At 39.9% G+C, this 126,316-nt stretch overlaps 1 protein-coding gene and 1 pseudogene across 1 annotated transcript; one reads left to right on the top strand and one right to left on the bottom strand.

Annotated features, from left to right (window-relative positions):
• Window positions 1-3,353: 3,353 nt before the first annotated feature.
• On the bottom strand, window positions 3,354-3,658 carry LOC136142792 (protein kish-A pseudogene; annotated as a pseudogene).
• A 10,416-nt stretch (window positions 3,659-14,074) lies between these two features.
• On the top strand, window positions 14,075-119,439 carry BEND2 (BEN domain containing 2). The gene is made up of 17 exons (XM_065901064.1): window positions 14,075-14,138; window positions 21,557-21,739; window positions 28,319-28,479; window positions 44,036-44,450; window positions 45,871-45,996; window positions 51,197-51,346; window positions 54,765-54,842; window positions 56,249-56,356; window positions 60,970-61,077; window positions 66,795-66,910; window positions 68,270-68,393; window positions 78,350-78,460; window positions 106,559-106,759; window positions 108,250-108,365; window positions 110,091-110,307; window positions 114,002-114,205; window positions 119,243-119,439. The coding sequence occupies exons 1-17, from the start codon at window positions 14,075-14,077 to the stop codon at window positions 119,437-119,439; spliced, it is 2,679 nt and encodes an 892-aa protein (XP_065757136.1).
• The last annotated feature ends 6,877 nt before the right edge of the window (window positions 119,440-126,316 follow it).

The following is a 126,316-nucleotide window of genomic DNA, read 5'->3' as shown; positions in this document are numbered from 1 at the left end:
CCTGACTCAATGAGCAAATATTAGCTCTATCAGCTACTTTTAAAAAAAGCTTCATTGTAGTACATTTCAAGTACATGTGAAAATAAGGATAGTGAAGGGACACCACCCAGCTCCAATAATTATCAGCTCATAACCCATCTTGTTTCATCCACACTCTCACTCACATCTCCCATTTCCACGTTGTTTCGAAGCAAATCTGATCATTTAATGTATAAATAGGTCAGTATGTATATCTAAAAGATAAACTTTTTAAAAAGTGACCATACCATTATCATACTTTAAAAATTAATAATTCATTTCTAACACCATGCTGTAATGAGAGGAACCAGGGCTCCTTGGAGAAATGACCGATTCCAGGACTGGGGCGGGGAATGTACAAGTTGAGCCTGGAGCATCTTGTAAGTGTCGAAGGGTGTGCTCCAAGAAAGCACAACAATGAGGAATGTCAAAGGGACACAGGAGCGAACTGAAAGAGCTTCCAGTGGCCAGGCAGTCTGGAAATGGTTTGAGCAACAAAATAAAGCAGTATTGGATTATAATCCAAAGTATAACAAATCCAAAGTATAACAAAACCCTGAGTCCATACTGCTGTAAATCAACGATTGAATCAGTAAATAGGGGAGAAGAGAGAAATCTGTGCAGAAGAATCCCAAATTATGTAGACACTCACCCTCAAGGAGGTGGAGCGTTACTCCCCACTCCTTAAGTGTGTGCTGTGCAGAGAAGTATGTGCTTCCTTCCAAAGAGGGCAGTATGGAAAGGGGGGGAAAGAGGAACTCTCCAGGGGAGAGACCTGACAAACACCCTCAGCCAGGTGGTCAAGGTCAACATCAACAGCGAGAAGTCCTGTTAATAGCATGTACCCTTGATATGATAGCATGAGAATGGCCCCTTATCGCTGAGGTTTTCCTCCCCAAAACCCATGACACCAGTTTCATCACGAAGAAAATCATCAGACAAATCCCAATTGGGGAACATTCTGCAACATACCTAACCAGTCCTCCTCCAAACTGTCTAGGTCATCAAAAACAAGGAAAGTCTGAGAATCTGTCACAGTCTAGAGGAGCCCAAGGAGACATGATGAGTAAACATAATATGGGATCCTGGAACAGAGAAAGTGAAAGGGAAATGTGAATACGGTGTAGGCTTTAGTTAATAATAATGTACAAATATTGATTCATTAGTTGTGGTAAATGTACCACAATATAAAATAGTAGTAATGTATGAAAATGGGTGTGGGTACTGTCTCCACTATCTTAATAACTTTTCTGTAAGTTAAAACTGTTCTAAAATTAAAAGTTTATTAAAAAAATTAGCAATTCCCTTCTATCATCCTACATTCATACAGTATTCAAATTCCTAATCATCCCCAATATTTCTTTTTTACCATCTGATATCTCCCTGTAATTGTCTGTTAGAACGCTGTCGAATAGAAATGTAATGCCAGAAGATGGTTGTTGGAGACATTAGTCTGCCATCTTCTCAGTCTGCTGGCTTTCCAAATAAAGTTGTATTCCTTGCCTCAAAAAAAAAGAAAAAAGAAATGGTAATGCCAGCAGCATATGTAATTTTAAATTTCCCAATACCCACATAAAATGTAGGAATAATCAGGTAAAATCAATTTAATAGTTTATTTAATCTATGCAAACTATGATCATTTCAACAAGTAATTAACATGAAATTATTAAAGAGATAGTTTACATTCTTTTTGTTTGTGTGCCATCTTTAAAGCCGGATTTGTATTTTGCACTCAGAGCACATCTCATTTCACCCTGGCCCCATTCACGTGCTCAATAGCCAAGTGTGGCCACAGTATTGAAAGATCAAATGTGGGTCTCTAAGTGCCGTCCTGGACCAGTAGCATCAGCTCCACCTGGGAACTTGTTAGAAAGAAGCATCAGACATGCTGAATCAGAAACTAGGCGCGGAACCCTGCAATCTGTGTTTTAACAAGCCCTCCAGGTAGTTCTGGTACATTCAAGTTTGAGAAGCGTTGCTGGGTATTAGAAGACAATTTAAATGCTGGTCTGACGCAACCAATGAGTTACTAGAAATAAAAGGATATGTTTCTGTCTTCTAGGACAAGAGCCACATGGAATTTAGAGACAGGATGTTTGTTTGTTTGCTTTTCTTAAAAAAGGTTTATTCTTTTTATGGGGAATTAATAGCTGCCAACAATATCTAATACTATTTATAATGGCAATTTTTAGCTAAGAAGTTCTCCTTCGCTTTGAAATTTTAACTGAATTTTGGTTGAACCTTAAGAAATGTTAACCATAAATGTGTAATAACTGCCCTACTACAAAATTTACAAGTCACATTTCCAGTGTTCCTCTTGCCTTGATGAAAATTACTGAAGGTCTTCCTTTATCATCAAAGCTCAAAGACATTTATGCCATGGCATATGGTAAGTAGATTTGAAAACTTTGTCATCACTTACTAAGTTACACAAGATTCCTGTTCAAGCTGATAGACGAAACATAAACTAGATTTAAAGTACTGTATTAAAAACAAAAACAGAGTTTGCATTTTGGAGTAACTAAAATGTAGAGATCTAACACAAAAAAAGTGAAAAACACATATAAGATTACCATTATGTAATTGTTCTGTTTAGCTCTTTTTACTCTAAGCATATAGTCTTATTTAGAGAATGACTGTTAGCTGGTCAAATTTATGCTTAAGACATCCATACTTAATCAGAGGTTTCAGAGACGATAACACCAATCAAGTATTCTGAATTCTTTTATGTTAAATAGGAACATCTTCTCAATCGTACTCTTAAGTCACATCTCATTTATCTTCCTCCTTAAGAACTGCATAGGCTTGTTTTAAATAGTTTAAACACCTGTAATAAACTACAGTTTGCTAAGAATAGAGGTACTCTGGTTAATGCTCAAAATAGTGTGACCAGAGGAAAAGCAGGCATTATTAAATATGAATGCAGTCCTTACCAACACAAATTGGACCTTTTTTTTTAAATAAAAAAGCTAGTCCAAAAAGAAGTCTTATTCTGTAAAGGTTTATCGTTTCCAAATCACAGTGAAAGGAACTTGAGTAATTTACCAATTTTGTTTTCTACTATGTGCCTTAAAGATACCTCACTAAAAACTGGTATCTGACACAACAGAATGACATATGCAGAATGTAATATTGTAGTGACAGTACTGAGGTTGACTGTTACAGACATATTGAAAGTCTGAGTATTAAATGGTTACATCCTAATTATATAGAACATTGGTCCAATAACAAAAATAGAGAACAGCCGCTGGAACTTTATCTCATTCAATGTTCAGAGACAACAGGGTTAACCATTCTTTCCATTATCTTCAGCAGATAAGTCCTTTTTTAAATATTTAAATCTGATGGTAACTGAATTCTGGCATTTTTCCAAGCTCCTTTACGAAGAGGATGCTGAAGGCCATCATAGTACAGCATGCTGCCAATTCTTCCGTTCACCAATTCTAGCACACTTCCAAAATATACCCAAGAATCCAGCTTTATTTCTGTCCAGGAGGCTGGGTGCCAAGGATCGGATATAAGCACAGGTACATAGAAGCAGCAAGATTACAGTCAACAGACTCTGAAAAATTGAAAATGGCAAACATAGGCCGGCGAAGCCCCAGCCACATCCAGAGAGGATTTTTTTTTTTTTAAACATCTTTATTGGGGTATAATTGCTTTACAATGGTGTGTTAGTTTCTGCTTTATAACAAAGTGAATCAGTTATACATATACATATGTTCCCATATGTCTTCCCTCTTGCGTCTCCCTCCCTCCCACTCTCCCTATCCCACCCCTCCAGGCTGTCCCAAAGCCCCGAGCTAATATCCCTGTGCCTTGCGGCTGCTTCCCCCTAGCTATCTACCTTACTACGTTTGTTAGTGTGTATATGTCCATGACTCTCTCTTGCCCTGTCAAAGCTCACCCTTCCCCCTCCCCATATCCTCAAGTCTGTTCTCCAGTAGGTCTGCGTCTTTATTCCTGTCTTACCCCCAGGTTCTTCATGACATTTTTTTTCCCTTAAATTCCATATATATGTGTTAGCATACGGTATTTGTCTTTTTCTTTCTGACTTACTTCACTCTGTGAGAGGATGTTTTTTAATGGAGGAAGTAGGGTTTGGTGGGGATGGGAGAGGGCTTTGTAATCATGAAGAGAAAGAACGTGAAAGAGAAAGGAAGAGGGAGCTACACGGGGAGTGGCATAGTTGGAGGAAGATCCATTCGCCCCTGGCCTTTTGCCTGTAGGAGCATGAGGAAAAGCTGGTTAGCCCAGAGCTGCGGAGCAGCTTGCACGGCCCTTTGGGGAGCTGCATGGAAGCCAGGTCCTTCTGTGGGAGAAGTCTTCTCAGGATGTGGATTTTCCATCCTCTGCTGCCCCTGTTCCAAGAATGATAAAAAAAAAAAATCCCTGGAGGGATGGGCGTTGCAAGGAAAGGAAAGCACAGAGGAGTAAAAATGCCTCCTCCTCTCTCCTTCAGTTATTGCATTAGTTAGGATATCGGTTTGGGTACTTTAACAGAGAGACCCCAAATCTCAGGACTTCCAAAAAGATACAAACGTACTCCTGTCTTGTTTCATGTTGGTAGTAGGAGGTGTTCCACATATTATCAGGGATCCACACTCCTCTCATCTTGTTCTGCTTTCCTCAGCATGTGGCTTCCATCTCCTGGCCCAGTATGGTGGTTCTAACTCTTGCCATCACATCCATGTTCACATTCAGCCAATCCTAGGCTCTGGGGAGTCTTTTAACTAGGCGGCTGCATGCCCAGTCAAAAGGCTCTTAATCTAAGAAAAGGAGAACTGATTTTGTAGACAACCAGCATTCTTGGTCTCACATATTTGATCATCATGCATGTAAAGATGATAGTTGAAGCTTAAGGCATGGGATGAAAAGTATAAGGTAGAGAACGTGACAAGGACACGTTATATCAGTGGCTTCATAGCATGAGAGGCTGGGAGTGGGCAGACGTGAGGGCTGAGAGCTGTGAAGGACAGGGGAATTTTAGAGGAGTTAGGAGCAGTTTATGATTTGTGGCCCCTTCAATGAATATGTAAAAACAAGTAAATATTAGAATTTGTTTTCAATTATCTTTGGTTACTGACCTGTTTCTTTGAAAGCCTCCCCAGGTTAGACTGGACATAATTTGTCATTTCAAAGTTAGAATGGGAACTGTAGAGTAACAGCAAGCGAATCTCAGGGGCATTCTGATATTTCAGGAGTGACTCTAGCAGAAGTGTGAGTGGGGTACAGAAGGGATGAGAAATGCCTCAGAATCACACTGTCACATCTTTCCTCCAGCAACTGGAGTAATTGGGTAGCCAAAGACGATCAAAGGTACCTAAAGCGGTGAAGTAAGCCTTTGGCCAGGGGTGGTTGTTTTCCTTTGGGGTAGGTTGGCTGTGCTCTGGCATTCCAGACAGGGAAAAGGGCCTGGGGTTTCTGGTGTGTAGACAGAGGGCTTGCCCTCAGACACAAGGAGCCCTTCTCTTGATACAGACACGAAGGAAGGGGAGGGGTGGTGTCTGGAGGAGAACTGGCCCAGAGGGAGAGCTAGGGGCGGGAGGACTGGCTGGGGTGGAATGTACGTGTGAGGACCTCAGGCTCAGAAAAAGGAGGAGGGCTTGAGCTGCTCCCGGTGGGATTCTAGAGATCAGTAAAAATGGAGACTATTAGAAATTGCCATTGGGCCGGCTAGGGGTAGGGTCCAGTTGTCGTCAGCCTCTCTTTGCTGTGGTGTGGGATAGTTCATGGAGCTTGAAGAGATGGTTCAGAGGCTTATGAAGCAATCCTCACAGCCTGCAGTGTAATGGGGCAGCAGCCAGTGAGGGCTCAGCCCTGGGAAGCCACGAGAGTCCAGGATGGGGCTGCCCCTCAGGGAAAGGTCAATACACGTGCTCCTGTGCACGTTATAAAATAGTACAAGATCTGAAACTTAACAGAAGAGGATTACATTAAATAGCAGATAGTCTTCTGTAGTGTTCCCCTGAGCCCCAGTGGAGAATCTCCAGTGCTCCATTGTGGGGAGCCCTGATGCGGGGGTCTCTGCAGGCCGCTGGGTGTGCTGGGGCCTAACATCCTCAGGGCAGGCTCCTCCTGGCTTTACCCTGTCCACAAAGGACCCCTTGGTGTTTTCCTGGTCTCTGCTTTTGAAGCACTATCTTGGTCCCAAAGCATCAGTTTCTTTCCAGATATGTTACAGAGAGGTCAGAGAGAGAAAGATGTACCCAAGGGACTCAGGGTTAGATTCCCCTCCTCTACTGATTTCTGTCTGTGGGACTTTGCTAAACTCTCAGAGGCGAGGATCACTACTTCCTTCCAGGGGTGTGAGAAGTCAGGGAGTTGGAGGATGGGAAGCAGCTTGACACAATGGGTGCAGGAACTGTCCCTTTATTCCAGCATCGCCTCTCCCTCCACTGCTGCTCCCTCTTCCATATCCTGTTCACAGCTCACTCCTGATATACTGGAGCCCCAGGAAAGCAGCCATGTGGCCTTGATATTAAAGAAGATTTTAATTCATTCTTAAAATGAATTTCAACATGGGTTCTGGAGAGCTGAGCGAGCCTTGGAACAGGAAGGCCCTTGGGTCAGCTTTGGATGGCTCTCAAGGGCTGTGCTTTGGAAGTTATACATTATAAACTGGGGGGTGGCGTGGGGTCACACAAGCAGACCTGGATTCTGGATGGATCATTCTGGCAGCTATCGGGGGCAGGGAGGAGAGCTCTCAGCAAAGGGAACTGATCGTCCACGGTGCGCCTTGTCATCCCATCCACGTATTGTCCTTGGGGGCGACTCCAGCGATTTCATTCCACCTTTTCTGAGCTCTTCTCAGAGGCGTAGGCGTCCCTCTGAGGGCGGCCCAAGTGGTTTGTTGGGTTCAGCACGGCCCGCAGACGGTCCAGCACAACCACCTTTTCCTTTCAAATGATACTAGCGGTTACTTTCCAGATCGCCCGAGGTCTGGGAAGGCCAGCTTGTAGCAGGGGTCTTAGGTGAGCTTTTGGGCCGGGGAAGAACCCAGGAAGGCAACCAGAAGCCTCGACCGCCGGCCAGCTGGGTTCCACGCTGCCGACCCGGACGCACCGCCCTCAGGAGCAGAAAGTTCCGGGCCCGACGGGGAGGGCGGCGGGCGCTGCGGCCGTTTCTTGGCACGAAAGTGTGATGGGGTGTGGACGGGCCTCCCCACCCCACCCAGGCGCCCAGGAGCCACGCACTGCGGCCAGGAAGCCACGTGGGGCTCGAGTCGCCACCAGAAAGAAGGCAAGTGAGGAGAGGTCCCGAGTCCTGTGCCACCACCTGGGGCGGGGGGGGGGGGGTCGCCGCACTGCTGCCCGGAGCCGGGGTCCCAGACCCAGGCTCAGCCTGGGAGGCACACAAGCTGTTGTCACACTTTCCTCGCCCGACGCCACCACCTCTTTGTAGGTCACACAGCAGTGGAGAGGCGTTGGCTCTTATTTACCCCTGTGTCCTCCCTCGAGAGTCTTTCCTATTCTCAGCCCCCATCGTAGCCCCATCTTCCCCGCAATCTCTCTCACGCACATTCCCCCCGACGTGCACGTATACGCATGCGCACACACACACATCTCGGCGTTAATGACCCAATGGGATGCAGTTTCACAACCGCTGGGATGCAGGCTGTGCTCTGTGCCTCTCCTGGGCCTTTCCCTGTCTCTACAAAGAGAATGTAAGTTGGTCAAACTTGTTCCTGTGTTGTTGCCACCCCTCCCCCACCCCCCACACTGGGAAGTGTTCTTAAGGCCTTGGATCCAACAGCCCCGTCGTGGCCCCGTGGGGTGGGAGTTGGGAGGGGGCAGCAAGGGCGCAGGGACAGAGGTCTTGGTCAAGTGTGAGGTTCCACACCTGGGCTCTGCAGCCCCCAGCGTTTCAGGTTGACAGGCAGCCTTCAGTACTGCCTTGTGAAATCCGTCCCCGGGTTGCGTTGGTTTTTGTTGTTGTTGTTTTTTGCTGGATCAATAATTTTAAAATTTATTTATTTAAAATTGAATAATTTGAATTGAATATAATCAATTATTTCATTTTGGGTGTTTGGGTTTTTAATTTTAATTTTTTATTGAGGTATAGTTGATGTACATTATGTAAGTTACAGGTGTACAATATAGTGATGCCCAATTTTTAAAGGTTACCTTCCATGTATAGTTATTGTAAAATATTGGTTATATTCCTTGTGTTGTACAACATATCCTTGTAGCTTATTTTATACATAATAGTTTGTACCCATTAATTCCCTGCTCCTCTATTGCCCCTCCATCCTTCCCTCTCTCCACTGGTAACCACTAGTTTGTTCTCTATTTCTGTGAGTCTGCTTCTTTTTTGTTATATTCACTAGTTTGTTGTATATTTAGATTCCACATATAAGTGACATCGTACAGTATTTGTCTTTCTCTGTCTGACTTATTTCACTTAGCATAATACCCTCCAAGTCCATCTATATTGTTCCAAATGGCAAAATTTCATTCTTTCTTATGGCTGAAGAGTATTCATCTATATCTGTCTATCTATCTATCTCTCTATCTATCTATATCCCACATCTTCTTTATCCATTCATGCATCGATGGACACTTAGGTTGCTTCCATATCTTGGCAATTGTAAATAATGCTGCTATGAACATTGGGGTGCATGTATCTTTTCGAATTAGTGTTTTTGTTTCTTTCGGGTATATACCCAGGAGTGGAATTGCTGGGTCATATGGTGGTTCTATTTCTAGTTTTTTAAGAAACCTCCATACTGTTTTCCACAGTGGCTGCACCAATTTTCATTCCCACCAACAGTGTTCGAGGGTTCTCTTTTCTCCACATTCTTGCCAACATTTGTTATTTGTGTTCTTTTTGATGATAGCTGTTCTGACAGGTGTGAGGTGATATCTCATTGTGGTTTTGATTTGCATTTCCCTGATGCTTAGTCATGTTGAGCATCTTTTCATGTGCCTGGTTGGTCATCAGGGTTGCAGTAGTTTATTTATTTATTTAGGCTGCACTGAGTCTTAGTTGCAGAACGTGGGATCTTCGTTGTGGCAAGTTTAGTAGCGGCATTGGAACTCTTAGTTGCGGCATGCACGTGGAATCTAGTTCCCAGACCAGGTATCGAACCATCCATCAAAACTCCATCCAGCCAACTCCATCAAAACTACTGCAACCTGGTGACTTCACTGGTGGTCCAGTGGGTATGACTCCACACTCCCAATGCAGGGGGCCCAGGTTCAATCCCTGGTCTGGGAATTAGATCCCACATGCATGCTGCAGCTAAGAGTTTGCATGCTGCAACTAAGAAATCTGCATGCCGCAACTAAAGATCCCACATGCCGCAATGAAGATGCTGTGTGCCGCAACTAAGGCCTGGCACAGCCAAAATAAAAGAAAGAAAGAGAAAGAAAGAAAGAAAGAAAGAAAGAAAGAAAGAAAGAAAGAAAGAAAGAAAGACATCCTCTTCTGTAGGGACGGTGGCTCAGCTCATACCTAAGCCTAGGTTGATGGCACTACCAGCGTCTCCTCCCACTTCTCCCATATCTGCAAGGTCTCCTGGGCACTATGTTCCACCCTACTCATTCAGGCTGATGCAGCTTAGGTAGACTAGGAGAAGAAAGCTGGCCTTAGGAGAGAACCACAGTTAAGAAAGCGTTTCCACCTTCCATTCTGTGCCCCTTCATGGAGAAGAGGGGTCAAGTGAAAGAAGGGAGAGGTCTAGAAATGAAAGTGAAGGGGTTGTCGAGCATCTGCTGGATGTTCAGTTACATTCCAGGAACAGACATTGGGTACACTGGGTGAGTGGATCAGTCTGTGTGTACGATGAAGAGAAAAAAGTCACACAATAATTGGAACAGAGAAAGTTTAACACAAAGACGTATTAAGTATAACAGCGGATTGGAGTAATGAGGGATTGGCTAGTAAGAAAAAAAGAAAACTCTAAAGAATATGGGAGTAACAGCTGTGAGGAACAGTTACTACCTCTAGGGCTGATAGAGGGCACAACTATGACTGAATGATACAAAGAGGGCACAACTATGACTGAATGATACAAATCACTGTGCTGCTGTACTGGTGGAACTTGCTGTAAATCGACCCTCTGGAACTTGCCGGCAATATGCCCCGTAGGATAAAACTTGTTCCCTCTACAATCTTTCTCCAGCACCTCACCTCCTACTGAAAGAAGCTTAAACTGTGCTACTGGCAAAGGGAAAAATTAAGGGTCCATATCCATTTCCACAGAGCAGGCTAAAGGGTGAATGTGAAGTTGAAAGGGAGTACCAGTGTCAAAAGTTCAGAAAAAAAAAAAAGTGAAACCGATGAATCAGTGAAGCAGTAATTAGTAGAAAATTTATTTTGCACACACCAAAAGAACAGTTTGCAAACCAGGCGCACTGAAACTAAAACATGGAATGAGACTCAGAAGTATATTGTTATAAAGCAGCTTATATAGTGTGGACGCAGTGATTTTCTTCACAGTGATTGGTTATAATATTAGAATTTTCTTAAATGAAAGGGAATTGGTTGGTGGTCACCTCATCAGTTTTGGGGAATAACTTAAGTTTCACCTGTGATTTTCAGAGGCATAAGCAAGAAGTGACCCAGGTTAAGTTAGCCTCACTTGCTTTGCAAAATAAACCAAATTAAACTTTGCTTGTGTGACTAAACTGGTTTTGTATGCTCAGGGAATTTTCAAGACTGGTTTCTGTTTGTGTTTGATTTTAACACCAGCATAGTGCATCCTTTCTATTACTTAGCTTCCCTGTGCACCCTCTTACACATATTTACACTCCCATACCCCAGTGAAGCAACTCTACATTTCTACCCAAGGAGTGGGTAGAAACTTACGAGGGAAGAAACTCTCTCTCACTTTTCCTCCCAAATGAGGAGATGCACAGTGCCAAGAGTCACTGTATAACTGCCACAGTGAAACGGAACCAAAATTCCAGGCACTGTGGTGGGTGCTCTATATTTTATAATATTTAATTCTTAGAACCTTGTGAAGAAAGTGCCATTTAAATATAAATAAGATGTGGTGCTTCTCTCCAGGAACTTAGGCGAGAAGACTGTCTACAAAGATTTCTAATAACAGGCAAAGTGACTTAAGTGCTAAGAGGAGGCGACGGGAACCCACTGTGGAATCCTAGAGAAGGAGCTACTCATTCCTTACCAGGGGGCTGTAGGAAAGTGTCTTGGTGTAGGTTTTATTAGAACAGATGTCCTACTGGAACAGGCTTCAAGGGATGTGAGAAAGTTCCGGAAGCAATTGAGCAGGAGGTAGAATAACAGGGGATGTGAGCATGTGCTATGGGGTGGGGGTAATACGTGTGTTCAAATGATAACTCTGCCACTAGTCTTGTGGCTTTGAGCAAGTTAATGAAACTCTCTAAGCCTCAGTTTTCTCATCTTTAATATGGGACAGTAATACTGACTTCTTACAGTGGAGAGTGGCAAATACAGAGTGGTGCAGCTGAAGGGCAGGGTGGCACAGATTTAGTGGGCCTTATTAAGGGCACATTTCGAAAGTTGGATTATTCCGGATTTGTTCCCAAAGCTGGTGTTGGATATGAGCACAAACCCTGGAAAACCTTAGACAAAGTCTGAACTCAAATCTCTTACATTCTACACTTTTTCTATGATGTGTTGTATGTGAAGAACATTTTGTAAGGGGTGGGATTACCCTGGTGGCTACCAGTTCATATTGCTTTTTGTATGTGTGGAAAAAAGTACAGTTAAAAACATCTGCATATAGGTATAAAGTGAAGGAGGCAAGGCGCCACACTTCCCGTCGCGCATTCGGCCTCCCCTCCCTTGCAGGCAACTGCCCACGCCCCGCGCTACTGCGCAGCCGCAGAAACCTGGGAGGGTTTTGCGCCTTCTGTTAGCGCCTCAGTCCGTTAACAGTCTGTCTTCCGGTGTGCACAGTCGTGACCCGGATGCAGTGCCGACGCCGAGCCTGAGGCAGTCAGAGCTTGGCTCCCTGCCTCACGATGTCTGAGGAAAAGGGTAAGGGGCCCTCCCCGAAGCTTTCCCAGTAGTTTCTGCCTCTCTTCACCCCGCCTGGGGAAAGGCTCTAACAGGTTTTGACCCCAGCCCACCTAGAGGGCTGCACTGGTGACCGTGGGACTGGCTGTTAATTGGCCACAGCGTGTCAGGTGGTGGCCTCTCGGCTGCGGTCCCAGCTTGGTCAGGGCGCGCGTGGGAACCCGGGTATTGCGGGCAGAGTCTGGCCCTGGGTCCAGGGCGTCCCTGAGGCTCAAGGCATCCCAGGAACTCAGGGTGTACCCGAGGTTCATGGCGTTCCAGAGGCTGAAGCTAGTCCTGGGGCTTTTGGGGTCAAGGGTTCATGGTGTCCCAGGGACTGAAAGCTCTGGGACTTTCGAGGTCCCAGGGTTCATAGCTTCCAGGGGCTGGTGGCGATTTGGGGCTTGGGTGGTCCCAGGGTTCATGGCATCCCCGAGGCTTGAGGTAATCTGGGGCTTCTGGGGTCCCCGGGGTTCGTGGCGTCCCTGAGACCTGAGGTGATTTGGGGCTTCAGGGGTCCTGGGATTCATGGTCTCCAGGGGCTGAGGTAATCTGGGGCTTCTGGGGTCCCCAGGGTTCCTGGTGTCCCTGAGGCTTGAGGCGATCTGGAGCTTCCGGGTCCCAGGGTTCGTGGCATCCCAGGCGCACGAGGGGCTCTGGGACTTCCGGGATCCCACGGTTCATGGCGTCCCAGGGGCTTGAGAGGATCTTGGGGCTCGAGGTGTCTGCAGAGTTCATGGTGTCCTGAGGGAGGGATCCTGGGGCTTTCAGGTCTCCAGGGTTCATGGCGTCCCTGGGACTTGAGGTGACCCATAGCTGTTTCCGCCCCCGGGGTTCTCGTGGTGCCAGCATGTGGTGAGGCCCGGCCTCGTTTCCTGCATGAGGGCGGTGTTTCCTTACAGGACCTCTAGCGGCCGTAGAACAGCCGTCCTCACGCGAGAGGGCGGGCCACCGCGGTTGTTTCCTGCGCCCTCCAGAGGGCAGCGTGCCACGCTTTAGCTGCAGAACAGTTCTGCGCAGCAGCGGTTTTTCCTTTGAACTTTTTTTCAAGGCTTCATGCGCATGCACCGCAAGCAGCTGCTGAGCACTGCTTGTTGCTCCAGGAAAGCGATTTGGCTTAGCGGCTGGGACACTCTTTGGAGGAGAGGATTTGCTTTGCTGAAAGAGCGAGTCTGCCTTTGGCAACCTCAAATTGCAGCAGCGCTGCGGGGGGTGGGGTGTGTTTCCCACCGTCTCTCCCAGGATGCCAGAACGTGTGAGCTTTTGAGATTTGGCTACTTACTTTTTAAGTACTTGTTGCTGACTTGCTGGGACAAGTTGATCCATTATCCTTTCTCTTTCCCTGTCGGAGGAGGTAGGGGTCCAGGAAGGACCAAGACTCTCCGACGTTATATAGAATTTTTTTTTAATGTTAACAACTTTATTTTTATTTCTTTTTGGGTTTGCTTTTCATTGAGATAACATTGGTTTATAAGATTATACGTTTCATGTGTACAACATTATATTTCTACTTCTGTATACCCTACAGCATACTCACCACCAAAATTTTATATAGAATTTTGAGTTTAAAGAATTGATAAACTAGCAAGTTGATTCATTATAACATCTTTTGAGATTGAGACGTTGATTTTGAGGCTTAGATCGTAACTGCATTTGACCAAAGACAGATTGGGCAGCCTCGTTGTTTTATAGTAAATATGCAAATGAGGAGAAAGAAAATAAAGATGTGTGTGTGGAGAAATTCCCGCGCATAGAGCCTGTTCTTTGCTTCAAGAGGGCAGATGCGGGAGTCAGAACGCTGCAAAATGTGAGGACCGCGGTAAAGCAGGGGAGTGCTTCGGTGCAAGCTCCAGGACCCATCCGCCGGCAGTATGGTTGAGCATGGTAGTTCGGTAGAAAAGATCCTAATTTAGTCTGCTGGGGATCGCTTCCCTCCCTCTTCTACCCGGTTCTCCCCGAATTAGGACTGCTCTGGGGTTTTATGACACGAAGTGGTCAACTGGTTCAATGTTTACAAGTAGAGATTTTACAAGCAACTTTTCTACGCACTGTTTTTATAAAGCAGGGCATGGGCTCGATTCAGTTTCAAGCCTGCCTGCAGCAAGTGCTGGGCGATGGGACACATTTTGGTGGTATTATCCCCCAACGGGCCGACTTTGTAGTCTCTAAAGTTTGACTAGGAGAGTAGAAGGGCTGGTTTTTAGAGTCCTGGGCAGAAGATTTAGAAAGTGATTGTTCAGTGTACTGACGCACAGTTTTGCTAAAAACATCGGAATGATCTGGCCATTGTAATCTGCCCTGTTTTGCTGTGTATATTCTTTGCACTAGTTGTCATGTGAAACGCAGGTTTCAGCCCTCACCATTGTGAACTAATGCCTTATCTGGTAAGTTCATGGCAACTTAGTTCCTGGCACCTTGGGACCATAATCTTCAAAAAACTTCTAAATATTATAATGTCTTAAAAACTGCCTCTGAAGGCTATGCATATACCTAAAGGAATTAATTAGAATTTTGCCAATTAACTGAGAAATCTTAGTGGAGTTGTCAGTAGCTTTACTCATACTAGTTTGAAAGATCAGTTGATATACAAAAACTTGTCTTAAAAATAAAATTTCAGTTGCCTTTGTTATTTTCTTTTGATTATAAAGTCTAAGCTTTATTGTAGAGAATCTTAACAAATACAGGGAAGTCTAATGAAGATAATTTTGCCACCCAGAGATAGTGACACAGAGATAACCATTGGTATGTTTCCTTCTGCTCTCAAAGTTAAGATTATGCTGTATTTTTCTGCTTTGAATCTTACCCCCGTTTAAGAAGCAAGCATTTCACAAGCATTTCTAATATTAATAAATGTTCTTTGAGAATGTGCTTCTCATTGGCAATATACCATTCCATCATATGAAAATACCATAATTTATTTAACCAGTTTCCTTTTGTTTGGATAACTAGGTAGTTTCTAATGTTCTATTTTTTTTCCATGAAGACTATTAAGTCTTGGTACTTAATAGTTGGGACTCTCCAAACTCAACCCCAAAGTTTTATGGATGAGAAAACAGAGGCAAAAGAGTAGATGTATCTGGCCCAAAGTTAATACCCCTGGATAGCTAGAGAGCCTGAATTGGAGCCTACACCATGTGATTCCTAATTTAGTACCATTTTCACACCACCTTATACTAGCTAGTTACTTTATTCTGATACTTTGGTCTATTGCAAATAAATGTACTGAATCCAAGATATGCAATGTAAATGTGATCTACGAGTTAATACTTCAAGCTTAAACATGTTCTTTTTCAGATCAACTTTAAGAAATAAAAAAACCCATTTAGGGACCATACATTTGGCATATTGTGCTATTTTTCATATTCATTAAAATGGTTTACCAAGTTGATATTTCACATCTAGTTTACCTGTAGTCATCTGTTTCACATTTTGTGAGATTCAATTTGAATTTAATTTGTTTGATAACAACATTTACTTTTGTACATTATTTCTGCATTATTTATTATCATAAGGATTGATAATTGATTTTTATTTTTTTATTTTTAAATGTCACCTTTTAAAAAATTTATTTATTTATTTATTTTTGGCTACATTGGGTCTTCGTTGCTGCGCGAGGGCTTTCTCTAGTTGCAGCGAGCGGGGGCTACTCTTCCTTGTGGTGTGCAGTCTTCTCATTGCGGTGGCTTCTCTTGTTGTGGAGCATGGATTCTAGGTGTGTGGGCTCCAGTAGTTGTAGCACGCGGGCTCAGCAGTTGTGGCTCTTGGGCTCTAGAGCGCAGGCTCAGTAGTTGTGGCACATGGGCTTAGTTGCTCCGCGGCATGTGGGATATTCCCGGACCAGGGCTGGAACCCGTGGCCCCTTCATTGGCAGGCGGATTCTTAACCACTACACCACCAGGGAAGCGCGATATTGATTTTTAAAGAACAAGTTTGGGAATTCATGGTCACCACAAAGTGTGGTTGTGTAATACCAGTTGTATCCTTTAAAAGTTAAAAGCGTATCATTGAACACATAGTACATGGGCCAGGTGGTCCAGTTTCTTTTATTTTTTTTGAATTTTATTTTATTTTTTTTAAACAGCAGGTTCTTATTAGTTATCCATTTTATACATATTAGTGGCTATATATGACAATCCCAATCTCCCAATTCATCACACCACCACCACCCCCGTCCCTGGCCACTTTCCCCCCTTGGTGTCCATATGTTTGTTCTGTACATCTGTGTCCCAATTTCTGCCCTGCAAACCGGTTCATCTGTAGGTTCCACATATATGCATTAATATACGTTATTTGTTTTTCTCTTTCTGACTTACTTCACTCTGTATGACAGTCTCTAGATCCATCCACGCCTCTACAAATGACCCAATTTCGTTCCTTTTTAAGGCTGAGTAATATTCCATTGTATATATGTACCACAATTTCTTTATCCATTCATCTGTCGATGGGCATTTAGGTTGCTTCCATGTCCTGGCTATTGTAAATAGTGCTGCAATGAACATTGTGGTGCATGTGTCTTTTTGAATTATGGTTTTCTCTGGGTATGTGCCCAGTAGTGGGATTGCTGGGTCGTATGGTAATTCTATTTTTAGTTTTTTAAAGAACCTCCATACTGTTCTCCATAGTGGCTGTATCAATTTACACTCTCACCAACAGTGCACGAGGGTTCCCTTTTCTCCACACCCTCTCCAGCATTTGTTGTTTGTAGATTTTCTGATGCTGCCCATTCTAACTGGTGCGATGTGATACCTCATTGTAGTTTTGATTTGCATTTCTCTAATAATTAGTGATGTTGAGCAGCTTTTCATGTGCTTCTTGGCCATCTGTATGTCTTCTTTGGAGAAATGTCTATTTAGGTCTTCTGCCCATTTTTGGATTGGATTGTTATTTTAATATTGAGCTGCATGAGCTGTTTATATATTTTGGAGATTAATCCTTTGTCCGTTGATTCATTTGCAAATATTTTCTCCCATTCTGAGGGTTATCTTTTCATCTTGTTCGTAGTTTCCTTTGCTTTGCAAAAACTTTGAAGGTTCATTAGGTCCCATTTGTTAATTTTTGTTTTTATTTCCATTACTCTAGGAGGTGGATCAAAAAAGATCTTGCTGTGATTTATGTCAAAGAGTGTTCTTCCTATGTTTTCCTCTAAGAGTTTTATAGTGTCTGGTTGTACATTTAGGTCTCGAATCCATTTTAAGTTTATTTTTGTATATGGTGTTAGGGAGTGTTCTAATTTCATTCCTTTACATGTAGCTCTCCAGTTTTCCCAGCACCACTTATTGAAGAGACTGTCTTTTCTCCGTTGTATATCCTTGTCTCCTTTGTCATAGATTAGTTGACCATAGGTGCGTGGGTTTATCTCTGGGCTTTCTATCCTGTTCCATTGATCTGTATTTCTGATTTTGTGCCAGTACCATGTTGTGTTGATTACTGTACCTTTGTAGTATAGTCTGAACTCAGGCAGTCTGATTCCTGCAGCTCTGTTTTTTTTTTTCCTTCAAGACCGCTTTGGCTATTCGGGGTCTTTTGTGTCTCCATACAAATTTTAAGATTTTTTGTTCTAGTTCTGTAAAAAATGCCAATGGTAATTTGATAGGTATTGCATTGAATCTGTAGATAGCTTTGGGTACTATAGTCATTTTCACAATATTGATTCTTCCAATCCAAGAACATGGTATATCTCTCCATCTGTTGGTATCATCTTTAATTTCTTTCAGCAGTGTATTATAGTTTTCTGCATACAGGTCTTTTGTCTCCCTAGGTAGGTTTATTCCTTGGTATTTTATTCTTCTTGTTGCAGTGGTAAATGGGAGTGTTTCCTTAATTTCTCTTTCAGATTTTTCATCATTAGCATATAGGAATGCAAGAGATTTCTGTGCATTAATTTTGTATCCTGCAGCTTTACCAAATTCATTGATTAGCTCTAGTAGTTTTCTGGTGGCATCTTTAGGATTCTCTATGTATAGTATCATGTCATCTGCAAACAGTGACAATTTTACTTCTTCTTTTCCAATTTGTATTCCTTTTATTTATTTTTCTTCTCTGATTGCCATGGCTAGGACTTCCAAAACTATGTTGAATAATAGTTGTGTGAGTGGACATCCTTGTCTTGTTCCTGGTCTTAGAGGAAATGCTTTCAGTTTTTCACCATTGAGAATGATGTTTGCTGTGGGTTTGTCACATATGACCTTTATTATGTTGAGGTAGGTTCCCTCTATGCTCACTTTCTGGAGGGCTTTTATCATAAATGGGTGTTGAATTTTGTCAAAAGCTTTTTCTGCATCTATTGAGATGATCATATGGTTTTCCTCTTTCAATTTGTTAAAATGGTGTATCACATTGATTGATTTGCATATACTGAAGAATCCTTGCATCCATGGGATAAATCCCACTTGATCATGGTGTATGATCCTTTTAATGTGTTGTTGGATTCTGTTTGCTAGTATTTTGTTGAGGATTTTTGCATCTATATTCCTCAGTGATATTGGTCTGTAATTTTCTTTTTTTGTAGTACCTTTGTCTGGTTGTGGTGTCAGGGTGATCATGGCCTCATAGAATGAGTTTGGGAGTGTTCCTTCCTCTGCAATTTTTTGGAAGAGTTTGAGAAGGATCTGTGTTAGCTCTTCTCTAAATGTTTGATGGAATTCATCTGTGAAGCCCTCTGGTCCTGGACTTTTGTTTGTTGGAACATTTTTAATTACAGTTTCAATTTCATTATTTGTCATTGGTCTGTTCATATTTTCTATTTCTTCCTGGTTCAGTTTTGAAAGATTATACCTTTCTAAGAAATTGTCCATTTCTTCCAGGCTGTCCATTTTATTGGCATAGAGTTGCTTATAGTAGTCTCTTAGGATGCTTTGTATTTCTGCGGTGTCTGTTGTAAGTTCTCCTTTTTCATTTTAAATTTTATTGATCTGAGTCCTGTTTCTCTCTCTCTTTTTTTTTTTTTTGCGCTATGCGGGTCTCTCACTGTTGTGGCCTCTCCCGTTGCAGAGCACAGGCTCCGGACGCACAGGCTTAGCGGCCATGGCTCGCGGGCCTAGCCGCTCTGTGGCATATGGGATCTTCCCGGACCGGGGCACGAACCCGTGTCCCCTGCATCGGCAGGCAGACTCTCAACCACTGCGCCACCAGGGAAGCCCCCTCTCTCTCTTTTTTTCTTGATGAGTCTGGCTAATGGTTTATCAATTTTGTTTATCTTCTCAAAGAACCAGCTTTTAGTATTATTGATTTTTGCTATTGTCTTGTTTGTTTCTATTTCGTTTATTTCTGCTCTGATTTTTATGATTTCTTTCCTTCTACTAACTTTGGGTTTTGTTTGTTCTTCTTTCTCTAGTTCCTTTAGATGTAAGGTTCGATTGTTTATTTGAGATGTTTGTTGTTTCTTGAGGTAGGATTGTATTGCTATAAACTTTCCTCTTAGAACTGCTTTTGCTGCATCCCATAGGTTTTGGACTGTCGTGTTTTCATTGTCATTTGTCTCTAGGTGGTTTTTGATTTCCTCTTTGATTTCTCCAGTGATCTCTTCGTTATTTAGTAACATATTGTTTAACCTCCATGTGTTTGTGTTTTTTACGATTTTTTCCCTGTAATTGATTTCTAATCTCATAGCGTTGTGGTCAGAAAAGATGCTTGATATGATTTCAATTTTCTTAAATTTACTGAGGCTTGATTTGTGACCCACAATATGATCTATCCTAGAGAATGTTCCTTGTGCACTTGTGAAGAAATTGTAATCTGCTGTTTTTGGATGGAATGGCCTTTAAATATCAATTAAATCTATCTGGTATTGTGTCACTTAAAGCTTCTGTTTCCTTATTAATTTTCTCTTTGGATGATCTGTTCATTGGTGTCAGTGAGGTGTTAAAGTCCCCCATTATTACTGTGTTACTGTCGATTTCCTCTTTTACAGCTGTTAGCAGTTACCTTATGTATTGAGGTGCTCCTATGTTGGGTGCATATATAGTTTTAATTGTTATATCTTCTTCTTGGATTGATCCCTTGATCATGATGTAGTGTCCTTCCTTGTCTCTTGTAACATTCTTTATTTTAAAGTCAGTTTTATCTGATATGAGTATTGCTACTCCAGCTTTCTTTTGATTTCCATTTGCATGGAACATCTTTTTCCATCCCTTCATTTTCAGTCTGTATGTGTCCCTAGGTCTGAAGTGGGTCTCTTGTAGACAGCATATATATGGGTCTTGTTTTTGTATCCATTCAGCAAGCCTGTGTCTTTTGGTTGGAGCATTTAATCCATTCACGTTTAAGGTAATTGTCAATAGGTATGTTCCTATTACCATTTTCTTAAGGTTTTAGGTTTGTTTTTGTAGGTCCTTTTCTTCTCTTGTGTTTCCCACTTAGAGAAGTTCCTTTAGCATTTGTTGTAGAGCTGTTTTGGTGGTACTGAATTCTCTTCACTTTTGCTTGTCTGTAAAGCTTTTGATTTCTCCATCGAATCTGAATGAGATCCTTGCTGGGTAGAGTAATCTGGGTTGTAGGTTCTTCCCTTTCATCACTTTAAATACGTCATGCCACTCCCTTCTGGCTTGTAGCGCTTCTGCTGAGAAATCAGCTGTTAACCTTATGGGAGTTCCCTTGTATGTTATTTGTCATTTTTCCCTTGCTACTTTCAATAATTTTTCTTTGTCTTTAATTTTTGCCAATTTGATTACTATGTGTCTCGGTGTGTTTCTCCTTGGGTTTATCCTGTATGGGACTCTCTGCACTTCCTGGACTTGGGTGGCTATTTCCTTTCCCATGTTAGGGAAGTTTTCGACTATAATCTCTTCAAATATTTTCTCGGGTTCTTTCCCTCTCTCTTCTCCTTCTGGGACCCCTCTAATGCGAATGTTGTTGCGTTTAATGTTGTCCCAGAGGACTCTTAGGCTGTCTTCATTTCTTTTCATTCTTTTTTCTTTATTCTGTTCCGCAGCAGTAAATTCCACCATTCTGTCTTCCGGGTCAGTTATCCATTCTTCTGCCTCAGTTATTCTGCTATTGATTCCTTGTAGTGTTTTTTTTCATTTCATTTATTGTACTGTTCATCTCTGTTTGTTCGTTCTTTAATTCTTCTAGGTCTTTGTTAAACATTTCTTACATCTTCTCGATCTTTGCCTGCATTCGTTTTCTGCGGTCCTGGATCATCTTCACTATCATTATTTTGAATTCTTTTTCTGGAAGGTTGCCTCTCTCCACTTCATTTAGTTGTTTTTCTGGGGTTTTGTCTTGTTCCTTCATCTGGTACATAGCCCTCTGCCTTTTCATCTTTCTGTGGTCCAGTTCCTTAAAGGAGAAGAAATTTATTGCTCTATAGAATTGGAAGTCCTAGAAATAATACTATTTGTGTGTGTGTACGTACACATATATCTCAAAGCTTCATACTAAGCAGTTGATTTCTTAGCTAACTTGAAATTAGAGATATGCAAATACTTCATGTAATTTTTTTCAGCTAAAATGTTTTTTAAACACTCCGTAACTTTATAAGGTAGTTTCCTCTAGAAACCTTTAATTTAATTTGGTATCTAATCTACCCTTTCTCTTTGCTTCTTCTTAGCTTATATTACTATAGCTCTTGAAGAGGACAGTGATGCCAATGATGATGCTGATCTTGTGATGGTAGAAGATTCTGATACAGAGGTTACTGAGAACATAGTTTCCAGTGATGAAGTGTTGACTATACAACCAGATTTTGAAGGCGACAATGATACCTCTGAGGAACCATCCCAGTTGTCATATGGTAATTTTGTTAAGTTTCCTCCTGTGTGAAATTTTGCTCCCTGGTCCTCATTTCCAGTAAATTGCTTAAATATTCCTCTAATTTTTACATTAATTAGTTATTATCAGAGGGCAAAGCTTTGTGTTAATAGCACAGTGTTTACTTGTGCTTTCATTTTCCCTTCATTTAAGCTTTGTCATGTCTCCTTTTCTATTTTTGTTCTACGGGGAGTGGGGAGGTAGCCTTGGAAAGTGTTGGGGAGAATATATTTTGTTTCTGAAAAATTATTTATACCTGGCAACTAAAATTATAACTATTTGGGGGCAAAGCAAAAACTGAACTTATGGGAGAAACATCTTGGGCCAAGAGTCCGTGGAACAGATGAGATGATTGTCTTTGTTGAAGATCTCAAAGAATCAACAAAAAACTCCCAAGCAATTATAGCAAGATTCTCAGGATACAAGGTTAATATGCAAAAGTCAATCCCTTTCCTATATACAAGCAGTAAACAAATGAAACTTGAAATTAAAAACACAGCATCATTTACATTAGCACCCAAAAAAGAGTCCCTGGAAAGTAGAATCCTGCAACCAGAACTCTAGCTACTTGTCCTTTCAGTGGTTGCTTCTCAACCACAAATAGAAGGAAATGGGAGGCCATTCACCTCCTCACTTATACACAGAGCCAAGAGATGTTAACCCCTTGGGAACATTCCTTCAGTAACTATATGACAGTATGCTCTTTGCCATTTGCTTAGAGACTTGAGTTTCCTACTCTTTAAAACATTGAAGTATCGTTGCTTAGATTAGAGGTCAGCAAACTTTTTCTGTAAAGGACCGGATAGTAAATATTTTAGGATTTGCAGTTGTAAGGGCTCTGTTGCAACTACTCAGCTCTGCTGTTGAATTGTGAAAACAACATTATATTAGCAGACGAGTATGGCTGTGTTCCAGTAAAACTTTATGGACAGTGAAATTTGAATTTCCTATAATTTTTCCATTTCATGGAATATTCTTTTGTGTTTTTTAAAATTTAAAACTTAAAAATGTGAAAAAAAACCCACCAAAAAATAAAACCATTCTTGGCTCCTGGGCTATACAGAAACAGGCAGCAGGGTGGGTTTGGTCTACAGGCTGTAGTTTGCCAACCCCTGGTCTAAATGATGCCAAAAGTCATTTGATACCACTTGTTATCAGTTTTGGTTTTAAAACTATATTCAAGACCAACAGGATGCTTTCTTAGTGTATTACAAAACATCTGACTGACTCCTTGATAGTAGGGAAAGAACTAGAGGAGAATTTTCAATTGTGGATGCCCTTTGATATCTCATTTCTACTTCTAGGAATTTATCCCATACAACTACTTGCAGAAGTGCACGACTGTTCAGCAGCGTTCTTTGCAAGAGGGAAACTTTAGAAGTAACTTAAATATCCATGAATTGGGGACTGGTTAAATAAATCATGCATGGCCTATCTGCATGATAGGAAACTGAGAAGCTGTTAAAACTGATTGCAGTATACCTAAAGGTATTAGTTTGGAAAGACTAATACATGTTTAGTGGAAAAAGGAGGTTGCAGAGCAGTACTTATAGTTGGATCCTTTTAATCTATCTAACTGACATAAAAATTCAGGATAGGAGATTTCAGAAAAGGCGGCTAGGTAATTTTTTTATTGTGGTAAAATATATATAACATTATATTTATCATTTTAATCATTTGTAAGTGTTCAAAGTAGCATTTGACAGCCTAATAGCTCTGGCTAAAATTTTCAGTACAATATTGATAGCAGTGGTGAAAACGGGCATCCTTGTCTTGCTCCTAATCTCAGGGGAAAAGCTTTCAGGTCATTCACCATTGAATGTGACGTTAGCTGTGGGTTTTCATAAATACCCTTTATCTAGTTGTGGAATTTTCCCTTTGTTCCTAGTTTTCTGAGAATTTTTTTTTTTTCGGTACGCGGGCCTCTCACCGTTGTGGGCTCTCCTGTTGCGGAGCACGGGCTTCGGACGCGCAGGCTCAGCGGCCATGGCTCATGGGCCCAGCCACTCCGCGGCATGTGGGATCTTCCCGGACCGGGGCACGAACCTGTGTCCCGTGCGTTGGCAGGCAGACTCCCAACCACTACGCCACCAGGGAAGCCCTCTGAGAATTTTTATAATGAAATGATGTTGGATTTTGTCAGATTCCTTTTTGGCATCAATTGAGATGATCATGTGTTTTTTCCCCCCTTTATTATATTAATGTGATGTGTTACATTGATTGTTTTTCTTATGTTGAACCACCCTTGCATTCCTGGGATAAATCCCTCTTGGTCATGGTGAATAATCCTTTTTTGTTTTTGTTTTTTTTTTTTTTTTACATTTTGACTGTGCCACGTGGCATGCGGGATCTTCGTTCCCCAACCAGGGATTGAACCTGCAGCCCCTGCAGTGGAAGCACAGAGTCTTAACCACTGGGCTGCCAGGGAAGTCCCTGAATAATACTTTTAACATGCTGTTGGATTAGACTTGCTAATATTTTTTTGAGGATTTTTACATCTATGTTCATAAGGGATGTTGGTCTTTTTCTTTTCTTGTAATGTCTTTATCTGGCTTTGGTATCACGGTAATTCTTCAGTTTTTTGGAAGAGTTTGAGAAGGATTGGTGTGTTAATTCTTCTTTAAATGTTTGGTAGAATCCAGCAGTGAAGCCCTCTGGTCCAGACCTTTTCTTTACTGGGAGGTTTGTGATGACTGACTCAGTCTCTTCACTTGTTATAGGTCTGTTGAGATTTTCTATTTTTTCTTGAGTCAGTTTAGATAAAATTTTAAATTATAAGGACAAATTGTCTTCTCATATGCCAGCATCAAGCAATTTAGAAAATATATAGGAAAAAAACCCAATTGATAATGGCTACAAACAAATATTTAAAATTATAAGGAATAAACAAATAAAAAGTAGCAGAACCTATATGAAAGGAAAGAAAATACTTTACTGAGGGTCATAAAAGAAGGCTTAAGTGGAGAGACACAAAGTGTTCCTGGATGAGAAAAAATACTTTAGTGTACCTTTAAAAAAAACCTTGGGAAAACCTGTTTAAGGGACAAGTGGTAATTTACCATATCAAATGCACAAAACGTTTAAAAGGACAATTATCGAAATACTATGATACTAGTTTTGAAACGGAGCCAGATTTAATGCAATAGGAACAGAACAAAGAATTTAGAGTTAATATACTACAGTATATTAATATGAGAGACGTATTACATAGTAAATCATGCTGGTACAAATGGTTAACTGTTAGGAGTAGGGAAGCCCACTGGGTTTTGCCTCACGTCACAAATAATTTCAAGTTGGATTAGACAGCTGAATATCTAGTAAATGAAAGTATGGAAAACTAGAAGAAAATATAGTTGAATGTTTTTCCTAATCCTAGTGAAAGATTGTGTATAGAAGTAGTTCGAGAAGTCACAAAAATATTAATGAATTTGATGAAATTAAAAATAAAGAACCACTCCCTCTCTCAAAAGCATCAGGCTTCAAAAATCACATCACTACCTGGGAAAAGTATTTGCCGAAAATATACATTTTCCAGAGTTATTATCCTTAAGATAGCAAGACCTCACACAAATCAAACAGGAAACACTGAAACCCCAATAGGGCAATGATCAGAGGACATGAAAAATAACAAGTCACAGAACAGGAAATCTTAATAGATAGCAAACACCTAAAAATATTCAACTGCATTAGTAGCAAGAGAAATGCAAATTAAAATGGGATATAAAAATGGTATAGAAAAACTTTCATCTATCAAATTAGAAATTTTTAAATGATTCATTTTAGTGATAATGGAGAAAAACCATTGTACTTCAGTTTTCTATGAATGTAAATTAGTACAACCTTTTTGGACATTTTGGCAGCACCTATCAGCCACTGAAATGCTCATAGCCTTTGACCTACTGACTCTTCTATATATACATTATAAAGAACTATTCAGAGATGTACATAAATATTTACATTTGAATGTGTACACATCATTATAGCAAAATAATGAGCAATTGGAAGCCGTATTAATGTCCTACAACAGAAAACAGATAACATAACCTATGGACATACACATGATGGAATATTATGCAGGCATTTAAAATATATATATATATTTTTTTCGGTTCGCGGGCCTCTCACTGTTGTGGCCTCTCCCGTTGCAGAGCACAGGCTCCGGACGCGCAGGCTCAGCGGCCATGGCTCACAGGCCCAGCCGCTCTGCGGCATGTGGGATCTTCCCGGACCGGGGCACGAACCCGTGTCCCCTGCATCGGCAGACGGACTCTCAACCACTGCGCCACCATGGAAGCCCCTAAAATATTTTTAAAATTATAAATGACATACAAAATTGCTCAGAATACATGTACAATATGAGTCAAACTACTATATAAAATATATAGAGGGCTTCCCTGGTGGCGCAGTGATTAAGAATCCGCTTGCCAATGCAGGGGACACAAATTTGAGCCCTCGTCCAGGAAGATCCCACATGCTGCGGAGCAACTAAGCCCGTGCGCCACAACTACCGAGCCTGTGCTCTAGAGCCCGCGAGCCACAACTTCTGAAGCCCGCATGCCTTGAGCCTGTGCTCGGCAACAAGAGAAGCCACCGCAATGAGAAGCCCGTGCACCGCAACGAAGAGTAGCCCCCACTCACCGCAAGTAGAGAAAGCCCGCGTGCAGCAACAAAGACTCAATGCAGCCAAAACAAATAAATAAAATAAATTTATAAAAAAAAAACACAAAAATTAAAAAATAAAATATATAGATAGTAAGAAAACAAGAAGGAAATATATCTAAGGGTTATGATATTCTTAGTGATGGATTACTTTATTTAGATTCTGAATTTTTTATAAAGAGCTTAATTTTAGGTTGACTTTTTATAGAAATCTATCACATACAAAAATATGCACAAATCATAAATATGCAGCTTAAATAATTTTCTAATTAATACACACATATAACCAACACTGAGCCCCCCAGAATCAGCTCTCACCTCCCTTTCAGTCACTACTCTCTTGCAAGGTAGCGCTATCCTGACATCTTCCACCATTGATTATATTTGCCTGTCTTTAGATTGAGCTTTAGCTCAATTGAATTATACACTATTCTTTTAGGTTCCTGAACCCAATTCCAGTGTGTGTGTTGGATCTCCCACACAACAGCAAGCAATTCTTGGACACCAGCAGCTTGTCTGAGAATTCAACTCAATTCTGACATTATCTATTGTAGATAGTGTCAGATTCCACAGGTTGAGGGCTCAGTCTTACAGGACTGCTCCCTGCCACCCCTCCTCATACCCCAGTCACAAGCCCAGGCTGTCACCTGTGCTTCTGACCTACTTGCTATAAATCAGAGGTTCCCACAACCTCCTGCTTGGGTTCAATTAATTTTCTAGAGCAGCTCACAGAACTCAGGGAAACATTTTACTTACTAGAATAACAGTTTATTATAAAAGGACATAACTCAGGAACAGTATAGAACTAAATATACACACTTTTTTTTTTTTTTTTTTTGCGGTACGCGGGCCTCTCACTGCTGTGGCCTCTCCCGTTGCGGAGCACAGGCTCCGGACGTGCAAGCCCAGCGGCCATGGCTCACGGGCCCAGCCGCTCTGCGGCATGTGGGATCTTCCCGGACCGGGGCACGAACCCATGTCTCCTGCATCGGCAGGCGGACTCTCAACCACTGTACCACCAGGGAAGCCCAAGAGTCTTGAACTCCTCTGATTTCTTGCTTCTGAGCCTTTGTTCCTTAGTATCTCCACTATAGAATGAAAGGGAAACAGGAAAGGAGGTAAAACTCGAAACCCTTCGTTCCGCCTCATTCCTGCCCTGGCTCAGGATGGATAAAGGGAACCTAGCTCTCTCATTAACGCCCCTCCCAGTACTGTGATGCTAGCGTTCAAATCTACTACGAGATATGATATGACAGCATTGCACTCAACGTCTTCCTGGTGGCAGAGATGAATGACTCAGAACCATAACCGAGCCTACATAATTCTAGAAGAGTTTTTGGCTTATTTTTCACATACAGTCCTTTAGGTTTAATTTAAAATTTAACTACAGAAGCAATCATAATCTTAGCACTGAAATGACCTTAGACGTAATCTCACCCAGTTTTCACCGAGCAGGGGAGGAGGCGATGTCTTTAGTGGTCTTTCCAGGCCGCACCGTGGTGGGCGGCCCAAGCCACAAGAGACTCCTGACTCACATTTGGAGGCCCGCAGTCTCCCTGAGTAAAAAGCTTCTGAGCTCCTTGACAAAAGCAGTTAGGACTCATATGCTCTGTTGTTCATTTGTCTCCAGCACTTACTCTGTAGCCTTTAGGTTGTGGAGCATCCGCTTCACAATTTGGAAATGTGTTCGATCTGGATTCTTATTCCTACGCGTGGGCAATAAAACCCTTCACTTTTTAAAGGTTTATTCTAAATCACTAATGGAAGAATTCTCATTTTGTCGCTCTCTAAACTTTAGCCAGGACTCCAATTCAGCTTGAGTTGGTATTCTGAGAACATATCCATGTTAAGTTTATTAAGGCAGTAAGTGGGTGAAGTAACTTTTTTATGCCTTGCTTTTCAGGAGTTGAAGGTTTAGCAGAGCTAGGTGACCAACCAGTTTCACAAATGAACCGTCTAGCAAATTTAAGAAGATGTGACCCCTACTCAGCGGAAACGGAGTTCATCCCGTTGCGCAAAAAAGCGCGATTATCTATTCCAGGAGAGGATAACATGGATTGTATGGTAAAATGAAAATCTTTCTGTTTTTCATTCTGCTTTATTTCTTTTTAATAGATTGAGTTTAATTTCATACAGTGAAATGCACAGATCTTTAAGTGTATATAGTTCAATGAGTTTTGACAAATATGTACGCTCACCCCTCATCAAGGTAAGAACATTTCCATCATCCCAGAAATTTCCCTCATGCCTATTCCCAGTAAGTCCCCACCCCCTGAACCTTGGCGAAATACCATTTGGATGTTTTTTTCCATCATAGATTAGTTTTGCCTATTCTAGAACTTTATGTAAATAGAATCATATAGTGTGCACTCTTTTGTGTCATGGTCTCTTTTCCTTAGAGTAATGTTTGGAAATTCATCTGGTTGTAGCATTCCCATTTATTGCTAAGTAATATTCTGTTGTATGAATATCCATGATTTGTTTATCCCTTCTCCTTCTGATGGACATTAGGGTTGTTTCCAGTTTTCGGCTATTATGAGTAAAGTGGCTGTGATATTATGGAAGTCTCTTTGTGAACATATATTTACGTTTAATTTGGGTAAATGCTCAGGAGTGGAAATACTGGGTCACAGGGTAGATTAAAGTTTATGAGAAACTGCCAAACAGTTTTCTGAAGTGGTTGTGTTGTTTTACATTTTCATCATTTTCTGCTATGCTTCTAAATCTTTGAAGTTGAATAAAATAGATTATTAAACTATATATAATTAAACTTAACAGAAAATGCATTTATTTACTTACATAAGGATGAAGATAGTAATACCACCTAATCAGTACAGGCAATTCTCTTAACTTCTATCAGCCCCAATATTTTAATCTTTGGGGGGATAATGTTATTTGCCTCCCAAGAGCCATGGTTTCTGACATAATTATGTGAAAGCACTTTGATAAGCATAAAGCATTAATAGAAGGGTAAGATGACAATATTGTTTTTATTATTACTAATCTATATTATGATTCCATATAATTTTTACTGCCTAATAAGTTTGTAATGCGGGCTAATTCAGATAATTTTTTAAAACAAAGACATTGATAACTACTTGGTATATTTCTATTAAAATTATCCTTATAGTCCATAATTCATCCTTAAAATAGTTATTATAATTAAATCAAATGGTTATTTGCTGTTTATTTATTTATACTCTATTTTATTCCAGAAAAGGATTTAAGGTGTCTTAGAGGTTAATTTATTAAGAAACATAGGTGCTTATGTGCTTCCTATTTTGTCCACAGAGTGTCACTGTTGGATTATTTGAAAATTAAAAGCCATATAACGTTTGGTTCTTCGTGGTTAGAAATATTTGCTTTTAAAGCAGTTCTGGTGCCGGATTACTGGAAGACTAGTCTTTCCATCCTGAAGTACGTAAGGGGTTAAGCTTGATGGAAAATGTTATCTTAAGTGTAGTTGACTTAATGAGAAAATAGTTCTGCAAATATCTTTCCATGTTGTTGTAGTATTTGCAGCGGGCAGAGGTCCTTTAGGCCTTTGGTGCTTCCTCTTTTTTAATAATAAATTTATTTATTTATTTTTTGGCTGCGTTGGGCCTTCATTGCTGTGCATGGGCTTTCTTTAGTTGCGGCGAGTGGGGGCTACTCTTCGTGGCGGTGTGCGGGCTTCTCATTGCGGTGACTTCTCTTTGTTGCGGGGCACAGGCTCTAGGCACGTGGGCTTCAGTAGTTGTGGCTCACGGGTTCTAGAGTGCAGGCTCAGTAGTTGTGGCACACGGGCTTAGTTGCTCCGCGGCATGTGGGATCTTCCTGGACCAGGGTTCGAACCCGTGTACCCTGCATTGGCAGGTGGAATCTTAACCATTGCGCCACCAGGGTAGTCCCCCTTTGGTGCTTCTTGAAAGCGAAATTCAAGTCCTAAAACTTTTCTTTCAGTTCCTTCTGTTATATTTCCTTTTGGTTTATTAATAAATCCTTCCTATACAAAAACATGAACACCTCATTGTAAAGAAGGTGGAAGTGTCATTAATGAATGTACATCAGACTGAATATTTAAGTAATATTAATTTATAATTGCCAAATATATTTACATTTACTATCATAAAGACAATGATTAAAATTCTTTTTCAGCCTTCATTGACTATGGAGTACCTCTGAACTGTGAGCCCAAGGAAATATTTCTCTCACATGAGCAGTTTACCATTTTATTTTCCTCTTTTCCTTATCTGATAGAAATTCATAGCAGTTTTGTACCCTGTTTCAGTAGCTTTTCTAATTTTTGAAATACTTTTAGATTTATGGAAGAGTTGCAAATATATTACAAAGAGTTCTTGTGTATACACTTCCCTTCCCTTAATGTTAACTGACCTGTATAATTTAAAGTTATGGCAATTGTTTAACCACAGTACAGTTTTCAAAACCAGGATATTAACATTGATACCTTACAATAAGCTAAACTGCATCCTTGTTTGAATTTCACTATCCCCCCCACAATGTCCTTTTTCTGTTCCAGGATCCGATCCAGTATCCCAGATGGAAATTAGTTGTGTCTCTTTAGTTTCTTCCAATCTGTGACAACTCCTTATTCTTTCCTTCTCTTTTGTGACCTTGACATGTTTTTTTTTTTTTTTAAGGTACATGGGCCTCTCTCTGTGTGGCCTCTCCCGTTGCGGAGCGCAGGCTCCGGACGCGCAGGCTCCGGACGCGCAGGCTCAGAGGCCATGGCTCACGGGCCTAGCCGTTCCGCGGCATGTGGGATCTTCCTGGACCAGGGCACGAACCCGTGTCCCCTGCATCGGCAGGCGGACTCTCAACCACTGCGCCACCAGGGAAGCCCACCTTGACATTTTTGATGAGTGTACCGATCAGTTATTTTGTAAAATGTCTCTCGATTTTGATATGTCTGATATTTTCTCTTGAATAGATTAAGATTATGCATTTTTGGCGAGAACGCCACACAAACCGTGTTGTCTCCTCATTGAATCATATCAGGAGTATGAGGTGTCCATATATCTTTTTACTGGTGATGTTAACATCAATCATCTGGTGTCTTCTGGATTTTTTTCACTGTAAAATTACTATTTTCCCTTTGTAATTAATAAATATCTTAGGTAGGAGTGTACTTTGAGACTATGCTAATATCCTGTCCTCAACTTTTTGCCCTGTGTTGAGTTAGCTCATGGATCTCACCTGCAGCATTCAGCACTGTGGTGTTTGCCTAATGGTGACTTTCTATTTCCCTTATTCCTTTGTATTTATTAATTGGAATTGATTTGTAACGAATAACTGTCCTGTCTCCCCCATTTATTTATTCATTCAATTACATATTTTATATCAATATGTACGCATGGGCATTTATTGTATTATATAAATTATAATCCAATATTATCACTATTTTATTGATCAAATTTTCCAGCTTTGGCTATCAGGAGCTCCTTCCAGTTGCCTCGTGTGACCTTTTGACATGCCCCCACTTCTTTTTTGAGCAATTCCTTTTTTTCTGACATCACAAGGTGTTGTAGTCTCATTTATACTTTCCCTGTTCCAGCTCTGGAATTCACCTCTCTTCAAGGAGTTCTGGTTCCTTTTATTGGAGAGTGGTATTTAGAAACCAAGATCTAGACACTAGGTGTGTTCATTGCTACTCTTGTGTCATTGATTTTAGTCCCTCTTAGTGGACAGAGCTAGGAAATAAGTGTATGTCTACTAATCCAGGCATACACATATATTTATATTTCTATATCTATTTTTATATATATTATAAACTATGTGTTCATACTGATATTCAGGAGCTTCTTTTAAACTTAGGTTCCTATATAGTAACTTCCTTCCTTTAGTCCTTTTTTTAATCGGCTCTTATCTTTTTCATTCTCATGATTGTGAGGTTTGCTTTTACTTTATCTCTGCTTTATATTGTAGACATCTGAAATCCTTTCAGAATGTAGGTAAAAAAGAAAAACAATTAAAATAGGGAAATATATATTTCTAGTGCTTTATTTGGCTTCTAGAGATATTAAGCATTGACTCACTTATTTTCATGATATTAATAGGAGAGCAGTGCATCTGTAGTTTTCTATGATGAAAATCATCGTAGCCAACTTACGGAACTCCAGCACTATTGTGAGGTATCAAAGTTGTCTCTTAAATGTAGTTTTCCAAAATATTGAGCTAAAATTTTCTTTACCTCATTTAATGTCATTGGACTATTAATAGAAATTTTGCTATGCCAAGTTCTCTATGATTATCACTCCATTGTGATACATTTAAAAAATATCTACTTAGAACAACATCCCTAGGTGAAAAACTTGAAATAAAAATATGGCTTTTGTACCTTAAAAAATATAGCCCATAACTGGTCAAGTGTAGTTAAGTGTCTTGCATCTAGACTGTTCGATATTGAATTTCTCCAATATTCTCCTTTTTTTTTTTTTTTTTTTTTTTTTTTTTGGCGGTACGCGGGCCTCTCACTGTTTTGGCCTCTCCCGTTGTGGAGCACAGGCTCCGGACGCGCAGGCTCAGCGGCCATGGCTCACGGGCCCAGCCGCTCCGCGGCATGTGGGATCCTCCCGGACCGGGGCACGAACCCGTGTCCCCTGCATTGGCAGGCGGACTCTCAACCACTGCGCCACCAGGGAAGCCCAACCCACCATTTTAAAAAGAGTTTATCTTCCATAGTTTTGAGGGGATTTTTGTAAAAATTGACGTGTTGGTGGAGATTGATAGAAGTATGTAATTATCAAGGATTTTGTGAGCGGCATACCCTAGAAGCAATGAACATTTATAAACAAATACATGTTTCTTAACATATAAAAAAGTTTCTTGAATACAATGAACATACTTTGAAAAGTAAAAAATGTTTATGGGAGTCTTTATCATTATAGAGAACAGCAGTGGAATACTTAAAGGGAACATGTCTTGTCTTCCAGGGAAGGATGTACAGAGAGTGGGAATGCAGGGACGACGTAGGGAGTTCTGATTTTTGAGCAGTGCTCTCCCCTGCTTGCTTTACATCAGCTTCCACGATGAACTGGGTTGACACTGCTCTGCCAGGGCCTTCTGAGCGATTGTGCAAGATGTGTTGGGATAGAGTATCTCCGCTAAGACATGCCCAGGTTCCAAAGTCACAGCTAAGGGATGCTCTCCATTTCTCCTAATGTGCTAGCTCCCTCCTTTCTTCGGCGCCTTCCCTTACCAGTCTAGACCACATGGTGCAGCACCTCCATCTGTTCTTCTTTTTTTTTTTTAAACATCTTTATTGGGGTATAATTGCTTTACAATGGTGTGTTAGTTTCTGCTTTATAACAAAGTGAATCAGCTATACATATACATATGTTCCCATATGTTTTCCCTCTTGCGTCTCCCTCCCTCCCACTCTCCCCATCCCACCCCTCCAGGCTGTCACAAAGCCCCGAGCTAATATCCCTGTGCCTTGCGGCTGCTTCCCCCTAGCTATCTACCTTACTACGTTTGTTAGTGTGTATATGTCCATGACTCTCTCTCGCCCTGTCAAAACTCACCCTTCCCCCTCCCCATATCCTCAAATCCGTTCTCCAGTAGGTCTGCATCTTTATTCCTGTCTTACCCCTAGGTTCTTCATGACATTTTTTTCCCTTAAATTCCATATATATGTGTTAGCATACGGTATTTGTCTTTTTCTTTCTGACTTACTTCACTCTGTATGACAGACTCTAGGTCTATCCATCTCATTACAAATAGCTCAATTTCATTTCTTTTTAAGGCTGAGTAATATTCCATTGTGTATATGTGCCACATCTTCTTTATCCATTCATCCGATGATGGGCGCTTAGGTTGTTTCCATCTCCGGGCTATTGTAAATAGAGCTGCAATGAACATTTTGGTACATGACTCTTTTTGAATTTTTGTTTTCTCAGGGTATATGCCCAGTAGTGGGATTGCTGGGTCATATGGTAATTCTATTTGTAGTTTTTTAAGGAACCTCCATACTGTTCTCCATAGTGGCTGAACCAATTCACATTCCCACCAGCAGTGCAAGAGTGTCCGCTTTTCTTCACACCCTCTCCAGCATTTATTGTTTCTAGATTTTTTGATGATGGCCATTCTGACTGGTGTGAGATGATATCTCATTGTAGTTTTGATGTGCATTTCTCTAATGATTAATGATGTTGAGCATTCTTTCATGTGTTTGTTGGCATTCTGTATATCTTCTTCGGAGAAATGTCTGTTTAGGTCTTCTGCCCATTTTTGGATGGGGTTGTTTGTTTTTTTGTTATTGAGCTGCATGAGCTGCTTGTAAATTTTGGAGATTAATCCTTTGTCAGTTGCTTCATTTGCAAATGTTTTCTCCCATTCTGAGGGTTGTCTTTTGGTCTTGATTATGGTTTCCTTTGCTGTGCAAAAGCTTTGAAGTTTCATTAGGTCCCATTTGTTTATTTTTGTTTTTATTTCCATTACTCTAGGAGGTGGGTCAGAAAGGATCCTGCTGTGATTTATGTCATAGAGTGTTCTTCCTATGTTTTCCTCTAAGAGTTTGATAGTTTCTGGCCTTACATTTAGGTCTTTAATCCATTTTGAGCTTATTTTTGTGTATGGTGTTAGGGAGTGATCTAATCTCATACTTTTACATGGACCTGTCCAGTTTTCCCAGCACCATTTATTGAAGAGGCTGTCCTTTCTCCACTGTACATTCCTGCCTCCTTTATCAAAGATAAGGTGTCCATATGTGCGTGGGTTTATCTCTGGGCTTTCTGTCCTGTTCCACTGATCTATCTTTCTGTTTTTGTGCCAGTACCATACTGTCTTGATTACTGTTGCTTTGTAGTATAGTCTGAAGTCAGGGAGCCTGATTCCTCCAGCTCCTTTTTTCGTTCTCAAGATTGCTTTGGCTATTCGGGGTCTTTTGTGTTTCCATACAAATTGCGAAATTTTTGGTTCTAGTTCTGTGAAAAATGCCAGTGGTAGTTTGATAGGGATTGCATTGAATCTGTAGATTGCTTTGGGTAGTAGAGTCATTTTCACAATGTTGATTCTTCCCATCCAAGAACATGGTATATCTCTCCATCTATTTGTATCATCTTTAATTTCTTTCATCAGTGTCTTATAATTTTCTGCATACAGGTCTTTCGTATCCTTAGGTAGGTTTATTCCTAGATATTTTATTCTTTTTGTTGCAATGGTAAATGGGAGTGTTTCCTTGATTTCACTTTCAGATTTTTCATCATTAGTATATAGGAATGCCAGAGATTTCTGTGCATTAATTTTGTATCCTGCTACTTTGCGAAATTCATTGATTAGCGCTAGTAGTTTTCTGGTAGCATCTTTAGGATTCTCTATGTATAGTATCATGTCATCTGCAAACAGTGACAGCTTTACTTCTTCTTTTCCGATTTGGATTCCTTTTATTTCCTTTTCTTCTCTGATTGCTGTGGCTAAAACTTCCAAAACTATGTTGAATAAGAGTGGTGAGAGTGGGCAACCTTGTCTTGTTCCTGATCTTAGTGGAAATGCTTTCAGTTTTTCACCATTGAGGATGATGTTTGCTGTGGGCTTGTCATATATGGCCTTTATTATGTTGAGGAAAGTTCCCTCTATGCCTACTTTCTGGAGGGTTTTTATCATAAATGGGTGTTGAATTTTGTCGAAAGGTTTCTCTGCATCTATTGAGATGATCATATGGTTTTTCTCCTTCAATTTGTTAATATGGTTTATCACATTGGTAGATTTGCGTATATTGAAGAATCCTTGCATTCCTGGAATAAACCCCACTTGATCATGGTGTATGATCCTTTTAATGTGCTGTTGGATTCTGTTTGCTAGTATCTTGTTGAGGATTTTTGCATCTATGTTCATCAGTGATATTGGCCTGTAGTTTTCTTTCTTTGTGACATCCTTGTCTGGTTTTGGTATCAAGGTGATGGTGGCCTCGTAGAAGGAATTTGGGAGTGTTCCTCCCTCTGCTATATTTTGGAAGAGTTCGAGAAGGATAGGTGTTAGCTCTTCTCTAAACGTTTGATAGAATTCACCTGTGAAGCCATCTGGTCCTGGGCTTTTGTTTGTTGGAAGATTTTTAATCACAGTTTCAATTTCAGTGCTTGTGATTGGTCTGTTCATATTTTCTATTTCTTCCTGATTCAGTCTTGGCAGGTTGTGCATTTCTAAGAATTTGTCCATTTCTTCCAGATTGTCCATTTTATTGGCATAGAGTTGCTTGTAGTAATCTCTCATGATTTTTTTTATTTCTGCAGTGTCAGTTGTTACTTCTCCTTTTTCATTTCTAATTCTATTGATTTGAGTCTTCTCCCTTGTTTTCTTGATGAGTCTGGCTAGTGGTTTATCTCTTTTGTTTATCTTCTCAAAGAACCAGCTTTTAGTTTTATTGATCTTTGCTATCGTTTCCTTCATTTCTTTTTCATTTATTTCTGATCTGATTTTTATGATTTCTTTCCTTCTGCTAGCTTTGGGGCTTTTTTGTTCTTCTTTCTCTAATTGCTTGAGGTGCAAGGTTAGGTTGTTTATTCGAGATGTTTCCTGCTTCTTAAGGTGGGCTTGTATTGCTATAAACTTCCCCCTTAGAACTGCTTTTGCTGCATCCCATAGGTTTTGGGTCGTTGTGTCTCCATTGTCATTTGTTTCTAGGTATTTTTTTATTTCCTCTTTGATTTCTTCAGTGATCACTTCATTATTAAGTAGTGTATTGTTTAGCCTCCATGTGTTTGTATTTTTTACAGATCTTTTCCTGTAATTGATATCTAGTCTCATGGCGTTGTGGTCAGAAAAGATACTTGATACAATTTCAGTTTTCTTAAATTTACCAAGGCTTGATTTGTGACCCAAGATATGATCTATCCTGGAGAATGTTCCATGAGCACTTGAGAAAAATGTGTATTCTGTTGTTTTTGGATGGAGTGTCCTATAAATATCAATTAAGTCCATCTTGTTTAATGTATCATTTAAAGCTTGTGTTTCCTTATTTATTTTCATTTTGGATGATCTGTCCGTGGGTGAAAGTGGGGTGTTAAAGTCCCCTACTATGAATGTGTTACTGTCAATTTCCCCTTTTATGGCTGTTAGCATTTGCCTTATGTATTGCGGTGCTCCTATGTTGGGTGCATAAATATTTACAATTGTTATATCTTCTTCTTGGATCGATCCCTTGATCATTATGTAGTGTCCTTCTTTATCCCTTTTAATAGTCCTTATTTTAAAGTCTATTTTGTCTGATATGAGAATTGCTACTCCAGCTTTCTTTTGGTTTCCATTTGCATGGAATATCTTTTTCCATCCCCTTACTTTCAGTCTGTATGTGTCTCTAGGTCTGAGGTGGGTCTCTTGTAGACAGCATATATAAGGGTCTTGTTTTTGTATCCATTCAGCCAATCTGTGTCTTTTGGTGGGAGCATTTAGTCCATTTACATTTAAGGTAATTATCGATATGTATGTTCCTATTCCCATTTTCTATATTGTTTTGGGTTCGTTATTGTAGGTCGTTTCCTTCTCTTGCATTTCTTATCTAGAGAAGTTCCTTTAGCATTTGTTGTAAAGCTGGTTTGGTGGTGCTGAACTCTCTCAGCTTTTGCTTGTCTGTAAAGGTTTTAATTTCTCCATCAAATCTGAATGAGATCCTTGCTGGGTAGAGTAGTCTTGGTTGCAGGTTTTTCTCCTTCATCACTTTCAGTATATCCTGCCACTCCCTTCTGGCTTGTAGGGTTTCTGTTGAGAGATCAGCTGTTAACCTTATGGGGATTCCCTTGTGTGTTATTTGTTGTTTTTCCCTTGCTGCTTTTAATATGCTTTCTTTGTATTTAATTTTTGATAGTTTGATTAATATGTGTCTTGGCGTATTTCTCCTTGTATTTATCCTGTATGGGACTCTCTGTGCTTCCTGGACTTGATTAACTATTTCCTTTCCCATATTAGGGAAGTTTTCAACTATAATCTCTTCAAATATTTTCTCAGTCCCTTTCTTTTTTTCTTCTTCTTCTGGAACCCCTATAATTCGAATGTTGGTGTGTTTAATGTTGTCCCAGAGGTCTCTGAGACTGTCCTCAGTTCTTTTCATTCTTTTTTCTTTATTCTGCTCTGCAGTAGTTATTTCCACTACTTTATCTTCCAGGTCACTTATCCGTTCTTCTGCCTCAGTTATTCTGCTATTGATCCTATCTAGAGTACTTTTAATTTCATTTATTGCGTTGTTCATCGTTGCTTGTTTCATCTTTAGTTCTTGTAGGTCCTTGTTAACTGTTTCTTGCATTTTGTCCATTCTACTTCCAAGATTTCGGATCATCCTTACTATCATTATTCTGAATTCTTTTTCAGGTAGATTGCCTATTTCCTCTTCATTTGTTAGGTCTGGTGGGTTTTTATCTTGCTCCTTCATCTGCTGTGTGTTTTTCTGTCTTCTCATTTTGCTTATCTTACTGTGTTTGGGGTCTCCTTTTTGCAGGCTGCACGTTCGTAGTTCCCGTTGTTTTTGATGTCTGTCTCCAGTGGCTAAGGTTGTTTCAGTGGGTTGTGTAGGCTTCCTGGTGGAGGGGACTAGTGCCTGTGTTGTGCTGGATGAGGCTGGATCTTGTCTCTCTAGTGGGCAGGTTCACGTCTGGTGGTGTGTTTTGGGGTGTCTGTGGCCTTGTTATGATTTTAGGCAGCCTCTCTGCTAATGGGTGGGGTTGTGTTCCTGTTTTGCTAGTTGTTTGGCATAGGTTGTCCAGCACTGTGGCTTGCTGGTCGTTGAGTGAAGCTGGGTGCTGGTGTTAAGATGGAGGTCTCTGGGAGATTTCCACCGTTTAATATTATGTGGAGCTGGGAGGTCTCTTGTTGACCAGTGTCCTGAAGTTGGCTCTCCTACCTCAGAGGCAGAGCCCTGCCTCCTGGGCTGGAGCACCAAGAGCCTTTCATCCACACGGCTCAGAATAAAAGGGAGAAAAAGTAGAGAGAATTAGTAGAAGTATGAGGAAAGAAAGAAGGAAAGGAGGAAAGGAAGGAAGGAAGAAAGAAGCAAAGAAGGAAAGAAAGGAGGGAGGGAGGGAGGGAGGAAGGAAGGAAGGAAGGAGGGAAAGAAGGAGAAAATGTAGAGAGAATTAGTAGAAGTATGAGGAAAGAAAGAAGGAAAGGAGGAAAGGACGGAAGGAAGAAAGAAGCAAAGAAGGAAAGAAAGGAGGGAGGGAGGGAGGGAGGAAGGAAGGAAGGAGGGACAGAAGGAGAAAATGTAGAGAGAATTAGTAGAAGTATGAGGAAAGAAAGAAGGAAAGGAGGAAAGGAAGGAAGAAAGAAGCAAAGAAGGAAAGAAGGGAGGGAGGGAGGAAGGAAGGAAGGAGGGAAAGAAGGAAAAAAGACAGAAAGAAAGAAGATACAGTAAAAATAAAATAAAGTGTAATATAGTTATTGAACTAAAAAATATTTAGAAAAAAAAAAAAAGGGACGGATAGAACCCTAGGACAAATGTTGGAAGCAAAGCTATACAGAGAAAATCTTACACAGAAGCATACACATACACATTCACAAAGAGAGGCAAAGGGGGAAAAATCATAAATCCTGCTCCCAGAGACCACCTCCTCAACCTGGGGTGATTCGCTGTCTAAAGGACGGAAGGAAGGAAGGAAAGAAAGAAAGAAAGAACGAAGGTAAAGTACAATAAAGTTATTACAATTAAAATTAATTATTAAGAAAAAAAATTTTTTTTAAAAAAAAAACCATGGACGGATAGAGCCCTAGGACAAATGGTGGAAGCAAGAGTATACAGACAAGATCTCACACAGAAGCATACACGCAGACATTCACAAAAAGAGGAAAAGGGAAAAAAATCACAGATCTCGCTCCTAAATTCCCCCTCTTCAGTTTGGGCTCACTCCCTGTCTATTCAGGTATTCCACAATGCAGGGCACATCAAGTTGATCGTGGAGCTTCAATCCGCCGCCTCCGCGGCTGCCAGGAGAGACCTCCCCCTCTCCTCCCTGCTCTCACAGCTCACAGGAGCTCAGCTTTGTACCCGGCCCTGCCCCTGCGCGCAGGTCGCTGGAGGGCGTCTGTTTTTTGCTCAGACAGGACGGGGTTAAAGGAGCCGCTGATTCGGGAGCTCCGGCTCACTCAGGCCGGGGGTTGGGGGATGGGGGAAGGAGGGGCACTGCGTGCGGGGCGGGCCTGCGGCGGCAGAGGCGGCGTGACGCTGCGGCAGAGGCCGGCGTGACGTTGCACCAGCCTGAGACCCGCCGTGCGTACTCCCGGGGAAGTTGTCCCTGGATCCCGGGAACCTGGCAGTGGCGGCCTGCACAGGCTCCGCGGAAGAGGGGCGCGGAGAGTGACCTGTGCTCGCACACAGCCCCCCTGGTGGCGGCAGCAGCAGCCCCAGCGCCTCCCGCCCGTCTCTGGGGTCCGCGGTTCTAGCCGCGGCTCGCGCCCGTCTCTGGGGTTCGCGCTTCCAGCCGCGGCTCGCGCCCGTCTCGGGGGCTCGCGCCCTCATCCGCGGCTCGCGCCCGTCTCTGGGGTTCGCGCTTTTAGCCGTGGCTCGCGCCCGTCTCTGGAGTTCCTTTAAGCAGCGCTCTTAAACCCCTCTTCTCGCGCACCAGGAAACAAAGAGGGAAGAAAAAGTCTCTTGCCTCTTCGGCCGGTGCAGGCTTTTCCCCGAACTCGCTCCCGGCTAGCCGTGGCGCACCAACCCCTTCAGGTTATGTTCAAGCCGCCAACCCCAGTCCTCTCCCTGCGCTCTGTCCAAAGCCGAAACCCGAGCCTCAGCTCGCAGCCCCGCCCGCCCCGGCGGGTGAGCAGACAAGCCTCTCGGGTTGGTGAGTGCCGGTCGGCACCGATCGTCTGTGCAGGAATCTCCCCGCTTTGCCCTCCGCACCCGCCGCTGTGCACTACTCCGCGGTCCCCCATCTGTTCTTTTTTAATCCTCGCCCAGCACCCCCTTTAGTAAAACCCCAGCCCTGTCCAGGCTGGGAAGCAGAGGGGAGGACCTCCACTGGGGACTGGTGATCCTCAGACAACCCCGATCCTGTTCTCTTATTTCGTGGAGAAAATGGAGGGTGTGGAGCAGAAATCCCCTCCAAGTCCTGATTCCTCTCCCCACAGCCCTCACACTTGCCTGGATCCATCTCTGGCGACCTCCTTCCTGACCACTGGAGTGGGAAAAGTGTTTCCTCTGTAAGGCTAACACCTCTGCTGGTTTCTGCAACTGACCCTCTTTCCCTGTGCTCAGACACCTCCCTTCATCCCTCTGTCTCTTGTGTCTTCAGCCTCTGTCTCCATCACTCTCAGCGTAGTCATTCTCCCACAGGTTTAAAAAAACCACTTCTTTTTGCCTCCCATCCCTCTATAGCTGTCATCCTCTCTCTCTCCTTCCCATCATAACCCAGCTCTTTGATCGTCATTTATGTTCACTTTCTAAACATTTGACTTCCTGTTTTCTGTTTGGGTGTTTTTAATTTCTGTTTTAATATTTTTTATTGAAGTATAGCTGATTTGTAATATTGTGTTAGTTCCGGGTGTAGAGCATAGTAATTCGGGGGTTTTGCTGATTATATTCCATTATAGGTTGTTATAAGGTTTGGGGTATAATTCCCTGTGCTCTACAGTAAATCCTTGTTTATCGTTTTATGTATAGTAGTTTATGTCAGTTAATCCCATACTCCTAATTTGTTGGGTATTTTAGAATATACTGTTCCTTCTGCCCTGTATGCTCCTCTGTACATCTCTACCTAGTGAACACCTTCTCATCTTTTCATTCTCAGCGCAGATACCTCCTTCTTCGAGAATCCTGCCACGACTGTCAGGCTGGATTAGGTCTTGCTCTTCTGTGCACGCTTAGCCTCTTGTTCTTATCTGTAGCGTGGCAATGATACTACTACTAGATGATTGAGCACCATCAGACCAGTCATCATGGACTATTATTATTATGTTGGTATTAATACTGTAGCACGTTGTCTTGTCCTCAGCAGAACGGAGAGAGGATTTCATCCCGATTCTATTTATAAGGAAATTGAACAACAGAGAAGTTAAGTAACTTGAACCCAACTGTGTTCCCCTAGAGCCTGTGCTAGTTATTCAGGGCTGAGAGCCAGTGGGTCTCATGCTTCATCGTGCATCAGAATCACCTAGAGGGCTTGTGAAAACACAGATCACTGCCCTCGATCTCAGAGTTCCCAGTTCAGTAGATCTGAGGTGGGAGATTTTTCATTTCCAACAAGCTCGTAGATGGTGTTGATGCTGCTGGTCCACGGAGCACACTGAAATCCGCTGCTCCAGGCGGCCGATCACTTGCTCTGTTGACCTTGTCTCTTTACTTGTCTCTCTCCAGCTAAAATGGGAGTTCCTTAGGGTAGGAGCTGGTTTTTTCTTCCTTTGTCTTTATCTTTTTTTTTTCTTTTTAATGTCCACATTCCCAGCATCTAGCAAAGTAGTTCTCACAGGTGGTAGGCCTTCAATAAATGTTTCTTTGAACGAATGATGTAATTAATGGTTCTGGCCTTTTAAGTGTATTTTTGCCCGAATGAAATTTCTGTGTATTTCAAGAATTCTCCGGTTTTATCAGTCACATACTTGATTGGCATACAGGGGTCGCGTACTCAAAGGTTTTGTAAGGTTAATTGTTAATTGCATGACTTTAAAGTACTCTGAAGCCAAAGGTCACATCTGTTGTATTTGGCTCACTGTTCTTTCCAGAGTGGACCCCTCACTGCCTATTAGGTTATACCATCATTATATGGAAAGAGGCTCTTTGGCCTTTTAGCAGATTTGAAAATTTCTTTCCTAAAGTAGCACCTTCCTTGATGTAAAATGACTCCATCATAAATGTGATGGCTTATAGGAATTGCGGTACATTTACTTCCCAGTATTCAAGCTTCGTAAAATGCCTGTGTGACATGGAGTAGTTGAGTGGGAGGTTGGCGCGCCTTATCTCAGCCAGCTCGGCTCTGGGTCCCCAACAGCCAGGCATCAAGTGGGAAACAAGAGATTTCTGACGGCTTGAAAACTTTCAGACTTTGACTTTGGCTTAATGATATTTTCTTATATGTTACTTTCGTTTCAAAATAGGAACTACTGAAATTTTTTTTATTATGACAGGGTTTGCAAGAACTTATTGAAAACACGAAGAGGCAGGTTAACCACCTTTGTGGAGTCATTTCACAAATGCAGCATTCTTTGGAGAAACCATTGTTGCCTAACTGTGCCTAACTACTTCCATAAAGCTCTAGTTCCTAGAGATACCAATCAGTTAGAAGTGAGAGAGAACGAATAACTCTGAGATTAGCAAGGCTGATCTATACTTGCTTTAGCAGTAGGTTGGAGAATAACCTCTCTTGGAAGAATGCTGAAGTCTAGGTTTGAGACATGATACTGAATATTTTTATGTTTGTAACCATAATGTATAAAATGCAATCAAAATGTAGGGTTGAAGAGGATTAAAAATCATATAATCAAAATTCAGCATTTATACTTGACTATGGAAAATGATGTTGCAAGGAAAACAGGTATTAATGCTTTTACTGATTTTTCAATTCTTATTTTTACTCACAGAAGATTTATACTGAATTCATGTCATTTTAGAGGTCATCTGGATTTACACAGAAAAGTTTTGATTGTATACTTCATGGAGAAATTACAGAAAGGAGCTTAACCCATTCTGTTCTTTTACCCTGGACAGGGAGATTGTAGCCCATCTTTACCCGTGGAAAGGCAGGAAGACAATGCCGAGACCAACCCTGTAGGAACATCTCTTCAGTCAGCAGCACTCCCTGAACTGCAGCAGCCGGTCCTCAGGGAGAGTCCACCACCGCCCAGAGTTGTCTCCACATACTCATTAGAGCCATGTTTCACACCACGCAGCCCATCTCCTGGGCTTCCTGTTCTATCCTCCCATGTCAGTGAAGGTGCCGAAAGTACCAACAGTGTTATCTCATCTGCCCAGGCTACTGTAGCAGTGCCTATAGCAGTTCTGCCACAAGGAGAACCCAGTCTGGCAGATACCTCTGAGACAATGAACTACTCAACTATAATGGGAGATAACAGCATGGGCCCAGATGCTGCCTTGACATTTCTCTGCATGCCTCCCATTACTGGTGAGTTTGAAACGGCACACATTACAAATAGCATCCAGTAATCTATATTCAAAGGCATCCTTAATGCAAACTAGTGATAGCTATTTTTTAATTAGAAGTTTTATATTGAGATAATTATAGATTCACATGTAGTTGTAAGAAATAATACAGAGTGATACCCTTTACCCAATTTCCCTCAGTGGTAGCATCCTGTAAAACTATAGTAAAATATCACAACCAGGATATTGACGTTGATGTAATCCATGGATCTTATTCAGCTGTTCCCAGTTTGACTTGTATTCATTTGCGTGTGTGTACTTTTAGTTCTGTGCAGTTTTACCATATGATAAAGTTTGTATGTCCACCACCATAGTCAAGGTACAGAATATTTCCATCACAAGGATCACTTGTGTTGCCTTTTTATAACCACCCATCACCCTCTGGTGACCCTGCCCTCCCTATTCCCCTATCCCTAACTCTCCCTATTCCCTTATCCCCTCAGTACTCAGGCAACCACTGATCTATTCTCCATCTCTAGAACTTTGTCACTTCAAAATTGTTATATATTTGTAGGCATATGGTATGTAACATTTTGATATTGGCTTTTTTCACTAAATATAAGTCCCTAGAGATTAAAGCAAGTTGTTCACTAGTTCCTTCCTTTTTATTGCTGAGTACTGTTACTTGGTATAGATGTGTCATAGTTTAAGCATTCGTCTGCTGAAGAAAATTTGGGGTTTTGTTTTCTAGTTTTTCACTATTAGGACTAAGGCTGCTATGAATATTCATGTACAGGTTTTTGTGTTAACAGAAGTTTTCATTTCTCTGACATGAATACCCAAGAGTGCAGTTGCTGGTTATATGTTAACTGCGTGTTTAGCTTTATGAGAAACTACCTGTTTTCCAGTGTAGGTGTACCATTTTGCATTCCTGCCAGCAATGTATGAGTGATCCAGTTTCACTGGAGCCATATTTCTGCTCTTTCCATTGTTCTTTCTTCCTGCTGATGCTTCCTGATTGCTTCTTTCATCATATCCTATCTGGTAGAAGATTTTCTTTTTTAAGAGTAAATCTGCTGGGGACAAAAATCTTTTTTTAAAATAATATCTTTATTGGAGTATAATTGCTTTACAATGGTGTGTTAGTTTATGCTTTATAACAAAGTGAATCAGCTATACATATGCATATATCCCTATATCTCCTCCCTCTTGCGTCTCCCTCCCACCCTTCCTATCCCACCCCTCTAGGTGGACACAAAGTACCGAGCTGACCTCCCTGCGCTATGCGACTGCTTCTCACTAGCTATCTATTTTACATTTGGTAGTTCCTTTGTGTGAGAATGTCTTCATTTCCCCTTCTTTCTGAAGGATAGTTTCACCCAGTATGGAATCCCTGGATGAGAGTTCTTGTATTACAGCCCTTGAAAACTTTTTATTTGTAGAAGTGTCAGGAAAGGCAGAAACCAGCCTTGGAAACAGCACTGAGTCAAGGTACTATCCAACTTTTTTGGGAAATGACAGTGGCCGGGATACTGCCTCTTCATCTATCTTCATCCCTCCCAATTTTGGTGAGCTTGAAATGATACATATTACAAGTAGCATTGTTTAATTCAGATTCACTAACATCCTTAATGCAAGTCAGTGGTAGCTCTTTTTTAAATTAAGCTTTTCATTTTGAGGTAATTTTAGATTCACGTGTAGTTGTAAGAAATTATACAGAGTTCCTATTTGTGCTTTACCCATTTTCCTTAATAATACCATCTTGCAAAACTATAGTAAAGTATCACAACCAGGATACTGACATTGATTAAATCCACATTTGTGTGTGTGTGTGTTTAGTTCTATGCAATTTTATTCCATGCCTCAGTGTATTTGCCCACCATCACAGTCGTGATACAGAACATTTCCATCATTACCACAAACACCCTTCATATTGCCCTTTTATTAACCACAATCACCTCCCTCTGGTCACCCTTTTCCTCCCACCCTGCCCCATCCTAACCCCTGCAAGCCCTGAACTGACTTTCGTTTCTATAATTTTGTCATTTGAATATTGTTATTTAAATGGAATAAAATACTATAGAACCTTTTGGGCATGGCTGTTTTTTTAACTGAACATAATTTCCTGGAGATTTATACCAGTTGTTGCTTGTATCAAGAGTTCCTTCCTTTTTATTGTTGAGTACTGTTCCATGATATGGGTGTATAACTGTTTATCTGTTTGCCCATAGAAGGACGTTTGGGAAATTTCCAGTTTTTGGCTATTACAAGTTTAGCTCTATGAACAGTCCTTTACCAGTTTTTGTGTAAACATAAGTCTACATTTCTTTGAGATGAATGCCCAAGAGGGCAATTCTGGGTCATATGTAATTCCATGTTTAGTTTTATAAGAAACTGCTAAACTTATTTTTCAGAGGAGCTGTATAATTTTACCTTCCACCCATAATATACGTGATATAATTTTTCTGCGTGCATATTTCTTCTCTTTCCATTGTTCTTTCTTCTTGATGCTCAAAGATCCATTCTTTTATCATATTCTTTCTGTTTGAAGATTTTCCTTTAGCCTTCCTTTAAGGGTAAGTCTGCAAGAGACAAGTTCTTTTAGTTTTCCTTCATGTGAGAATGTATTTATTTCCCATACATTAATGAAGGTTAGTTTCACTATGTATAGAATTAATGACTGAGAGTTATTTTCTTAAGCACTTGAAAAATGTTTTTACTGTAGCTATGCCAGAAATAGCAGAAACCAGCCTGGAGAACAACCCTGAGACAATGAGTTACCCAACTTTATTGGGAAATGACAGTGGCCAGTGTTCTTCTTTACCTGTCAACCTCCCACCCAATTTTGCTGAGTTTCAAATAATGCATACTACGAGTAGCACTGTTTAATCTAGATGTATCAACATCCTTAATGCAAGTTAATGGTAGCCCATTTTTTAAATTAAACTTTTTATTTTGAAATAATTTTAGATTCACATATATTTGTAAGAAATAATATAAAAAGATCCCTTTTACACTTTACCCTTTTCTCTCAATGATTACATCTTGCAAAATTAGTAAAATATCACAACTGGGGTATTGACATTGATATAATACACAGATGTTACTGAGATGTCCCCAGTTTTACTTGTAGTAATTTGTGTGTGTTTATATTTATTTCTGTCTGATTTCATCACATGAGTAGGTGTGATATCCACCAACACGGTCAAGATACAGAAACATTTCCATCACCATAAGGATGCCTCTTCTTGCCCTTTTATAGCCACACCCACCTCTCTCAGGTTGCCCTTTCCTTCCCCACTGCTTGTTCCGTAGCCCCTAGCAAACACTGGTCTCTATAATTTTGTCACTTCAAGAGTGTTATATAAAGGGAGTCTTACAGTACGTAAACTTTGAGGATTTTTTTCACTCAGCATAATTCCTTGAGGATTCATCCATGTTGTTGCATGTATCAAAATTTCCTTCCCTTTTTAAAAAAAAATATTTATTTTTGGCTGCATTGGGTCTTCGTTGCTGCGCGCAGGCTTTTCTCTAGTTGCGGCGAGTGGGGGCTACTCTTCGTTGCGGTGCGCGGGCTTCTCATTGCAGTGGCTTCTCTTGTTGCAGAGCACAGGCTCTAGGTGTGTGGGCTTCAGCAGTTGTGGCTCACGGGCTCTAGAGCGCAGGCGCAGGCTCAGTAGTTGTGGCACATGGGCTTAGTTGCTCCATGGCATGTGGGATCTTCACGGACCAGGGTTCGAACCCGGGTCCCCTGCATTGGCAGGCGGATTCTTAACCACTGTGCCACCAGGGAAGTCCCTCCTTCCTTTTTATTGCTGAGTAGTTTTATAGGATTTCAATATGCAGTAACTGTTTTTAACCATTCAGCCATTGAAGGGCATTAGTTCTTTTTTTCCCTTAGTTTTTGGTATTAAGAGTAAACGCGGGGCTTCCCTGGTGGCGCAGTGGTTGGGAGTCCACCTGCCGACGCAGGGGACACGGGTCCGTGCCCTGGTCCGGGAAGATCCTATGTGCCACGGAACGGCTGGGCCCGTGAGCCATGGCCGCTGGGCCTGCGCGTCCGGAGCCTGTGCTCCGCAGCGGGAGAGGCCACAGCGGTGAGAGGCCCACGTACCGCAAAAAAAAAAAATAAAAATAAAAAAGAGTAAAGCTGTTATCAACACCCATGTATTGGTTTTTGTATATATGTAAGATTTAATTTCTCTGTCATGAATGCCAAGAGTGCAATTTTCGAGTCTTAGCATGTTTAGTTTTATAAGAAAATGCCAGTAGAGAGGATATACCATTTTTCTTTTTACTTTTTGGTTTTTTTGAAAACATGTTCAGGTTTTTCCTTTGCTTTATATTTTTTTAAAGATTTATTATTTATTTATTTAATTTATTTTTGGCTGCATTGGGTCTTAGTTGTGGCACGCGAGATCTTTCGTTGCAGGGTGGGCTCTTCGTTGCAGTGCGCGGGCTTCTCTCTAGTTGTGGTGCGTGGGTTTTCCCCTCTTTAGTTGTGGCATGCAGGCTCCAGGGAGCATGGGCTCTGTAGTTTGCGGCACGCAGGCTCTCTCGCTGAGGCACGTGAGCTCAGTAGTTGTGGTGCGCGGGCTTAGTTGCCCCGTGGCATGTGGGATCTTAGTTCCCCGACCAGGGATTGAACCTGCGTCCCCTGCATTGGAAGGCGGATTCTTTACCGCTGGACCACCAGGAAAGTCCTGAGACTGTACCATTTTTCATTCTCACCAGCAATGGTCCAGTTTCTTCACATTCATGTTTCCGTTTTTCCCATTGCTCTTTCTTTCTTCCTGATGCTCCAGATTTCCTTCTTTCATCGTATCCTTTCTGTTTGAGGATTTTTCTTTAACCTTTCCATATGGGTAAGACTGCTAGGGACAGATTTTCTTAGTTTTCCTTTGTTTCGGAATTATTTTCACCTTTTACTTGAAGGATAATTTCACTTCCCGTAGAATTCATGGTTGTGAGTTCTTTTCTTTCAGTAGTTGAAAAATACATACTTGTAGAAGTTCCAGGAACAGCAGAAACCAGCCTGGAAAACAGCTCTCAGACGGTGTATTACCCAACTTTACTGGGAAATGTCAGTGGCCCAGATACTGACTCTTCATCTCATTACCTCCTGCCCAGTTTTGGTGAGTTTGAAATGATATATATTAGGAGTAGCACTGTTTAATCTAGATCTATCCACATCCTTAATACAAGCCAGTTGCAGCTGTTTTGTTTCGTTTTTTTCAGTTGCAGCTCTTTTTAATACTTTTTGGTATAATTTAAGATTCACATGCAGTTGTAAAAAGTAATACAGAGAGATCCTATTTATGGTTTACTTATTTTTCCCAATGACTACACCTTGCTAAACTGTGGTACAGTATCACAACCCAGATATTGACATTGATACAACCCACAGACATTATCGAGGTGCCTCCAGTTTTACGTGTATGTCTGTGTGTACACTTTCATTTGTATACTTAGCACTGTGCAATTTTATCACATGAGTGAGTCCATCACAGTCAAGGTAGAGATCATTACCATCACTCAAGGATCCCTTGTTATTGCTTTTTAACAACACACCAGCCTTCCCTTCCTCCAAGACCCATCCCTAACACCTGGCTACCATTGATCTCTTCTCCGTTTCTATAGTTTTGTCTCACATTGTTATATAAGTGAAATAACATACTGTGTAACCTTTGGGATTGTTTTTTTTCACTCAGTCTAATTCCCTAGAGACTCATCCAGTTTGTGGCATGTATCAATAGTTTATTACTATTATTGCTGAAGAGTATTCCATGCTATGGATATACAACATTTTAACTCTTCACCTGTTGAAGGGCATCTGGTTTTTTTTTTTTCAGTTTTTGGCTATTAGGAGTAAAGCAGCTATAAATATTCCTGTGCACACTTTTATGTAAATATCAGTTTTCATTTCTTAATAGTTCCTTTCTATTAATGAAGAGTTTTCCGTGGTATATATATGCAACATTTTTTTAAAAACCATTCACACATTGAAGGACATCTGTTTTTTTTCTAAGTTTTTTGATACTACAAGTGCTGTGAACATTGATGTACTGATTTTTGTGTAAATATAAATTTTTTCATTTCTCTGTCATGAATGCCAGAAGTGCAGTTGTTAGGTCTTATAGTAATAGCATGTTTCTTTCTTTCTTTTCTTTGTTTTAAAAATTGTTATTGGAGTATAGTTGATTTACAATGTTTTGTTAGTTTCTGCTGTACAGCAAAGTGAATTGGTTATACATATACATATCCACTTTTTTTTAGATTCTTTTCCCATATAGGTCATTACAGAGTATTGAGAAGAGTTCCCTGTGTTCTACAGTAGGTCCTTATTAGTTATCTGTTATATATATAGTAGTATGTATATGTCGAACACTTGTGCTTTTAATTCCAAACTTTCTCGTCTCCTTTGGAACCATAGTATATTAGTTTTATAAGAAACTGCTGAACAGTATTCCAGAGAGGCTGTACCATTTACATTCCAAGCAGCAATGTGTGGGTGATCCAGTTTCTCTCCATCCATATTTCTGATCTTTCCGTTGTTATTTCTTCTTTCCTGATGCTCCAAGATTCCTTCTTTCATAATATCCTTTCTTTTTTGAAGATTTTCCTTTAGCTATTTTTAAGGGCAAATCTGCTAGGGAAAATTTAAAAAATCATTTTTCCTTTGTGTCAGAATGTCTTTATTTCTCATTAGTTCCTGAAGGATAGTCTCATCCAGTATAGAATTCACAATTGAGAGTTGTCTTCTTTCAGCACTTGAAAAAGCTTTACTTACAGAAATGCTGGGAAAAGCAGAAACCAGCATGGAAAACAGCTCTCAGACAGTGTATTACCCAAATTTGGTGGGCAATGACAGTGGCCCAGATGCTGCCTCTTCAACTCTCTCCATTCCACCCAATTTTGGTGAGTTTGAAATGATAACATATCTCAGGTAGCACTTTTTATTCTAGATCCATCAACATCCTTAATGTAAGCCAGTGATAGCTCGTTTTTAACTAAACTTTCAACTTTGTGGTAATTTAAGATGCTCATGTGGTTTTAAGAAATTAATACAGAGTGATCCCGTTTATACTTTACCTATTTTTCCCAACAATAACATCTTGCAAAATTGTAACAATATCACAACCGGGATATTGACACTGATACAATCTATAGACCTTATTGAGATTTCCCCAGTTTAATTGTATTGATTTGTGTGTATATGTGTTTAGTTCTGTTTGATTTTATCACATGAGTAGGTTTGCTATCCACCATCCAGTCAAGATACAGAACATTTTCGTCACCTTAAGGATGCCTCATCTTGCCCTTTTGTAACCACACCCACCTCAGCATGATTCCCTGGAGATTCATCTGAATTATGTCAGTAGTTCCTTGCTGAGTACTGTTCCGTGGTGTGGATGTACCACAGTTTGTGTTTTGATTCATAGTAGAAGAACATCTGGTTTTTTTTCCAGTTTTTGGTATTACAAGTAAAATTGCTATGACCTTTCCTGTACAGGTTTTTGTGTAAACATAAGTTTTGATTTCTCTTAGATAAATGCCCAAGAGTGCAAATGCTTGGTTGTATGGTAATTGCATGTTTGGTTTTGTAAGAAACTGCTGAACAGTTTTCCAGAGTGGCTGCACCATTTTACTTTGCTGCCAGCAATGTGTGAGTGATCCAGTTTCTCCATATCCATATTTCTGTTGCTTTCATTGTTCTTTCTTCCTTTTTCATGCTCCAAGATTTGTACTTTCATCATTCTTTTCTGGTAGAAGATTTTCCTTTAGCCATTCTCACGTATAACTCAGCTAGTGACAAATACTTCTAGTTTTCTTCATGTGGGAATGTCTTTATTTCCTCTTCATTGTTTTTGTTTTAATATTTTGGATGTTCTTTTATTATTTTCAACTTTACTGAGGGATAGTTGACAAATAAAATTGTAATATATTTAAAGTGTACAATGTGATGATTTAATGTACATATACATTGTGAAAGGATTCCTGCCATCGAGTTAATTAACAGATGCAATCTTTTCACACATTTACTTTCGTATTTCTTTTGTGGTGAGAACGCTTAAGTTCTACTCTATATGCAAATTATACAATATAGTATTATCAACTATAGTCACCTGTTATACATTAGATACTCAGACCTTATTCAACTTAAAACTGAAAGTCTGCACCCTTTTCCCAGCCCCTGGCTATTTCCCCGACCTCCCAGCCCCTGGCAGCCACCATTCCACTCGATGTTTCTGAGTTTGACATTTTTTTAAAGATTCCACATAAAAGTGACACCATGCTGTATTTGCCTTTTTCTATCTGGCTTATTTCAATAGGCAGAATGCCCTCCAGAATGAACCATGTTTTTGCAAATCTGCTTCATTCTTTTTATTTTTAAAAATTATTTATTTATTTTAATTTTAATTGGTCCAATTCTTCTAACTTATCAAATTTATGAAGGTAAAGTGGATTGTAGTATTCCCTATTATCCTTTTTTTAAAAAAGAAATATTTATTTATATATTTTTGTCTCCGCGCGGGATTTCTCTAGTTGCAGTGCGTGGGCGTCTCCTTGCGGTGGCCTTTCTTGTTGTGGAACACGGGCTCTAGGGGCCTGGGCTTCAGTAGTTGCGGCACGAGAGCACAGTAGTTGTGTCTCACGGGCTCTAGAGCGCAGGCTCAGTAGTTGTGGCGCATGGGCTCAGTTCCTCCACGGCATGTGTCGTCTTCCTAGAGCAGGGCTCGTACCCATGTCCCCTGCATTGGCAGGTGGATTCCTAATCAGTGCGCCAACAGGGAAGTCCCAAAACTGCTTCATTCTTGAAGGATTGTTTTGCCCGATACAGAATTCATGGTTCAGGGACTTCTCTGACGGTCCTGTGGATAAGACTCCACGCTAACGCTGCAGGGGGGCATGGGTCCGATCCCTGCTCTGGGTATTAAGAGCCTGCATGCCGCGTGGCGCGGCCAAAAAAAATAAGACAAAATAGAATTCATGGTTGAGAATTCTTATCTTTTGGTAGCTGAAAGTGTTTTATATTTAGAAATGTTGTTAAAAGCTCAAACTACCTAGAAAACAGCCCTGAGACAACAAATTATCCACTTCTATTGGAAAGACAGTAGCCAAGATATTTCCTCTTTATGTGGCTGCATTCCTCCCAGTTTTGGTGAGTTTGAAATGATACTTTGACATATAGCATATTGAATCTAGAGTCATCAGTCTGTTTAGTGTAAGATAGTGGTATAGTGGTTTAGTGTAAGATAGCAGTTATAATAAATAGTACAGAAGGATCCTGTGTTCTCCTTACCCACTTTTCCCCAATGGTATTTACAACTGTAAAATGGTGTCAACTGGCAGAATGATAGAAAATTATCACAACCAAGTGATATGATACTATCCACGGATATTATGGAGCTCTCCCCAGTTTCACTTGCATTAATATGAGTGTGTATTTAGTTCTCTACAGTTTTATCATATGTGCAGGTTCACGTACCGCCTACCACAGGCAAGCCCTGAAACAGTCCCATCAGCAGCATGATTTCTCATATTGCTCTTTTATAACCACACCCGTCCCCTTCCTATTGACATTTGCCCCCTACTCCTACCCTCTGCCCTATTGCATGATACCTATGAATCTCTTCTCCAGATCTATTATTCGTCCCTTCAGCGTTGTTATACACATGGAATCAGGTGGTGTTTGAGACTGGCTTCTTCCCTCAGTGTAATTCCCTGGAGATTCATTCACACTGTTGTATCAGTGGTTCCTTCTTTTTTATTGCTGAGTAGTATTTCGTGGTGTGGATGTACCAGGACTTATTTTCCTGTTCATCTGTTGAAAACCTCTGTGTTTCCTATTTCCGACAGTTAGTGGTAAAGGTGATATGAATATTCATTCATAGTTTCAAATTTTGTTTCAGTTCACTCTTTCACACAAGTTTTCATTTCTCTGGATGAATGCCCAAGACTGCAATTTCTGGGTCCTATGGTAACTGCACCCTTAGTTTTATAAGAAATTGTCAAACTGCTTTCCAGTGCAGCCGTACCATTTTCCCTTCCTGCCAGCAATGTATGAGTGATCTAGTTTCTCCGCATCCATATTTCTGTTCTTTCCATTGTTCTTTCTCCTTCTTAATGTTCCAGAATTCTATTATAGATTTTCTGCTAGAAGGCCTTCTTGTAACTCTTTTCTAAGTATAAGTCAGTTAGTGAGAAATACTTTTGGTTTTCCTTTGTCTGTCAATATCTATTTTTGCTTCATTACGGGAGGATAGTTTCATCAGCTAAAGGTATGAGGGTGGGAGTCATTTCTCACAGCATTTGAAAAACGTTTTCCTTACAGAAAACTCTGTGACACCAGAAAGCAGCCTGGTAGATAAACCTCAGATGAAGAATCCAGCTTTCTTGGAAGATGAGAGTGGTAAGATACTTCATATTTCTTCATCCCTCCCAATTTTGGTGAGTCTGTAATGATACATATTACAAGTAGCACGATTTAATCTAGGTTTACGAACACCCTTAATATGAGCTAGTGGTAGCTTTTCCTGATTAAAAATGAAAAGGTTTACTTTAAGAAGATTTTAGCGGGGCATGCAGTTGTAAAAAATACTGCAGAGAGATCGTGTGTATACTTTACCCAGTTTCCCCCAAAGATAACACCTTGCAAAAGTATAGTACAATATCACAACCAGGATATGGACATTGATAAAATCCACAGATTTCTATTGAACTGTTTTCAGTTTTCTTTGCATATGTGTGTGTTTATGTTTGTGTGTGTGTATGTGTATTCAGTTTTACATAATTTCATGACATCCTCCATCACAGTGAAGATTCAGAACATTTCCATCACCACAAGGATTCTCCCTTTTGCCCTTTAAACCCACACCCACCTTTGTCCTCTCATGCTCCTACCGCTACCATGCCTGTCGCTGCCCTCAGCAACTACTAATCTGTTTTCCTTCCTTATAATTTTGTCATTTCAACAGTTTTACATAGATTCACATAGTATGTAACCTTCTGGGATTGCCTTTTTTCACTCACCGTAATTCCCTGGAGACTCATCTAGGTTGCTGTGTATATCAGTCCTTTTTTATTTTTGAGTACTACTGCACGGTATGAGTGTACCCTGGCTTCTCTGTCTGTTCACCAGTTGAAGGATGGCTGGGTTGTTTCTCGTTTTCGGCTGTTTGAAGTAAAGCTACTATACTATGAATGCCCATGGATAGGTTTCTGTATGAACATCAGTTTTCATTTCTCTGGGCTGACACCCAAGAGCACAGTAGCTGGGTTCTATGGTAATAGTAAGTTGAGTTTTGTAAAATCCTGGAAAACTGTTTTCCAGTGTAGCTGTACCATTTTACATTCCCACCAGCAATGTATGAATGATCTAGTTTCTTTGCGTGTGTATTTCTGATCTTTCTTTTCATTATTCTTATGATTAAAAAAGTTCTTTTGGCTGAACCAGGTAGCATGTAGGATGTTAGTTCCCTGACCGGGGATGAAATCCGTGCTCCCTGCAATGGAAGCGCTGAGTGTTAACCACTGGACCACCAAGGAAGTCCCTGTGGATTTTGTTCTTTCTTCCTTCCTCATGCTCCAAGCTTCCTTCCTTCTTTATATCCTTTTGGTCAGATGAGTTTCCTTTAGCCAGTTTTTAAGGGTAAGTCAGTCAGTAACAGTTTGTTTTTAGTTTTCCTCTGTCTGCGGATGTCTTTATTTTTCCTTCTATCCTGAAGGATAGTTTTGCCTGAAATAAAACTTACTGTTGAGATTTCTTGTCTGTCAGCACTTGAAAATGTTTTACTTACTAAAATGTTGTTCAAACAGAATCCGGCACAGCAAAGGGTTGTGAGACAATGCATTATCCAACGGTAAAGGAAAATGACAGAGACGAAGGTACTGATTCAGAAAATTCCTTCCGCACTGGTGGTTTAGGTGAGTTTGAAATGATCCCTATTATGATACACTCTAACCTAGATCCATCAGCATTCTTAATATTAATTCTTAGTGACTGCGTTTTCAACATTAAACGTTTCATTTTGACATATTTCAGACTCACATGTAGTTGCAAGAAAAAATAGATCCTGTGTACCCTTTACCCAATACTTCCCAATAGTAGTATTCTGCAAAAAGATAGTAAAATATCACAACTAGGATTTTGACATTGATGTGATCCACAGATCTATTCAGATGACCCCAGCTTTACTTGTATTCGTTTGTGTGTGTCTCTGTGTGTGTGCATGTAGTTCTCTACACTTTTATGACGTGTTTAGGTTCAGGTATTCACCACTACAGTCATGATACAGAACTGTTCTATCACTTCCAGGATCCCTCCTTTGGCTTTTTATAACCACACCCACTTCCTTCTTGTCATTCCTTCTCTGCCTTCATCTTTAAGCCATCCAAATACGAATGTGTTCTCCCTCGTTATAATATTGTCATTGCAGGACAATGTTCTTTCTATGAATGGAGTCATACAGTCGTTAATATTTAAGGATTGCCTTTTTCTCACTCAGCATAATTCCCTGGAGATTCATCCAAGTTGCTGCATGTATCAGTAGTTCCTTCCTTTTTTATGCTGAGCGCAACCATGATTTGTGTATCTGTTCACCTCGTGAAGGACATGTGGGTTGTTTCCAGTCTTTAGCTATTAGGAATAAAGTTGCTGTGAACATTCACGTGCAGGTTTTCGTCTGAACGCAGTTTTCATTGCCCTGTGATAAAGGCCCAAGAGCACAGTTGCTGGGTAGGATGATAATTGCCTGTTTAGTTTTATAAGAAACGGGCAAGCTATTTTCAGAATGAGTGTTGTAGATTCCCACCAGCAATGTAAAAGTGATTCATTTTCTCTGCGTCCTCACCAGCATTTGGTGTTTTCACTATTTTAATAATTTTATCCCTTCTGGTAGGTGTATAGTGTAATAATATTTCACTGTGGGTTTAATATGCATTTGCCTTTGGATAGTGATATACAACATCTTTACACGTGCTAATTTTCCATCTGTATGTTTTTTCTCTGAAATATCTGTTCTGTCTTATAATTTGTTTTCTTTTTTACTGCTGAGTTTTGGGAGTTGCTTAGATATTTGTGGATACTGGTCTTTTGTTGGATATGCGGTTTGCAAATATTTTCTTCCCTTCTGCAGGTTTCCTTTTCATCCTGTCTACAGGTTTTTTTTTTGTTCTGTTTTGTAGAGAGAAAGGTTTTAATTTTTGTGAGGTTTTCGCTGTATTTTCCTTTTACGGATTTTACTTTAGCTATCGCGTCTATGAACTCTCTTTTTGGTTCTTGATTCCAAATATTTTCTCCTTTGTTGTTTTCTAAAAGTTTTTTAGTTTACGTTTCACATTTGCGTTCATTTTATGTAAGGTGTGAGATGTAGGTTGAGTTTCTTTTTTTTTTTTTTTTTTGCCTATGGCTATCCAGTTGCTGCAGTACCATCTTTGCTCCATTGAATTGCTTTTGTACCTTAATCAAAAACCAAGTAGGCATATTTGTGTAGATGTATGTCTCGGTCTCTGTTGCGTTCCACTGATCTATGTTTCTATCCCTCTGCCGAACCACAAGCTTGTGATTATTGTTTTTATACAGTAAGCCTTGTGATCAGGTAGAATTATTCCTGCTGCTTTTCTTCTTCTTTTCAAAATCATTTTAGATATGGTAGGTCCTGTGCCTTTCCATCCTAATTTAATTTTTTTATTTTTAAAATATGTATTTTTTTTTTGCACTGGGTCTGAGTTGCAGCAGCTGTGCTCCTTAGTTGCGGCACGGGGGCTCCATAGTTGTGAAATGCGAACTCAAACGCTTCGTTGCAGTATGCATGTGGGATCTAGTTCCCTGACCTGGGAGTGAATCCGGGCACCCTGCATTGGGAGCATGGCGCGTTAACCACTGCGCCACCAGGGAAATGTCCCCCATCCTAATTTTAGAGTAAGCTTGTTTATGTTTCTCCCCAGAATTGCTGGGATGTTGATGGGAATTGTGTTAAAACTACAGATCAACTTGAGTAGAACTGATATCTTGCATATATTGAGTCTTCTCCTCCATGAGCATTGTATGTCTGTCTGTATGTACTGAGCTCTTCTTTGATTTTTTAAATCATCATTTTGTTATTTTCAGGATATAGATCCTATACATCTTTTAGAAATAAGTTTGTACTTGGCACTTTCCTTGTGCGCGGTGGTTAAGAATCCACCTGCCAATGCAGGGGATGCGGGTTCGATCCCTGGTCCGGGACGGCCCCACATGCTGCGGAGCAACTAAGCCCGTGTTTCTCAACTACTGAGCCGTGCACATAGAGCCTGTGCTCCGCAACAAGAGAAGCCACAGCAATGAGAAGCCTGCGCACCGCAACGAAGAGTAGCGTCTGCTTGACGCAAGTAGAGAAAGCCCGCACGTAGCAGCGAAGACCCAACACAACCAAAAATAAGTAAATAAGAAGTAAAATACTGTAAAATAAAATAAAAATTAAAAGAAAATCAGTTTTTACTGAAGTATTCTATTTTTTTGGAGATGTAAATGGTATTATGTTTTCAATTTGGGTCACACGTGGTCATTGTTAGTACAGTTGACCCTTGAACAACATGGCTTTGAACTGTGTGGGTCCACTTACATGTGGGTTTTTTTCAGTAAATACTATAGTACTATAGAGTCCGAGGTTGGTTGAATCCACAGATGCGTAACTGCAGATACGACCATCATTTATAAAGTTACATGTGGATTTTGACTGCGTGGAGCGTCGGTGCCCCTAAAGCTCACGTTGTTCAAGGGTCAGCTGTATATAGAGTTAAGCTTAAGTTTAGAATGTTGATCTTGTATTCTGTGACCTGGATGAACTCACTTCTTAGTTTTAAGAGTCTTTTTTGAGCAATTCCTTGGGATTTTCTACATAGCCATCCTTCTTGCATTATGCCAGCTGCAAGTGGGGATCATTATATTGCTTCCTGTCCAATGTGTGTGCTTTTTGTTCCTTTTTATTGCATTATTGCAGTGGCTAGAATCTTCAGTATTATGTTGAATAAGAGTGGTGAGAGTGGACATCATTGCTTTGTTTCTGATCTTGGGAGGAAAGCACTCAGTCGTTCACCACTTAATATGATGAGAACTCTTGGTTTTGGTGGATGCTCTTTATTAAGTTGGGGCGGTTTCCCTCTCTTCCTAACTTGCTGAGAGTGCTTTGCAAATGTTGTTTCTATGTCCATGATCACATGGTTCTTGTTCGTTAGCCTGCTAATATGAAGGAGTATATTGATAGGTTTTCCATTGTTGGACCAGCCTTGCATACCTGGGTTAAATCCTACTTGGTCATGGTGTATAATTCTTTGAATACACAATTGATTTGGTTTGCAAATATTTGATTAAGAATTTATGTGTCCAAGTTCATGGAAGATATTGGTGTGTAGTTTTCTTTTTTGTGTGTTTTCTCTGTGTGGTGTTAGTATTGGAGCATACTAGCCTCATAAAATGAGTAAGGATTTCCTCCTCTTGCATTTTATGGAGGAGTAAATGATAAATGAGTGTTAATTCTCTAAATGTTTGGTGAAAATCTCCAGTGAAATCATCTGGGGTTGTAGATACCTTTTTGGGAGCTTTTAAATTGCAAATTTGATATCTTTGACGGTTATAGGACTCTTTAGATTACCTATGCCAGCCCTCAGCAACTACTAATCTGTTTTCCTTCTTTATAATTTTGTCATTTCAACAGTTTTACATAGACTCACATAGTATGTAACCTTTTGCGATTGCCTTTTTTCACTCACCATAATTCCCTGGAGACTCATCTAGGTTGCTGTGTATATCAGTCCTTCTATATTTTTGAGTACTACTGCACGATAAGGGTGTATGTGCCATGGCTCCTCTGTCTGTTCACCAGTTGAAGGATGTCTGGGTTGTTTCCCGTTTTTGCCTATTTGGAGTAAAGTTACTATACTATGCATGCCCATGGATAGGTTTCTGTATGAACGTCTGTTTTCATTCCTCTGGGCTAACACCCAAGAGCACAGTAGCTGGGTCCTATGGTAATAGTAAGTTGAGTTTTGTAAAATCCTGGAAAACTGTTTTCCAGTGTAGCTGTACCATTTTACATTCCCACCAGCAATGTATGAATGATCTAGTTTATTTGCATGTGTATTTCTGCTTTTTCTTTTTATTATTCTTATGATTAAAAAGTTCTTTTGGCTGAACCAGGTAGCATGTAGGATGTTAGTTCCCTGACCGGGGATGAAATCCGTGCTCCCTGCAGTGGCAGCGCTGAGTGTTAACCATTGGACCGCCAAGGAAGTCCCTGTGGATTTTGTTCTTTCTTCCTTCCTCATGCTCCAAGCTTCCTTCCTTCTTTATATCCTTTTGGTCAGATGAGTTTCCTTTAGCCAGTTTTTAAGGGTAAGTCAGTCAGTAACAGTTTGTTTTTAGTTTTCCTTTGTCTGCGGATGTCTTTATTTTTCCTTCATTCCTGAAGGATAGTTTTGCCTGAAATAAAATTACTGTTGAGATTTCTTGTCTTTCAGCACTTGAAAATGTTTTACTTACCAGAATGTTGTTCAAACAGAATCCGGCCCAGAAATACGTTGTGAGACAATGAATTATCCAATGGTACAGGAAAGTGACAGTGACGAAGATACTGATTCCGAAAATTCCTTCCTCACTGCTTCTTTTGGTGAGTTTGAAATGCTCCCTATTAAGATACACTCTGACCTAGATCCATCAGCATTCTTAATATTAATTCTTAGTGACTGCGTTTTCAACATTAAACTTTTCATTTTGAGATATTTCAGAATCGCATGTAGTTGCAAGAAAAAATAGATCCTGTGTACCCTTTACCCAATACCTCCCAATAGTAGTAGTCTGCAAAGATAGTAAAATATCACAACTAGGATTTTGACATTGATGTGATCCACAGATCTATTCAGATGACCCCAGCTTTACTTGTATTCATTTGTGTGTGTGTCTGTGTGTGTGCATGTAGTTCTCCCCACTTTTATGACGTGTTTAGGTTCAGGTATTCACCACTACAGTCATGATACAGAACTGTTCTATCACTTCCAGGATCCCTCCTTTGGCTTTTTATAACCACACCCATTTCCTTCTTGTCATTCCTTCTCTGCCTTCATCTTTAAGCCATCCAAATACGAATGTGTTCTCCCTCGTTAGAATTTTGTCATTGCAGGACAGTGTTCTATGAATGGAGTCATACAGTCGTTAATATTTAAGGATTGCCTTTTTCTCACTCAGCATAATTCCCTGGAGATTCATCCAAGTTGCTGCATGTATCAGTAGTTCCTTCCTTTTTTATGCTGAGCGCAACCATGATTTGTGTATCTGTTCACCTCGTGAAGGACATGTGGGTTGTTTCCAGTCTTTAGCTATTAGGAATAAAGTTGCTGTGAACATTCACGTGCAGGTTTTCGTCTGAACGCAGTTTTCATTGCCCTGTGATAAAGGCCCAAGAGCACAGTTGCTGGGTAGGATGATAATTGCCTGTTTAGTTTTATAAGAAACGGGCAAGCTATTTTCAGAATGAGTGTTGTAGATTCCCACCAGCAATGTAAAAGTGATTCATTTTCTCTGCATCCTCACCAGCATTTGGTGTTTTCACTATTTTTAAAATTTTATCCCTTCTGGTAGGTGTATAGTGTAATAATATTTCATTGTGGGTTTAATATGTATTTGCCTTTGGATAGTGATATACAACATCTTTACATGTGATAATTTTTCCATCTATGTTCTTTTTCTGAAGTATGTCTTCTGTCTTATAATTTGTTTTCTTTTTTTTAAATGCTGAGTTTTGGGAGTTGTTTAGATATTTGTGGATACTGGTCTTTTGTTGGATGTGTGGTTTGCAAATATGTTCTTCCTTTCTGCAGGTTTCCTTTTCATCCTGTCTACTGGTTTTTTTGTTTTGTTTCGCAGAGAGAAAGTTTTTAGTTTTTGTGAGGTTCCCGCTGTATTTTCCTTTTATGGATTCAACTTTAGCTATCGCGTCTATGAACTCTTTGTTTAGTTCTTGATCCCAAATTTTTTCTCCTTTGTTTTTTTCTAAAGGTTTTACAGTTTACATTTCATATTTGCGTTAATTTCGTAAAAGTTGTGAGATGTAGGTTGACGTTCTTTTGTTGTTTTTCCTATGGCTATCCAGTTGCCACAGTACCATCTTTGCTCCATTGAATTGCTTTTGTAACTTAATCAAAACCCAATTAGGCATATTTGTGTAGATCTATTTCTGGGATCTCTATTTTGTTCTGCGGATCTATGTTTCTACCCCCTGCCAAACCACAACCTTGTGATTATTGTTGTTATGCAGTAAGCCTTGCCATCAGGTAGAATGAGTCCTCATACTTTTCTGCCTTTTCAAAATCAGTTTAAATATGGTAGGTCCTGTGGCTTTCCATCCTAATTGTAATTTTTATTTACTTATTTTTTAAATATGTGTTTATTTGGTTGCACTGGGTCTGAGTTGCGGCAGCTGTGCTCCTTAGTTGTGGCACGCGGGCTGCTTAGTTGTGGCATGCGAGCTCAAATGCTTAGTTGCGTCACGTATGTGGGATTTAGTTCCCTGACCAGGGATTGAACCCGGGCCCCCTGCATTGAGAGCGCGGAGCCTGAACCACTGCGGCACCTGGGAAGTGTCCCCCATCCTAATTTTAGAATAAGCTTGTTTATGTTTCCCCCCAGAATTGCTGGGATTTTGATGGGAATTGTGTTAAAACCACTGGTCAACTTGAGAAGAATTGACGTCTTGGGTATATTGAATCTTCTCCATGAGCATTGTATGTCTGTATGTATGTATTGAGGTCTTCTTTGATTTTTTTAAATCATCATTTTGTTATTTTCAGGATATAGATCCTATACGTCTTTTAAAAGTAAGTTTGTGCTTGGTACTTCCCTGGAGGCGCGGTGGTTAAGAAACCACCTGGCAATGGAGGGGATGTGGGTTTGATCCCTGGTTCGGGAAGATCCCACATGCCGTGGAGCAACGAAGCCCGTGTGCCTCAACTACTTAGCCCGTGCACCTAGGGCCCGTGCTCTGCAACAAGAGAAGCCACAGCAATGAGAAGCCCGTGCACCGCAACGAAGAGTAGCGTCCACGTGACGCAAGTAGAGAAAGCCCGCGCGTAGCAGCGAAGACCCAACGCAACGAAAAATAACTAAATAAGGAGTAAAATAATATAAAGTAAAATAAAAATTAAAAGAAAATCAGTTTTTGATTCTATTTTTTTGGAGTTGTAAATGGTATTATGTTTTTAATTTGGGTCACACGTGGTCATTGTTAGTACAGTTGACCCTTGATCAGCATAGCTTTGAACTGTGTGGGTCCACTTACATGTGGATTTGTTTCAGTAAATACCATAGTACTATAGAGTCCGAGGTTGGTTGAATCCACAGATGGGTAACTGCAGATACGAGTACCATTTATAAAGTTACATGTGGATTTTGACTGCGTGGAGCGTCGGTGCCCCTAAAGCTCACATTGTTCAAGGGTCAGCTGTATATAGAGTTAAGCTTAAGTTTAGAATGTTGATCTTGTATTCTGTGACCTGGATGAACTCACTTATTAGTTTTAAGAGTCTTTTTTGAGCAATTCCTTGGGATTTTCTATATAGCCATCCTTCTTGCATTATGCCAGCTGCAAGTGGGGACCATTACATTTCTTCCTGCCCAATGTGTATGCTTCTTGTTCCTTTTTATTGCATTATTGCAGTGGCTAGACCCTGTAGTATTATGTTGAATAAGAGTGGTGAGCGTGGACATCCTTGCTTTGTTTCTGATGTTGGGAAGAAAGCATTCAGTCTTTCACCACTTAATATGATGTGAACTCTTGGTTTTGATGGATGATCATTATTAAGTTGGGGCGGTTTCCCTCTCTTCCTAACTTGCTGAGAGTGTTTTGCAAATGTTTTTTCTATGTCCATGATCACATGGTTTTTGTTCTTTAGCCTGCTGATATGATGGATTCTATTGATAGGTTTTCCATTGTTGGACCAGCCTTGCATACCTGGGTTAAATCCTACTTGGTCATGGTGTATAATCCTTTGAATATATAATTGATTTGGTTGGCAAATATTTGATTAAGAATTTATGTGTCCAAGTTCATGGAAGATATTGGTGTGTAGTTTTCTTTTTTGTGTGTTATCTCCGTGTGGTTTTGGTATCGGAGCATACTAGCCTCATAAAATGAGTAAGGATTTCCTCCTCTTGTATTTTATGGAGGAGTAAATGATAAATTAGTGTTAATTCTTTAAATGTTTGGTATAAATCTCCAGTGAAATCATGTGAGTTTGTAGATATCTTTTTGGGAGCTTTTTAATTGCAAATTTAATATCTTTGATGGTTATCGGACTATTTAGATTATCTATGCCATCTTCGTTGAGTTTTAGTATTTGTAATGTTGGAAGTATTTTCCATTTCTTCGAAGTTATCAAACTTATGAAGGCAAAGTGGGTTGTAGTATTCCCTATTATCCTTTTTTTCCTTTTTCTAAAATTAATTGATTAATTTATTTTTGGCTGCGTTCGGTCCTTGTTACTGGGTGCTGGCTTTGTCTAGTTGGGGCGAGCGGGGGTTACTCTCTGTTGCGGTGTGTGGGCTTCTCCTTGCCGTGGCTTTTCTTGTTGGGGAGCATGGGCTCTAGGTGCCCGGGCTTCAGTAGTTGTTGCCCGAGGACTTAGTAGTTGTGTATAGCGGGCGCTAGAGTGCAGGGTCAGTATTTCTGGCGCACGGGCTTAGTTGCTTCTCGCTATGTGGCATCTTCCCAGTGCAGGGTTCATACCCGTGTCCCCTGCATCGGCAGGCGGATTCCTAATCAGTGCGCCACCAGAGAAGTCCCAAATCTGCTTCATTCTTGAACGATTGTTTTGCCCGATACAGAATACATGTTTCAGCGACTTCTCTGGCGGTCCTGTGGTTAAGAGTCCGTGCTAACGCTGCAGGGAGCACGGGTCCGTTCCCTGCTCTGGGTACTAAGATCCTGCATGCCACGAGGTGCGGCCAAAATAAATAAGGCAAAATAGAATTCGTGGTTGAGAATTCTTATCTTTTAGTAGTTGAAAAGTGTTTTTTTTAAAAAAATGTTGTTAAAAGCTTCAAACTACCTAGCAAAGAGCCCTGAGACAACAAATTATCCACTTTTATTGGAAAACAACAGTAGCCAAGATATTTCCTCATTATGTGGCTGCATTCCTCCCAGTTTCGGTGAGTTTGAAATGATACTTTGACATATAGCATATTGAATCTAGAGTCATCAGTCTGTTTAGTGTAAGATAGTGGTATAGTGGTTTAGTGGTTTAGTGTAAGATAGCAGTTATAATATATAGTACAGAAGGATCCTGTGTTCTCTTTACCCACTTTTCCCCAATGGTATTTACAACTGTTAAATGGTATCAACTTGCAGAATGGTAGAAAATTATCACAACCAAGATAGTGACATGATACCTTCCACAGATATTTTTCAGCTGTCCCCAGTTTCACTTGCATTAATATGTGTGTGTATTGAGTTCTCTACAGTTTTATCATATGTGCAGGTTCACGTACCGCCTACCACAGGCAAGCCCTGAAACAGTCCCATCAGCAGCACGATTTCTCATATTGCTCTTTTATAACCACACCCGTCCCCTTCCTATTGACATTTGCCCCCTACTCCTACCCTCTGCCCTGTTGCATGATACCTATGAATCTCTTCTCCAGATCTATTATTCGTCCCTTCAGCGTTGTTATACACATGGAATCAGGTGGTGTTTGAGACTGGCTTCTTCCCTCAGTGTAATTCCCTGGAGATTCATTCACACTGTTGTATCAGTGGTTCCTTCTTTTTTATTGCTGAGTAGTATTTCGTGGTGTGGATGTACCAGGGCTTATTTTTCTGTTCATCTGTTGAAAACCTCTGTGTTTCCTATTTTCGACAGTTAGTGGTAAAGGTGATATGAATATTCATTCATAGTTTCAAATTTTGTTTCAGTTCACTCTTTCACACAAGTTTTCATTTCTCTGGATGAATGCCCAAGACTGCAATTTCTGGGTCCTATGGTAACTGCACCCTTAGTTTTATAAGAAATTGTCAAACTGCTTTCCAGTGCAGCCGTACCATTTTCCCTTCCTGCCAGCAATGTATGAGTGATCTAGTTTCTCCGCATCCATATTTCTGTTCTTTCCATTGTTCTTTCTCCTTCTTAATGTTCCAGAATTCTATTATAGATTTTCTGCTAGAAGGCCTTCTTGTAACTCTTTTCTAAGTATAAGTCAGTTAGTGAGAAATACTTTTGGTTTTCCTTTGTCTGTCAATATCTATTTTTGCTTCATTACGGGAGGATAGTTTCATCAGCTAAAGGTATGAGGGTGGGAGTCATTTCTCACAGCATTTGAAAAAAGTTTTCCTTACAGAAAACTCTGTGACACCAGAAAGCAGCCTGGAAGATAAACCTCAGATGAAGAATCCAGCTTTCTTGGAAGATGAGAGTGGTAAGATACTTCATATTTCTTCATCCCTCCCAATTTTGGTGAGTCTGTAATGATACATATTACAAGTAGCACGATTTAATCTAGGTTTACGAACACCCTTAATATGAGCTAGTGGTAGCTTTTCCTGATTAAAAATGAAAAGGTTTACTTTAAGAAGATTTTAGCGGGGCATGCAGTTGTAAAAAATACTGCAGAGAGATCGTGTGTATACTTTACCCGGTTTCCCCCAAAGATAACACCTTGCAAAACTATAGTACAGTATCGCAACCAGGATATAGACACCGATAAAATCCGTAGATTTTTATTGAAATGTCTTCAGTTTTATTTGTATATACGTGTGTGTTTATGGTTGTGTGTGTGTTTATGTTTATTCAGTTTTATATAATTTCATGACATCTTCCATCACAGTGAAGATTCAGAATATTACCATCATCACAAGGATTCTCCCTTTTGCCCTTTAAACCCACACCCACCTTTGTCCTCTCATGCTCCTACCGCTACCATGCCTGTCCCTGCCCTCAGCAACTAGTAATCTGTTTTCCTTCTTTATAATTTTGTCATTTCAAGAGTTTTACATAGACTCACATAGTATGTAACCTTTGGGGATTGCCTTTTTTCACTCACCGGAATTCCCTGGAGACTCATCTAGGTTGCTGTGTATATCAGTCCTTCTATATTTTTGAGTACTACTGCACGATAAGGGTGTATGTGCCATGGCTTCTCTGTCTGTTCACCAGTTGAAGGATGTCTGGGTTGTTTCCCGTTTTTGCCTATTTGGAGTAAAGTTACTATACTATGCATGCCCATGGATAGGTTTCTGTATGAACGTCTGTTTTCATTCCTCTGGGCTAACACCCAAGAGCACAGTAGCTGGGTCCTATGGTAATAGTAAGTTGAGTTTTGTAAAATCCTGGAAAACTGTTTTCCAGTGTAGCTGTACCATTTTACATTCCCACCAGCAATGTATGAATGATCTAGTTTCTTTGCATGTGTATTTCTGCGCTTTCTTTTTATTATTCTTATGATTAAAAAAGTTCTTTTGGCTGCACCACGCAGCATGTAGGATGTTAGTTCCCTGACCGGGGATGAAATCCGTGCTCCCTGCAGTGGCAGCGCTGAGTGTTAACCATTGGACCGCCAGGGAAGTCCCTGTGGATTTTGTTCTTTCTTCCTTCCTCATGCTCCAAGCTTCCTTCCTTCTTTATATCCTTTTGGTCAGATGAGTTTCCTTTAGCCAGTTTTTAAGGGTAAGTCAGTCAGTAACAGTTTGTTTTTAGTTTTCCTTTGTCTGCGGATGTCTTTATTTTTCCTTCATTCCTGAAGGATAGTTTTGCCTGAAATAAAATTACTGTTGAGATTTCTTGTCTTTCAGCACTTGAAAATGTTTTACTTACCAGAATGTTGTTCAAACAGAATCCGGCCCAGAAATACGTTGTGAGACAATGAATTATCCAATGGTACAGGAAAGTGACAGTGACGAAGATACTGATTCCGAAAATTCCTTCCTCACTGCTTCTTTTGGTGAGTTTGAAATGCTCCCTATTAAGATACACTCTGACCTAGATCCATCAGCATTCTTAATATTAATTCTTAGTGACTGCGTTTTCAACATTAAACTTTTCATTTTGAGATATTTCAGAATCGCATGTAGTTGCAAGAAAAAATAGATCCTGTGTACCCTTTACCCAATACCTCCCAATAGTAGTAGTCTGCAAAGATAGTAAAATATCACAACTAGGATTTTGACATTGATGTGATCCACAGATCTATTCAGATGACCCCAGCTTTACTTGTATTCATTTGTGTGTGTGTCTGTGTGTGTGCATGTAGTTCTCCACACTTTTATGACGTGTTTAGGTTCAGGTATTCACCACTACAGTCATGATACAGAACTGTTCTATCACTTCCAGGATCCCTCCTTTGGCTTTTTATAACCACACCCATTTCCTTCTTGTCATTCCTTCTCTGCCTTCATCTTTAAGCCATCCAAATACGAATGTGTTCTCCCTCGTTAGAATTTTGTCATTGCAGGACAGTGTTCTATGAATGGAGTCATACAGTCGTTAATATTTAAGGATTGCCTTTTTCTCACTCAGCATAATTCCCTGGAGATTCATCCAAGTTGCTGCATGTATCAGTAGTTCCTTCCTTTTTTATGCTGAGCGCAACCATGATTTGTGTATCTGTTCACCTCGTGAAGGACATGTGGGTTGTTTCCAGCCTTTAGCTATTAGGAATAAAGTTGCTGTGAACATTCACGTGCAGGTTTTCGTCTGAACGCAGTTTTCATTGCCCTGTGATAAAGGCCCAAGAGCACAGTTGCTGGGTAGGATGATTATTGCCTGTTTAGTTTTATAAGAAACGGGCAAGCTGTTTTCAGAATGAGTGGTTTTAGATTCCCACCTGCAATGTATAAGTGATTCATTTTCTCTGCATCCTCACCAGCATTTGGTGTTTTCACTATTTTTAAAATTTTATCCCTTCTGGTAGGTGTATAGTGTAATAATATTTCATTGTGGGTTTAATATGTATTTGCCTTTGGATAGTGATATACAACATCTTTACATGTGATAATTTTTCCATCTATATGTTCTTTCTCTGAAGTATGTCTTCTGTCTTATAATTTGTTTTCTTTTTTTTTAATGCTGAGTTTTGGGAGTTGTTTAGATATTTGTGGATACTGGTCTTTTGTTGGATATGTGGTTTGCAAATATGTTCTTCCTTTCTGCAGGTTTCCTTTTCATCCTGTCTACTGGTTTTTTTGTTTTGTTTCGCAGAGAGAAAGTTTTTAGTTTTTGTGAGGTTCCCGCTGTATTTTCCTTTTATGGATTCAACTTTAGCTATCGCGTCTATGAACTCTTTGTTTAGTTCTTGATCCCAAGTTTTTTCTCCTTTGTTTTTTTCTAAAGGTTTTACAGTTTACATTTCATATTTGCGTTAATTTTGTAAAAGGTGTGAGATGTAGGTTGAGGTTCTTTTGTTGTTTTTCCTATGGCTATCCAGTTGCCGCAGTACCATCTTTGCTCCATTGAATTGCTTTTGTACCTTAATCAAAGCCCAATTAGGCATATTTGTGTAGATCTATTTCTGGGATCTCTATTTTGTTCTGCGGATCTATGTTTCTACCCCCTGCCAAACCACAACCTTGTGATTATTGTTGTTATGCAGTAAGCCTTGCCATCAGGTAGAATGAGTCCTCATACTTTTCTGCTTTTTCAAAATCAGTTTAAATATGGTAGGTCCTGTGCCTTTCCATCCTAATTGTATTTTTTATTTTTATTTACTTATTTTTAAAATATGTATTGGTTGTACTGGGTCTGAGTTGCGGCAGCTGTGCTCCGTAGTTGCGGCACGCGGGCTCCTTAGTTGTGGCATGCGAACTCAGTCGCTTAGTTGCGGCACGTATGTGGGATTTAGTTCCCTGACCAGGGATTGAACCCGGGCCCCTTGCATTGAGAGTGCGGAGCCTGAACCACTGCGCCACCTGGGAAGTGTTCCCCATCCTAATTTTATTTTATTTTATTATTATTTTTTTTAACATCTTTATTGGGGTATAATTGCTTTACAATGGTGTGTTAGTTTCTGCTTTATAACAAAGTGAATCAGCTATACATATACATATGCTCCCATGTGTCTTCCCTCTTGCGTCTCCCTCCCTCCCACTCTCCCCATCCCACCCCTCCAGGCTGTCCCAAAGCCCCGAGCTAATATCCCTGTGCCTTGCGGCTGCTTCCCCCTAGCTATCTACCTTACTACGTTTGTTAGTGTGTATATGTCCATGACTCTCTCTCGCCCTGTCAAAACTCACCCTTCCCCCTCCCCATATCCTCAAGTCCGTTCTCCAGTAGGTCTGCGCCTCTATTCCTGTCATATCCCTAGGTTCTTCATGACATTTTTTCCCCTTAAATTCCATATATATGTGTTAGCATACGGTATTTGTCTTTTTCTTTCTGACTTACTTCACTCTGTATGACAGACTCTAGGTCTATCCATCTCATTACAAATAACTCAATTTCATTTCTTTTTAAGGCTGAGTAATATTCCATTGTGTATATGTGCCACATCTTCTTTATCCATTCGTCCGATGATGGGAGCTTAGGTTCTTTCCATCTCCGGGCTATTGTAAATAGAGGTGCAATGAACATTTTGGTACATGACTCTCTTTGAATTTTGGTTTTCTCAGGGTATATGCCCAGTAGTGGGATTGCTGGGTTATATGGTAATTCTATTTGTAGTTTTTTAAGGAACCTCCATACTGTTCTCCATAGTGGCTGAACCAATTCACATTCCCACCAGCAGTGCAAGAGTGTCCCCTTTTCTCCACACCCTCTCCAGCATTTATTTTTTCTAGATTTTTTGATGATAGCAATTCTGACTGGTGTGAAATGATATCTCATTGTAGTTTTGATCTGCATTTCTCTAATGATTAATGATGTTGAGCATTCTTTCATGTGTTTGTTGGCATTCTTTATACTTCTTTGGAGAAATGTCTGTTTAGGTCTTCTGCCCATTTTTGGATGGGGTTGTTTGTTTTTTTGTTATTGAGCTGCATGAGCTGCTTGTAAATTTTGGAGATTAATCCTTTGTCAGTTGCTTCATTTGCAAATGTTTTCTCCCATTCTGAGGGTTGTCTTTTGGTCTTGATTATGGTTTCCTTTGCTGTGCAAAAGCTTTGAATTTTCATTAGGTCCCATTTGTTTATTTTTGTTTTTATTTCCATTACTCTAGGAGGTGGGTCAGAAAGGATCTTGCTGTGATTTATGTCATAGAGTGTTCTTCCTATGTTTTCCTCTAAGAGTTTGATAGTTTCTGGCCTTACATTTAGGTCTTTAATCCATTTTGAGCTTATTTTTGTGTATGGTGTTAGGGAGTGATCTAATCTCATACTTTTACATGGACCTGTCCAGTTTTCCCAGCACCATTTATTGAAGAGGCTGTCCTTTCTCCACTGTACATTCCTGCCTCCTTTATCAAAGATAAGGTGTCCATATGTGCGTGGGTTTATCTCTGGGCTTTCTATCCTGTTCCACTGATCTATCTTTCTGTTTTTGTGCCAGTACCATACTGTCTTGATTACTGTTGCTTTGTAGTATAGTCTGAAGTCAGGGAGCCTGATTCCTCCAGCTCCTTTTTTCGTTCTCAAGATTGCTTTGGCTATTCGGGGTCTTTTGTGTTTCCATACAAATTGTGAAATTTTTTGTTCTAGTTCTGTGAAAAATGCCAGTGGTAGTTTGATAGGGATTGCATTGAATCTGTAGATTGCTTTGGGTAGTAGAGTCATTTTCACAATGTTGATTCTTCCCATCCAAGAACATGGTATATCTCTCCATCTATTTGTATCATCTTTAATTTCTTTCATCAGTGTCTTATAATTTTCTGCATACAGGTCTTTCGTATCCTTAGGTAGGTTTATTCCTAGATATTTTATTCTTTTTGTTGCAATGGTAAATGGGAGTGTTTCCTTGATTTCACTTTCAGATTTTTCATCATTAGTATATAGGAATGCCAGAGATTTCTGTGCATTAATTTTGTATCCTGCTACTTTACGAAATTCATTGATTAGCGCTAGTAGTTTTCTGGTAGCATCTTTAGGATTCTCTATGTATAGTATCATGTCATCTGCAAACAGTGACAGCTTTACTTCTTCTTTTCCGATTTGGATTCCTTTTATTTCCTTTTCTTCTCTGATTGCTGTGGCTAAAACTTCCAAAACTATGTTGAATAAGAGTGGTGAGAGTGGGCAACCTTGTCTTGTTCCTGATCTTAGTGGAAATGCTTTCAGTTTTTCACCATTGAGGATGATGTTTGCTGTGGGCTTGTCATATATGGCCTTTATTATGTTGAGGAAAGTTCCCTCTATGCCTACTTTCTGGAGGGTTTTTATCATAAATGGGTGTTGAATTTTGTCGAAAGCTTTCTCTGCATCTATTGAGATGATCATATGGTTTTTCTCCTTCAATTTGTTAATATGGTTTATCACATTGGTAGATTTGCGTATATTGAAGAATCCTTGCATTCCTGGAATAAACCCCACTTGATCATGGTGTATGATCCTTTTAATGTGCTGTTGGATTCTGTTTGCTAGTATTTTGTTGAGGATTTTTGCATCTATGTTCATCAGTGATATTGGCCTGTAGTTTTCTTTCTTTGTGACATCCTTGTCTGGTTTTGGTATCAAGGTGATGGTGGCCTCGTAGAAGGAATTTGGGAGTGTTCCTCCCTCTGCTATATTTTGGAAGAGTTCGAGAAGGATAGGTGTTAGCTCTTCTCTAAACGTTTGATAGAATTCACCTGTGAAGCCATCTGGTCCTGGGCTTTTGTTTGTTGGAAGATTTTTAATCACAGTTTCAATTTCAGTGCTTGTGATTGGTCTGTTCATATTTTCTATTTCTTCCTGATTCAGTCTTGGCAGGTTGTGCATTTCTAAGAATTTGTCCATTTCTTCCAGATTGTCCATTTTATTGGCATAGAGTTGCTTGTAGTAATCTCTCATGATTTTTTTTATTTCTGCAGTGTCAGTTGTTACTTCTCCTTTTTCATTTCTAATTCTATTGATTTGAGTCTTCTCCCTTGTTTTCTTGATGAGTCTGGCTAGTGGTTTATCTATTTTGTTTATCTTCTCAAAGAACCAGCTTTTAGTTTTATTGATCTTTGCTATCGTTTCCTTCATTTCTTTTTCATTTATTTCTGATCTGATTTTTATGATTTCTTTCCTTCTGCTAGCTTTGGGGCTTTTTTGTTCTTCTTTCTCTAATTGCTTGAGGTGCAAGGTTAGGTTGTTTATTCGAGATGTTTCCTGCTTCTTAAGGTGGGCTTGTATTGCTATAAACTTCCCCCTTAGAACTGCTTTTGCTGCATCCCATAGGTTTTGGGTCGTTGTGTCTCCATTGTCATTTGTTTCTAGGTATTTTTTTATTTCCTCTTTGATTTCTTCAGTGATCACTTCATTATTAAGTAGTGTATTGTTTAGCCTCCATGTGTTTGTATTTTTTACAGATCTTTTCCTGTAATTGATATCTAGTCTCATGGCGTTGTGGTCAGAAAAGATACTTGATACAATTTCAGTTTTCTTAAATTTACCAAGGCTTGATTTGTGACCCAAGATATGATCTATCCTGGAGAATGTTCCATGAGCACTTGAGAAAAATGTGTATTCTGTTGTTTTTGGATGGAGTGTCCTATAAATATCAATTAAGTCCATCTTGTTTAATGTATCATTTAAAGCTTGTGTTTCCTTATTTATTTTCATTTTGGATGATCTGTCCATGGGTGAAAGTGGGGTGTTAAAGTCCCCTACTATGAATGTGTTACTGTCAATTTCCCCTTTTATGGCTGTTAGTATTTGCCTTATGTATTGCGGTGCTCCTATGTTGGGTGCATAAATATTTACAATTGTTATATCTTCTTCTTGGATCGATCCCTTGATCATTATGTAGTGTCCTTCTTTATCCCTTTTAATAGTCCTTATTTTAAAGTCTATTTTGTCTGATATGAGAATTGCTACTCCAGCTTTCTTTTGGTTTCCATTTGCATGGAATATCTTTTTCCATCCCCTTACTTTCAGTCTGTATGTGTCTCTAGGTCTGAGGTGGGTCTCTTGTAGACAGCATATATAAGGGTCTTGTTTTTGTATCCATTCAGCCAATCTGTGTCTTTTGGTGGGAGCATTTAGTCCATTTACATTTAAGGTAATTATCGATATGTATGTTCCTATTCCCATTTTCTATATTGTTTTGGGTTCGTTATTGTAGGTCGTTTCCTTCTCTTGCATTTCTTATCTAGAGAAGTTCCTTTAGCATTTGTTGTAAAGCTGGTTTGGTGGTGCTGAACTCTCTCAGCTTTTGCTTGTGTGTAAAGGTTTTAATTTCTCCATCAAATCTGAATGAGATCCTTGCTGGGTAGAGTAGTCTTGGTTGCAGGTTTTTCTCCTTCATCACTTTCAGTATATCCTGCCACTCCCTTCTGGCTTGTAGGGTTTCTGCTGAGAGATCAGCTGTTAACCTTATGGGGATTCCCTTGTGTGTTATTTGTTGTTTTTCCCTTGCTGCTTTTAATATGCTTTCTTTGTATTTAATTTTTGATAGTTTGATTAATATGTGTCTTGGCGTATTTCTCCTTGTATTTATCCTGTATGGGACTCTCTGTGCTTCCTGGACTTGATTAACTATTTCCTTTCCCATATTAGGGAAGTTTTCAACTATAATCTCTTCAAATATTTTCTCAGTCCCTTTCTTTTTTTCTTCTTCTTCTGGAACCCCTATAATTCGAATGTTGGTGCATTTAATGTTGTCCCAGAGGTCTCTGAGACTGTCCTCAGTTCTTTTCATTCTTTTTTCTTTATTCTGCTCTGCAGTAGTTATTTCCACTACTTTATCTTCCAGGTCACTTATCCGTTCTTCTGCCTCAGTTATTCTGCTATTGATCCTATCTAGAGTACTTTTAATTTCATTTATTGCGTTGTTCATCGTTGCTTGTTTCATCTTTAGTTCTTGTAGGTCCTTGTTAACTGTTTCTTGCATTTTGTCCATTCTACTTCCAAGATTTCGGATCATCCTTACTATCATTATTCTGAATTCTTTTTCAGGTAGATTGCCTATTTCCTCTTCATTTGTTAGGTCTGGTGGGTTTTTATCTTGCTCCTTCATCTGCTGTGTGTTTTTCTGTCTTCTCATTTTGCTTATCTTACTGTGTTTGGGGTCTCCTTTTTGCAGGCTGCACGTTCGTAGTTCCCGTTGTTTTTGATGTCTGTCTCCAGTGGCTAAGGTTGTTTCAGTGGGTTGTGTAGGCTTCCTGGTGGAGGGGACTAGTGCCTGTGTTGTGCTGGATGAGGCTGGATCTTGTCTCTCTAGTGGGCAGGTTCACGTCTGGTGGTGTGTTTTGGGGTGTCTGTGGCCTTGTTATGATTTTAGGCAGCCTCTCTGCTAATGGGTGGGGTTGTGTTCCTGTTTTGCTAGTTGTTTGGCATAGGTTGTCCAGCACTGTGGCTTGCTGGTCGTTGAGTGAAGCTGGGTGCTGGTGTTAAGATGGAGGTCTCTGGGAGATTTCCACCGTTTAATATTATGTGGAGCTGGGAGGTCTCTTGTTGACCAGTGTCCTGAAGTTGGCTCTCCTACCTCAGAGGCAGAGCCCTGCCTCCTGGGCTGGAGCACCAAGAGCCTTTCATCCACACGGCTCAGAATAAAAGGGAGATAAAGTAGAGAGAATTAGTAGAAGTATGAGGAAAGAAAGAAGGAAAGGAGGAAAGGAAGGAAGGAAGAAAGAAGCAAAGAAGGAAAGAAAGGAGGGAGGGAGGGAGGGAGGAAGGAAGGAAGGAAGGAGGGAAAGAAGGAGAAAATGTAGAGAGAATTAGTAGAAGTAATAGGAAAGAAAGAGGGAAAGGAGGAAAGGACGGAAGGAAGAAAGAAGCAAAGAAGGAAAGAAAGGAGGGAGGGAGGGAGGGAGGAAGGAAGGAAGGAGGGACAGAAGGAGAAAATGTAGAGAGAATTAGTAGAAGTATGAGGAAAGAAAGAAGGAAGGACCCAACGCAACGAAAAATAACTAAATAAGGAGTAAAATAATATAAAGTAAAATAAAAATTAAAAGAAAATCAGTTTTTGCTGAAGTATTCTATTTTTTTGGAGTTGTAAATGGTATTATGTTTTTAATTTGGGTCACACGTGGTCATTGTTAGTACAGTTGACCCTTGATCAGCATAGCTTTGAACTGTGTGGGTCCACTTACATGTGGATTTGTTTCAGTAAATACCATAGTACTATAGAGTCCGAGGTTGGTTGAATCCACAGATGGGTAACTGCAGATACTAGTACCATTTATAAAGTTACATGTGGATTTTGACTGCGTGGAGCGTCGGTGCCCCTAAAGCTCACATTGTTCAAGGGTCAGCTGTATATAGAGTTAAGCTTAAGTTTAGAATGTTGATCTTGTATTCTGTGACCTGGATGAACTCACTTATTAGTTTTAAGAGTCTTTTTTGAGCAATTCCTTGGGATTTTCTACATAGCCATCTTTCTTGCATTATGCCAGCTTCAAGTGGGGACCATTACATTTCTTCCTGCCCAATGTGTATGCTTCTTGTTCCTTTTTATTGCATTATTGCAGTGGCTAGACCCTGTAGTATTATGTTGAATAAGAGTGGTGAGCGTGGACATCCTTGCTTTGTTTCTGATGTTGGGAAGAAAGCATTCAGTCTTTCACCACTTAATATGATGTGAACTCTTGGTTTTGATGGATGATCATTATTAAGTTGGGGCGGTTTCCCTCTCTTCCTAACTTGCTGAGAGTGTTTTGCAAATGTTTTTTCTATGTCCATGATCACATGGTTTTTGTTCTTTAGCCTGCTGATATGATGGATTCTATTGATAGGTTTTCCATTGTTGGACCAGCCTTGCATACCTGGGTTAAATCCTACTTGGTCATGGTGTATAATCCTTTGAATATATAATTGATTTGGTTGGCAAATATTTGATTAAGAATTTATGTGTCCAAGTTCATGGAAGATATTGGTGTGTAGTTTTCTTTTTTGTGTGTTATCTCCGTGTGGTTTTGGTATCGGAGCATACTAGCCTCATAAAATGAGTAAGGATTTCCTCCTCTTGTATTTTATGGAGGAGTAAATGATAAATTAGTGTTAATTCTTTAAATGTTTGGTAAAAATCTCCAGTGAAATCATGTGAGTTTGTAGATATCTTTTTGGGAGCTTTTTAATTGCAAATTTAATATCTTTGATGGTTATCGGACTATTTAGATTATCTATGCCATCTTCGTTGAGTTTTAGTATTTGTAATGTTGGAAGTATTTTCCATTTCTTCGAAGTTATCAAACTTATGAAGGCAAAGTGGGTTGTAGTATTCCCTATTATCCTTTTTTTCCTTTTTCTAAAATTAATTGATTAATTTATTTTTGGCTGCGTTCGGTCCTTGTTACTGGGTGCTGGCTTTGTCTAGTTGGGGCGAGCGGGGGTTACTCTCTGTTGCGGTGTGTGGGCTTCTCCTTGCCGTGGCTTTTCTTGTTGGGGAGCATGGGCTCTAGGTGCCCGGGCTTCAGTAGTTGTTGCCCGAGGACTTAGTAGTTGTGTATAGCGGGCGCTAGAGTGCAGGGTCAGTATTTCTGGCGCACGGGCTTAGTTGCTTCTCGCTATGTGGCATCTTCCCAGTGCAGGGTTCATACCCGTGTCCCCTGCATCGGCAGGCGGATTCCTAATCAGTGCGCCACCAGAGAAGTCCCAAATCTGCTTCATTCTTGAACGATTGTTTTGCCCGATACAGAATACATGTTTCAGCGACTTCTCTGGCGGTCCTGTGGTTAAGAGTCCGTGCTAACGCTGCAGGGAGCACGGGTCCGTTCCCTGCTCTGGGTACTAAGATCCTGCATGCCACGAGGTGCGGCCAAAATAAATAAGGCAAAATAGAATTCGTGGTTGAGAATTCTTATCTTTTAGTAGTTGAAAAGTGTTTTTTTTAAAAAAATGTTGTTAAAAGCTTCAAACTACCTAGCAAAGAGCCCTGAGACAACAAATTATCCACTTTTATTGGAAAACAACAGTAGCCAAGATATTTCCTCATTATGTGGCTGCATTCCTCCCAGTTTCGGTGAGTTTGAAATGATACTTTGACATATAGCATATTGAATCTAGAGTCATCAGTCTGTTTAGTGTAAGATAGTGGTATAGTGGTTTAGTGGTTTAGTGTAAGATAGCAGTTATAATATATAGTACAGAAGGATCCTGTGTTCTCTTTACCCACTTTTCCCCAATGGTATTTACAACTGTTAAATGGTATCAACTTGCAGAATGGTAGAAAATTATCACAACCAAGATAGTGACATGATACCTTCCACAGATATTTTTCAGCTGTCCCCAGTTTCACTTGCATTAATATGTGTGTGTATTGAGTTCTCTACAGTTTTATCATATGTGCAGGTTCACGTACCGCCTACCACAGGCAAGCCCTGAAACAGTCCCATCAGCAGCACGATTTCTCATATTGCTCTTTTATAACCACACCCGTCCCCTTCCTATTGACATTTGCCCCCTACTCCTACCCTCTGCCCTGTTGCATGATACCTATGAATCTCTTCTCCAGATCTATTATTCGTCCCTTCAGCGTTGTTATAGACATGGAATCAGGTGGTGTTTGAGACTGGCTTCTTCCCTCAGTGTAATTCCCTGGAGATTCATTCACACTGTTGTATCAGTGGTTCCTTCTTTTTTATTGCTGAGTAGTATTTCGTGGTGTGGATGTACCAGGGCTTATTTTTCTGTTCATCTGTTGAAAACCTCTGTGTTTCCTATTTTCGACAGTTAGTGGTAAAGGTGATATGAATATTCATTCATAGTTTCAAATTTTGTTTCAGTTCACTCTTTCACACAAGTTTTCATTTCTCTGGATGAATGCCCAAGACTGCAATTTCTGGGTCCTATGGTAACTGCACCCTTAGTTTTATAAGAAATTGTCAAACTGCTTTCCAGTGCAGCCGTACCATTTTCCCTTCCTGCCAGCAATGTATGAGTGATCTAGTTTCTCCGCATCCATATTTCTGTTCTTTCCATTGTTCTTTCTCCTTCTTAATGTTCCAGAATTCTATTATAGATTTTCTGCTAGAAGGCCTTCTTGTAACTCTTTTCTAAGTATAAGTCAGTTAGTGAGAAATACTTTTGGTTTTCCTTTGTCTGTCAATATCTATTTTTGCTTCATTACGGGAGGATAGTTTCATCAGCTAAAGGTATGAGGGTGGGAGTCATTTCTCACAGCATTTGAAAAAAGTTTTCCTTACAGAAAACTCTGTGACACCAGAAAGCAGCCTGGAAGATAAACCTCAGATGAAGAATCCAGCTTTCTTGGAAGATGAGAGTGGTAAGATACTTCATATTTCTTCATCCCTCCCAATTTTGGTGAGTCTGTAATGATACATATTACAAGTAGCACGATTTAATCTAGGTTTACGAACACCCTTAATATGAGCTAGTGGTAGCTTTTCCTGATTAAAAATGAAAAGGTTTACTTTAAGAAGATTTTAGCGGGGCATGCAGTTGTAAAAAATACTGCAGAGAGATCGTGTGTATACTTTACCCAGTTTCCCCCAAAGATAACACCTTGCAAAACTATAGTACAGTATCGCAACCAGGATATAGACACCGATAAAATCCGTAGATTTTTATTGAAATGTCTTCAGTTTTATTTGTATATACGTGTGTGTTTATGGTTGTGTGTGTGTTTATGTTTATTCAGTTTTATATAATTTCATGACATCTTCCATCACAGTGAAGATTCAGAATATTACCATCACCACAAGGATTCTCCCTTTTGCCCTTTAAACCCACACCCACCTTTGTCCTCTCATGCTCCTACCGCTACCATGCCTGTCCCTGCCCTCAGCAACTAGTAATCTGTTTTCCTTCTTTATAATTTTGTCATTTCAAGAGTTTTACATAGACTCACATAGTATGTAACCTTTGGGGATTGCCTTTTTTCACTCACCGGAATTCCCTGGAGACTCATCTAGGTTGCTGTGTATATCAGTCCTTCTATATTTTTGAGTACTATTGCACGATAAGGGTGTATGTGCCATGGCTTCTCTGTCTGTTCACCAGTTGAAGGATGTCTGGGTTGTTTCCCGTTTTTGCCTATTTGGAGTAAAGTTACTATACTATGCATGCCCATGGATAGGTTTCTGTATGAACGTCTGTTTTCATTCCTCTGGGCTAACACCCAAGAGCACAGTAGCTGGGTCCTATGGTAATAGTAAGTTGAGTTTTGTAAAATCCTGGAAAACTGTTTTCCAGTGTAGCTGTACCATTTTACATTCCCACCAGCAATGTATGAATGATCTAGTTTCTTTGCGTGTGTATTTCTGATCTTTCTTTTCATTATTCTTATGATTAAAAAAGTTCTTTTGGCTGCACCACGCAGCATGTAGGATGTTAGTTCCCTGACCGGGGATGAAATCCGTGCTCCCTGCAGTGGCAGCGCTGAGTGTTAACCATTGGACCGCCAGGGAAGTCCCTGTGGATTTTGTTCTTTCTTCCTTCCTCATGCTCCAAGCTTCCTTCCTTCTTTATATCCTTTTGGTCAGATGAGTTTCCTTTAGCCAGTTTTTAAGGGTAAGTCAGTCAGTAACAGTTTGTTTTTAGTTTTCCTTTGTCTGCGGATGTCTTTATTTTTCCTTCATTCCTGAAGGATAGTTTTGCCTGAAATAAAATTACTGTTGAGATTTCTTGTCTTTCAGCACTTGAAAATGTTTTACTTACCAGAATGTTGTTCAAACAGAATCCGGCCCAGAAATACGTTGTGAGACAATGAATTATCCAATGGTACAGGAAAGTGACAGTGACGAAGATACTGATTCCGAAAATTCCTTCCTCACTGCTTCTTTTGGTGAGTTTGAAATGCTCCCTATTAAGATACACTCTGACCTAGATCCATCAGCATTCTTAATATTAATTCTTAGTGACTGCGTTTTCAACATTAAACTTTTCATTTTGAGATATTTCAGAATCGCATGTAGTTGCAAGAAAAAATAGGCAGATCCTGTGTACCCTTTACCCAATACCTCCCAATAGTAGTAGTCTGCAAAGATAGTAAAATATCACAACTAGGATTTTGACATTGATGTGATCCACAGATCTATTCAGATGACCCCAGCTTTACTTGTATTCATTTGTGTGTGTGTCTGTGTGTGTGCATGTAGTTCTCCCCACTTTTATGACGTGTTTAGGTTCAGGTATTCACCACTACAGTCATGATACAGAACTGTTCTATCACTTCCAGGATCCCTCCTTTGGCTTTTTATAACCACACCCATTTCCTTCTTGTCATTCCTTCTCTGCCTTCATCTTTAAGCCATCCAAATACGAATGTGTTCTCCCTCGTTAGAATTTTGTCATTGCAGGACAGTGTTCTATGAATGGAGTCATACAGTCGTTAATATTTAAGGATTGCCTTTTTCTCACTCAGCATAATTCCCTGGAGATTCATCCAAGTTGCTGCATGTATCAGTAGTTCCTTCCTTTTTTATGCTGAGCGCAACCATGATTTGTGTATCTGTTCACCTCGTGAAGGACATGTGGGTTGTTTCCAGCCTTTAGCTATTAGGAATAAAGTTGCTGTGAACATTCACGTGCAGGTTTTCGTCTGAACGCAGTTTTCATTGCCCTGTGATAAAGGCCCAAGAGCACAGTTGCTGGGTAGGATGATTATTGCCTGTTTAGTTTTATAAGAAACGGGCAAGCTGTTTTCAGAATGAGTGGTTTTAGATTCCCACCTGCAATGTATAAGTGATTCATTTTCTCTGCATCCTCACCAGCATTTGGTGTTTTCACTATTTTTAAAATTTTATCCCTTCTGGTAGGTGTATAGTTTAATAATATTTCATTGTGGGTTTAATATGTATTTGCCTTTGGATAGTGATATACAACATCTTTACATGTGATAATTTTTCCATCTATGTTCTTTTTCTGAAGTATGTCTTCTGTCTTATAATTTGTTTTCTTTTTTTTAAATGCTGAGTTTTGGGAGTTGTTTAGATATTTGTGGATACTGGTCTTTTGTTGGATGTGTGGTTTGCAAATATGTTCTTCCTTTCTGCAGGTTTCCTTTTCATCCTGTCTACTGGTTTTTTTGTTTTGTTTTGTTTTGTTTCGCAGAGAGAAAGTTTTTAGTTTTTGTGAGGTTCCCGCTGTATTTTCCTTTTATGGATTTAACTTCAGCTATCGCGTCTATGAACTCTGTTTAGTTCTTGATCCCAAATTTTTTCTCCTTTGTTTTTTTCTAAAGGTCTTACAGTTTACATTTGCGTTAATTTTGTAAAAGGTGTGAGATGTAGGTTGAGGTTCTTTTTTTGTTTTTCCTATGGCTATCCAGTTGCCGCAATACCATCTTTGCTCCATTGAATTGCTTTTGTACCTTAATCAAAGCCCAATTAGGCTTATTTGTGTAGATCTATTTCTGGGATCTCTATTTTGTTCTGCGGATCTATGTTTCTACCCCCTGCCAAACCACAACCTTGTGATTATTGTTGTTATGCAGGTAGAATGAGTCCTTATACTTTTCTGCTTTTTCAAAATCAGTTTAAATATGGTAGGTCCTGTGCCTTTCCATCCTAATTGTATTTTTTATTTTTATTTACTTATTTTTAAAATATGTATTGGTTGTACTGGGTCTGAGTTGCGGCAGCTGTGCTCCGTAGTTGCGGCACGCAGGCTCCTTAGTTGTGGCATGCGAACTCAATCGCTTAGTTGCGGCACGTATGTGGGATTTAGTTCCCTGACCAGGGATTGAACCCGGGCCCCTTGCATTGAGAGCGCGGAGCCTGAACCACTGCGCCACCTGGGAAGTGTTCCCCATCCTAATTTTAGAATAAGCTTGTTTATGTTTCCCCCCAGAATTGCTGGGATTTTGATGGGAATTGTGTTAAAACCACAGGTCAACTTGAGAAGAACTGACGTCTTGGGTATATTGAATCTTCTCCTCCATGAGCATTGTATGTCTGTATGTATGTATTGAGGTCTTCTTTGATTTTTTAAATCATCATTTTGTTATTTTCAGGATATAGATCCTATACATCTTTTAAAAGTAAGTTTGTGGTTGGTACTTCCCTGGAGGCGCGGTGGTTAAGAAACCACCTGGCAATGGAGGGGATGTGGGTTTGATCCCTGGTTCGGGAAGATCCCACATGCCGTGGAGCAACGAAGCCCGTGTGCCTCAACTACTTAGCCCGTGCACCTAGGGCCCGTGCTCTGCAACAAGAGAAGCCACAGCAATGAGAAGCCCGTGCACCGCAACGAAGAGTAGCGTCCACGTGACGCAAATAGAGAAAGCCCGTGCGTAGCAGCGAAGACCCAACGCAACGAAAAATAACTAAATAAGGAGTAAAATAATATAAAGCAAAATAAAAATTAAATCAGTTTTTGCTGAAGTATTCTATTTTTTTGGAGATGTAAATGGTATTATGTTTTTAATTTGGGTCACACGTGGTCATTGTTAGTACAGTTGACCCTTGAACAACATGGCTTTGAACTGTGTGGGTCCACTTACATGTGGGTTTTTTTCAGTAAATACTATAGTACTATAGAGTCCGAGGTTGGTTGAATCCACAGATGCGTAACTGCAGATACGACCATCATTTATAAAGTTACATGTGGATTTTGACTGCGTGGAGAGTCGGTGCCCCTAAAGCTCACGTTGTTCAAGGGTCAGCTCTATATAGAGTTAAGCTTAAGTTTAGAATGTTGATCTTGTATTCTGTGACCTGGATGAACTCACTTATTAGTTTTAAGAGTCTTTTTTGAGCAATTCCTTGGGATTTTCTGCATAGCCATCCTTCTTGCATTATGCCAGCTGCAAGTGGGGACCATTACATTTCTTCCTGCCCAATGTGTATGCTTCTTGTTCCTTTTTATTGCATTATTGCAGTGGCTAGACCCTGTAGTATTATGTTGAATAAGAGTGGTGAGCGTGGACATCCTTGCTTTGTTTCTGATGTTGGGAAGAAAGCATTCAGTCTTTCACCACTTAATATGATGTGAACTCTTGGTTTTGATGGATGATCATTATTAAGTTGGGGCGGTTTCCCTCTCTTCCTAACTTGCTGAGAGTGTTTTGCAAATGTTTTTTCTATGTCCATGATCACATGGTTCTTGTTCTTTAGCCTGCTGATATGATGGATTCTATTGATAAGTTTTCCATTGTTGGACCAGCCTTGCATACCTGGGTTAAATCCTACTTGGTCATGGTGTATAATCCTTTGAATATATAATTGATTTGGTTGGCAAATATTTGATTAAGAATTTATGTGTCCAAGTTCATGGAAGATATTGGTGTGTAGTTTTCTTTTTTGTTTGTTATCTCTGTGTGGTTTTGGTATCGGAGCATACTAGCCTCATAAAATGAGTAAGGATTTCCTCCTCTTGTATTTTATGGAGGAGTAAATGATAAATTAGTGTTAATTCTTTAAATGTTTGGTATAAATCTCCAGTGAAATCATGTGGGTTTGTAGATATCTTTTTGGGAGCTTTTTAATTGCAAATTTAATATCTTTGATGGTTATCGGACTATTTAGATTATCTATGCCATCTTCGTTGAGTTTTAGTATTTGTAATGTTGGAAGTATTTTCCATTTCTTCGAAGTTATCAAACTTATGAAGGCAAAGTGGGTTGTAGTATTCCCTATTATCCTTTTTTTCCTTTTTCTAAAATTAATTGATTGATTTATTTTTGGCTGCGTTCGGTCTTTGTTACTGGGTGCAGGCTTTCGCTAGTTGGGGCGAGCGGGGGTTACTCTCTGTTGCGGTGTGTGGGCTTCTCCTTGCCGTGGCTTTTCTTGTTGGGGAGCATGGGCTCTAGGTGCCCGGGCTTCAGTAGTTGTTGCCCGAGGACTTAGTAGTTGTGTATAGCGGGCGCTAGAGTGCAGGGTCAGTATTTCTGGCGCACGGGCTTAGTTGCTTCTCGCTATGTGGCATCTTCCCAGTGCAGGGTTCATACCCGTGTCCCCTGCATCGGCAGGCGGATTCCTAATCAGTGCGCCACCAGAGAAGTCCCAAATCTGCTTCATTCTTGAACGATTGTTTTGCCCGATACAGAATACATGTTTCAGCGACTTCTCTGGCGGTCCTGTGGTTAAGAGTCCGTGCTAACGCTGCAGGGAGCACGGGTCCGTTCCCTGCTCTGGGTACTAAGATCCTGCATGCCACGAGGTGCGGCCAAAATAAATAAGGCAAAATAGAATTCGTGGTTGAGAATTCTTATCTTTTAGTAGTTGAAAAGTGTTTTTTTTAAAAAAATGTTGTTAAAAGCTTCAAACTACCTAGCAAAGAGCCCTGAGACAACAAATTATCCACTTTTATTGGAAAACAACAGTAGCCAAGATATTTCCTCATTATGTGGCTGCATTCCTCCCAGTTTCGGTGAGTTTGAAATGATACTTTGACATATAGCATATTGAATCTAGAGTCATCAGTCTGTTTAGTGTAAGATAGTGGTATAGTGGTTTAGTGTAAGATAGCAGTTATAATATATAGTACAGAAGGATCCTGTGTTCTCTTTACCCAGTTTTCCCCAATGGTATTTACAACTGTAAAATGGTATCAACTTGCAGAATGATAGAAAATTATCACAACCAAGATAGTGACATGATACCATCCACAGATATTTTTCAGCTGTCCCCAGTTTCACTTGCATTAATATGTGTGTGTATTGAGTTCTATACAGTTTTATCATATGTGCCGGTTCACGTACCTCCTACCACAGGCAAGCCCTGGAACAGTCCCATCAGCAGCACGATCTCTCATATTGCTCTTTTATAACCACACCCGTCCCCTTCCTGTTGACATTTGCCCCCTACTCCTACCCTCTGCCCTGTTGCATGATACCTATGAATCTCTTCTCCTGATTTATTATTCGTCCCTTCAGCGTTGTTATAGACATGGAATCAGGTGGTGTTTGAGACTGGTTTCTTCCCTCAGTGTAATTCCCTGGAGATTCATTCACACTGTTGTATCAGTGGTTCCTTGTTTTTTTATTGCTGAGTAGTATTTCGTGGTGTGGATGTACCAGGGCTTATTTTTCTGTTCATCTGTTGAAAACCTCTGTGTTTCCTATTTTTGACAGTTAGTGGTAAAGGTGATATGAATATTCATTCATAGTTTCAAATTTTGTTTCAGTTCACTCTTTCACACAAGTTTTCATTTCTCTGGATGAATGCCGAAGACTGCAATTTCTGGGTCCTATGGTAACTGCACCCTTAGTTTTATAAGAAATTTTCAAACTGCTTTCCAGTGCAGCTGTACCATTTTCCCTTCCTGCCAGCAATGCATGCATATTTCTGTACCTTCCATTGTTTTTTCTCCTTCTTAATCCTCCAGAATTCTATTATGGATTTTCTGCTGTAAGGTCTTCTTGGAACTCTTTTCTAAGTATAAGTCAGTTAGTGAGAAATACTTTTGGTTTTCCTTTGTCTGTCAATATCTATTTTTGCTTCATTACGGGAGGATAGTTTCATCAGCTACAGGAATGAGGGTGAGAGTCTTTTCTCACAGCATTTGAAAAAAGTTTTCCTTACAGAAAAGTCTGTGACACCAGAAAGCAGCCTGGAAGATAAACCTCACATGAAATACCCAGCTTTCTTGGAAGGTGAGAGTGGTAAGATACTTCATATTTCTTCATCCCTCCCAATTTTGGTGAGTTTGTAATGATATATATTACAAGTAGTACGATTTAATCTAGGTTTATTAACACCCTGAATATGAGCTAGTGGTAGCTTTTCCTGATTAAAAATGAAAAGGTTTACTTTAAGAAGATTTTAGCGGGACATGCCGTTGTAAAAAATACTGCAGAGAGATCGTGTGTATACTTTACCCGGTTTCCCCCAAAGATAACACCTTGCAAAAGTATAGTACAATATCACAACCAGGATATGGACATTGATAAAATCCACAGATTTCTATTGAACTGTTTTCAGTTTTCTTTGCATATGTGTGTGTTTATGTTTGTGTGTGTGTATGTGTATTCAGTTTTACATAACCCACCAGCAATGTATGAATGATGTAGTTTCTTTGCATGTGTATTTCTGCGCTTTCGTTTTATGATTAAAAAAATTCTTTTGGCTGCACCACGCAGCATGTGGGGTGTTAGTTCCCTGACCAGGGGTGAAATCCGTGCCCCTGCAGTGGAAGCGCTGAGTCTTAACCACTGGACCTCCAAGGAAGTCCCTGTGGGTTTTGTTCTTTCTTCCTTCCTCATGCTCCAAGCTTCCTTCCTTCATTATATCCTTTTGGTCTGATGAGTTTCCTTTAGCCAGTTTTTAAGGGTAAGTCAGTCAGTAACAGTTTGTTTTTAGTTTTCCTTTGTCTGCAGATGTCTTTATTTTTCCTTCATTCCTGAAGGATAGTTTTGCCTGAAATAAAAATTACTGTTGAGATTTCTTGTCTGTCAGCACTTGAAAATGTTTTACTTACCAAAATGTTGTTCAAACAGAATCCGGCACAGCAAAGGGTTGTGAGACAATGAATTATCCAACGGTAAAGGAAAATGACAGAGACGAAGGTACTGATTCAGAAAATTCCTTCCGCACTGGTGGTTTAGGTGAGTTTGAAATGATCCCTATTATGATACACTCTAACCTAGATCCATCAGCATTCTTAATATTAATTCTTAGTGACTGCGTTTTCAACATTAAACTTTTCATTTTGAGATATTTCAGACTCACATGTAGTTGCAAGAAAAAATAGATCCTGTGTACCCTTTACCCAATACTTCCCAATAGTAGTATTCTGCAAAAAGATAGTAAAATATCACAACTAGGATTTTGACATTGATGTGATCCACAGATCTATTCAGACGACCCCAGCTTTACTTGCATTCGTTTGTGTGTGTGTCTGTGTGTGTTCACAGTTCTGCGCACTTTTATGACGTGTTTAGGTTCAGGTATTCACCACTACAGTCATGATACAGAACTGTTCTATCACTTCCAGGATCCCTCCTTTGGCTTTTTATAGCCACACCCACCTCCTTCTTGTCATTCCTTCCCTGCCTTCATCTTTAAGCCATCCAAATACGAATATGTTCTTCCTCGTTATAATATTGTCATTGCAGGACAATGTTCTTTCTATGAATGGAGTCATACAGTCGTTAATATTTAAGGATTGCCTTTTTCTCACTCAGCATAATTCCCTGGAGATTCATCCAAGTTGCTGCATGTATCAGTAGTTCCTTCCTTTTTTATGCTGAGCGCAACCATGATTTGTGTATCTGTTCACCTCGTGAAGGACATGTGGGTTGTTTCCAGTCTTTAGCTATTAGGAATAAAGTTGCTGTGAACATTCACGTGCAGGTTTTCGTCTGAACGCAGTTTTCATTGCCCTGTGATAAAGGCCCAAGAGCACAGTTGCTGGGTAGGATGATAATTGCCTGTTTAGTTTTATAAGAAACGGGCAAGCTATTTTCAGAATGAGTGTTTTAGATTCCCACCAGCAATGTATAAGTGATTCATTTTCTCTGCGTCCTCACCAGCATTTGGTGTTTTCACGATTTTTAAAATTTTATCCCTTCTGGTAGGTGTATAGTTTAATAATATTTCACTGTGGGTTTAATATGCATTTGCCTTTGGATAGTGATATACAACATCTTTACACGTGCTAACTTTCCATCTGTATGTTTTTTCTCTGAAATATCTGTTCTGTCTTATAATTTGTTTTCTTTTTACTGCTGAGTTTTGGGAGTTGCTTAGATATTTGTGGATACTGGTCTTTTGTTGGATATGCGGTTTGCAAATATTTTCTTCCCTTCTGCAGGTTTCCTTTTCATCCTGTCTACAGGTTTTGTTCTGTTTTGTAGAGAGAAAGGTTTTAATTTTTGTGAGGTTTTCGCTGTATTTTCCTTTTACGGATTTTACTTTAGCTATCATGTCTATGAACTCTTTTTGGTTCTTGATCCCAAATATTTTCTCCTTTGTTGTTTTCTAAAAGTTTTTTAGTTTACATTTCACATTTGCATTCATTTTGTATAAGGTGTGAGATGTAGGTTGAGTTTCTTGTTTTTTTTTTTTTTGCCTATGGCTATCCAGTTGCTGCAGTACCATCTTTGCTCCATTGAATTGCTTTTGTACCTTAATCAAAAACCAATTAGGCATATTTGTGTAGATGTATTTCTGGGATCTCTGTTGCGTTCCACTGATCCACGTTTCTATCCCCCTGCCGAACCACAAGCTTGTGATTATTGTTGTTATACAGTAAGCCTTGCGATCAGGTAGAATTAATCCTGCTACTTTTCTTCTTCTTTTCAAAATCATTTTAGTTATGGTAGGTCCTGTGCCTTTCCATCCTAATTTAATTTTAATTTTTTTATTTTTAAAATATGTATTTTTTTTTTGCACTGGGTCTGAGTTGCAGCAGCTGTGCTCCTTAGTTGCGGCACGGGGGCTCCTTAGTTGTGGAATGCGAACTGAAACGGTTCGTTGCGGTATGCATGTGGGATCTAGTTCCCTGACCTGGGAGTGAATCCGGGCGCCCTGCATTGGGAGCACGGCGCGTTAACCACTGCGCCACCAGGGAAATGTCCCCCATCCTAATTTTAGAGTAAGCTTGTTTATGTTTCTCCCCAGAATTCTTGGGATGTTGATGGGAATTGTGTTAAAACTACAGATCAACTTGAGTAGAAATGAAATCTTGCATATATTGAGTCTTCTCCTCCATGAGCATTGTATGTCTGTCTGTATGTATTGCCCTCTTCTTTAATTTTTTAAATCATCATATTGTTATTTTCAGGATATAGATCCTATACATCTTTTAAAAATAAGTTTGTAAATTACCATATGACCCAGCAATCCCACTACTGGGCATATACCCTGAGAAAACCAAAATTCAAAAAGAGTCATGTACCAAAATGTTCATTGCAGCTCTATTTACAATAGCCCGGAGATGGAAACAACCTAAGCGCCCATCATCAGATGAATGGATAAAGAAGATGTGGCACATATACACAATGGAATATTACTCCGCCTTAAAAAGAAATGAAATTGAGCTATTTGTAATGAGATGGATAGACCTAGAGTCTGTCATACAGAGTGAAGTAAGTCAGAAAGAAAAAGACAAATACCGTATGCTAACACATATATATGGAATTTAAGGGAAAAAAATGTCATGAAGAACCTAGGGGTAAGATAGGAATAAAGACGCAGACCTACTGGAGAACGGACTTGAGGATATGGGGAGGGGGAAGGGTGAGTTTTGACAGGGCGAGAGAGAGTCATGGACATATACACACTAACAAACGTAGTAAGGTAGATAGCTAGGGGGAAGCAGCCGCAAGGCACAGGGATATTAGCTCGGTGCTTTGTGACAGCCTGGAGGGGTGGGATGGGGAGTGTGGGAGGGAGGGAGACGCAAGAGGGAAGACATATGGGAACATATGTATATGTATAGCTGATTCACTTTGTTATAAAGCAGAAACTAACACACCATTGTAAAGCAATTATACCCCAATAAAGATGTTTAAAAAAAAAATAAGTTTGTACTTGGCACTTCCCTTTTGCGCGGTGGTTAAGAATCCACCTGCCAATGCAGGGGATGCGGGTTCGATCCCTGGTCCGGGACGGCCCCACATGCTGCGGAGCAACTAAGCCCGTGTTTCTCAACTGCTGAGCCGTGCATATAGAGCCCGTGCTCTGCAACAAGAGAAGCCACAGCAATGAGAAGCCTGCGCACCGCAACGAAGAGTAGCGTCCGCTTGACGCAAGTAGAGAAAGCCCGCACGTAGCAGCGAAGACCCAACACAACCAAAAATAAGTAAATAAGAAGTAAAATACTGTAAAATAAAATAAAAATTAAAAGAAAATCAGTTTTTACTGAAGTATTCTATTTTTTTGGAGATGTAAATGGTATTATGTTTTTAATTTGGGTCACACGTGGTCATTGTTAGTACAGTTGACCCTTGAACAACATGGCTTTGAACTGTGTGGGTCCACTTACATGTGGATTTGTTTCAGTAAATACTATAGTACTATAGAGTCCGAGGTTGGTTGAATCCACAGATGGGTAACTGCAGATACGAGTACCATTTATAAAGTTACATGTGGATTTTGACTGCGTGGAGCGTCGGTGCCCCTAAAGCTCACATTGTTCAAAGGTCAGCTGTATATAGAGTTAAGCTTAAGTTTAGAATGTTGATCTTGTATTCTGTGACCTGGATGAACTCACTTATTAGTTTTAAGAGTCTTTTTTGAGCAATTCCTTGGGATTTTCTACATAGCCATCCTTCTTGCATTATGCCAGCTTCAAGTGGGGACCATTATATTGCTTCCTGTCCAATGTGTATGCTTTTTGTTCCTTTTTATTGCATTATTGCAGTGGCTAGAATCTCCAGTATTATGTTGAATAAGAGTGGTGAGAGTGGACATCCTTGCTTTGTTTCTGATGTTGGGAAGAAAGCATTCAGTCTTTCACCACTTAACATGATGAGAACTCTTGGTTTTTTTTTTTTTTCTTTTTTAAAAATCTTTATTGGAGTATAATTGCTTTACAATGGTGTGCTAGTTTCTGCTTTACAACAAAATGAATCAGTTATACATATACATATGTTCCCATATCTCTTCCCTCTTGCGTCTCCCTCCCTCCCACCCTCCCTAATCCACCCCTCTAGGTGGTCACAAAGCACCGAGCTGATCTCCCAGGTCCTTGTTTCTTGATACTTCTCTGTATAATTCTTCACTCCAGCTGGACATCTTTACTTTGTCCCCCAAAACACACTCAACTCATTTCTACGTCATTGCCTTCGGTCCAGTTTAGTTTCCAACTTCTTTTTTTTTTTTTTTAAAACATCTTTATTGGGGTATAATTGCTTTACAATGGTGTGTTAGTTTCTGCTTTATAACAAAGTGAATCAGCTATATGACCCAGCAATCCCACTACTTGGCATATACCCTGAGAAAACCAAAATTCAAAAAGAGTCATGTACCAAATTGTTCATTGCAGCTCTATTTACAATAGCTAGGACATGGAAACAACCTAAGCGCCCATCATCGGATGAATGGATAAAGAAGATGTGGCACATATACACAACGGAATATTACTCAGCCTTAGAAAGAAATGAAATTGAGCTATTTGTAATGAGATGGATAGACCTAGAGTCTGTCATACAGAGTGAAGTAAGTCAGAAAGAAAAAGACAAATACCGTATGCTAACACATATATATGGAATTTAAGGGAAAAAAATGTCATGAAGAACCTAGGGGTAAGATAGGAATAAAGACGCAGACCTACTGGAGAACGGACTTGAGGATATGGGGAGGGGGAAGGGTGAGTTTTGACAGGGCGAGAGAGAGTCATGGACATATACACACTAACAAACGTAGTAAGGTAGATAGCTGGGGGGAAGCAGCCGCAAGGCACAGGGATATTAGCTCGGTGCTTTGTGACAGCCTGGAAGTGTGGGATGGGGAGAGTGGGAGGGAGGGAGACGCAAGAGGGAAGACATATGGGAACATATGTATATGTATAGAACTCTTGGTTTTGATGGATGATCATTATTAAGTTGGGGTGGTTTTCCTCTCTTCCTAACTTGCTGAGAGTGTTTTGCAAATGTTTTTTCTATGTCCACGATCACATGGTTCTTGTTCGTTAGCCTGCTGATACGAAGGAGTATATTGATAGGTTTTCCATTGTTGGACGAGCCTTGCATACCTGGGTTAAATCCTTCCTGGTCATGGTGTATAATTCTTTGAATACATAATTGATTTGGTTGGCAAATATTTGATTAAGAACTTATGTGTCCAAGTTCATGGAAGATATTGGTCTGTAGTTTTCTTTTTTGTGCGTTATCTCTGTGTGGTTTTGGTATCAGAGCATACTAGCCTCATAAAATGAGTAAGGATTTCCTCCTCTTGTATTTTATGGAGGAATAAATGATAAATGAGTGTTAATTCTCTAAATGTTTGGTGAAAATCTCCAGTGAAATCATCTGGGCTTGTAGATACCTTTTTGGGAGCTTTTTAATTGCAAATTTGATATCTTTGACGGTTATAGGACTCTTTAGACTACCTATGCCATGTTCGTTGAGTTGTAGTATTTGTAATTTTGGAAGTATTGGTCCATTTCTTCTAAGTTATCAAATATATGAGGGCTAAGTGGGTTGTAGTATTCCCTATAATCCTTTTTTTCCTTTTTAAAAAATTAATTGATTTATTTTTGGCTGCGTTCGGTCTTTGTTACTGGGTGCGGGCTTTCTCTAGTTGCTGCGAGCGGGGGTTACTCTCTGTTGTGGTGCGTGGGCTTCTCCTTGCGGTGGCTTTTCTTGTTGCGGAACACGGGCTCTAGGTGCCTGGGCTTCAGTAGTTGTGGCACGAGGGCTCAGTAGTTGTGTCTCGCGGGCTCTAGAGCGCAGGCTCAGTAGTTGTGGCGCACGGGCTTAGATCCTCCGCGGCATGTGGCATCTTCCCAGAGCAGGGCTCGTACCCGTGTCCCCTGCATTGGCGGGCGGATTCCTAATCAGTGCGCCACCAGGGAAGTCCCAAAACTGCTTCATTCTTGAAGGATTGTTTTGCCCGATATAGAATTCATGGTTCAGGGACTTCTCTGGCGGTCCTGTGGTTAAGATTCCGCGCTAACCCTGCAGAGTGCACGGGTCCGATCCCTGCTCTGGGAACTAAGATACTGCATGCTGCGTGGTGCGGCCAAAAAAATGAGGCAAAATAGAATTCATGGTTGAGAATTCTTATCTTTTAGTAGTTGAAAGTGTTTTATTTTTAGAAATGTTGTTAAAAGCTCAAACTACCTAGAAAAGAGCCCTGAGACAACAAATTATCCACTTTTATTGGAAAAGAACATTAGCCAAGATATTTCCTCATTATGTCGCTGCATTCCTCCCAGTTTCGGTGAGTTTGAAATGATACTTTGACATATAGCATATTGAATCTAGAGTCATCAGTCTGTTTAGTGTAAGATAGTGGTATAGTGGTTTAGTGTAAGATAGCAGTTATAATATATAGTACAGAAGGATCCTGTGTTCTCTTTACCCACTTTTCCCCAATGGTATTTACAACTGTAAAATGGTATCAACTTGCAGAATGATAGAAAATTATCACAACCAAGATAGTGACGTCATATCATCCACAGATATTTTGGAGCTGTCCCCAGTTTCACTTGCGTTAATATGTGTGCGTATTTAGTTCTATACAGTTTGACCATGTGTGCAGGTTCACGTACCTCCTACCACAGGCAAGCCCTGAAACAGTCCCATCACCACCACGATCTCTCATATTGCTCTTTTATAACCACACCCGTCCCCTTCCTATTGACATTTGCCCCCTACTCCTACCCTCTGCCCTATTGCATGATACCTATGAATCTCTTCTCCAGATCTATTATTTGTCCCTTCAGCGTTGTTATAGACATGGAATCAGGTGGTGTTTGAGACTGGCTTCTTCCCTCAGTGTAATTCCCTGGAGATTCATTCACACTGTTGTATCAGTGGTTCCTTCTTTTTTATTGCTGAGTAGTATTTCGTGGTGTGGATGTACCAGGGCTTATTTTTCTGTTCATCTGTTGAAAACCTCTGTGTTTCCTATTTTCGACAGTTAGTGGTAAAGGTGATATGAATATTCATTCATAGTTTCAAATTTTGTTTCAGTTCACTCTTTCACACAAGTTTTCATTTCTCTGGATGAATGCCCAAGACTGCAATTTCTGGGTCCTATGGTAACTGCACCCTTAGTTTTATAAGAAATTGTCAAACTGCTTTCCAGTGCAGCTGTACCATTTTCCCTTCCTGCCAGCAATGTATGAGTGATCTAGTTTCTCTGCATGCATATTTCTGTTCCTTCCATTGTTGTTTCTCCTTCTTAATGCTCCAGAATTGTATTATGGATTTTCTGCTAGAAGGTCTTCTTGTAGGTATTTTCTAAGTATAAGTCAGTTAGTGAGAAATACTTTTGGTTTTCCTTTGTCTGTCAGTATCTATTTTTGCTTCATTACGGGAGGAGAGTTTCATCAGCTAAAGGTATGAGGGTGGGAGTCATTTCTCACAGCATTTGAAAAACGTTTTCCTTCCAGAAATATTGGCGAAAGCAGTAAGCAGCCTGGAAGATAACACTCAGATGAAATACCCAGCTTTCTTGGAAGGTGAGAGTGGTAAGATACTTCATATTTCTTCATCCCTCCCAATTTTGGTGAGTTTGTAATGATACATATTACAAGTAGCACGATTTAATCTAGGTTTAATAACACCCTGAATATGAGCTAGTGGTAGCTTTTCCTGATTAAAAATGAAAAGGTTTACTTTAAGAAGATTTTAGCTGGGCATGCAGTTGTAAAAAATACTGCAGAGAGATCGTGTGTATACTTTACCCGGTTTCCCCCAAAGATAACACCTTGCAAAAGTATAGTACAATATCACAACCAGGACATGGACATTGACAAAATCCGCAGATTTTCATTGAGATGTTTTCAGTTTTCTTTGCATATGTGTGTGTTTATGTTTGTGTGTGTGTATGTGTATTCAGTTTTACATAATTTCATGACATCCTCCATCACAGTGAAGATTCAGAACATTTCCATCACCACAAGGATTCTCCCTTTTGCCCTTTAAACCCACACCCACCTTTGTCCTCTCATGCTCCTACCGCTACCATGCCTGTCGCTGCCCTCAGCAACTACTAATCTGTTTTCCTTCCTTATAATTTTGTCATTTCAACAGTTTTACATAGACTCACATAGTATGTAACCTTTTGGGATTGCCTTTTTTCACTCACCGTAATTCCCTGGAGACTCATCAAAGTTGCTGTGTATATCAGTCCTTTTATATTTTTGAGTACTACTGCACGGTATGAGTGTATCCCGGCTTCTCTGTCTGTTCACCAGTTGAAGGATGGCTGGGTTGTTTCTCGTTTTCGGCTGTTTGAAGTAAAGCTACTATACTATGAATGCCCATGGATAGGTTTCTGTATGAACATCAGTTTTCATTTCTCTGGGCTGACACCCAAGAGCACAGTAGCTGGGTCCTATGGTAATAGTAAGTTGAGTTTTGTAAACTCCTGGCAAACTGTTTTCCAGTGTAGCTGTACCATTTTACATCCCCACCAGCAATGTATGAATGATGTAGTTTCTTTGCATGTGTATTTCTGCGCTTTCGTTTTATGATTAAAAAAATTCTTTTGGCTGCACCACGCAGCATGTGGGGTGTTAGTTCCCTGACCAGGGATGAAATCCGTGCCCCTGCAGTGGAAGCGCTGAGTCTTAACCACTGGACCTCCAAGGAAGTCCCTGTGGATTTTGTTCTTTCTTCCTTCCTCATGCTCCAAGCTTCCTTCCTTCTTTATATCCTTTTGGTCTGATGAGTTTCCTTTAGCCAGTTTTTAAGGGTAAGTCAGTCAGTAACAGTTTGTTTTTAGTTTTCCTTTGTCTGCAGATGTCTTTATTTTTCCTTCATTCCTGAAGGATAGTTTTGCCTGAAATAAAACTTACTGTTGAGATTTCTTGTCTGTCAGCACTTGAAAATGTTTTACTTACTAAAATGTTGTTCAAACAGAATCCGGCACAGCAAAGGGTTGTGAGACAATGAATTATCCAACGGTAAAGGAAAATGACAGAGACGAAGGTACTGATTCAGAAAATTCCTTCCGCACTGGTGGTTTAGGTGAGTTTGAAATGATCCCTATTATGATACACTCTAACCTAGATCCATCAGCATTCTTAATATTAATTCTTAGTGACTGCGTTTTCAACATTAAACTTTTCATTTTGAGATATTTCAGACTCACATGTAGTTGCAAGAAAAAATAGATCCTGTGTACCCTTTACCCAATACTTCCCAATAGTAGTATTCTGCAAAAAGATAGTAAAATATCACAACTAGGATTTTGACATTGATGTGATCCACAGATCTATTCAGACGACCCCAGCTTTACTTGCATTCGTTTGTGTGTGTGTCTGTGTGTGTTCACAGTTCTGCGCACTTTTATGACGTGTTTAGGTTCAGGTATTCACCACTACAGTCATGATACAGAACTGTTCTATCACTTCCAGGATCCCTCCTTTGGCTTTTTATAGCCACACCCACCTCCTTCTTGTCATTCCTTCCCTGCCTTCATCTTTAAGCCATCCAAATACGAATATGTTCTTCCTCGTTATAATATTGTCATTGCAGGACAATGTTCTTTCTATGAATGGAGTCATACAGTCGTTAATATTTAAGGATTGCCTTTTTCTCACTCAGCATAATTCCCTGGAGATTCATCCAAGTTGCTGCATGTATCAGTAGTTCCTTCCTTTTTTATGCTGAGCGCAACCATGATTTGTGTATCTGTTCACCTCGTGAAGGACATGTGGGTTGTTTCCAGTCTTTAGCTATTAGGAATAAAGTTGCTGTGAACATTCACGTGCAGGTTTTCGTCTGAACGCAGTTTTCATTGCCCTGTGATAAAGGCCCAAGAGCACAGTTGCTGGGTAGGATGATAATTGCCTGTTTAGTTTTATAAGAAACGGGCAAGCTATTTTCAGAATGAGTGTTTTAGATTCCCACCAGCAATGTATAAGTGATTCATTTTCTCTGCGTGCTCACCAGCATTTGGTGTTTTCACGATTTTTAAAATTTTATCCCTTCTGGTAGGTGTATAGTGTAATAATATTTCATTGTGAGTTTAATATGCATTTGCCTTTGGATAGTGATATACAACATCTTTACACGTGCTAATTTTCCATCTGTATGTTTTTTCTCTGAAATATCTGTTCTGTCTTATAATTTGTTTTCTTTTTTCACTGCTGAGTTTTGGGAGTTGCTTAGATATTTGTGGATACTGGTCTTTTGTTGGATATGCGGTTTGCAAATATTTTCTTCCCTTCTGCAGGTTTCCTTTTCATCCTGTCTACAGGTTTTGTTCTGTTTTGTAGAGAGAAAGGTTTTAATTTTTGTGAGGTTTTCGCTGTATTTTCCTTTTACGGATTTTACTTTAGCTATCATGTCTATGAACTCTTTTTTTGGTTCTTGATCCCAAATATTTTCTCCTTTGTTGTTTTCTAAAAGTTTTTTAGTTTACATTTCACATTTGCATTCATTTTGTATAAGGTGTGAGATGTAGGTTGAGTTTCTTGTTTTTTTTTTTTTTTTTGCCTATGGTTATCCAGTTGCTGCAGTACCATCTTTGCTCCATTGAATTGCTTTTGTACCTTAATCAAAAACCAATTAGGCATATTTGTGTAGATGTATTTCTGGGATCTCTGTTGCGTTCCACTGATCCACGTTTCTATCCCCCTGCCGAACCACAAGCTTGTGATTATTGTTGTTATACAGTAAGCCTTGCGATCAGGTAGAATTAATTCTGCTACTTTTCTTTTTCTTTTCAAAATCATTTTAGATATGGTAGGTCCTGTGCCTTTCCATCCTAATTTAATTTTAATTTTTTTATTTTTAAAATATGTATTTATTTTTTTGCACTGGGTCTGAGTTGCAGCAGCTGTGCTCCTTAGTTGTGGCACGGGCGCTCCTTAGTTGTGGAATGCGAACTGAAATGGTTCGTTGCGGTATGCATGTGGGATCTAGTTCCCTGACCTGGGAGTGAATCCGGGCGCCCTGCGTGGGAGCAAGGTGCGTTAACCACGGCGCCACCAGGGAAATGTCTCCCATCCTAATTTTAGAGTAAGCTTGTTTATGTTTCTCCCCAGAATTGCTGGGATGTTGATGGGAATTGTGTTAAAACTACAGATCAACTTGAGTAGAACTGGCATCTTGCATATATTGAGTCTTCTCCTCCATGAGCATTGTATGTCTGTCTGTATGTATTGAGCTCTTCTTTGATTTTTTAAATCATCATTTTGTTATTTTCAGGATATAGATCCTATACATCTTCTAAAAATAAGTTTGTACTTGGCACTTCCCTTGTGCGCGGTGGTTAAGAATCCACCTGCCAATGCAGGGGATGCGGGTTCGATCCCTGGTCCAGGATGGCCCCACATGCCGTGGAGCAACTAAGCCCGTGTTTCTCAACTACTGAGCCGTGCACATAGAGCCCGTGCTCCGCAACAAGAGAAGCCACAGCAATGAGAAGCCTGCGCGCCGCAACAAAGAGTAGCGTCCGCTTGACGCAAGTAGAGAAAGCCCGTGCGTAGCAGCGAAGACCCAACGCAACCGAAAATAAATAAATAAGAAGTAAAATACTATAAAATAAAATAAAAATTAAAAGAAAATCAGTTTTTGCTGAAGTATTCTATTTTTTTGGAGATGTAAATGGTATTATGTTTTTAATTTGGGTCACACGTGGTCATTGTTAGTACAGTTGACCCTTGAACAACATGGCTTTGAACTGTGTGGGTCCACTTACATGTGGGTTTTTTTCAGTAAATACTATAGTACTATAGAGTCCGAGGTTGGTTGAATCCACAGATGCGTAACTGCAGATACGACCATCATTTATAAAGTTACATGTGGATTTTGACTGCGTGGAGAGTCGGTGCCCCTAAAGCTCACATTGTTCAAGGGTCAGCTGTATATAGAGTTAAGCTTAAGTTTAGAATGTTGATCTTGTATTCTGTGACCTGGATGAACTCACTTACTAGTTTTAAGAGTCTTTTTTGAGCAATTCCTTGGGATTTTCTACATAGCCATCCTTCTTGCATTATGCCAGCTTCAAGTGGGGACCATTATATTGCTTCCTGTCCAATGTGTATGCTTTTTGTTCCTTTTTATTGCATTACTGCAGTGGCTAGACCCTGTAGTATTATGTTGAATAAGAGTGGTGAGAGTGGACATCCTTGCTTTGTTTCTGATGTTGGGAAGAAAGCATTCAGTCTTTCACCACTTAATATGATGTGAACTCTTGGTTTTGATGGATGATCATTATTAAGTTGGGGCGGTTTCCCTCTCTTCCTAACTTGCTGAGAGTGTTTTGCAAATGTTTTTTCTATGTCCATGATCACATGGTTTTTGTTCTTTAGCCTGCTGATATGATGGATTCTATTGATAGGTGTTCCATTGTTGAATGAGCCTTGCATACCTGGGTTAAATCCTTCCTGGTCATGGTGTATAATTCTTTGAATACATAATTGATTTGGTTGGCAAATATTTGATTAAGAACTTATGTGTCCAAGTTCATGGAAGATATTGGTCTGTAGTTTTCTTTTTTGTGCGTTATCTCTGTGTGGTTTTGGTATCAGAGCATACTAGCCTCATAAAATGAGTAAGGATTTCCTCCTCTTGTATTTTATGGAGGAGTAAATGATAAATGAGTGTTAATTCTCTAAATGCTTGGTGAAAATCTCCAGTGAAATCATCTGGGCTTGTAGATACCTTTTTGGGAGCTTTTTAATTGCAAATTTGATATCTTTGACGGTTATAGGACTCTTTAGACTACCTATGCCATGTTCGTTGAGTTGTAGTATTTGTAATTTTGGAAGTATTGGTCCATTTCTTCTAAGTTATCAAATATATGAGGGCTAAGTGGGTTGTAGTATTCCCTATAATCCTTTTTTTCCTTTTTAAAAAATTAATTGATTTATTTTTGGCTGCGTTCGGTCTTTGTTACTGGGTGCGGGCTTTCTCTAGTTGCTGCGAGCGGGGGTTACTCTCTGTTGTGGTGCGTGGGCTTCTCCTTGCGGTGGCTTTTCTTGTTGCGGAACACGGGCTCTAGGTGCCTGGGCTTCAGTAGTTGTGGCACGAGGGCTCAGTAGTTGTGTCTCGCGGGCTCTAGAGCGCAGGCTCAGTAGTTGTGGCGCACGGGCTTAGATCCTCCGCGGCATGTGGCATCTTCCCAGAGCAGGGCTCGTACCCGTGTCCCCTGCATTGGCGGGCGGATTCCTAATCAGTGCGCCACCAGGGAAGTCCCAAAACTGCTTCATTCTTGAAGGATTGTTTTGCCCGATATAGAATTCATGGTTCAGGGACTTCTCTGGCGGTCCTGTGGTTAAGATTCCGCGCTAACCCTGCAGAGTGCACGGGTCCGATCCCTGCTCTGGGTACTAAGATACTGCATGCTGCGTGGTGCGGCCAAAAAAATGAGGCAAAATAGAATTCATGGTTGAGAATTCTTATCTTTTAGTAGTTGAAAGTGTTTTATTTTTAGAAATGTTGTTAAAAGCTCAAACTACCTAGAAAAGAGCCCTGAGACAACAAATTATCCACTTTTATTGGAAAAGAACATTAGCCAAGATATTTCCTCATTATGTCGCTGCATTCCTCCCAGTTTCGGTGAGTTTGAAATGATACTTTGACATATAGCATATTGAATCTAGAGTCATCAGTCTGTTTAGTGTAAGATAGTGGTATAGTGGTTTAGTGTAAGATAGCAGTTATAATATATAGTACAGAAGGATCCTGTGTTCTCTTTACCCACTTTTCCCCAATGGTATTTACAACTGTAAAATGGTATCAACTTGCAGAATGATAGAAAATTATCACAACCAAGATAGTGACGTCATATCATCCACAGATATTTTGGAGCTGTCCCCAGTTTCACTTGCGTTAATATGTGTGCGTATTTAGTTCTATACAGTTTGACCATGTGTGCAGGTTCACGTACCTCCTACCACAGGCAAGCCCTGAAACAGTCCCATCACCACCACGATCTCTCATATTGCTCTTTTATAACCACACCCGTCCCCTTCCTATTGACATTTGCCCCCTACTCCTACCCTCTGCCCTATTGCATGATACCTATGAATCTCTTCTCCAGATCTATTATTCGTCCCTTCAGCGTTGTTATAGACATGGAATCAGGTGGTGTTTGAGACTGGCTTCTTCCCTCAGTGTAATTCCCTGGAGATTCATTCACACTGTTGTATCAGTGGTTCCTTCTTTTTTATTGCTGAGTAGTATTTCGTGGTGTGGATGTATCAGGGCTTATTTTTCTGTTCATCTGTTGAACACCGCTGCGTTTCCTGTTTTTGACTGTTAGGCGTAAAGGTGATATGAATATTCATTCATAGTTTCAAATTTTGCTTCAGTTCATTCTTTCACACAAGTTTTCACTGCTTTGGATGAATGCCCAAGACTGCAATTTCTGGGTCCTATGGTAACTGCACCCTTAGTTTTATAAGAAATTGTCAAACTGCTTTCCAGTGCAGCTGTACCATTTTCCCTTCCTGCCAGCAATGTATGAGCGATCTAGTTTCTCTGCATGCATATTTCTGTTCCTTCCATTGTTGTTTCTCCTTCTTAATGCTCCAGAATTGTATTATGGATTTTCTGCTAGAAGGTCTTCTTGTAGGTATTTTCTAAGTATAAGTCAGTTAGTGAGAAATACTTTTGGTTTTCCTTTGTCTGTCAATATCTATTTTTGCTTCATTACGGGAGGAGAGTTTCATCAGCTAAAGGTATGAGGGTGGGAGTCATTTCTCACAGCATTTGAAAAACGTTTTCCTTCCAGAAATATTGGCGAAAGCAGTAAGCAGCCTGGAAGATAACACTCAGATGAAATACCCAGCTTTCTTGGAAGGTGAGAGTGGTAAGATACTTCATATTTCTTCATCCCTCCCAATTTTGGTGAGTTTGTAATGATACATATTACAAGTAGCACGATTTAATCTAGGTTTAATAACACCCTGAATATGAGCTAGTGGTAGCTTTTCCTGATTAAAAATGAAAAGGTTTACTTTAAGAAGATTTTAGCGGGGCATGCAGTTGTAAAAAATACTGCAGAGAGATCGTGTGTATACTTTACCCGGTTTCCCCCAAAGATAATACCTTGCAAAAGTATAGTACAATATCACAACCAGGATACGGACATTGATAAAATCCGCAGATTTTCATTGAGATGTTTTCAGTTTTCTTTGCATATGTGTGTGTTTATGTTTGTTTGTGTGTGTATGTGTATTCAGTTTTACATAATTTCATGACATCCTCCATCACAGTGAAGATTCAGAACATTTCCATCACCACAAGGATTCTCCCTTTTGCCCTTTAAACCCACACCCACCTTTGTCCTCTCATGCTCCTACCGCTACCATGCCTGTCGCTGCCCTCAGCAACTACTAATCTGTTTTCCTTCCTTATAATTTTGTCATTTCAACAGTTTTACATAGACTCACATAGTATGTAACCTTTTGGGATTGCCTTTTTTCACTCACCGTAATTCCCTGGAGACTCATCAAAGTTGCTGTGTATATCAGTCCTTTTTTATTTTTGAGTACTACTGCACGGTATGAGTGTATCCCGGCTTCTCTGTCTGTTCACCAGTTGAAGGATGGCTGGGTTGTTTCTCGTTTTCGGCTGTTTGGAGCAAAGCTACTATACTATGAATGCCCATGGATAGGTTTCTGTATGAACATCAGTTTTCATTTCTCTGGGCTGACACCCAAGAGCACAGTAGCTGGGTCCTATGGTAATAGTAAGTTGAGTTTTGTAAAATCCTGGCAAACTGTTTTCCAGTGTAGCTGTACCATTTTACATTCCCACCAGCAATGTATGAATGATCTAGTTTCTTTGCATGTGTATTTCTGCGCTTTCGTTTTATTATTCTTATGATTAAAAAAATTCTTTTGGCTGTACCACGCAGCATGTAGGGTGTTAGTTCCCTGACCAGAGATGAAATCCGTGCTCCCTGCAGTGGAAGCGCTGAGTGTTAACCATTGGACCGCCAGGGTTGTCCCTGTGGATTTTGTTCTTTCTTCCTTCCTCATGCTCCAAGCTTCCTTCCTTCTTTATATCCTTTTGGTCTGATGAGTTTCCTTTAGCCAGTTTTTAAGGGTAAGTCAGTCAGTAACAGTTTGTTTTTAGTTTTCCTTTGTCTGCAGATGTCTTTATTTTTCCTTCATTCCTGAAGGATAGTTTTGCCTGAAATAAAACTTACTGTTGAGATTTCTTGTCTGTCAGCACTTGAAAATGTTTTACTTACTAAAATGTTGTTCAAACAGAATCCGGCACAGCAAAGGGTTGTGAGACAATGCATTATCCAACGGTAAAGGAAAATGACAGAGACGAAGGTACTGATTCAGAAAATTCCTTCCGCACTGGTGGTTTAGGTGAGTTTGAAATGATCCCTATTATGATACACTCTAACCTAGATCCATCAGCATTCTTAATATTAATTCTTAGTGACTGCGTTTTCAACATTAAACTTTTCATTTTGAGATATTTCAGAATCACATGTAGTTGCAAGAAAAAATAGGCAGATCCTGTGTACCCTTTACCCAATACTTCCCAATAGTAGTATTCTGCAAAGATAGTAAAATATCACAACTAGGATTTTGACATTGATGTGATCCACAGATCTATTCAGATGACCCCAGCTTTACTTGTATTCGTTTGTGTGTGTGTCTGTGTGTGTATATAGTTCTGCGCACTTTTATGACGTGTTTAGGTTCAGGTATTCACCACTACAGTCATGATACAGAACTGTTCTATCACTTTCAGGAACCCTGTTTTGGCTTTTTATAACCACACCACCTCCTTCTTGTCATTCCTTCCCTGCCTTCATGTTTAAGCCATCCAAATACAAATGTGTGTGTATGTGTATTCAGTTTTATATAATTTCATGACATCCTCCATCACAGTCAAGAGTCAGAACAGAGAAGCCCCAATGCAAGTTTGTTTACAAGAACTGGCGGTGGGATTCGGCTGTGGACTCTGGTTTGCTTATCACATCCTAGAGGAGACCCTTTTCGTTTAAATAATTTTAGTACCAAAAGTAGAAGAAGCTTCAAAAATTGTGCTCTTTGTGTTAAATGGCCACTGTGGTATGCTGTTGTTAGAAGTATCATTTGGCGAAAACTTTCTGGAGGGTAAGTAGTTTAAAAATCCATAGTAGTATTTATTGTTGTTGACTCAGTAATCCCACTTCTATCCAAAGGTATAATAAAAAAGATTTGTATTAAAATTGTGGTACAAAAATTGTTTATAGACATGAAAAATCAGAAACAGCCAGATAAGCAACCATAGGGAATTAGTTAAATGACTCCTGGTATACCACAGTATGTGAGGCAGTAAGCATAATGGTTAAAAGCATCGGCTACTGAGTCAGACTGCCTGTGTTTAAATGCTGGTTCTGTGTTTTACTAACCATGTGACCTTCAGCCACTTGTCTCACCTAAATATTAGTTTCTTCATCTGTGATGTGGCAAATATATAGTACCTACTTTATGGAATTGTGAGGATCAAATGGGATAATTCATTTAAAGCTCTTAACACAATGCCCAGAACGTAAGTGCAACATAAATGTCACCTGTCAGGAAAATCATGATGATAGGGATGCAGATTTGGAAAAAGAAAATGGAGAAATGTGCAAAATATAATGATAACTGAAAAAGCAGGATTCAAACTATATATAAGGTTTGGTTTCAATTTTCTGTTTTAAAAAAAGATATAGAAGATAGAATAGAAAACATTAGAAGAAGATTAATGGTTCAAGGCACTTGGCATATAAACAGATAGACTTAGCTTTTAAAACTGGCTGTATAACTAGCAGTGTGATCTTGTTCAAATAACTTACCTTCTCTGGGCCTCAGTTTCCTCATCTGATAAGTGAGAATAAGTTGTTAGGATAATGAAACTGAGCTTATAGATTTAAAATATTTAGCACAGTGCTTGACATATAGTAGATACTCTATAAATGCTAAATATTGAAAAATTTTAAAAATTATATACACCCATATTTTCTAAATTGTGTTCAGGGAACATATACTCACTCAGTAATAGAGCTCTGAATGTACATATATATATATATATATATATATATATAATATTTATTTATTTATTTGGTTGTGCCGGGTCTTAGTTGAGGTAGGCAGGCTCCTTAGTTGCTGCTCGCGGGCTCCTTAGTTGCGGCACGCGGGCTACTTAGTTGTGGCATGTGAACTCTTAGTTGTGGCATGCATGTGAGATATAATTCCCTGACCAGGGATCGAACCCAGGCCCCCTGCACTGCGACACCAGGAAAGTCCCCCCTGAGTGTACTTTTAGAATGTAAAAGGGAGCAATGAGATCTCAGAGCAACATGGTTACATATGCACTTCTGGCCTCAGAATTAAATTTATTCAAGACAATGAACTGATTAGTTCAAGTACAGCAAATTCAAGACTAGCAAAGGTGAAAAAATGCTAACAGTTGTGCAGATGGCATCAAAGAGACCCATTTAAGGAAAAGAAGAGATAAGTATAGAAAAAAATTCACCCAAGTAGAAATTTGTGAATTAGAAATCAATTAGTTTAATTTTCTTGGGCACTTTCATGGTAGCCTTGCATGAAAAAACAAGGATTTTAATTTTTCCCTGTATTTTTAAAGGATATCTTGGTGATCCAAGAAGAAATGTCAGGATGCTTGATACTCATTTGATGACTGCACAGAAGGAGGCCACACCTAAGCACGCAGCCCGCTACTTGGTTCGTATTTTGTTCTCCAAGGAAATCATGATTTCCAGCTCTGTAGCTGTCAATTCCCAAGGCCGCCAACCCCTGGATCCAAACAAAATGGCTGCAATAAGAGGTATGTAGGGACTTCCCTGGTGGTCCAGTGGTTAAGACTCTGCACTTCCACTGCAAGGGATTCCCGGTTGGGGACCTAAGATCCCACATGCCGCATGGAGTGGCCAAAAGAAAAAAAAAAAGTATATAAAATCATCATGGAATCTTTTCATTTGGTTATCTGATGAGTGTCATTGGTAGTTGAAGAAATAATGATGGGGGTTTCCCTGGTGGCGTAGTGGTTGAGAATCTGCCTGCCAATGCAGGGGACATGGGTTTGATCCCCAGTCCGGGAAGATCCCACATGCCGCAACTACTGAAGCCCGTGCACCTAGAGCTCGTGCTCCACAATGAGGGAAGCCACCACAGTGAGAAACCTGCACACTGCAATGAAGAATAGCCCCCGGTCACCGCAACTGGAGAAAGCCCGTGCACAGCAACAAAGACCTAACACAGCCAAATATAAATAAATAAATAAATAAATTTTTAAAAAAGAAATAATGATGAAGTCTGTTTGAATCTTAGAACCGTTCATTTTTTCACCTAAACCAGACTTTACAATTTAGTAGTATGTAATGGGTAACAACTTCTATAGAACAAAACTTGTCCATAGACTGATGAAATAAGATAAACTTTATTGGTTATAGTTGCTTATGGTTAGTACTAGGTCAGTTCTTCAGTGCTGAGACTTGGTACTAAAAAATAAAGAAAAAGCCAAAAAAAGTGGGAAAATAAAGCACATTTCACTGCTAGTAACTGGCAACACAGAAATAGCATCTCATAATTAATCCATTCTAGCCTCTGCCTTTTTGTCTTCCAGAAATGTGTATGGAGGTCCTAAAAGTCATAGGCACTAAGGATACAACAATGAATAAGTAGTTCTGCCCGCAAGGAGTTCACAGTCTAGAAAGGGACACATTGAGGAAAACAGATAAATTCCAATCCAGTGTGGTAATGTGGAAGCTCAGAGAGCAGAGCACCTACTTTGAGGGCATTAGGGAAGGCTTACTAAGGACAAGACATTTGAGCTAGATTTGGAAGGATTCCTTAGCTACGTAAAGAAAATAGGAAGAGTATTCTAGGCAGAGGAAATAGCTTGTGGGGAAGATAGACATGTTTTGTGCACAAATAACTGGACCATGGTGTAATAATGTTTGCAATAACAATATTTTCTCCTCACAGGTTTCCTTCTATTTTTAGATCTAATTTATCCATAGGGTTATTAAAGGGCATTAGCACCTGAAATAGTTGACTTTTTATTATACATTTTTTTCTAAATCACCAAAACCTCATTATGGGCTTCCTAGGTCAGTGTTTTAGGGAACTGCACATTAGAAGAAATGAGATATTCAGCTAAGCATCCTCTTTGAGTAGAATTTCTAAACTCTTAGAAACAGAGAAAAGGATGACAATTAAAAATAGAAAATTTCAGTATTTTAAATAAAAAATTTTTTGTCAGTATCTTTGTTAATTTTTTCCCTAATTTTTATGAATACTTTCTGCTATTTGCAGAACACCTGGCAGCAATTTTTCCCAACCATGATTTACGTGAATGTGGAAAAGACTGGCAAGCCTGTATTTCCGATATCAATTCTCTGATCTGCCATTTATGTTCCAAAAGAACACCCGTAAGTTATTTTTCATTTAAATATGGTCACTGCTGTATAAGTGCATACTGTATACAACTCCAGAACTGATGGCATGATGTACAGGATCTTCAGTCCATGTGCTCAAAATCTTGTTTATTTAATTTAGGGGCAGGGTGTGTTCTCTCAAAAGCATACTGCCTATTTATTTCACTCTTTGACATTTTGTGCCCCATAAAAATATCCTAAAGATAAAATAAATCAAATATAGTGTCATAATTAGTATATTTGAAGCCAAGGGCTATACTAGAAAAAATTTCAACTACAAAGATATTTGGCAAATCTTCAGGATCCCACTGAGTAACACATAAAAGAGCAGACTGTGGTGCTACTTAGCTGTTGTAATAGTAGTTAAGGATGGCACAGGAGAAAAGGAAGGTACTTCATTATTCGTTCACTTTCAGTGATGGCAGAAACTGGTGAAAATAATGCATGTCATGAGGTTAAGTTTTCACAGATATTTTATAATCTGTATAGTTACATGGTAAGTGGGAATCTGACTTCTCTCTCACCCATCCTATCTTCAGAGTGCATTAGAGTTTTGTTTTTTTTTAAACACAAATGGGTCAGTAGGGAAGAGAGTCATGTCTATTGCCTTCTCCTGATGAAGCATTTAACATAATGACAATTCCTAATTTCCACCCACCTCTCTAAAGCCCCCATTTTATTCTCACCATATCTAGTCACTCCTGTGTCTCTAGAGTAAGTTTCTGGAAACTATTTGCCAAGAATATTTGTAGCTGAGCTGATGTTTTCCTGGTGAACGGCTTGATTTCAGTGATAGCTCAAGCACCATCTGTATGAAACCAAATTTGCTTATTTTTCACATTCCCTTTTATATCCTACAAAAATTGCACCTTAAACATTTGAATGTAAAATCATGATACTGCTGGGAAATGGTAATTTGCATATTGCTTAGGCATCAGAAGAGAAGTGGCATCTGCCAAGTGCCTGCTGTGTCCTTGATTAGGAGAGGGATATGTCCTCACTACTCAAAGTTGGTCCGCGGATCAGCGGCAGCAGCACTGGAAAGCTCGTGAGAAATGCAGAGACTTGAGTTCCACACCAGACTCACTGAGGCAGAATTTGCATTTTAGCCAGACCCCCCAGGTGATTTTTGTGCACATTGAAGTTTGAGAAGCCCCAACCTAGGGCAGTGGTTGTCAACTCTAGGTATATATTAGAAATGTGTGAGACACTTTTTTTAAAAAGTTTTTAATGCTTGAGCTCTCCCACTCCCTCTACCAGATTCTGGTTGAATTTGCCGTGAGTGGGGCCCCAGCACAGCTTTAAAAAAACACAAGATCCCTAGGGTAATTCAAATGTTCAAATGTGCAGCCAGATTTGAGGACCACTGGGGAAAGAGAAAACAAAAACACTAAAAAAAAACACTCCAAAAGTTGTCATCTTTGAGAAACTCATGTATTCATTTATTTATGACATGGTTATTAAGCACTTATTTTGTACCAACAATTATTCAGTTCGTTAGACAGCTACTAAGTCCCCCAAGAAGCAGCGAGTCATGGCAGCTGGAGGAAGAATCCACCTACACATCTTTTATCACACCAAACAGTATTCGTGGGCTTCAGCCCACTGTATTAGAAATAGTTGCTTCCCCACCAACCTGGGGGGCCGTGGTAGATGATGGAGCATGTCCCTATTTTCCCACTATGGGACTTTGTTTATAGATACAATTTTGTGTTTCAGCAGAAAACTGTTAACAATATAGAGCCTACCAACCCGGATACAGATTCGAATGATAAAAGGGATGGTGATGACAGTGAAAGTAGTTCCCTGTTATCTCAGCAAGCAGCTGGCTCAGAAACAAGAGAAAATGGGAATTCTCAGCAGAACAGCAGTGCTCTCCCTGAAGGAATTAAAGAACCTTCCACTGATAATTCAACGGTATCTTATGAAACACTGGGTGAGTTTTAAAATAAGTTCTCTTAATGATAAATGTTGAATCTGGATGATGGATTTGTGGGGCTCATACTATTCTCTCTACTTCTATGTACATTTGAAATTTTTCAAAAGAAATCTAAACAACTTAATCTTTTATATTAATGAATTAATGAAATATAGATACCTAGTTCTGAGACTGATAGTTTTTTAACTATAAGCTAAATCTATTATTTTGCCAAAGCCGACTCCTTTGACTCTCAGGTTAGTAACCTTTCTCCGCAGGTAGAAGAGAAGGAGCTACAGCTGGATGGGCCAGAAGCAATTCAGGGGTCTTGTTCTCTGTGTGCCAGGCACATTGCAGATACTTTATAAAGAGTTTGTGCATGAACTAATGAATCCCATTCCTCAGAATATTGTGCCCTCACTGCTAGCTATCTGCTGCAGGCATATCCTGCTTCATTAGTGTCAAGTGACAGTGGGTTCCGTAGGTGACTGTGCCATCTGCCACTCACACTTCCCAATGCCTTTCCCTAGGATGCTGGAATTTAGTGGCACCTGAGGTAGCAAAACTATTTTCTGTCTCTCCCTTGCCCCCATATCAACCCTAAGTAGAATATTATCTGTGAACCTGATCAAGTAAAATTATTTAAATAATGTATCTTTATAGTATATTTTTTCCATTATAATCAGGTTATATGCCATAGAAACAGACTCTGTTCGGGCTTCCCTGGTGGCGCAGTGGTTGAGAGTCCGCCTGCCGATGCAGGGGACACGGGTTCGTGCCCCGGTTCGGGAAGATCCCACATGCCGCGGAGCGGCTGGGCCCGTGAGCCATGGCCGCTGAGCCTGCGCGTCCGGAGCCTGTGCTCCGCAACAGGAGAGGCCACAACAGTGAGAGGCCCGCGTACTGCAAAAAAAAAAAAAAAAAAAAAGAAACAGACTCTGTTCAAATTAAACCACCACAACAAAAATCACTGGATGATCCTAGATTAAAAGAAGCAAAGAACAAACAGGAGCCAGAGCAGCCCTGAGACCGTGGCATCTGGGGTCCATTGAAGTCTCTGAGGCTCTGTGTCTGTAGCTTCCATGATTTTTAGGTTGTAGTTTTCTCTTGTCACTGTTCCGATTCCCAGGAGAAGGAATCCAGTTTGGGGAGCTTGGGTCACAGGTCTCTGACCCTGACTCAGCTAGAATCAGGGGACAGGGCAACTTAGCAAATTGTGAGCCAGGCAGCCCCCACAATTTGTGTGTAGTCTATTATGCCATTTTATTGAAAAACTGGAAAATATTTAGGAGGGAAGAAGAGTTTCCACAATCAAGATACCTTAAAAAACTATTGTGGGGACTTCACTGGTGGTCCACTGGGTACGACTCTGTGCTCCCAATGCAGGGGGCTCGGGTTCAATCCCTGGTTGGGGAGAGTTTGCATGCTGCAATGAAGATTTCACATGCTGCAACTAAGACCCGGCACAACATAAATAAATAAATATTTTTAAAAACCCCAACACCTCAGTGGGGAAAAAAAACCTATTGTGGACATTTTAATTTTCTTCCAGTTTTTTTTTCTTATGAACCTTTTAAAGAATTATGGTCTCCATATAATTACTCTTCTTTTTAACATGTTTTTCCTTAAGAATCTCCAATCTTCACAATCATTGCATTTAACAGGCATATAACATTCCACTGAGTAAGTAAAACGTAATTTATTTAACTACCTCCCTCTTTTTGTTATTGTTGTTATTTTGGTTTTTTTGTTGTTTTTGTTTTTCATTTGTTTGAGGATTTTTTTGGAGAGGATTATCAATCATGCAAATCATGCCGTGAAAAAAAGAATTGTACGTATTTTGGATTCTTTTTTTTTTTAACATCTTTATTGGGGTATAATTGCTTTACAATGGTGTGTTAGTTTCTGCTTTACAACAAAGTGAATCAGTTATACATACACATATGTTCCCATATCTCCTCCCTCTTGCGTCTCCCTCCCTCCCACCCTCCCTATCCCACCTCTCCAGGCGGTCACAAAGCACCGAGTTGATCTCCCTGTGCTATGTGGCTGCTTCCCGCTAGGTATCTATTTTATGTTTGGTAGTGTATGTATGTCCATGCCACTCTCTCACTTTGTCACAGCTTACCCTTCCCCCTCCCCATATCCTCAAGTCCGTTCTCTAGTAGGTCTGTGTCTTTATTCCTGTCTTACCCCTAGGTTCTTCATGACATTTTTTTCCCTTAAATTCCATACATATGTGTTAGCATACGGTATTTGTCTTTCTCTTCCTGACTTACTTCACTCTGTATGACAGACTCTAGGTCTATCCACCTCATTACAAATAGCTCAATTTTGTTTCTTTTTATGGCTGAGTAATATTCCATTGTATATATGTACCACATCTTCTTTATCCATTCATCTGATGATAGACACTTAGGTTGTTTCCATCTCCGGGCTATTGTAAATAGAGCTGCAATGAACATTTTGGTGCATGACTCTTTGTGAATTATGGTTTTCTCAGGGTATATGCCCAGTAGTGGGATTGCTGGGTCATATGGTAGTTCTATTTGTAGTTTTTTAAGGAACCTCCATACTGTTCTCCATAGTGGCTGTACCAATTCACATTCCCACCAGCAGTGCAAGAGTGTTCCCTTTTCTCCACACCCTCTCAAGCATTTGTTTCTAGATTTTTCGTTGATGGCCATTCTGACTGGTGTGAGATGATATCTCATTGTAGTTTTGATTTGCATTTCTCTAATGATTAATGATGTTGAGCATTCTTTCATGTGTTTGTTGGCAGTCTGTATATCTTCTTTGGAGAAATTCAACTTACCAGCTTAAAGAGTATATACCTTTTTTTCTGACTCTTGATAAATACTGCTAGATGAATCTTATAGATGTTAAGTCTTTGGACCCAATGAGTGAATTTTTAAAATAATTTAATCTCTCTTGCTAAATGTTGGATCTGGGTGATTCAACAATTTATACTCTTGCCCATTAAATGATGGATGTTCCAAGACGAAAAATACGTTTATTAACTTGTAAGAATCATATCATATTTGTCTAATATATTTTCTTACCTAAGTCTTTGTTATATGTACAATATAATATTTTTTAAGTATGGTTAATTTGAATCACTATGGACTGAAGAGAGATGGTGATGATTAGGCTGTAGAGTTGAGAAATAAAAACAGGCTTAAAATTTGTTTTTCAGTTCAAGTAGGTTATCCAAAATATGATATTTTAAGATGAGTTTGTTGATTTTTAAATGATGAGTTTAATACCAAATAAAAAACCTACATTTTAAAAATTATAAATATTTTAGTAAGAATCATGGTTTTTAATTTTGAAAAAGCCTTTTCTGTAAGTAGGAAAACAATTCATTAAAACTACTTAGAGTTTTTGATATAATAAAAATTAATTTTAAGAAAGCTACTTAGAATTTGTTACCAAATGTAATGTTAAAACTGATTGTATCCTAAAAGGTAGCAGAATACTGAATTGTCCTCTTGAACAATCAGGGCATGTGTAATTACATCAGAAGTGATTCCTGTCTCATTTCTCATGCTGTCTTGTGATACACTAAAAACTTAGAGCTTTAATTTTTTTAACCTCTCAAATTCTTGAGCCTAAAAATTCAGAAAAGTCAACTTTTCTGTTACAGCCTTTTAAAAACTTGAACCTAACATTTGCCATGAAAATTGACATCTTCTTTCTCTTTTGCTTCTAGAATATCTTGGAAATCCGTGTAGAAATATACAGATGCCAAAATCAGTTCTGAATATAGCAAAAGAAAAGTCTCTCCCAGAGCTGTCAGCCAGATACCTTATTTGCAACCTGTTCACAGAGGAAGTCCTGATAAAAAGTAATGTCTATGGCAGTCTGGGGCGTGGCACGTGCGCCCTTAATGCCAATAAGATTAACGCTCTCCGAGGTATGTTACATGTTGAATATGTGAGAATTAATGGAAGCAAAGTGTGTTAGAGAAGGACAGAAAGAAAACTTCATTCAGTTTATGTGTATTTTGAAGAGAGGGAGATCTTTTACTAATTCCCTCATTTGGGTATAACAGCAGCAGGTTCATGAATGTGTTTCTTTTCGCATTTGGGTTCTCAGAGCTAATTGCTCTGTCTTGAGCAGCTTTATTAGAACAGGAAAGGCATTATTGACTGTGGCTCCTGGTATGAATTGCCAGATGTATGGAAACTCAAACACCTTCATTTCACGGTCGAAGCTGCTGGGCTTTGTCAATTTGCAGAAGTGTCAACAGTAGCACAGCAGGTTTAATTTGCTAGTTTTTCCTTGTGCACACGAGCATAGTGTAGTCTTTATTTACGACGTAAATAGATGAAATAATAAAGCTTCCAGAAGCAATTCTATGAAATTTTAAATTTAGACCAAGCAGGAAGCAGAATATTTCTTACTTGTGTCACTGGTACCCAGTAAAGATATAGTTCTGAGCCCTGGCCCAATCTCAGTTGGCAGGTTCCTCCCTTCATATCACACGTTTCACATCCATCAGATTTGAAGAACACTTGTGTTTCACACTAAAGAAATCTGGCTCATAGCACCTTTCATAAGCATTTGCTATCATCTAATCCAAATGGTTTCCATTTTTTTTTACCTGCAACCCATAGTAAGAAATATATTTTACATTGTGACTGAGTATGTGTGTGATTTTTAAAAAACTGAAGCAAAAATTTCACAAACAGTTCTTACTCTTCCTATGAGAATTACATTCCAATGTTTTCTATTACTTTTTTTTAAGTGCTGCCATCACTAATTTCATGACCTAGTAATTGGTCATAATTTGCAACTTGAACATCACTGAACTAACCCACCATGCAAAAAACCACAACCCAATTCCTCTTACCTTATAGTAAGAAAAGAACACAGTTTGTAACCAGTTTAGAAATGAAGGTGTTTATAGAAGAAATAATGTCTTTCTAATTTAAAAAAAATTTTTTTAAATGAGAGGTAGAAGGTGACTTTTAGAGTTCTTTAATGTCTGGAATAGATTAGTTTCTTAAAAGTGGACTAAAAATATTATTCTGTGTATTTTGTTTTGTTTTATCCCTTAATGAATTATATTACAAATCAAGAAGATGTCTTTTGTCGTGAAAAATATTCAGCATGAGTTTGACATACTATCCACTTAGGGCATATTTTAACAAATTTCCCATAAGACTCAAAGTTCTACTCCTTTGTAGAAGGGAAGCCATGTAAGTCATTTCAGCAGAGAGAATGCAGTAGAATCATCATTGTCCTGGCGGGCAGAGCCAGGCCCAGGGAGGAGAAGCTGACAGGAAAGCATATTTTACTTTAATATGAGGACACGATGAATTTGGAGGATGAAAAGGCTCAGAGTAACTGCTGAATGGCCAGAGATGTGAGGAGATTCCTGCACTAGTAAGAGAACTAGGCTTTATGGGCTCTAACATAACATCTTTAGAAGTATTGGTTCAGTATCAACTATTTAAAACATACAGAAATATATAGAAAATAATATAGTAATAAATTAACACCTGTCTACCCAGTATAGATATATTTTGCGTTTTGTGCTCTAGGTTTTTTAAATCATTACTGATAACATTAAAACTCCATCCCATCATCTGTTTTCCCTGTCTTTCTCCCCAAAAGTAATCACAGTCTTGGAGGTGGATATATCATTCCCATGCATATTTTATACTTTTGCTACCTCTGTTGATATGTAATATTGTTTTGTAGTTGTTTTAATGTACATAAATGGGAATATATAGTACATATCCTTTTTAAATTTTATCACCCAACGTTATGTTTTTGAGATCTAACTCATGTATTTTAACTGCTGATTGGTACCAGCAGTTGGTAAACCAGATTATTCTTCTAATATCACTTCTTATCCTAAGATTTTATTATTTTGGGGGAACTCTTCTGGAAATTAATAGGCAAAGGTAAATATGTCCAGTAGCCAAAGGTATTGATTTCACCTAAGAAACTGTTACGTGATGCTCTCTGAGAGTTCAGTTATCACTTAAGGTCTCTTTAAAGAATGGTCCATATGGAGAAAGTTAGAAGGCTGCAGATTTGCAATCAGCAGGCAACCCTTACTCCTGCCCCGTCCCATCCATTTCTGAACATAACAGAACTGTAAAGTCTTAGCAATAGGGAGTACATTAGGTCCTCTAATACAGCTTCTCACCCAGAGCAGGAGTTCCCATCTCAGCTTTGGCATATAGTTGCCTCCCCTTGGCTTGAACACTTCTGTTGATGGCAGTCCACTACATTTTAAAAGGGTTCTAATTCATGAGAAAGTTCTTCTTCCAAGTGACTCAAAATTTACCTCCCTGCGAGTAATGCACATTTGTCCTAGTTATTCCTTCTAGAGCTAAATTGGGTGGATATAATCACTTTTCACATGATAGGCCTTCAAGTATTTCAAGACAGCTTTCACTTCCTGCTGTATGCATTAGGAGAGAATAGATATACCCTCTCCTCCCACTTTCAAGTTCAGAACCAAGTGAGTGACAGCCACTAGAATCTGGCAGGTGGAGATTAAAATATCAGCTTTATTTTTGAATCATACATGCCCAGTTCTTCTAAACATTCCCATTTAGAGATCCCTCTACATGGAAGTGTGAGGATTAGAGACTAAGTGTTTGAGGATTGGACAATAAGTGTTTGAGGATTGGAGAATAAGTGTTATTCCTAGCTTTTCCCCACAAAGTCTTAAACTTTTACAGTTAAATATCTCCATTTTGTTCAGTAATTCCTCATATAAATATTGTCCTAATCTTTCATGATCTCGTTCAGTGACTAACTTCATATGTGCTCAAGTTAACCCAGAATGCAATAGTACTATTACCTACAAGGCTGTTAATGTAGCCTAAAATGGCACTTGCCATTTAAAAATTTATGGTTGTCTAAACCCCTAGATCTTTTTTTTCTATATACTGACATTTATCCAATACTTTTTATTTTATTTTATTAACTTTTTTTAAATGAAAGATTCTTTAAAGTCTATAGTGCTTTACTATCCAGTACCTCTATTGTTAGTATTTAGGCTGTTCCTGTTTATACTGTTAGTATTTTTTTAATGTAAATGTAGGATTTTATATTTATTCCTCCTGCATTTTATCCTGTTAGTGTAGAGCAGCATTCCCCAAACTATGTTTCTTAAAGACAGCTGAATATTAATAGGTTCTTCCTGAATAAAGTGCTTTTTAGTCAAATGGCTAGGAAAGATCTTGATCTGGCACCCCAAGGGCCTCAGTCCATAGATCTGCTTCATTTGACTCTGTTTTAAAACATGTTTTGAAGCCTTTAGCTGTCCAGCCTGCCTAGATCTCCATGGTCTTGACCCTCTGTTGCCTTATGTGTTGCCACCTCCCTTATTTATGTGCCTCACCAAATCTGCATCTGTCACCTTTGATTCAGCACGTCTCTCATTTTTAAAATAATTAATTAATTAATTTTTGGCTGTGTTGGGCCTTCGCTGCCACACGCGGGCTTTCTCTGGTTGTGGCGAGCGGGGGCTGCTCTCCGTTGTGGTGCACAGACTTCTCATTGTGGGGGCTTCTCATTACAGTGGCTTCCCTTGTTGTGGAGCTCTGGCTCTAGGCGTGCGGGCTTCAGTAGTTGTGGCGTGTGGGCTCAGTAGCTTTGGCTCGCGGGCTCTAGAGCGCAGGCTCAGTAGTTGTGGCGCATGTGCTTAGTTGCTCCACGCCATGTGGGATCTTCCCAGACCAGGGCTCAAACCCATGTCCCCTGCGTTGGCAGGCAGATTCTTAACCACTGCACCACCAGGGAAGTCCCCAGCATATCTCTTTACTGTGGGATTTTTCAGTGGAGACTAACTCTGGAGTTAAGCATTTCTTATTTGCACAACCAGAATCTTCCCCCCCCAAGAAACTTCTTTTATGACTAGTGTTTCAGAGAATACATTTTAGGAAACACCAACCAATTTAGGTTCCTTGTTGCAGTCTATTGAAGGCTTTGCAGGTACTTGTCTTCCAGTCTGTTAGTTATCTGTCCCAGCTTTGCTGTCATTGGGAGATGGGGCTAGCCTGCTTTCCATAACTTCTTTTTTTGTTAATAAAAATGCACAGCAGGATAGAGCTTGATACTGAGTCCAGTGACATAGGACTAAAAGCCTCCTTCCAGGCTACCACTGATCTGTTAGACCTTTGAGTATGAAAGCTTTTTAACTTTGTCACATGACTTGCTAAAATTTAGATATATGCTCGGTTTATAGCATTGTCCTGATTTCCTAGCCAATTAATCCTATCAAAAAACAAATGACATTAATGTAGCCAACTAATGCTGGCCTGTAGTGATTGCCAGATCCTTTTCTAAGAGCTCAAAGGTACTTAGGAAATTACCTAAGAAAGTATCCAAGAGTAGCTCTGCTCTTCTAGTTAGCACCTTCTTCCCCCTTTCCCTTTGTCCTCCCACTTTCTCTGAGTGCTCCTTGAGCTATGTTGCTCTGTTATGGAAGTTTTCATTTAACTGCAAGATCTAAAGACTCTCATTCCTTTCGTCTGAGATAAACCAAGCAGTGCCAAAAAATTTAGCAGTTATAGCTTTTTGCCTCTAAAAGTATGAAAGACACTGCAGCCTCTAGTGTACTAGAACCTTATTAGCATGTCTCTATTTGATATAATGAATAACATACTAGATGCGTGTTTAATAAATTTAAGAATAAGAAAAGTTTATGTTGGGTACTAAAGAGAGCAGACCTTGCTACATAACCAGATCATGGGGTATTTTGGTGTTTTTTGTGTGATTTAAGAATGGTGCTATTTCATATAACTATCCTTTCTGATGAAAAGATTTGTTCAGCTAATTTAATAATAGCTACAGTCCATGTGTTTTAATTAATTAAAGTCTTAATGACCCTTTCACAGACATAGCAATAGTACTAAGGTTGAATAAATTCATTTCTCTGAGAAGTGATTTCTAATTAACTTATATTTTTGGACTTTACCACCAGAGTTTCTCCAAGACATCTACCCGACTTGTGATCTATCAGAAACTGGATATGACTGGAAATTCTGTGTGACAGCTATCAATAGTCGTATTTGTAGTCTTAGATATGACCACAAGAAGTCCACATCCAAATCACAGCCACCTCCAGAAACGACTCCTTCGACAGAGTCAGAGCCAAGAGATACTGGCTTAGCTGACTGAAGTACTTGAATGTCAGTCATCCAACTTTTTTTTTTCCACTATTGTACCATCCTTTAAGTTTCTCAAGTTATTAATTCAAAAATTAGCCTGATGTAGTGGCATTGTAGTTCAGCATTCACACCTAAAGAAATAACCTATGTTCTTTGTTTGCCCACAAGGGAGGCACAATTGCATTATGAAGATGTGTAATGTTTCATCTCATGAATAAAGTGATGGGCAATATTGCAGTAAGAACCTCTGAAAAAAGGAATGGTTGTAAACTCCTAAAGATCATTTTTATTGCTGTTTTAATGTAGAATAAGAATAGTACATTTAGCTGTTAATGACAGATGAAATCTGAGTGTCAGTGATACGGATACAGGTAGTGAAATAGAGAGCCACAGTTGGATAGGCAAATCATAATTCCAAGCATAGGAACTTGCAGGTAATAGACACTCAATATGTCAAGTGAATCTGCAGTGCAGAGCTTAGGTTAAGCTACACTGATTCAGAAGGGTGGTATGGTTTACATATAACCAAAACATGCGTGCTGGCTTTCTTTTTTTTTTTTTTATTAACATCTTTATTGTAGCATACTTGCTTTGCCATTTAGTTTCTGCTTTATAAAAAAGTGAATCAGCTATACGTATACATATATCCCCATATCTCTTCCCTCTTGCGTCTCCCTCCCTCCCACCCTCCCTATCCCACCCCTGCAGGCGGTCACAAAGCACCGAGCTGATCTCCCTGTGCTATGCGGCTGCTTCCCACTAGCTCTCAGTTTTACATTTGGTCGTGTATATATGTCCATGCCACCTGGCTTTCTTATACATCCATCAGTAGGGGATTCATAGGATTGACATAATATTGTTTAACATAAGCTTTCCAGAGATGAGACCTATGTTCTTTTGATCTACTTCTGATAAGAACAGAATTCTTTTAATTAACTCCTGATAATATTTTATCACCGAAGTTTGCTAAGAGTCAACATAGAAGATCATATTAGCAGACTTTCTGGTTCCATTGAAGTAATTTAAATTTAAGAATATATCCATCATCAAAAAATCTAGAAACAATAAATGCTCAAGAGGGTGTGGAAAAAAGGGAACACCCTTGCACTGCTGGTGGGAATGTGAATTGGTACAGCCACTATGGAGAACAGTATGGAGGTTCCTTAAAAAAACTACAAATAGAACTACCATATGACCCAGCAATCCCACTACTGGGCATATACCCTGAGAAAACCATAATTTACAAAGAGTCATGTACCAAAATGTTCATTGCAGCTCTATTTACAATAGCCCGGAGATGGAAACAACCTAAGTGCCCATCATCGGATGAATGGATAAAGAAGATGTGGCACATATATACAATGGAATATTACTCAGCCATAAAAAGAAACGAAATTGAGCTATTTGTGATGAGGTGGATAGACCTCGAGTCTGTCATACAGAGTGAAGTAAGTCAGGAGGAGAAAGACAAATACCGTATGCTAACACATATGTATGGAATTTAAGGAAAAAAATGTCATGAAGAACCTTGGGGTAAGACAGGAATAAAGACACAGACCTACTAGAGAACGGATTTGAGGATATGGGGAGGGGGAAGGGTGAGCTGTGACAAAGTGAGAGAGAGGCATGGACATATATACACTACCAAATGTAAGGTAGATAGCTAGTGGGAAGCAGCTGCATAGCACAGGGAGATCAGCTCGGTGCTTTGTGACCACCTGGAGGGGTGGGATAGGGAGGGTGGGAGGGAGGGAGACGCAAGAGGGAAGAGATACGGGAACATATGTATATGTATAACTGATTCACTTTGTTATAAAGCAGAAACCAACACACCACTGTAAAGCAATTATACTCCAATAAAGATGTTAAAAAAAAAAGACACATGCCCCCCAATGTTCATTGCAGCACTATTTACAATAGCCAGGTCATGGAAGCAAGCTAAATGCCCATCGATAGACAAATGGATAAAGAAGATGTGGTGCATATATACAATGGAATATTAGTCAGCCATAGAAAGGAACAAAATTGGGTCATTTGTTGAGACGTGGTTGCATCTAGAGACTGTCATACAGAGTGAAGTAAGTCAGAAAGAGGAAAACAAATATCATATATTAACGCATATATATGGAACCTAGAAAAATGGTACAGATGAACCTGTTTGCAGGTGAGAAATTGAGACACAGATGTAGAGAACAAACATAAGGACACCAAGCGGGGAAAGCAGCAGCGGGTGGGGTGGGGGTGGGGGTGTGATGAATTGGGCAATTGGGATTGACATGTATACACTGATATGTATAAAATTGATGACTAATAACCTGCTGTATAAAGAAAAAAAATTAAAAAATTAAAAAAAAGAATATATCACTATGAATATAAAGAATCTGACAAGATTTAGACGCTGTTTTTTTTGGTTTCTGAAATGTCTGCATAAAGGTTTTAATATGTTTACTGTGTTTTATGATTAATTCTAGTTGAAATGCATATAAGTTTAAATGAAAAAAAATTTTATCAGGAATTCAATTAGAAAAAAATGATCTTAAAGGATATTGGTGGGATTACTGGAGAATTAAAAAGTTATTCCATTTTGCTCATAAATATAATTTTTTTTTTTAATACTCAGGGTGCAATCCACTGGCTCCCCAGCCTGGCCACTCCTGCCTCCCCTGCCTACTGTCACATCTGAATCCTCACACTGAATGCCACTTCCTCCATGAAGGCTTCCTGCTTACTCCCTTCCGAGGAATTTTTTTTTTTATTGAAGTGTAGTTGATTTACAGTGTGTTAGATTCTAGTGTACGGCAAGATGATTCAGTTATACATACATATGTATTCTTTTTCAGATTCTTTTCCATTATAGGTTATCACAAGATATTCCCTGTGCTGTACAGTAAATCCTTTTTGTTTACTAGGATTTTATTTTTAACTTAAGCACTTTATTTTAAAGTTCTTGAATGTTTCAGCCATAGGAAATATTATATAATTTCATTTTTTGATCATTTGTGTTTAAGAAACATTTTGTCAGTTACAATGCCATCTTTCAGCTTTCAACCTGTTGAACAGTCCTCAGTTACATCTGTTTTATAGTGTTCCTTGTTATTGTTCAAAGAGCAAATTTTCTCCTTGTAAGAGTTCAATCTTTAGTTATGGCCATTTGCTTGTGACCCATGGCTTTGTCTATAATAGACATTAATTAAATTCTGTTTTTTAATAAGGCAAAGAAGAAATTCAACAGAAAGTAATAAGTAGGTCAAACAGGATAGTTTGTGTGAAGTCTTGTTATTTTTTGTGACTTGTGAGATAGTTTAAGATGTTTTTATGTGATCAGTTGGTAGAATAGATACATATTTTCATATGATATATCTTTTGAAAATTAAATTCAACTTTGAGTATTTTAGTGAAGTATAATATAGTTTTATAAAGATAAGATATAATTTTAAGACTGTTCTTCAAATAAATAATTTGCTATTAGTTGCCTTTAATAAAACTATAGTATTTCTATGCATATCTTTATATGTTTAGGCTATGCCTACAGTGGTCTTAAGAAGTAGATAACTGAAGCCAAAAAGTCTTCCAGACTTTTAACTTCAGATTAATTCATCTAAATTAGTCTTTGGCTTCACCATTCAGTTTCACAAAATATTTTACAAACTAGTAGTAATAGAGTTAATATAGAAAAGTAAATTTATATCCTAGGCAAGATTAAATTTCAAATTGTATATGCAGATTTCAAATTTGATTTGTATTTTATGGTATCTGAAAGATTCCCTGGATTAGAAGCAAAATTACAAAAACAAAAACTTCATATTTACAGAAGTTTTTCAAGATTTATATGATTGACTTTATTATGGTGGTTGCTTATATGTTATTTGACCAGCCCTGTCCAATAGAACTTTCCATTATGTTGGTAATATTCTATAATTTTACATTGTCCAATATGGTAATAGCTAGCCACGTGTGGCTTTTGAGCACTTGAGATGTGGCTAATTAGATGGAGGAATTAGATTTTAAATTATATCTCATTTTAGCTAATTAAAATTTAAAGTCACATGTAAATAGTGGCTACTATACTGGATAGCACAGTTTAGAATGCACTTTATTTTTTTTTAAGTGTTTAAAAAAAACACAGTTTGAGTCATAGTAATATACACATAACTTCTTTAAAATCACACTGAGCAAAATAAGTTTCATAAAGGTGTTTCACATCTTATTTAAACTAAATTAGACCTTTTCTATCTACAAAATTTCACAGGTCAGTTTTGTTATTGTATCAGTCCAACGTTAAAGACTTTAAATGTCTGCTCATAAGACTTGTTTTTGATAAATTTATCGTTAATATATTTTGTTTTCCAAATAAATACAATGAATAAACATTTAAAATATTCTTAATACAGACGCTTGTTTTTTTAATGTAGTAATTTTATAGAACTTTTACTAATGTCATCTATAGTGTTTTTAATTTAATGATAACATTTTCCAGCCAGTTTCATAAATGTGGCACAGTGAGAATGTTTGCTTTCTTGCTTGATAAGCAAAACAGAAATAGTTTAACCCAGTAATGATAATTGTGGATATAATTGAAAGGATGTTGAAAACTTTGGAAGTGTTTTGTCCTTCGTGGGTAAAACATAAGTGTTACTAAAGCATATTATTTTATACTTTAATATTTATTTAAATATATGCCAGTATTTTAATTTTGGTCAGCAAGGCTTCGATATTCAGCTCTGGTTTTCGCCTTTCTTTATAGCCCATATCCACATCGAGTAAAGTATTATCTTTGCAGCATTCTGCAACAGTAGCAGTCTAACCACATTCACTCTTGTGTAGGACTAAAAAGCACTTGTCACTCCTTCCTTCACCCTAACTTATTTTAATACGTTAAATGTGCAATGAATTTTTTCACCATGATAAAAAAAATCTGCTCATCCACTTTGAGATGGAATAATTGGTAATCTCAAATAATTAGCAAAATTAATCTGAAAGATTGACGGATGACAGGTTTAAATCTCAGGACACCAACACAGGTGGGCAAGAAACATTATTTTTCTATAATAACTTAATTTCTATTTTGGTTACACAGCTTTCAGGTAATCTTTCCAGACCCTTTGGGCCAATCGCCCCGCCCCGCCCCACCCTCGGGAGTCACAGTGGGCAGGGCTCTGTTTTAGCTCACTTGCCTTAGCAGGACCGGGTTGGGTAACGCCAGGCTTTCCAAGCAGGGTGGGCCGGCAACTACTCTCAGCCTCGGCTCTGAATTAATTCCCCCCACTTGGGCGGTAGCACGTGAACCGTCCACGCGATTCCGGCTTTTCTCGGGAGGCTGTCAGCCCCGCCCACCCACCTCTCAGCTCCCGCGCTGTTGGCTGCGCAGCTTCCAGGTGTCCGCTCTACTGGTGAGACGGCGTCGGAAGACGCTCTCCTCAGCTCCTTGCCTGGGTGGGCAAGTCAGGCTGTAGGGCGAGCAGAAATCCTCGTTTAAGGGTCCCACCGAGTTCCCCGGTCAGAGTGCGGCAGCTGAGCAGAGCGGCTGCTTGGGACTACTGCTCGGGCGCTGCAGGTACGAACTCAGCCCAGGTCCAAGTGTTGGTTGTTGCCAGTCCCTCGGCCCTTTCTCGGTCACAGGCAGGTTCCCACTGGGCAAGCCCTGTGGGGCGACACTGGGGTAGGGGCTCCCACACAGTGACCCACAGTGCTGGGCGAGCTGGCTTCTCCCCCCAAGCCCGCCCTTTTCGAACTGGAGGACCCGGAGGCTCAGGGGAGACGACCGTGTGGGGCTGCGCTGGCCTGGGGGAGGGGCAGTGTGGTGTGTGTAGCCGCTTCTCTGACCTTTCTATGCCGTCTGTCTTGGTCTCTGCTGTGCAGAGGGTGCTTCCGCCTCACCCCCGCGTTCTAGGCTGCTCTCAGTGGTGTCCGGTTAACCAATGGTCGTTGGTTGTTCCAGAGAGGGTGAGCGAAGTCGGAGTGACGTGTGACGCCAACTTGGTGACGTCACCCTTAGTCTCCGATTTCAGCCTCCACGTGCTGGAGTGGAAACTTAGCCTTAGTCACACAAGGCTTGTGAGTTTCCCAGAACTACAAGGAGAGAACCGAGGACGTGAACGGAGATAGGTTTGGGAGAATACCAGCTGGCAGGGGTTTTCATCAGAATTGCTCCTATGTTGTAGGGGGTCTTACACAGTGCCAAGGCTGGGGGGAGGGTTTCAGAATCAGTTTCTGGTCATTTTTCTTAGCCATCAGCTGAGATAGTTATTTGTCCCATCTGCTCCTTAGTCGTTGGCTCAGAACCATCCTCATTTCTGTCCACAAGACCCGTCAGATGGAGCAGCTCTTATCTCTGCTCCTTCCAGGTTCCCCTGGAGCTCACGGGAATTGTTTTGTTGCTGCTTCATTATTTTGCATCTCGGGAAACGGGTTTTACCCAGTTTTCCATATATTTCTGTTACCGAATTAGGTCGTCTGGACCCCCACTTGGGCCCTAGCCCGGCCAAGGCCCCCCTGCCTCAGGGAGAAGGTTCTTTTCCTGTTCAGGTTCTGACAGCCAAAAACTAAACCCAAGCTGAGATCGAAGCTGAGGGCAATTATGCTTGAGGGCAAACATAATTCAGTGGCCTGAGGATGGAGAAGCGGGAACTTAGGTCGCCAATCAACTTCTCACCTGGGTGATGGTTAAGACAAGATTTTAAGGGCAAGATTAATGAGAGGGAGTCATATACATTGGTTTTTCTGGGAATAGGTGGGGTTCTTCCTGGAACTGGGGTGCCACCTCTTTTCTGCCCTTGTATGGTCCTTTGGCATTTGGGCCTGAAGCAGGTCAAACCATCATGGTGAGGACAGGCAGAGATCTTAAGATTACAATGAGATGCTAATGAGCTGCAGGGCAACCTTTGTCC

The sequence above is a fragment of the Phocoena phocoena genome, chromosome X (genome assembly GCF_963924675.1).
Source record: "Phocoena phocoena chromosome X, mPhoPho1.1, whole genome shotgun sequence".
Lineage (NCBI taxonomy): Eukaryota > Metazoa > Chordata > Mammalia > Artiodactyla > Phocoenidae > Phocoena > Phocoena phocoena.
Note: the sequence above shows the minus strand (reverse complement) of the source record. Positions and strands in the feature narration are given on the sequence as shown.

Bases quoted from the DNA above. Each gene is read 5' to 3' on its own strand.
- BEND2 (XM_065901064.1), top strand. From the start codon at position 14,075: ATGGGCTCGATTCAGTTTCAAGCCTGCCTGCAGCAAGTGCTGGGCGAT. The intron at 45,997-51,196 runs GTGAGCTTGAAA...GTCTTCTTTCAG, and splicing joins CTTCATCCCTCCCAATTTTG to CACTTGAAAAAGCTTTACTT. The intron at 108,366-110,090 runs GTAAGTTATTTT...TTTGTGTTTCAG, and splicing joins TATGTTCCAAAAGAACACCC to CAGAAAACTGTTAACAATAT.